The sequence below is a fragment of the Salvelinus namaycush genome, chromosome 37 (assembly GCF_016432855.1).
Source record: "Salvelinus namaycush isolate Seneca chromosome 37, SaNama_1.0, whole genome shotgun sequence".
Classification (NCBI taxonomy): Eukaryota; Metazoa; Chordata; class Actinopteri; order Salmoniformes; family Salmonidae; genus Salvelinus; species Salvelinus namaycush.
The window spans coordinates 25,017,235-25,123,655 of NC_052343.1; the positions used below are offsets into that span (position 1 = coordinate 25,017,235).

Below are 106,421 nucleotides of genomic sequence, written 5' to 3' on the forward strand. Positions count from 1 at the left end.
GTACGTTTGCTAATAGGACTGGTGGTCAAGGCAGATTACCCAGTCGCCATTGGGTCCCTACAAGGTCCCCCCTTCTACTTCCCCAATTTCTCCGTCTCTTTCTCCTGCGAATGATGTCGATCAGGGCCTTTTTGGGTGTCTGGAGTAAATCCTTCGCGTCCGATTCGTTAAAGAAAAAATCTTCTTACAGTACGGGGTGAGTAATCGCTGTCCTGATATCTAGAAGCTCTTTTCGTTCATAAGAGACGGTGGCAGAAACATTATGTACAAAATAAGTTACAAATAATGTGAAAAAACACACAATAGTACAATTTAGTTAGGGGACCGTAAAACGGCAGCCACCTCCTCCGGCGCCATTCTTAATTCTTCTCTTGGAGACCTTCAATGCTGTCCCTCGATACAATCCCGTCTCGGCGCTCTACGGACATTTCCTTGAATCCCATGGCTTGGTTTTTGCTCTGACATGCACTGTCAACTCTGGGACCTTTTTATATTGACAGATGTGTGCCTTTCCAAATCATGTCCAGTTAATTGAACTTACCACAGGTGGACTGCAATCAAGTTGTAGAAACATCTCAAGGATATTCAATGGAAACAGGTTACACCTGAGCTCAATTTTGAGTCTCATAGCAAAGGGTCTGATTACTTATGTAAATAGGGTATTTCTTTATTTTTTATACATTTGCAAAATTGACTCAACATGTTTTTGCTTTGTCATTATGGGGTATTGTGTGTAGATTTTAAGGGGGGAAATGATTTAATCCATTTTAGAATAAGGCTGTAACGTAACAATGTGTGAACGGGGAGGAGGTCTGAATACTTTCCGAATGCACTGTAGCTTTGTGGTTGTTTCTGGACATTGCCTTCTTCCTACTGCTCTTAGTCCTTACTGGAGGGATCTATCAGCTATGACAGTGTAGTCTAATACCCCTTTCTCTACCGTGCCAACCAAGACTGTACTGCGCTGGGTTAGATATTTTATTTTCACATTGTCCTTTCCAGCACAGTTCCAACAACTATGGTGGATGCATAATGATGTAGGCAAAGTACAGCTTGAGTACAGGGCTCCACAAATTATTCTAAATTGACTATCCAACCTCCACCAAGGATAATGTCTGCAAACTGTGGGCAAATAAACATCAGGACAATCCTTTTGCAGCCACCACTTGTCCCACTATTCAAAGCAATGCCTGTACTGAGCAAGAGGAGTTTGAATTTGAAATCCTTTTGTATTTTGACTCATGCACCTCTGCAAGCTCTGTTCCAATGGCATTGGCCCATTCAGAAATGGTTAAATGTAGTGACGCCCTGACTTGGTGTTATTTTCTATCAACATAAAATATTTAGAAGATTAAATTTGATTACCTTTTTCTGTTTTATTTTCTAGCTTCATGGGTAAATGTAGCCTTACCCACATCAACCTGGACCCCATGCACACATGCTAAAGCAGGTGGTGAGTATTTGGTCTAATTGTTTTGCATGCAGAGACAAACGTGACTAGAAATGTAGCTTAACAAATGTAGACATTTGCCTTAATCTTGATATGGTGTACTCTCCTTGTACAGCTAACATTTGATCACCAATACCCACTTCTACCAAGGTATTTTAACGAACTGTATGTGGTATCATTGGATATTGGACACAATATCTGTCATGTATATTTATTATCTTTCAGGATTGGGTGTTGGAAAACAGTGGTCCCAGGTCCCCTGTGGAGGTTGAGCATGGCTCAAGGATTTAACACTTGTTTTCGTAACCTTCCGCCATTGTCGTCGGATTCAAGGACTTTGAATGTGCCTTCGGATTCTGAAGATAGTTTGGCGCACCACCTTGAAAACCTCATTGAGGTTTCCAACACCGTGGTTTCGCCAGAGAACATTTCCTCGGACTTGAACTTGAGTTCAAACTTTTTCTCAAATTCCAATACTAGTTCTGATTTTGTACAACAGAAATACTATGATGACGTCATTTGGCAAGATGAGGGTCAACCAGTACATCATGAAGGTCAGTTTAACCACACAAGCAACAGCTTCTTTACCCCAGCTAGAGCAGCCAGTTCAAGTAATTGCCTCTCAACTTCAGGTGCAGACCTAAACCCCCATGATCTTAAACAAGAATGTGACTTATTGAACCCTTCCATTCCGGAGGACTACTCAGATGTTAGTAGCTGCTCAGAGTCCGATGTTGATAGGACAGGGCCTTCTTGTGAAATGTTAAAACATGGTTCAAATGATACTCCACTAGTTGCAGATTACAAGAAGGAAAATGAATGTGCATGGAAGAGCCCAGAGACCAACACAGGTTTTCCAGAAAGCATGTCTACTTCAGAGAGTGAGGTAGAGGAGGATCAAGATGAACCCCCAGAGAAGGAAAAGGAGACATTCATGATGCGAGAGAATAAATACTCAGAGACCACTGGTGCTCCAGAAAGCCTGTCTGTTTCAGAGGACGAGGGAGAAATGGATCATCTGGATGGAGAAGCACATGGGAAAGATGAGGAAACTTGCATGGAGCAAGATGGTCAACACACAGATTCTTCCTTGGGTACCGAAGAAAGTCTGACTGCCTCAGTGAATGAGAGAAAAGAGGAACTGGATGATGAAGCACAGAATGCGAAAGAGGGATGCATGGAGGAAGAGGATCGGTACTCAAATGTCAGCAGCCTAGAGGGCCAAAATGAAGGAATCATCGTAAGAGAGAGCTTTAAAAAGAAAGAGGAGCATTCATTATCCCAAGGAAATATGGACTTGCAGGGTATCGATGCATCCAACGCTCAAGATTCTGCTAACAAGCTGAATGATAATACCTGTGCCTTTGAATATCAGGATTCCGTTAAGGATAATGACTCTTTAAAGGTTGCTGGTCAAAACATTTGCAAAAGTTCCTCTGTCATTTGTGGATTAGGCCTAGGGGGTAGCAATCAAACGTTTGAGTCTTGTTTGGAATTCCCTGAAAATCAATCATTGAAAACTAGATTTCAGGAGATCGTTGGCAGTGGCGCTCAAAGTACAAACTCAACCTATGAGGAAAGTGCGAGTGATTCCATTCGTGCAAGTGGAGGGAAAGAGGATCACAGTAGCTTTGATTTTTTGGAGCGTTGTTTAGGTCTGAACAACTTTGGAATTGAACAAAAGTCCTGTATTGAAAATGAGTGGCTAAGACCTATGGATGAGTCAAATGTATCGTCTTGTTTGGAAGAGGACCAGGCATCCCAACAGAACCTAATGCGCCATATCGAGCCACCAGACCTTGTGAGAGCTGGTCTTGAAAACACAAGAGAGACATTTCATAAAGTATTCACGGCAGATGATGAGCAAGAACCCCCAGTGCTAAGTGAATGCTACTGTGAACCATTGTCAAGAGAAGATTGTATGCGTGACACCGAGGGCAATCTGGAAGGGGCGGAGACCGGGTCTATTGATTCAACTGAGTTGAACCAGGAGGGAGGAGATTCAACTATTGATAACATTGACTACGAGAGGGATTTTGAGGACCAAGCAGCTCAGTTGAAATCCTCACTGCATATGAGGAAAAGCATGCACCCTATTGTACTGCTCTGGAACTTCGAACTAAAAAATGGCACAGATGAGGCTTATCAGTGTGCAGCATGCCAACAGGCCACACAAAGTATAGACCATCTAATTGAGCACCACCATTGTAACCACTCTGAGAACAAATTCAATTTCTGTCAGATCTGTGGTACTTACTTGACATGTGATTCACTAGCCAAGAAACATCAGTGTCGTATTATTGATGAAAATGCACAACTCTCCTCTAATATGAAACCCCAGAAGAGAAAATCAACTAGGCATGCTTTTCACAAATGTCGATACTGCTCGCAGACATTTTACAGACTGTGTGACTACAACAAGCATGTGCAGAGCCACTCGGGTAGAACTGAACACACGTGTCATAGGTGTGGCTCTAACTTTTCACAATGCCGTAGCCTGAACAGACATTTACTTGAAAAGAAATGCCGGCGTCGAAGTATACAAGTTCCTGTTAAACAGATTCAAACAACCCCACGTATCAGCATTTACAAAAAGGGAACTTTACATCCATATGTCCTCCCACCAGACAGCCCCTATGCCAATCTTCCAGATTGTTTTGTGAAGCTAGTGGACATTTGCAAGGAGCATGTTTGTCATCTTTGTGGGAAAAGCTTTGCAAGCAATGCAAAACTCTACAAGCACGGATACAATGTACACCATACAAAAACTAGGTCATATAACGTTCGGCCTAAGTGTCAGAACACATACAGGTCATATAAGTGTCAGAAATGCCTGAAGACATTCAATTATTCAAGCAATTTTAGCAGGCACAAGAAAAGATGCAAAGGAGCTGAGACGAATGAGAAATTCAAGTGCCCTCTTTGCCCACGCCTTTTCAAATATTCCTACAACCGGTCCCGCCATTTGCGCGAGCAGTGCATTAAAGACTTTACACAGGGAAGCTCGGGGAAAGTTGAAATGAAATTTCGATGCCCCTTCTGCACCACCACCTTTAGTAATGCGTCTAACCGACATAGACACATAAGACTGGTGTGCCTGAAGGAATATATGCACAATGAGACTTCAAGGACCAAAGCTGAATGCCAGGAAAACATGGCCCAGAAAGAAACACAAAAGCCGCCACTGAAAACGGCACTGAATCAAAATGAGCCGGGTCTCAAATGCAACTACTGTCCGGCCGTTTTTGCTCATTCTTCTGGAAAGTACAGACACATGAGGAAACATAAGTTGTTTGAAAACACTGGAAAAAAGATCAAGTTCAGGTATTCAAGCCTTGTTCCCATTTCTAACAAGTCCAAGGCTAGTATTGAGGAGCCCAAAGACGGTCCACTCTCCAGTGAAGTCAGCAGCCAGCCCTTTTCCTGTCTCTTCTGTGGAAAATGGTTTAACACTTCATATTCCCTGAAGAAACACATCTGTAGTATGCACATGGGTGACAAACCATATCGCTGCCTGGAATGTGGAAAACGCTTTGGGAAAGAAATCCATCTTGTCGCTCACAAAAAAGTGCACCAGCGAAGGATACAGTGTACTGTTTGCAAGAAGATACTTCCTACCATTGGGGACTTGATTCAACACAGGCAATCTCATATCAAAAAGGGCATGCTTCAGTGCCCAGACTGCCCATCGCAGTTCCAGTACCCAGTGTATCTTCTTCGACATATGGCATCACATCACAAACTTCAGCAAGAGCAGCCACTCAAAGAGAAAAAACAGAGGCACCCCTCAAAACTTGAGCCGCTTGAGTCCTTGCCACCACTCAAAGAGCAGGAAGAGAAAGAAAAGTTGGCGTGCCCCCTATGCCCAGAAGTCTTTCACAGTGGCACAGAACTGAGTAGTCACTGCCTAAACCATGTATCGGAGTCCTCTTCAAGTCAGTGTCCGTTTTGTAAACGCCTCTTCTCTTCCCGCACATCTTTGGTACGCCATATACGCATTCATACAGGGGAGAAACCATTTTCTTGTCAGAGTTGTGGAGAACCTTTTCGTCGAAAAGAGTATCTCCAGTTGCACCAAGAAAAGTGTCCAGGTCCACAAAGCAAGCAAGAACTGCCCACTATTAAAGAAAGTGAAGATGTCGCATCAAAATCTTTGGTGACAAGAATAAGGAAAGTATACAAATGTTCATACTGTCCTCGGGAATTTGAAAAATTGCCCCGTTTATTACTGCACCACAATGGCCACATGCAAAATACAGTAACCCCCTGTCCAAAATGTGGTAAATGTTACAGACAAAGGCGCAAGTTACATGAAAGACTTTGCAATGGCTCAAACATAAAATCTATAGAGCCGGTGAGCACTGTCTGGCATCCTTGTAGGAATTGTGGGAGGAAGTTTTCAAGGGATTATAATCGAGATGTCCATGAGAGGATTTGCCACTCTGTAAAGCCCTTGCAAAAAAACACCAGCAATTCTGGCAACTCAAACATGCATCCTTGCAGGAATTGTGGAAAGTACTTTACAAGGAGTGATAATCGGAATTTCCATGAGAAGACTTGCAACTCTGCCAAGCCCTTGCAAAAAAACACCATAGAAATTGGGACCAGTAGCAGGGACAAGTTGCAGCACAAATGCCCCCACTGTCCAAGCAAATTCAAGTACAGAAGTTTTCTCTTGAGACATATTGGGTCACACACTGGAGAAAGATCATATCCATGCATGCACTGTGGTCACAGCTATGGAATCCAGTCACGATGCTTACAGCATGAAGCTTTCTGTGATGGTGTTAATAGACAAAAGCCACCAAGCGCCAGCCTTGGTGAATATAAGTGCAATATCTGCACAAAAATCTTCATGAAATCCCGAAACTTAAGGCGGCACATCCTAACGCACACAGAGGTAAAGCCATATCGCTGTAAGGCCTGTGACAGCTGTTTCTCCAGACATGATCATCTAAAACTGCACCAGAGTCGCTGCAAAGGGAAAAGACAACGTTTAGAGGTTCGCATTGCCAAAATTAGTCTTGCAGATGTTGGAATGGGCTGGCAAAATAACCTGAACATTACCGATTCAGGAAAGCAACAAGGGTTTGACTGCAGCATATGTTCAAAGAGCTTCCCCACTCACAGCATTATGGCCCGACATATTGCCATGTCACATGCTATAAGAACCGTCAGTTCATTTACTCATGAAAAATCACTTAAGAGACATATAAACATGGGTGCACGTCAAAGAATTTATGCAAAAACAAAGCATTCAGAAAAGCTAAATGTTACAAGCCCAATATCAAGAGAGACAAACCGACTTCTACAGAGGCTCCAGCTGCAATATAAAGACAAACGCAAATTCAAATGTACCTTTTGCCCTCGCCTTTTCAAAAGTGGTGAGCAATTGAGGGTGCACACCCGCTTGCATACAGGGGAGAAACCTTTTGGATGTTCTAATTGTGGTGAGAGATTTATCCGTAGGGACTACCTGCAGCGCCATTTGAACAGGTGTAAAGGGGAACCTCTTGACAGAGTGCTTTGTGACAGATGTGGCGACGTATTTTCGCAAGACGAACTCAAGAACCATCAACTGACATGTGTTGTCAAGTGTAAATCACCTGCCCGTAGTCGAACTGAGTCCACTGCTCGCAGTCCCCCAAAAGGGTTCTCCTGTACTAATTGCAGTGCCCGCTTCTTGCTGTTCTCACAGCTCCAGCAACACTTTCTCAACACGCATAGAGACGCTCCAACAAATCAGCCTTCACCTCTACAGGAGCAGTTGTCTACTATGGTGAACATAAAAGAGGAGTCTATGGATGAAGGATATGGTGACACTCGGCAGAATAGTGGTAACAATCTCATGCTTGATCAAGACAGTGATCCAAATAATGATATGAACAAACCCATTAAGTGTCCACAGTGCAACTTGCACTTTGGAAATAAGGGTGGATTTGCCAGACACATGCGTTCACATTTAGGACAGTACCCATTCAACTGCAAGAAATGCAATAAAGGCTTTTGGAACAGAAACTTATGTCGGACACATGTAAGGAAATGTAGACTTGTAAAGGTCACGAAGGAAGAAGTTAACACTGACTCTGTAATTACTTCAGAGATGGATCCTACTCTTAAAGAGACTGTCCTAGTCTTCAACCAAGGTTCCAAAACAACAGGCACTGGGGTTTTGCAGACTAATTTCTCCTGCAAAGATGACTTGAAGGGTTTAACACTACAGAATGCCTCTGGAAATCAAGGCAAAGGAAGATCTTCCAATGATAGAAGAAATAGTGGTCAACAAGTCCCAGGCAACAAGTACCAGTGCTCAGAATGTGATAGAAGTTTCACAGATGGGCTTCTGCTCATCAGCCATTTAGAGGACCATGGGCGCGAGGAGCTAGAAAGAAAAAAGAAATTCTGCCAGCCTTGTGGTAAGACATTTGCTAATCCTTCAGACCTAGCAAGGCATATGAGAGGCCACTGGAATGAGAAGACCTTTTCTTGCCCACAATGTCCACAGAATTTTCCCTGCCCTTCTGACCTTGACATCCATAGAACTTGTCATGACTCAAATAGACCATTTGTCTGCAAAGAGTGTCAACAACGGTTTTGGACCAGTCAATCTTTAGAAAACCATCAAAGCCAAGCTCATTCAAAAGAACTAATTTATACATGCCATGTCTGTAACAAGAACTATTCAATCAGAAGTTCACTTGTTAAACATATTAGGATGAAGCATCAAACCCAGAAGAACATGGATGTTGTTATCCACGTGAAGGAAAAGGAGACAGCAGTGCAAAAGGAATTTGACATGGAAGTTGATGTGGATGGAGGAAGTAATGCAAGTAATGATGAAGATGAAAATGATGCTAATGAGGACAATGACTCTGACTCTGCAGACTACTTCCCCTGCCATGTCTGTGGGAAAACGTTCACCACATCAGAAAGCCTTGAGGATCACCAACGCTGTCACCTCGGTGAAAAACCTCATGAGTGTGCAGAATGTGGCAAATGTTTTTTCCAGGCAGGACAACTGCAACAGCACCTTCGGAGCCACAAGTCTGAGTATCAGTGTCAAATATGTGGCAGAGGTTTTGTCTCACTCTTTGCTTTACGCAAACACAAGCATACTCATGGAAAGAGCCGTCAACACCGTTGCTCCAAGTGCCCGCTCAGCTTCACAGGGCCCTCGCAGCTGGCAGAGCACATGGGCACCCACCGCGATGACAATTTCCCTTGTGATATATGTGATTGCACATTCTCCTGCAAGATGAGTCGGGCAGAGCACCGGAAAATCCACATTGAGACCGAGGATGTTCCACCACCTTTACGTCCACCAGAGAAGACTGCATCCTCCTCTCCTACTGCCTCTTCCTCTACAATGAAGCACCTACAATATCGTTGTGGGGTTTGCAATGAGCGTTTCAAAGAACCAGAACAACTGTCTGAGCATGGGTGCATGGCTGCCAGAGAGCGACCTTATTCATGCCAAGAATGTAATAAGCATTTCTTGCATGCATCTCACTTAAACAAGCACGAGCTCAGTCACTACCAAATACCACAATCATACGTGTATCGGTGCAATCAGTGCCACATGAGTTTCAACTACCGTCACAATTTTGTCAGTCATTTAAATAAACACGGTGACGATGAGGCTGCAGCAGAAGTTCTGAAAGGAGGCTCGGTGACAAATGCTTGGGAAACTGTTTCAGAGAAGAGAACAATTTACAAATGCCCAATTTGCTCTCACAGGTTTGCTCATGCCATAGAATTGGCAAGTCACCTTTCAATACACTCTGAGAACACGTTTGCTTGCAGTGTTTGCAAGTTGACATTTCCCACCAAAAGCAAGCTTGCTGAACATGAGCAGAGCCATCTGACTGCTGCAACACAATACGAGTGCACTGAGTGTGGTCAGAGCTTCTTGGGCAGTGATTTCCCCCAGCATCACTGTGCACGTCGGCAATGTGCTGTGACAGCCCATGAACGCCCACATCTGTCTAATAGAAAGTCAATGGAGGAAGAGCTGGATGTTGGGGAGGACTTCTTTAATTGTACTGTCTGCTTAATGCGATTCTCTTCTCGCGGTAGTCTCCAGCAGCATCTAAACAAAGAGCATCACAATGAACGGCCATTCAAGTGCCAGTCTTGTGGAAAGACCTTTGCTCTGAAGAGATATCTCAGAGACCATGAGCGAAGACAACATAAGTTTGGCACTGAACGAGCCCACCCGACATACAAAGCCACGGACAGTGTAAGCCAGTACAAGTGCTCAGTTTGCCCCAAAACATTAACCTCGGCACACGACCTGTCATTGCATATGAAAGTGCACACCGAACAGGAATCTGGAGGAGACCACCGTTGTGACATGTGCTACAAATCATTCAGTCGACTGTCTCTTCTCAGGCAGCATCAAGAAAGTCATGTTGGACAAGTTGTATATGAATGCACAGAGTGTGACAAAGCGTTTGCTTTCCCACATCTTCTAGAGGAACATCAAAAGTCTCATGCTGCTGGACCATAAGTCTTTTTCCCACCCTCAAAATCCTCCCACTTACTAAATGTAAAAAGACAAGTTGGACAATGGACATAGAAAAGACCTGCCTCACTGATTGTGTTCAATTATCCAATGAACTCAGTAATGTCATATAATTTTTTTTTTTCTGGTGCTGTTTGCAGTCATTAAGCAATTTTGTGTTCACACTTCCATCTTAATCGTTTAATGTTTTTGATTGGCTCACAAGATGCTTAACTGTGTTTTTACCCCATGTCTTCTCAAATGTTTGGCCTACAACCTGGTTCGTGAAAAGGTTTATAGTTACAGATTTACTCCTATTTTAACATTTTATATCTGGTCAGAACTGCAGTTCATTGATACTATTACTGATGAGCTCCTTTCCATAGAGCACTAATTTGTAATAGCCTCCATATTCAATTGTATATAGTTGTTTAATTGTCTTATGTGCCCTGAATGCAATTACATAAGTTTCAGTTCACGTTACACAAAGTGAAATGTAAGCTTTTGACCATGGAATGAATTCCTGACTCTGATAAAGTGGAATGGGCTGTCACTGACCCGGTAGTTTTTTTCTTCTGCTTGCTAATCCATTACTCTGCCTAACCTTCTAAACATATTATCACTTAGACTTTAATAATGACGTGGGATACTTTTAGCCATGTATGATCCATGTAGCCCTTCTAAATTTTCCAAATTCAAAACCACAGCATTGTGTATATTATGTAAATATGACATGATCGTAACCATTTAAGTATTTGACATGAAATTGACCGTTGTTGTAAGCTATTAATTTTCCCTGTGTTCAGAAACATTCTATCATTTATTGAAATGCCTTAAATATGTGTTTTGGATGTTTTAGTTCAAGGGCAACATTTGATGACATTTTTTCCTTATTGGGTGTTACTTTTGTATGAATGGTATTTCAATCAAAATACATTAATAAACAAAATAAACCAGTCAACTGGTCATCTGATTCTTATTGATAACTTTATTTTAACTGAGTGTATGATTGTCTTTTTGATTATAAAGTAAGAGGATCTTGAAACTGTAGTTGTCACAAGCAAAGTAATGTTTGCTCATACATTGGTTATATATATACTTTTTTGTTGACTTAATTTGATTTTCCAAATTTGATAGTTGGCTTATGCTTTTACACTACATTCATCTTTTGGAAATTTGAACAGGTAAAATCAATTGTGCCATGCCCATGCTACATAAACTGAGTGTACAAAACACCTTCCTAATATTATGTTTGCCATCAGAACAGCCTCAATTTGTCAGGGCATGGACTACAAGGTGTCAAAAGTGTTCCACAGGGATGCTGGCCTATGCCAATGCTTCCCATAGTTGTCAAGTTAGCTGGATGTCCTTTTGGGTGGTGGACAATTTTTAAAAATGTTTTAAAATTTAACTAGGCAAGTCAGTTAAGAACAAATTCTTATTTACAATGACGGGCTACTCTGGCCAAACCCGGACGACGCTGGGCCAATTGTGCGCCGCCCTATGGGACTCCCAATCACAGCCAGATGTGATACAGCCTGGATTCAAACCAGGTACTATAGTGACGCCTCTTGCACTGAGATGCAGTGCCTTAGACCGCTGCGCCACTCGGGAGCCCGAGTGATACACATGGGAAACTGTTGAGTGGAAAAACCCAGTCGAGTTGCAGTTCCTGACACACTCAAACGTACTGTACCCCGTTCAAAGGCACTTAAATATTTTCTTGCCCATTCACCCTCTGAATGGCACACATACACAATCCATGTCTCAATTGTATCAGGGCTTAAAAGTCCTTTAACCTGTCTCCTCTCTTTCATCTACACTGATTGGAAGTGTATTTAACAAGTGACCTCAATAAGGGATCATAGCTTTCACCTGGTCAGTCTGTCATGGAAAGAGCAGGTGTTCCTAATGTTTTGTACACTGTAGATTTTGTGTCCATCCATGTCTAATCAGTGATTGTGACATTCAAACAGTTAAAGGGGCAATCGACAGTTGCTACATCCATTTTTGGACTTACAAATTAATGATAAAGTGCCTTCAAAAAGTATTCATACTCCTTGACTTATTCCACATTTTGTTGTTACAGCCTGAATTCAAAATGGGTTAAATTTATAAATTCTCACCCATAATGACAGTGAACATGTTTTTTGAAATGTTTGCCAATTTATTGAAAATTAAGTACAGATCTCATTTACATAAGTATTCACAGCCCTAAGTCAATAGTTAGCAGTAATCACTGCCAAAGGTGCTTCTACAGAGTTTTTCTGGGTACGTCTAAGAGATTTCCACACCGGGATTGTGCAACGTTTGCCCACTATTCTTTAAGCTCTGTCAAATTGGTTGTTTATCATTGCTCAACAACCATTTTCAGGTCTTGCCATAGATTTTCAAGTAGATTTAAGTCAATCCTGTAACAAGGCCACTCTGGGACATTTACTGTCTTCGTGGTAAACCACTCCAGTGTAGATTTGGCCATGTGTTTTAGGTTATTGTCTGACTGAAAGGGGAATTCATCTCCCAGTGTCTGGTAGAAAGCAGATTAAACTAGGTTTTTCTCCAGGATTTTGCATGTGCTTAGCTTTATTCTATTTATTTTTTATCCTGAAAACTCCCCAGTCCTTAACAATTACAAGCATACCCATAACATGATGCAGCCACCACTATGCTTGAAAATATGGAGATTGGTACTCGTGTTACATTGGATTTATCCCAAACATAACACTTTGTATTCAGGACAAAAAGTGAATTCGCTGTGCCACATTTTTTTCAGTATTACTTTAGTGCCGTGTTGCAAGCAGGATGCATGTTTTCAAATATTTTTATTCTTTTCCCTCAATAAGGTTAGTGTAGTGGAGTACCGACAATGTTGTTGATCCATCCTTTATTTTCATGTTAAACACTATTGCACACAGTGAGTCCATGCAACTTACACTGAATAAAAAATATAAAAGCAACATGTAAAATGTTGGTCCCGTGTTTCATGAGCTGAAATAAAAGATCCCAGAAATGTTATTTTCGTTTTGTGCACAAATTAGTTTACATCCCTGTTAGTGAGCATTTTTCCTTTGCCAAGATAATCCATCCGTTGGACAGATGTGGCATATCAAGAAGCTGATTAAACAGCATAATCATTACACAGGTGCCCCTTGTGCTCTGGACAATAAAAGGCCACTCTAAAATGTGCAGTTTTGTCACACAACACAATGACAAAGATGTCTCAAGTTTTGAGGGAGTGTGCAATTGGCCTACTGACTACAGTACTGTCCACCAGAGCTGTTTCCAGATAATTGAATGTTAATTTCTCTACAATAAGCTGCCTCCAACATCATCATAGAAAATATGAACCTCCACCTCCACCCAGAACCTCCACATCCGGCTTCTTCACCTGTGGGATTGTCGGAGACCAGCCACTCGGACAGCTGATGAAACTGGAGTATTTATGTCTGTAATAAAGCCCTTTAGTGGGGAAAAACTCATTCTGATTGGCTAGGCCTGGCTCCCCAGTGGGTGAGCCTTTGCCCACACATGCCTGTGCCCCTGCCCAGTCATGTGAAATCTATAGTTTAGGGCCTAATTGATTTATTTCAATTGACTGATTTCTTTATATGAACTGTAACTCTGTAAAATTGTTGCATGTTGCGTTTATATATATTTTTCAGAATTTATGTATATACAGTACCAGTCAAGTTGGGACAACTACTCATTCCAGCATTTTTCTTTATTTTTACTATTTTCTACATTTTAAAATAATAGTTAAGACATCAAAACTATGGAATCATGTAGGAACCCAAAAAGTGTTCAACAAATCCATACAGCCTGGAGGTGTGTTTGGGGTCATTGTCCTGTTGGAAAAACAAATGATAGTCCCACTAAACGCAAACCAGATGGGATGGTGTACCACTGCAGAATGCTGTGGTAGCCATGCTGGTTAAGTGTGCCTTGAATTCTAAATAAATCACTGACAGTCACCAGGAAAGCACCATCACACTTCCTCCATGCTTCATGGTGGGAACCACACATGAGGAGATCATGCGTTCACCTACTCTGCGTCTCACAAAGACACAGTGGTTGGAACCAGAAATCTCAAAAAAGGACTCATCAGAACGAAGGACACATTTACACCGGTCTAATGTCCATTGCTCATGTTTCTTGGCTCAAGCAAGTCTCTTCTTATTGGTGTCCTTTAGTAGTGGTATCTTTGCAGCAATTCGACCATGAAGGCCTGATTCACGCAGTCTCCTCTTAACAGTTGATGTTGAGATGTGTCTGTTACTTGAACTCTGTGAAGCATTTATTTGGGCTGCAATCTGAAGTGCAGTTAACTGTAATGAACTTATCCTCTGCAGCAAAGGTAACTCTGGGTCTTCCTTTCCTATGGTGGTCCTCATGAGAGCCAGTTTCATCATAGCGCTTGATGGTTTTTGCGACTGCACTTGAAGAAACTTTCAAAGTACTTGACATTTTCTGGATTGACTGACCTTCATGTCTTAAAGTAATGATGGACTGTCGTTTCTCTTTGCTTATTTGAGCTGTTCTTGCCATAACATGGACTTGGTATTTTACCAAATAGGGCTATCTTCTGTATACCAATCCTACCTTGTCACAACACAACTGTTTGGCTCAAATGCATTAAGAATGAAAGAAATTCCACAAATTAACTTTTAACAAGGCACACCTGATAATTGAAATGCATTTGCTTAACAGGTGGGATATAGCTTCCATTGCATTGGCAATCTTTAGCCATAACCATTCAGGCCTACATTGGGCAGAGAACAATATCCTTCATATCTTGTCTATTTTAAATGGCAGTTAAAACACACCTCAATAATAAATATAAAGCGCACCAGTTTCAACGGTATAATGTGCCGGGATTACATTTCTCGGTGCATTATTGATTTGAGTCGCCATCAAATTGAAGTACAAAAAGTAGGCTATAGAACAAAGTTATAATATAGAAACGTACATTAAACAACGTTTTTGGTCTGAATAATTATTTACAGTTATCATCAGTATCCCATTATGAGTTTGGGTGTATCCCTCTGACTCCGAGTCTATAGTTGGCAGAATGTTCTAAGATTACAGCAGTCTGCTGCCCAGTTCGTTGGGAGGATTTAGGGAAAAAACTCCCCCAGAGCGACTGGTTACGTTCCAGTCCGTTGTTAACTTAGCCACGCTGCGCAGATCAGATTTGACAAGTCCATGATCCACAAAGACGACAACTAACATGTGCGCGCGACTGGTAATGGAGACCACCTGGAACGCACCCCCCTTTGCTACAGCTGTGCAGCAGCACACATCAACCGAATGCACGATCCGAACAGCATCGTGGCTACAAATAATACGTCTAAAATATTCAAATGAATCGGTATTGAACGAAAGTAGCCCTGGATGACACAAAATACTGTAATAAACAAAATTACTGATGGTAAGTTTACCAAATATATTATCGTTGTCATTGAACGACGAGGACATTTCAGAATGACATACCTAAATTGTGCTTTCTAACGTTACTATTTTCCCAATATGTTCATTTGACATGTTATGCATAAGCTAAACTTTCACAATTATCTGGAATAATTCTATTGAAAGATCTCGGGGTAACATTAACTAATCACATTATAGTGTGTTGTTAGCAAGGCTAGCTATTTGGCAAGCTAGCTGGCTTTTGTTCACTAACGCTTTCTTGGACATCATCAATGCATATTTATTTTTTTGCTACGTAATTTTGTTGTCAACTACACACGGCACATAGACGTTTTTGTTAGCTAGCTGTAGTTTAAAAGCAGTAGTTTGACGCTCATTTTTGGAACTAGTTAGCTAATGCAATGGTTGATTGTGTGGCTAACATTAGCTGGCTAACGTTACGTCTGCCATCGTCGAATTGAGCGACTAAAAGCTTAGTTTGATTGTTAGGTACTACATGTGCTTATCTAATTAGCAAACTTTCATTAGACATGTCATGGAATATTATAAAGCTATAGATACCCCACCAATATGGCGTGAAGTGCTGTTTTGCTACAACAACAAATGGCATTGCAATCATGCATGCTTTTTATTTTAGCGCGCTCTTGTCAGGTGCAAAGTTAATAATTTTAGGGAAGTCGATACATTTTACAAGATTGTGTTATGCAAGGAACACGTGTTGATGTGCAGTAAATCAGATGCATGTGGTTTATTTCTTTATCGGGGCCCAGCGTTTTTCTTGACTTGTGTATAAATATCCTAAAATAATGCTTTAGCCCTACACCATCGCTCCATGTAGCATGTACTGCCTAACATGCTGACCAGACCGGACACGTCGCGTGCGCTAGCGTCACAAAATAAATTTAGAAATCCATGTTATTCAATTATTGCACCCACACTGCTCGCGCACCAACGAGCGTCTGGATGCCAAGGCCTAAAATAGAACTCATTAATATTTCTGAAGCAGATTGCGCTGAAAGTCCTGCCTCTCCCATCTCCTAATTGGTTTATAGAAGCAGGTACCCACGTGCCTTCTCCTCATTGGTTATACCCACGTGGGTGATTGAAAGACTAACTGTTTTGCCGGTTGTGGTAATACTATGAAAGTTTGGATGCGATCACCATATAAGTTCAAAGATGAAATAGCCTGGAAGGAGGAGAGATGACGAGAAACAATTCGGTTGGCTGTTTTATGTGTGGATTAATTGTCGGAGTAGAGGACCTTGTGCTTATCAGGTAAAATAACAACTCAATGTTTATATCCCAGGACAAATTAGCTAGCAAGCTAACTAGCTAAATTGCCATACATGTTTAATGATTTTTGACCTGTCCCCAAATTAATGTCATTGGTTCAGAGTTTGTTTTGATTTTTTAAACATCGTGATCGTGTAGGGGGACAAATAAATGTATGCACGATAGCGCATGTGCGCAGCCGGTTCGGGTTCCGTGTAGCCCCTTAACACCTGATATCCACCTAGCACGTTGGGGGCGATAAAACAAAATTTGCAGATGCGCGAGGCAATTTCATGAATATTCACGAGTATCGACAGTGCGTGACATCACTCTGAGCCCTTACCAAAACCGAAAACATGGCAGACAATTTCTTGCCTTGGATCTGAAACCAATAGTAACCACCAATTTCAATGAATGTTAACATAAAATGTAAATACAAATCCACGCCCCAACAATGAGGAGGGCTAGCTATGGTGTTTATTCATATAATCTGTTTTCTTCTAAAACAGCGCAGTTAGCTAGCGAAGTGCTAATTTGCAATGCCAGTTAGCAAGACTCGGGAGCAAATGGGGACGGGTTTCAGGAGCCAGCGGGTTAGATTCGTTTCCACCAGTGTTGGCTGGTGGGAGGAGCTATAGCAGAACAGGCCCATTGTATTGGCTGGAATGGAATCAATGGAACGGGGTCAAACATGGTTTCCATCCCTGAGTCGCCTCTTCACTGTTGACGTTGAGACTGGTGTTTTGTGGGTACTATTTAATGAAGCTGCCCGTTGAGGACTTTTGAGGTGTCTGTTTCTCAAACTAGACACTAATGTACTTGTCCTCTTGCTCAGTTGTGCACCGGGGCCTCCCACGCTTTCTAATCTGGTTAGAGCCAGTTTGTGCTTTTCTGTGAAGGGAGTTGTACAGTGTTGTACAAGATCTTCAGTTTCTTGGCAATTTCTCGCATGGAATAGCCATAATTTCTCAGAACAAGAGTAGACTGACGAGTTTCAGAGGAAAGTTCTTTGTTTCTGGCCATTTTGAGCCTGTAATCGAACCCACAAATGCTGATGCTCCAGATAATCAACTAGTCTAAAGAAGGCGAGTTTTATTGCTGCTTTAATCAGCACCACAGTTTTCAGCTGTGCTAACATAATTGCAAAAGGGTTTTCTAATGATCAATTAGCCTTTTACAATGATAAACTTGGATTAGCTAACACAACGTGCCATTGGAACACAGGAGTGATGGTTGCTGATAATGGGCCTATGTAGATATTCCATAAAAAATCTGCTGTTTCCAGCTACAATAGTCATTTACAACATTAATAATGCTTTTTATTAATTGATGTAAATACCAGTCGATGTGCTCAAACTTCAAGGGCAAATATACTTTATAGGCTAATATATCCTCAAGCTGCTTGGCAAATGGTGTCGGGTTTGTGTTTCTATTACTCACGCAAAAAACGTGAGGTCCCCATAAGCAATGTTACCTCAAATGTTTTTTGTCACTGAGCAAATTTCAGCTCTGCAGAGCGCAAACTTGAATGTTGTGAAAATAATGTGCAACGTCCGGAGCGTGTTTACTGTGAACACTGAGGCTGTACCCCCTTTAAATTAAAGTTAAGTTTTCAGGTAGGCTACTGTGGCTATTTGATAATGTAGCCTACCATCAAAAATAATGGAGAAAATGCATCCCATAACATTTTAGATGGAAATAGCTGTTCTATCATTCAGCCAAAAGTAGCAGCCAATGTGTGGTGTTCAATGTAGGCCTACATTCCATGAGACCTTTGTGGGGAAAAACATGCAGGGCGTGACATTAACCTGTTTATCCACTTGTCCATCAGACAGAGGTGACTGAAAATGTTGTTTGACGTAAGAAACCACTTTACAAAATAAAATGCATCATTATTCCCATAACATTTTTTATGCGAATCAGACATGCTACCCTCTGCCTATTGGATACTTAGCTTATTCAAGCCTGTCTGAAAATACAACACTGCCCCTTTTTAAAACAAAAAAAAAGCTCTTTACCAAACTCACTTTTCTAAGATGGCTAGACATGCACACGTGTTGTGCTCTTGTAGGAAGCAGTCAATCCTCTTTTGCTGACTGCAAATTATCTATAACTGGGCTAATAACTCACTAACTAGCAAAGGATATGAACAAAGACTACCTCAAGATCGCGCCTTCTTGAAGACAAAGTAATGAGGCTGATGAGCATCGCAAGCTGCTCCAAAGAGTTGGACAGTTTTGACTTCGCAACAGCAGCTGTTGACTTTAAGCAGGCCAAGGTTCGCCGCTAATGCAAATAAATTAGAGGCAAATTGTGTTCGTCAAGCCTAGTTCTAGCAGTTCTGCTGCCACCCTAGGCAAGGTCAACATATGCCGCCCTTTGGGTCATGTATAGTATAAAGATTTGGAATGGATTGATAGATTACAGTAGAGTAATGATGTGTATCACGCGCAATTAGTGCATTTCACTTAAGATTTTTCAGTAACACTTGGAAACTTAACATCATTGCCAATTATTCACATTGGAGAGTTGCAATCACTAGGCAGCCAATAGTATATAGGAAACCGTTATCAATAAGCCACCTATATCACATGACACGAGTCACGATAGTAAAAAAAAAAAAACTACATTTATTTACGTCATCCAGTGGAACTGTAAGAAGAGTTAGGTGTACACTGAACAAAAATATAAATGCAACATGCAACAATTAAAAATATTTTACTGAGTCGCGGTTCATATCAGGATCAGTCAATGTAAATAAATTCATTAGGCCCTACCGCCCAAATCTATGGATTTCACATGACTGGGTATATAGATATGCATCGGTTAGTCACAGATACCTTTCTAAAAAAAAAAGTCAGTGTCTGGTGTGACCATTTGCCTTATGCAGCGAGACACATCTCCTTGGCATGGAGTTGATCAGGCTGTTGATTGTGGAATGCTGTCCCTCTCCTCTTCAATGGCTGTGAGAAATGCTGGATTTTGGTGGCAACTGGAACATGCTGTCGGTCCAGAGCATCCCAAACATGCTCAATGGGTGACATGTCTGGTCAGTATGTAGGGTTGCACATTTTGGGGTATATTCAGAGGTGGAAACTTTCTGTTGGAATTAACCGGAATATATGGGAATAAACGGAAGTATGCAAATTAATATGAATGCTATTTAAATGTAGATGTTTTTTGCATTGGATATATTTACCATAGCATATGGAGACAGAAATGTTAACCTTTTACCTTATCATAGGTAGACATAATTGCAAATGATTAAATCCTTCAAATAGAAATTTTAAAAAACAATTTAGTGACGAATTGAACTTTAATAAAATTAGTTGACTAATCACATGGGATGATTTCACTGAACAACAAAAGAAAGGGAATATTGAATGATCCCCACTGATCCATCGCATCTCCCAAAAATGTTTTCAACATATATCTGTAAAATGATAGTCTAGAAACTAAAGCTTTGGTTGTCTTCCTCTCAGGCTTCCATGTCTTCTCCCTGGATCTCCTCAATGTCCACCTCTTGAACATCAGACTCAGGCCTCATCTTCACTGTCACTTTCCAACCTTGTAGAGGATGGCTCGTTGTCAGGCCCAAAAAGCCTCAAATTTGCCCGGATGACCACCAATTTTTCAACCCTTGTATTGGTCAGACTGTTGCCTGCTTTTGTGTCTGTTTCCAAACAAGACCAGTTGCGCTCTGAGGCGGCTGATGTTGGTGGGATTTGGAGCATGATCAAGGGAACAGGGGAAAGTGCCTCAGATCCACAAAGTCCCTTCCACCAGGTGGCTGATGAGATATGTTGGCATGACTGCCATATTGGATCTCCATCCCAAAGCCCTTGCTTAGAAGTGTCCTGTGCCAGACTGCCAAGAACCTTGCCCTATTCCAGGCCAAGGTGGCGAGACACAGTAATGATGACACCATAGGCCTTGTTGATCTCTGCACCAGACAGGATGCTCTTGCCAGCATACTTGGGGTCCAACAAGTATACTACAGCGTGTATGGGCTTCAGGCAGAAGTTTTCACGCTTTTTGATGTATTTCAGAACTGCAGTTCCTCTGCTTGGAGCAACAGTGAAGTGGGCAGGGTAGTACGATATCTTCTCTTACATCTGCAAGCAGAGTCTGAACATCAGACAGGATGGCATTGTTTCCCTCAATCCGTGCAATGGCTACTGCTATAGGTTTCAGGCTGCTTACCACTCTCCCAAATGCATAATCCAAGAGGATCCTTTTGATGGGGCTGTCCATATCGGCAGACTGATATGGTCATTTCTTGGAGAGACTCCCTCCCCTCCAGGAGACTGTCAAACATGATGACAACACCACCCCAACATGTGTTGCTGTGCAGCTTCAATGTGGTGCTCTTATTTTTCTCACTTTGCTTCGTGAGGTAGATTGATGCAATAACTTGACCCTTCACATACCTAACCATTTCATTGTCTCTCTTGTAGAGTGCATCCATTGTTTTCAGTGCCGTGATGCCCTTGAGGAGCAGATTCAATGCAGGAGCAGCACAGCCAATGGGTGTGATGTGAGGGTAGGACTCCTCCACTTTAGTCCAAGCAGCCTTCATGTTTGCAGCATTGTCTGTCACCAGTGCAAATACCTTCTGTGGTCCAAGGTAATTGATGACTGCCTTCAACTCATCTGCAATGTAGAGACTGGTGTGTCTGTTGTCCCTTGTGTCTGTGCTGTTGTAGAATACTGGTTGAGGGGTGGAGATGTAGTTAATTATTCCTTGCCCATAAACATTTGACCACCCATCAGAGATGATTGCAATACTGTCTGCTTTGTCTGTGATCTTCACTTGAACTTGGCATCCAGCAAATGAGTAGATAAAGCATGTCTGGTTGGAGGGGTGTATTCTGGGCGAAAAACATTCAGAAATCTCTTCCAATACACATTACCTGTGAGCATCAGAGGTGAACCAGTTGCATACGCAGCTCGAGCAAGACATTCATCAGCATTTCTTTGACTGCGTTCCTCCATTGAGTCAAAAAAAACTTCTGATTCCAGGAGGACCATAAGCTGTTGCTATCAATAAGGTGTCTCATCATTTTCACCCCGAATAGAAGTAGAGGGACTTTTGTCAGAGCTCTGAGGGAACTTTATGCACTTGGCCAGATGATTCTGCGTCTTTGTTGCATTCTTCACATATGATTCGGCACAATTTTTGCAAATGTACACAGCTTTTCCTTCTACATTAGCTGCAGTGAAATGTCTCCACACAGATTGTGCCCAAGACATTTTCCTATAAATAAAATTTAAAAAAATAAATAAAAAAATAATCATGTATAGATAAATAGTTTAGCTGTTAGATTAAACAACTCCTTTGTAAGATACATGTTTTAAAATGAAACATGTATGGAAACAGGTGAATTAACACTCAGTTAGCAGGCTCAAGCAAGCTAAACCCCACATGGTAGCAAAAACTAACTAGCAGAAATTGTTAACAAGTTAGAAATGATTTAAACACACTTTGCTGTAGGCTACTATTTATTAGTTTACATGATTTTTTAAATGTCATATAAAATATTTTCACCCCACCTGGTATTGTAATCAAAACTTACCAGAAAGCATGTAGTCCTTAGCTCAGAAAGTATAGTAGTGTGGGCTCAATAGCATCTCATTAGCTGCAAGATCTTGAGAATCAGCTGTACATGTGATGGAAGAATGCACTGTGCATGCAGAGGGTTGCAATTCCATTGAATTGGGGATAGTTTAACCAAAATATGCCACAAGACCTAGAATTGCCTTATGTGTATCCCACAAAAAGGTTCACTGTTATTAACAATTTTTTTTGATGAATTTAAGCAAAATTCCCAGGCTTAACTTCCCATGGAAAATTTCCGGAATTATTCTGCAAGTCTACCGTGAAGTTTCCTACCCTTTGCAACCCAATCAGTATGTAGGCCATGGAAGAACTGGGACCTTTTCAGCTTTCCAGAATTGTGTATTGATCTTTGCATCATGGGGCCGTGCTTTATCATGCAGAAACGTGAAGTGATGGCGTTAGATGAATGGCACGACAATGGGCCTTAGGATTTCGTAACCAGTGGTGGGAAAAGTACCCAATTGTCATACTTGTGTGAAAGTAAAGATACTTCAATAGCAAATGACTCAAGTTAGTCACCCAATAAAATCCTACTTTAGTAAAAGTTTAAGTATTTGGTTTTAAATATACTTGAGTATCAAAAGTAAATTGAATTGCTAAAATTTACTAAAGTATCAAAAGTAATAGTATAAATAATTTCAAATTCCTCATTAAGCAAACCAGATGGCACAATTGTCTTGTTTTTTTTTACGGATAGCCAGGGGCACACTCCAACACTCGGATATCATTTATAAACAAAGCATTTGTGTTATTAAGTGAGCGCCAGATCCAAGGCAGTAGGGATGACCAGGGATGTTATCTTGATAGATGTGTAGATTGGACCCTTTTCTGTCCTGCTAAGCATAAAAAATGTAACGAGTACCTTTAGGTGTCACGGAAAATGTATGGAGTGAAAAGTAAAAAAAAAAAAAAAAAATGTTTAGGAATGTAGTGATGTAAAAGTTATCAAACATAAGTGAAGTACAGATACCCCCAAAAACTACTTATGGAGTACTTTAAAGTATTTTTACTTAAGTACTTTACACCACTGCTCATAATGGTATCTCTGTGCATTCAAAATACTATCAATAAAATGCAATTGTGTTCGTTGGCCGTAGCCTATTCCTGCCCATATCATAACCCCACTGCTACCATGAGGCACTGTTCACAACGCTGACATCAGCAAACCGCTCACCCACACTACACCGGCCCACTACCGTCATCCAAGAAGAGCACAATCCTACACTTTTTCCATGGGGCAGAGAATTTGTTTTAGCTTCTCATGCTTTTCTACACATTTTGCCTTGAGGCAGAGAATTTTGTAGTTTTTAAAGCTAGTTTACTGTAATTCTAAACATTTTTGCAGGGGAGCCTCGCAGGGGTGCGTCCTATGCCACTGATCCAGTATTTATATACGAATCACATCTATTAATAACTTGAAATTAAAGTTGTACTACAGTCTCATTTTCACCTCATGTATTACCTGATTTACTGAACAGAAGGTATCCTGGGAACCTCACGACATCAGTGTAGCTGAAGTGTTATGGTGTGAACCTACAGTATATTATATCATTGCTGAGATTGTGGAGGTGCCTGAGCATATGGAATTACAAATTAGAATGTAGGCTAGGTCATTTGGTAAATAGTTTCAGAAATGAAGTATATATACTGTATCTGTAAACTTTATTTTGTTTGGAGATTCACAAATGTTACATTGTTTGAGGGGATACTTATCATACACTGCTCAAAAAAATAAAGGGAACACTTAAACAACACAATGTAACTCCAAGTCAATCACACTTCTGTGAAATCAAACTGTCCACTTAGGAAGCAACACTGATTGACAATAAATTTCACATGCTGTTGTGCAAATGGAATAGACAAAAGGTGGAAATTATAGGCAATTAGCAAGACACCCCCAATAAAGGAGTGATTCTGCAGGTGGTGACCACAGACCACTTCTCAGTTCCTATGCTTCCTGGCTGATGTTTTGGTCACTTTTGAATGCTGGCGGTGCTCTCACTCTAGTGGTAGCATGAGACTGAGTCTACAACCCACACAAGTGGCTCAGGTAGTGCAGCTTATCCAGGATGGCACATCAATGCGAGCTGTGGCAAGAAGGTTTGCTGTGTCTGTCAGCGTAGTGTCCAGAGCATGGAGGCGCTACCAGGAGACAGGCCAGTACATCAGGAGACGTGGAGGAGGCCGTAGGAGGGCAACAACCCAGCAGCAGGACCGCTACCTCCGCCTTTGTGCAAGGAGGAGCACTGCCAGAGCCCTGCAAAATGACCTCCAGCAGGCCACAAATGTGCATGTGTCAGCATATGGTCTCACAAGGGCTCTGAGGATCTCATCTCGGTACCTAATGGCAGTCAGGCTACCTCTGGCGAGCACATGGAGGGCTGTGCGGCCCCACAAAGAAATGCCACCCCACACCATGACTGACCCACCGCCAAACCGGTCATGCTGGAGGATGTTGCAGGCAGCAGAACGTTCTCCACGGCGTCTCCAGACTCTGTCACGTCTGTCACATGTGCTCAGTGTGAACCTGCTTTCATCTGTGAAGAGCACAGGGCGCCAGTGGCGAATTTGCCAATCTTGGTGTTCTCTGGCAAATGCCAAACGTCCTGCACGGTGTTGGGCTGTAAGCACAAACCCCACCTGTGGATGTCGGGCCCTCATACCACCCTCATGGAGTCTGTTTCTGACCGTTTGAGCAGACACATGCACATTTGTGGCCTGCTGGAGGTCATTTTGCAGGGCTCTGGCAGTGCTCCTCCTGCTCAAAGGCGGAGGTAGCGGTCCTGCTGCTGGGTTGTTGCCCTCCTACGGCCTCCTCCACGTCTCCTGATGTACTGGCCTGTCTCCTGGTAGCGCCTCCATGCTCTGGACACTACGCTGACAGACACAGCAAACCTTCTTGCCACAGCTCGCATTGATGTGCCATCCTGGATAAGCTGCACTACCTGAGCCACTTGTGTGGGTTGTAGACTCAGTCTCATGCTACCACTAGAGTGAGAGCACCGCCAGCATTCAAAAGTGACCAAAACATCAGCCAGGAAGCATAGGAACTGAGAAGTGGTCTGTGGTCACCACCTGCAGAATCACTCCTTTATTGGGGGTGTCTTGCTAATTGCCTATAATTTCCACCTTTTGTCTATTCCATTTGCACAACAGCATGTGAAATTTATTGTCAATCAGTGTTGCTTCCTAAGTGGAAAGTTTGATTTCACAGAAGTGTGATTGACTTGGAGTTACATTGTGTTGTTTAAGTGTTCCCTTTATTTGTTTGAGCAGTGTATATTCCTGACAACTGTGTTTTCTTTTTTCAGGAAACTGACAACCCAAGATCAGCCAGTTGAGGACACCTGAGCCCCCCTTTGTACTGTGACTGTCTTGTACCACAATGCTTGGCCTTCAGGGAAGTACCTCATCCCCTAAAATGTATCGCTGTGTGGCTTGTTCAGCCACCTTTACTGGATTGGCATCCTTGTTGGTGCACCAAGCTTCTCATGCAGTTCAGTATGACAAGCAACCACCACAATCTGAGAAGCAGAGCCTCTGCACTCACTGTGGTGAAGTGTTTTCAAACAAGGAGCTCCAAGACCAGCACTGCTGCAAAGCACTACCTGAGACCCCAGCTCCCTCTCTTTTTATCTGTGATTGTGGGGATGAGTTTCAGAACTTTAATGAAATGCTGGAGCATAAAAGATCTCATGTCTCAACCCCCCAGCAGCAGACCCAGATGACTGATGCTAAATATTTGAGCCAAGACGAATGCAGTCTGGTTGAACCTGTCCAACCAGTCTCCCCTCAGCCAACCCTTAGCCAAACCATTTTGGGCCTCAGTCCCCCCTCTCATCCCTCACCCCTATATCCTGTCATTCCTAGTTCAATTCTCCCACAGCTTAATAGCACATCCACCGTTCCTGAAGTCTATACAAATAAGGGGTTTATTGCCCTAACCAGACCTCAAGAGCTGAACAACCTCCCTCCAGGCGCAAGTGAGCAGGAATTACAGCCTGATGGGCTTATCCAACCTGAGAACATCTCTACTGCACAGGAACCCTCGCCACAATCCGTCCAGGATGAGACTCCTGAGGATGCAGACTGTCCTGTTACAAGCGGCGCATCTTCAGAAGATGCCGGCGCACCTAAGAATGAGACAATAATGAAGATGATAGCAAATGCATACATGAAACGTTATCAACCTGCTCAACACTACCCATTAAGACACAAGAGACTTGTGATACCCAAAAGAGAGCTTATACCAGTGGAGGTGATGTCACAATCCAAACAAACAGCAGCATCCACACCAGGGCCCTCTATTGGCCAGTTAAGACACCTGCTTACAAAGTCTGGTGCAAAGACAATAGCCCATCCATCTGGCATCATATCTTTGACTCAGACCTTCTGCCCTGTAGTAGTTCTTGAGACCCGCCAAAAGCTTATTGATTCTAGAAACAGGGCCACACAGGGGAGATATCAATGTGGCCGCTGCCGAAGTGTTTTTCAGGACTTGGACAGCTTGACAGTGCATCATGCCTTACACAGGAAGGAGATAGTGAAGTGTTGTCGTCACTGTAAACAACTGATGATTGGAAAACCACCCCTTCCAGACAACCACATCTGTCCCCTGGCTCCACACCACCTTACCTCAGTGGGGAGTAAATGCCACTCTATCAAAAAGACTGCATCATTCCAGAAGCAAAAGAAGCAACAACCACAAAGAATCTTCCAAAGTGTTAAAGCTAGGAGGCCTTACTTATGTCAAGTGTGCAAGCACAGCTATGCCCGTAGGTATAATCTCAATGTGCACAAGTGTCAGGGGCCACCCCATCCTCCTCAGCATGCCTCCAACTCTGCCCTGTACAAAAATACTGCATTTGGGGAAAACATTCAAGCAAGGGAGCCTGTCACAGACATCAACCAGAGGCCTCTAATCTCCAAAAACATCAGTGTGGGCACTGACAGCACTCGTCAGATAAAGCAGGAGGTGATTTCTGCAGAATCAAGGCCACATCCACAGTTTCCTGATTTGCTCTCGTCTGGTTCACCTAAAAGCTTCTCATCCTTCTATCCCAAAGTTTCCAAGCATGTAACACCAGAAGAAATTGATTCAGGATCTGCAACACTACAGCAAGGAGATGGTGAAGGAGACAACGCAGCAATAAGTTTTAAACAAGAAGGGAGAGATGGAGAATGGACAATGCCTTTAGATGATTCTGAGATTGATGTGCTGATTGAGGCAGTAGATGCAGAAGATGACGATGATTTAATGCTACAAGAACCTATTTCTCAGGGTCATGTCAAGTCCACAAAGGATGGCGTGCCTTATTTCATAAAAGATGGTGCTAGACGTTTTCCCTGCTATAGATGTCAGAAAACGTACAGTCGAGGGTGCACATTAAAAAAGCATCAAAGACTGTGTGGAAATAGGTCATTTTTGCCACAATCTACCTTCCGGGCGGTAGCACAGAAAGTCAACAAGGGTCAATTCCAATTCGATTGCTATGTCTGCGGGAGGAGCTTTAACCGCAAAGATAACATGCTGATTCATAGGAAGAAGTGCCAGTTAAGTAGAACCGTGTCCAAGAATGATAATGGACTTTTACAACAGGGCTTATCAGCAGCCCAGGCACCACAACGTCCCGTGGCACAAAGTAGTAAAAATCTGGAGGATAATGGGGCAAATTGGGGTATTATGTCATTGCCCAATGTTCTCCCCAGGAGAGTGACGTGTGAGTGTGGGGCAGGCTTCACTTCCCCACGGCTCCTCCTAGAGCATTTGCAAAAGCATGCACAGGAGTCCTATACCTGCCCCACATGCGGTGAGACACTGAGTTCCTGGGCAGACTATGAAGTCCACCTACAAGTGCACATGCAGCCTCAGCACCAGATCTATGGGGGAATGCAACAGCAGCGCTCTCCACCTCTACTGCTGAGGTTTCCACAGCAGCCTCGTCAACGTCGGCAGCCTCTGCCAAAGCAGCAACATACGCCTCCGCAACACACTCTGCCAGCACAGCGCCCTCAGCCAAATCAACAACCTCAGCGGAAGCCTAGGAAGCCACAGCCGCGCTGTGTGTGCATACGATGCAGCAACACCTTTTGCAGTCGCGGCGCGCTGCTAAAGCACCTCTCCTGGAATCGGTGTAAAGGTGACAGAGGAGCTGTTTCAGCGAAGGCAAACCACTGTTCCCGCTGCAGCATGGACTTCCCGAATGGCCTCAGCCTCAAGTTTCACCAGCTAAATGGAATGTGCAAGCCTGCCTTCAAGCCCATGCGTTGCCCTGTGTGCGTGCGCTGGTTTGGCACTGTGGAGGGACTCCAGAAACACCTGCAAACACACGACCAGACCAACTCGTTTCGCTGCCTCATCTGCCAGCGCCTCTATCCCAGCCTACGGTCACTGAAAGACCACCGCAGAAAGGTCCATTGCATTTTGTCTGGAGACACAGCGCAGGTTACACAATGAGAATGAATACTCTGAACATCATAATCCAACAGAACATATGAACAATGATTTTAGCAAAATGTTTTTGCAAAATCGGTTATTGATTTGAGGGATTAATTTTGTCTTGTGTAACCATATATAATCATTATTGTACTATTCTACTTTGATTCTATTTTCACTGTCTATCAGTAGACTTTTCTTGCTCACTTGAACCTATTTTCATGGTCATAGTTGTAAACTGTTGTATTGTGCTGTAAAATGCAATGATGTTCTTAGCTTGTTCTTAAAGGGATACTTTGGGATTTTGGCAATGAAGTCCTTTATCTACTTCCCCGCTATGAAGGAAGTTCGAGGTAGTTACCGTAGACTTTGTCATTGTGCTAATGCTAGTTAGCAACTTCCTTCAAACAGCACGCAGAGACATAAAAATGGTATCGACAAGTTCATCTGACTCTGGGAAGTAGATTTTAAGGGCTTTATTGCCAAAATCCTGAAGTATCCCTTTAACTCTTCAGCCATTATTAAAATGTACCACTTATTGTTCAACTGCTATTTTAGGTTGTGCAAAAATGTTGATGGTTATATCTTAGTGTGGTAGCTATCAGTGCATTGTGGATAAAACAATTAAGTGAATATACACTACAAAGTATGTGCACACCTGCTCGTCGAACTCCTCATTCCCAAATCATGGGCATTAATATGGAGTTGTTCCCCCCCTTTGCTGCTATAACAGAATCCACCCTTCTGGGAAGGCTTTCGTGTAGATGTTGGAACATTGCTGAGGGGACTTGCTTCCATTCAGCCACAAGAGCAGTAGTGAGGTCGGGCACTGATGTTGGGCGATTAGGCCTGGCTCGCAGTCGGCGTTCCCATTTATCCCAAAGGTGTACAATGGGGTTGAGGTCAGGGCTCTGTGCAGTCCAGTCAAGTTCTTCCACACCGATGTCGACAAACCATTTCTGTATGGACCTCGCTTTGTGCACGGGAGCATTGTCATACTGAAACGGGCAAGGGCCTTCCCAAACTGTTGCCACAAAGTTGGAAGCACAGAATCGTCTAGAATGTCATTGTGTGCTGTAGCGTTGATTTCCCTTCTTTGGAACTAAGGGGCATAGCCCGAAACATGAAAAACAGCCTCAGACCATTATTCTTCCTCCACCAAACTTTACAGTTGGCACTATGCATTGGGGCAGGTAGCTTTCTCCTGGCATCCACCAAACCAAGATTCGTCTGTCGGACTGCTAGATGGTGAAGCGTGATTCATCACACCAGAGAATGCGTTTCCACTGCTCCAATGGCGGCGAGCTTTACACCACTCCAGCCGATGCTCGGCATTGCGCATGGAGATCTTAGGCTTGTGTCCGGCTGCTCGGCCATGGAAGCCCATTTCATGAAGCTCCCGACTAACAGTTATTGTGTTGATGTTCCAAACTGCCTCTGGAAGCTCGGTAGTGAGTGTTGCAACTAAGGACAGGCTTTTTTTTTTTTTTCCCTCCGCGCTTCAGCACTCCGGTTCCGTTCTGTGAGTTAGATGTTTCCACTTCACAATAAAAGCACTTACAGTCGACCAGGGCAGCTCTAACGGCAGACATTTTACGAACTGACTTGTTGGAAATGTGGCATCCTATGACGGTGCTACGTTGAAAGTCACTGAGCTCTTCTGTAAGGCCATTCTACTGCCAATGTTTGTCTACTCTATGGAGATTGCGTGGCTGTATGCTCAATTGTATACTCCTGTCAGCAACGGTATGGCTGAAATAGCCGAATCCACTAATTTGAAGGGATGTCCACATACTTTTGTGTGTATGTATATATATTTGAGCACTTCCATCAAAACAGAAATGTATAGGAAATAGCATGTAGTGTGTGTTGCTCCTTGTTTTAATAAAGCCCCATTCATAGATGAAAGATGAGTTGATTGTTGTTACTACTAACCAGGTTTCCAACCATTTTATGTGTATGAATTACCTGATGCAGTAATTTACTCAAGACAGGCCTGATGGAAACAGCTAATGTCTTGGTAAAATGTCCAAATGTCGACAAAAGAAAATATGCCACACAAGTTAAGAATGCAATGGAAACCTATTGAATGTTAAATGTATTTCGTACATGAAAACTTAAGCAAAAAATGCTTTTCATGTGGGGTCCTATTAGTTTGTTGCCCAAACGGTTAGAACGCTACCAAACAAACTGCACGTCGACCTTAACAACTTCAGACGAGTCTCGACACTTGTGGTGTTTGTGAGAGTATCCCCTTTCCAAAGAGTGATCATAATAGTTTTTTAGGTCAAACCGTTCAGACTACAGAAGTTTTTGTGAGAAGACCGGTTTATGGGTTGTCTCAGATGCGGAAATATGACACTGGGGGATGCGGTGGATTGAGATGCATCCAATGCAACAACAAAAAAACGTGTTTAAAATGACTTGATGGGGATTTTTTTAATGTAATTTAGATTATGCAACGGTGCGTCAATCGACGCTAGGGGGCTAATGTCCGTTTTTTGTGTCTATCCCACCAATTAAGTAGGAGGTAAAGGCTACAGAATCTTATTTAAAAGGCTTGTACTATTTGGTGAAATGTGAATGTCTCACAGGGGGGACTGACTGGTTAGCCATTAAGGCATAAAAAGTAGTTTTTAGGAATGCATGTGTGATAATAAATGTTGATAATTGAGTATTTTTCCCATATTTGCCGCCTTCCTAGCGTCGTACAAACCATCCTGATCTCGCGAATTTACATTCTTTGTTGCGAAACAGAATGTAAACTAGGTTTGTACTAGGCTAGCTCCCCTCTTCCCTTCATTCATTACCAGACTCAACCAGAGATACTGGATATAATGACACGATGCTTGTCTCCGCCCTGACAATGAGATTCTTTGTCCACAGTGGAACAGCGGCCTGTCAAGCTCCCGCGTATTCTTTGGATTGGTGGATAGAACTCGCCATTTTAATATAATTTTGAATATTCAATTAGGTGTGTTGCTGTCAACCGCCTGTATTCAATGAAGATGCTACGCTTGCTTCATAAATATACATAGACAGTCTCAAATTACACTAGGGATAACTCCGTCGTTGCTGGGATGTCCTGTGCGTCACGCTTATATCAGTACGCTTTTTACAACCTAAGCATTACGAAACTTCTATAAGATCAAATAAACCTCACGTATCAAAACAGCTATTCATTTTTATCTTGACTAAATTCGACACGCATTGACCCCATACAAAAACTCATCTCTTGTTTAATAATGAAGGTTCTGTGGAAAGATTTTGGGCGGAGTAAACCCTCTCGCTTCGCCTCTTTGTCTTTGACTCAACTAATCAACGTGCATACTCCAAACCGACAGGCGGCAGCGTTACATTGCATTTGGAAGTTTACCCGCCAACGAAACGAAGTAAGTTGTATTTTCCACCTCGCTGCCGCGGATGCGTTCCAAAATTCAGCCTATAAGGTTATGAAATTTGAATAAAGCTACATAGCAATATTATAGCTAAGTTACAAATGTCAGAATTGTAGATGATCGATGGCAGTAATATGAACGTGGACAGCAGTGACTCGCCGGTGTAAGGTAATGCTGCTAACGTTAGCTAGGCTAGCTATGTTTTGGGAATGGATAGCTAATGTTAGCTAGCTAGCTATACTAACAAACATTTCCTAGGCTGGCTAGCTAGCTATCAATATAGTTAGGTATATATGTCAAATATAATTACTTGTGTCGATGTACTATTAAGCTTTAGTTTGCAAATTGGGTTTAAGCTTTTGAACACCCCACTGGTCCAAGAAACAAAGACCCCCAAATTTGGGCCAGCGCCGGGCTTGGGGTGACGACGTTAAATAGTGATTTACGACCAAGGTGTTAGCTAGCTACATAGTGAAATTATCGATATCACACAACTACTTAACAAGTTAGCTATTTAAGTCTAAAGGCTAGCACGCCCTACATATACCTAATGTTGTGTTGCTGAATTATGTGCCCTGCTTTTTATGCAATACTTCCCTGTGGATATATCATTTCTAATCAGTACTGTTGAACAGGCTTTCTAAAATAATATCCTTTCTGTTACCTCAGACACTCCAGAGAGACCCTATTCTACATGAATCATCACATCGAGGACAGGTCAAGATGCAAAAGCGGAACTATATGAAAGGGGAAAGGGAGCTTGGTGATGGTGGACCCCCTTTTTGCTTTAGTTGTGAAAGGATCTTTCCAGACCAAACGTCATTTCATGATCACTTTTGTCCTGCGGCTGGTTTCATCTGCTCCTGTGGAACAGAGTTCTCCATGTATGTTGATATGATGGACCACAGTGGGTTACATGAACCAGGCCACACTGTAATTAATTATAGCACCATAAAAAAGGAACAAAATCAGAGGGAGAGAGAGTACAAGGAGCAGCTTTCGAGGCTGGTATTGACGGCGGGGCAGGGAAGCTGGGCTGTGCCTGGACCGACTCCGATGCTATCGGCCCCTATTCCACGAGCCACAAAGCCTCCACCTGGTCCAAGTGCCCCAACAACGGACCTCTGGCACCAATTCCAGCCAGTGGTGTTGGTGGAGACCCTGCGCAAGTTTGGAAGGACAAAGCCCTACAGGTGTGCCTACTGTGAACTGGGCTTTGCAACAAAAGACTTACTCGTAAGGCATCACAACACTCACGCAAGAAATAAAGTCCATGGCTGCCTGCGGTGCGGGGTTCTCCTGCTCAGTAACAACAAGTCACCACAGCCTGGCCACCACCAGTGTGGATCATATCGGGCAACTCCTGAAACCAGATTCACCACTGCCACAGTACTGAGTAACAGGAAACAGCCCGCGGGGTATGCTAAGAAGGTTGTCCAGCGTCAGCAATGTCCTGACCCGTTCAGTGGGGAGCTGCAGCTAGGGATGCATATGGTCTCACAGCATCCCATTCCAGGGAATTCTGGAACAAAATACTTGAAGTGTAGAGTGTGTCAGGAGCCCTTCCAAACTGTCAAGCTGCTCGAGAGGCACCGTTGCACAATGGCGGCATCTTTTTTTGCACAGGAACTGTGTCTGACGTCTGGCAAACAGCTCAATGGTCACAGAAAAGGGAAGGACGTGACCAGCCCATACTCCTTGCCTCAAAGCAATGGTGACAAGGAGCTGGCGTTCAACATTCAAACTTCAACGAATGTAACTGTATACGACCACAAAGCAGTAGGCCCGGATAGGGGCACCGGGTTGTCTGCCGTTTCTGTAAAAACGGAGGTTTCGGATGATGATTGTTTTGTGATTGAGGATGCGTTTTCGTGCTAGTCGGAACTGGGAAACTCTGAAATTTCCGACTTGCTAACTGGTTGAACACAACATGTGTATAAAAACCAGTTAGTAAGTCGAAAATTTCCGTGTTTCCTGCTTCCGACTAGCACGTGAATGTGGCATAAAAGCTCCTTCACCAAACCAAGTCAGCTGTTATACCAACAATTAACCTCTTCCCTCCCAGTACTACAGACATGAACAGTGCAAAAAGCATTCCCAATGTGAACCCTCGAACATAAACATCTTCTCTGGGTTATGGGTATGGTCCCTTTTTGTAAGGTACCGGCTTAACTCTTATCTAACTACTCAATATCCAACTAATCTGTCAGTAGCCTAGATTTTATTTTTTACTCTTTTTTTTCACTTGTGTGTTTGTCAAATGACATTGAAAATGTTACATATGCAGTATCAAATCAGTCTGTATGGTTCAGATAACCACAAACATTGTATGATAGTTTGTCTTTTGAAAATGTGTTTGTTTTTTTACAGTAGCTTTACTGAAAATGTGGTTAAAGCAGCATTGGCCATATCACAAGAACATGTTGGTTCTTTCTAGCCATTTCTGTGGTCTTGGAATAAAATATTGTTTTGTTTCTGCTCTCTCCCTTTCTTTTGTAGCAACTAAGGTGTAATAATCTGTGTGTTTTCCGTATTTCAGGGACCAAAGCAATAGCAGCAGCCATAAGTGATAGCTGGAAACGGCTATACGGACACTCCTGACCAGCAAAACATTTCTTTTTCTCCAGAATTACTTAAATTGGGTTACAGTTAGAGGTAGGTTTAAGGTAAGAGACCGTTTTAGATTTTGGTTAGTTGTTTTACAAGTCAGGGTCTGTTAAAGCATCTGCCAAGAGAGCATGATGGATATGCAGATAATGAATTCACTGATTGCTTGGGATAGCTCTCTGACATAGTTTGTCACTTGTGAATGCACATAGCATACAAAAATATAGGTTAGTCGTCGTAGAATATTTTTCCATCATGAGAATTTTATTATCACTGCGCAAAGTTTTTGGGTTAACTTTATTTTTATTTTTTTCGGTTGTCCATCTTTGATGAGGTAGGCAGCCATCGCGACACCATTTCCGGCCTACCGGATGTTGAGTGAGGAGGAAAAAAACAATTGAATCACGAATACAATAAGCTAACATTTAAAATTATGGCACACACCACTGTATCTGAACGTTGGCGAAAACATACATGTTATGTGCAATGCATTATTTATAAATATTGATATTTGTCGGGTTTGGACTACAAAACGGTATGTTGACATTAGCTAGCTAGCTTTCATCATGTCGACAGCTATCTAACTGGTGGTTCGAGGACAAGTTTGCGCTAACATTTTTGGGTGAGTAACTGCGAGTTTTACATGAAACAGATCTAGCTATGGCGTGCATGTTTCTTTAGCTAGCTAACTGGATTAAGAGCATGTTTTCCAACATGTCGGCCTACCTGCAGAATTTCGCTATAGCTAACGTTAGTTGACACAGCTACATACAGTGCCTTCAGAAAGTATTCACACCCCTGACTTTCCACATTTTGTTGTGTTATAGCCTACATTTAAAATGTATAAAATTGAGATTTTGTCACATACCTACACAATACCCCATAATGTCAAAGTGGAATTATGTTCTTAGAAATTTTTACAAATGATTTAAAAATGAAAACCTGAAATGTCTTGCGTCAGGTAGTCAACCCCGTTATGGAAAGCCTAAATAAGTTGCATGGACTCACTCTGTAAAATAATGTTTAATATTTTTTTGAATGACTAACTCATCTATTGGTAGATGGGTAAAAATTGTGCCGTTATTAATTACACTGGATGGTGTATCAATACACCCAGTCACTACAAAGAGACAGGAGTCCTTCATTACTCAGTTGCCGGAGAGGAAGGAAACTGCTCAGAGATTTCAACATGAGGCCAATGGTGACATTAAAACAGTTAGAGTATAATGGCTGTGATTGGAACAACATTGTAAGTTACTCCACAATATTAACATAAATGACAGTGAACAGAATATATTCCAAACCTGCATCCTGTTTGCAATAAGGCACTAAAGTTTAACTGCAAAAAATATGGCAAAGAAATTTACTTTATGTCCCGACTACAAAGTGTTATGTTTGGGGCAAATCCAATACATCACTGAGTACCACTCTTCATATTTTCAAACCTGGCGGTAACTGCATCATGTTATGTGTGTCACCGGCAAGGACTAGAGTTTTTTTTTTTTTGTTAATAAAAATAAACAGAATAGAGTTAAGCACAGGCAAAATCCTAGAGGAAATCGTGGTTCAGTCTGCTTTCCAACAGACACTGGGAGACATTAATCTTTCAGAAGGACAATAACCTAAAACACAAGGCCAAATCTACACTGGAGTTGCTTATCAAGATAACATTGAATGTTCCTGAGTGGCCTAGTTACAGTTTTGACTTAAATCGGCTTCAAAATCTATGGCAAGACTTTAAATTGACTGTCTAACAATGATCAACAATCATCATGTCAGAGTTTGAATATTTTTTTTAAGAACGTGTAAATATTGTACAATCCAGCTGTGCGAAGTTCTTCGAGCAGGTGAGTCAAGCTCATTCCCATGGAGGTCCTAGTGCCTGCTTTTTTTTAAACTTTCAATGAAGACCTAGACAACCAGGTGAGGGGAGCTCCTTATTAATCTGTGAACTTAATTCAACAAGGAAGAGTGAAAACCTGCAGACTCTTGGCCCTCCATGGAATGAGTTTGTCACATGTCTCAGAGACTTACCCAGAAAGACTCAGTTGTAATCGCTTCCAAAGGTGATTCTAATATGTATTGGCTCAGGCGTGTGAATAATTATGTAAATTAGATATTTCAGTATTTAATTTTCAATAAATGTGAAAACATTTTCAATAAACATGTTTTCGCTTTGTCATTGTGGGGTATTGTGTGTAGAAGGGTGAGAATTTTTCTATTTTGAATTCTGGCTCTAATAGAACAAAATGTGAAAGTCAAGGGGTATAAATACTTTCTGATGGCACTGTAGCTAGCTCCCTACAGTGACAAGAGGAATAGATTTGATTTGGGAATTCCCGTAGCTAGTTCTTTTCACTTCGATTAGATCACTGGATGTCAGACAGCCTCTATAGGTTGTGGTGCCTACAACCTATCAATTTGATTCAAGACATGGAAGACACAAGTTGGAACATTCAAACCCAACAGAACAACACTACATCAGTGTGTGAGTATGTGAGATGCATGTAAGCTGTTGTTTGGTGAGAAAATTTGAATGACAGCATGGGGATAAAATGTTGCACAGGCTGCTAAATCTGGTGCGAAAATACAGATGCAAAATGTAGTGGTACCAGTGGTATGGTTGTTAAATTATTATTCAAAAATATATAAAAAATGATTTCAAGTCAGTGGCACAGCCCCATCCCTGTCTTGTCCCAATCTATAGAAGGGGTGTTCTTGGCCATTCTTGCCAGAAGCCCCACGGTGTGGGGGGATTGTGTTGTTAGGGGCCCTAGAAAGACTAACATTTCTATGTGCAAAGGGGAAGTAAACTCAAAATACAACATAACATGACCGTTAGTTTGTTAGACCAGGACAGTTTTCAATGGTATGACGTAGAATCACATGGCTCAAACCTCTGTTTCTTCTGTTTAGGTACCTGGGCACAGTAGTGGGGGTTACCTGGCTAGTTTGTGGTGGAAGAGGAGACGTGTGGTTTGAACAAAAGCTGGATGATCGTTCTTGCCTGGGCTGTTATTGGAGGATCTACGTTGAACATTTATATTTTCCTCATCAGTCCCGCCAGAGAGCCTGCCTAAAAATAAAGACAGTAAGTATTAAAATAGCATAAGAAAGTCACTAATGTATGTTGGAAATAGTAGCATCTTGTTACTTGTATCCCAGAGGCTAGAAAAACTCCATCCTGAATCTAGATTTAATGAGAATTCACCTCTTCCCTATGTTTGGTTTGAAAACACAGAGCAAGAGACTGACTGACATGGGAAGTCAAATTTCCTTCAGTAGAGGAGTCAATGATGAGGAAACAGTCAGCCTTATCTGCTTCCCATAGCAACCCTCCTAAACCCTTGCCTGCCCTGACTAACGAGAAACCGGTAACTGCTGATACTGGTAATGGAGACGCTACTGTTCTAATGTGTCCCCCTTCAGGGTATTTTCATGTCCTGAACTGTGTATCTGATACAATATACCCATATATTTGTGCGATATGTGCTGCGTTTGACTGTTTCTATATTTGATTATGAAAACTAAGACCGGTGCAAAAGAAAAGTATTGACGTGTTATACCCTTTTTAAAAATATATATTTTTTACAGCCATCTGAAGAGAAGATCAGCAAGGAGGTAGACAACTGCCATAACATGCCACCTATGAAGGAGCCCTTACAAAGACCCCAACTACAGAGAGAAAGTAGAAGCCAACAGAACAAAGTGGTAGCTGAACCCTCTGACACACGGTCACTACCAGGTACCCCTGTTTCGGTTGTCCATCCTAATCCCGGAAAGGTAAGCTCTGGTGACATTAATCACAGAAGAAAGCTCACAAAGACCCAGGCAAAGATGGAGAAAATGCATATTAATTCACCTGCTACTGGTCATGCTAGAACTCAATGTGAAAGTGCCAATCCTGAAGTGCATTTATCACTTACTGGGAGTGAGCAAACATTGAACTGTATCACAAAAGAGCTGGTGGGTGTAACAAGGCCAGCAGCGATAGACGTTGTTAGGAAACGTGGTCGCCCTCACAAGATGGCAAAGATGCTGCATACTGTGCAACAAACAGAGGAGAGTTCTTCTCATCTGATCACTGCAGAATCAAAGGATTGGAGTGAAACAATGTCTGACAGAGCGAATGCTATTTCTTTTACTACAAACTATGTAGAAAACAGGGATGACACGTCTCTCAGAGCTATTGAAACAAAAGCATTACCTCTAAACTGTGAACCAAGCAATACAGCGGTGTCTGTTCTTGACTCGTCCCCCCAAGACCATCAACCCGCTGAATCCAGCCCTGTGGCTATCTCACCCTTGGAACCAAAAAGGAAAAGGGGACGACCAAAGGGGTCGACCAAGAAACGACCAGAAAGAACCATGAACACTATTTCAGTGCAACAATCCCATTTAACAGAAGAAAAAATTATAATTAAAAAGGAACCTGATGAGATGCTATTTGAAGAGGAAAAGAGAGGAAACATTGGTCCTCAGCCTGAGGAAGCTCCTGTTGAGCCTAAACACAGAGTAGGACGACCACCAAAGAAAACAACACTCGTGAGGCAGTTTGCATTAGCACAGAGAAAATCACAGAGAAAATCATGTTCTATTACAGCATCTTTGAATTCTCAGGATATTCCACCACAACATCAGAAGATTGAGACTGAGCATTCACTAGATTATATAGCAAGGCATGTGTCTGTGTCGCTTAGTCGCGTTGATTCTCAGAGAGGTGGGAGGTCAAGTGGGACTGCTGACATGATCTCTAATGTGAAGTGTGAGGATATTGAAATAGAGCTGGGGGATTTTAATTCCCTGGCACAGTCAAATTGTCTCATGTCTTTTCAATGCCACACTGACACCAGTGTGAAGGTTGAGCCCTGTAATACTAGTTGTGATGGCACTGAGTTCAAAAAGCCACTCAAAGTCGACAAACGCAGAGAAACTGCTGGCACTGCTCCCAGAAAGCGATCCCGGTTCGTTTTTGGAAAAACTAAATACAAAAAAGGAAAGAGGAAAAGGTGCATTGATGCTAGAGGTAGACTCCAAAGTGTGACCTCACGGGGAGATCCAGACACCATGTCAAAGCAGGCCGATGAAGGCAATGGTGATGTTGGAAAGGAGATGGACTGTGGCGAGTTAGCTTGGGAGTATGAGGGCAACACAAATGACAGCTTTTCAAATGGAAGTAAGTCAACAGATGAAGGATTTAAAGATTTGCCTGAGAGTCACCAAAATCCTATCATCACTGATGTAAACATATTAGAAACTATGTCGCATGAGTCCTTTTCGAAATCAGATGTCATACAAGGTGAAGAATTCACAAGTAAGAAAATCAAGAAAGAGAGAGATGGTGTAGGCGATGAAACTGAATATAACCCAACAAGCAGTTGTTCGAAGGCTAGGGGTCGACCAAAAGGGAGACCAAAAGGCACAGGGAAAACGTGTGAGTACTGCGGACGCCATTTTGATTTTGTTTCTGTATATACCGTCCATCTACGCACTCATACAGGCGAAAGGCCCTATAAGTGCATTGATTGTGACCAAGACTTTGCCCAGCTATCTAACTTAAAAAGTCATATCAAGAAACATAACAAGCGCTGTCAGCCTCTGAAGTGTCCTTATTGCAAAATGAAGTTCAGTAATTCAGAGGAATTGCTTGCTCATTGCAAGTGGCACTCGCAGAACCCGAACCAGGACTCTGAGTCTGGGAGTAAAACGAAGGATAACAGAAATGAGGCCACTCATACACCCCTTGTTTCTCTGAAAGAAAGGAGAAAAAGGGGAAAGGGGGGAATACTCAAATGCCACATTTGTGGGAAAGTATTTCCCTTTTGGTCTGGTCTGCAGGTTCATATACGTATGCACACTGGGGAAAAACCATATATCTGTAAAGTATGTGGGAAAGCCTTTAGTAATCGCTCATCAATTCGTATTCATGAGGTGACACACTGGTCCATTAAGCCTTACAACTGCACATGGTGTGGAAAGAGTTTCACTCAGTTGTCGTCTGCAAAAAAACATCCCTGCAAGGGTCTGAGGGAGAGTAATGACAGAGGGAGCCGGAAGAAGCCTTTCATATCTTTTACATGCCACATCTGCGAAGAGAGATTTGTTCAGAGGCGTCAGTACAAAACCCACCTGAAAACCCATGCTGGTGTGAAGCTCTTTCGCTGTTTATTCTGTGACCAGCTGTTTAGTGTGATGTCAGAATTTGAAGAGCACCACCAATATTGCACCAAAGTTCGGGGGGAGAAGATGACATCCAAATCTGAATTTAGGATTTGGAAACCTAGAGCCCCTAATCAGCAAAGATCGCAGCAACCAAGAGTCAAGAGTCATTCACCAGTCACCCAATTAGTATTTCCTGCAGCTGCTGATAGTCAACAATTTCAGAACCTTGGACAGAGTTCAGCTTCCTCTGTCTCGTTGCTGAACTGTGAACCTACCTCACAGCAAAAACAAAGTGGTCGTCTGTCTTCACAAACACATCCCAATAAAGCCATTGCTACAACTCTGCGCCCCTTCCAAACATGCATTATACCCACAAACAATCTCACCCCACTTGTATCAAAGTTGAACAGTCTAGATCGTAACTCTGACCCGAGGAAGTACTTATGCCCACGTTGTGGAAGACTTTTCAGACACACAGGGAGACTCCGAGCCCACATGCTAACTCATGCCCACAGTCAGAGCTACACCTGTGACTGCTGTGGAAAGACCCTTGAAAGCTGGAAAAAGCTTTGGCTTCACCAGCGAATCCACAGACAGAAACTAGGACGGTTCTCATGTCCAAAGTGTCGCCAAGGTTTCCGCTTCGTTGGGCCCTACAAGCAGCACATGCTGCGAGAACACCCGGAGTACCAGTGGATCGATGAGAGACCAAACAAAACCCTCCAAGGACTTGACCAGCAGCAGTGCCTGCCTTATCAATGTGAGGAGTGTAACACCAGCTTCAGGACACTAGATTTGCTTTTCAATCATCAGCTTTGCCATTCCTCACCAGGTGACCACAGTATGTGGATACAGGACGACTGCTATGATTACTCTCCCTCGACACATGAACATGATGTACCTTACAACATGAATGGATTTGACCCTCACATGAACAGTGGCGTAACACACTCCCATCAGGAACTCCACCATACCTACTACCCTTCTCCGCCTCTTCAAGCAAACCACCCACGAGGTTCACATCTCCTTCATTACTTTTCCAACCATTCAGACCTACTACATTCACTGTCACCCCTTATACCTTTGCCTCCCCCAATGCAACACCCAGGTTTCCAACCAGGCCTCCAGTCATATGACTCCACCCAGCTGCTCACAAGCCCTCTATCGCCACTGTACTCACAGGTAGAGACCATTCCAAACCCTGACAGAAATGATGGGAATGTAAACAGGAAGCGGAGTAGAATTTATGGGAATGCGACTAAACGTGCTGCTAGATCCAAGGAGGACAAGGCGACAATGGGGGGTTTGGATTGTGCGGAGTGTGGTGTTCAGTTTCCTGCTGTCTCACAACTCTATGAGCATTATTTGCAGCATGCCAGGGGAGAGGTGTAAGAAGTGAAAATGAGGGACCTTTTTCTATCACAAAGGCACGTTATCCCCCCCATCTCTTTCTCAGAGGTTTATCAGTTTAGAAATGACTTATAGGTCAACTAACAAAAGCAGCATTTTTAACACATAAGGGGTTGTTTTATTGATGTGATTGAGTGAATATTCTGTTGAATGGAGATTGTTACTCTGGTTGCTTGATGGTCATTACGGAAGCTGATTACTTTTGGTTGTTATTTGAATTACTTACACTATGATCAATTTTAAGTTGACAGTATTTTATTTTTCTTTGGCGGGTGTCACTTAATCTGAAAAGATGGTCAGTGCTTTTATACATTTGTAGCTGTAGCAGGTTTTGAGACGAGGACAGATCATGGCCTGCAATCTATTTTTCAATGGAAGTTTGAGTGTAAATTCCAATGCTTGATCATTGAACATTGTCATACCTCTTTTTGTCATTGTTAACCTCTTACTGTTAGACTCTGATTCTCAACTGATAAAAAATAATGTTGTAATTTAGCCTACCAATACAAGTGATTAACATTTTTATTCTGTCCATTTATTTAAAAGAAAATTTGAAACCTCATGTTTTGCAAGCTAGTCATTTATTCTATGGTTAAGTGTTGATTTGTAACTTATGCAAGAAAAATATTTTCACTGCCAATACTCTAGTCGTTTTACCTAATAGGCCTACATTCCCTCATGTTTACAGAAAGTTATTTTGTTTAGAAAAGCAGTTCCTGTTCTGTTGCTGATGAACTGACAGCTGTTTACATACTGTATATTTTACTTTCTAGTTTCACTCAGTTATTGTGTCAGATAAGAATAAAAGCCACCTTTCTAATGTTGTGCTTATTTAATTACAGACATATAGCCTCGCACAAGTACATATGTAGGCCAACAGGACACATGTCATGTGGGATTCACTTACTGGTTCAAATTATTTTGTTGTAGAATGCCCTTTTGAAGAAACTGCTCTCATGGAAGTATTGAATGGTATTGTCGTTTGCTCACTGTGGAGAACAAACTAACTTTCCCCAGATGATGGGTAGTCAATGTAAGATTCAACATTTTTGAAGACTTTAACTTTGAAATCAGATTGATGTGTTATCGACTACATTTTAATTTTAAGACATATGTGAGACTAATTTAAATTGTTATTAAATGTAATTACTTTTCAGTGATTGTATTTTTTTGCGCCCTTATGTATAGTGTGAAATTGTGATAAAGCTTTATTATAATTGTGAGGCGCCGCTAATAGTTTGTTACGGTTGCAGACGACAGAATGGGGCGTGATCCAAATGGGCGGCAGTAAGTCACGCCACGGTGAAAGCATTGGGCAAAAAAAAAAATAATCTTCACAATCTCATCATCGGATGCGCACCGGTTGACATCAAACATGGAGAACATGCATATAATTTAGTTATAATGCGCAAATATGTTTATTCTACTGCAAACAAGAGATGTAGTTCACCGGTATCTTTGAAGTATTTTACACCCGTGCACTAAAACGCAAGGGACAGAGGATCCATTGAATCTTGAGGAGCAGCCAAGGTAGGCGACGGAATTTGAGGTCATTGACGGTCACAGCCATGTTCTGTCCATGATATCTTGTACAAATTACTCGGTAACTAAACAGGAGGTGTTCTGTTTTGACCTAAATATGTTATCTTTACTGCGTAGGCTATAAACTGAAGAAATTACACAAATGTTTTATTTAACCATATTTGGGAAAGTAGTCTGATCGGTGACCAGAGTATGGTTCTACAGCTGACAGACTGTTTATAATAAGCCTTAGCAATAAGGACCAAATGTTCAAGCCATTTCTTTTTGATCATACCCTATTGATGTGCCTACTAATCTCAAAGAATACAATAGGATGGAGACATTATGTGGTAAAGGAGGGACATTGGATGGTGACATGCTGATGGTCATCGTTAAACAAGAGGAAGACCATATGGAGCAGATGTCCAATGGTCCACTGTCATCTGACACGCTCATCAAACAGGAGCAAGAAGAGGGCCTAGAACAAGGCACTACAGGTGGGTCCAAATAAGTTTTTAGGAGCCTGCAAGCCAACACTTGCACAGAAACAGAATTGGTAGTGTTGATAATTTTACAGCACGATACAATATATTAGTCTCTTATTTTCAACCTTGATTCTCAACACATTTACTTTCTTCGCTCCTGCTATCCCACTAAATCACGGTCGCGTTTCAACTCCAGCTCCAGGCGACCAACTCCCTGAGGAAACAGACACCCTGGAAGAAGCAGAGGAGGAGAAAAATAGGAAGGGAAAGACCGAAGAGAGGTGCTGGTCTGCTGTTGAGACTGAGGATGTTTCTGGGTCAGACTCCAGTTGGTGCTGCAGACTGTGTCAGCGCTGCTTCAGTTCCTCCTGGCAGCTAACGGGACACTGTTGTACTGGCATCGCGGGGGAGGACGGGGTCGCCCACGGCCACAAGGTCAAACTGGAGTTCCGGTGCCCAGTGTGTGGCGACCGCTTCCTCCGCCCCACAGCCTTCATCATGCACAAGCGCAGCCACATGGGCCAGTCCCAGTACGTCTGTGGGGTCTGTGGACGGACACTCAAGAGCCTGCGCAAGCTGGCCTCCCACAAGCGCTCACACTCCCGCCGCCGCGGGACTGTGGCTGAACGACAGCAGTGCCATGACTGCAGCCAGAGCTTCCGAAACCTGACGGCACTCAGAAGCCACCGGGAGAGACAGCACGGAGAGGAGAGGAATTGGAAAGATGAGGAGGACAGGGCAGTGAGAGAGGAAGAGGAGGGAAGCACTGCAGTAATCTCTAATGATTCAACCAGAGTTTCAGGTAAGGCTGGGTCTTTATTAGTATTTCCTCTTGTTTAGGCTATGGATTCACCTCTCATTTGCAAGGTACTTGGAATTCTGTGAACTGGTGTCTTAAAACCGATTATTCTGATCTAGATATGGTATGTATCTTGTTATTTTCTCTTTTCAATGACTCAGTATTTACCTGTATTTGACAATCTTTCCTCTTTGCAGCAAATCACCACATCACTTGTGTATCCACTGGTTCTCCTAACCGTGTCTAATTAGCTTTCTCTTCCCCTAGCCCAGCCTCCCCAGTCTCCTCAGTGCCACCAGTGTTTCATGACCTTTCAGGATGCAGAGACAGAAGAGAGGCATTTACGCTTCAAGCACCCAGTAGAGTATGAGAGACATCTCAGAGGTCGCACAGTGTTTGCCTGCTGTGTCTGCGACCGTACGTTCCCCTCCTCCCGCCTGCTATCAGCTCACCAACGCACCCACAGCAAGTGGAGTCTGCCCCCCACTGGACCAGAAGACTCTGTCCAAGAAAGCACAGACGGAGGAGAGGCTGAGGGTATATAGAATTTTTGAATGTTTTTAATACAGTCTATGTACTTATTATTTCTTTCAGTTTTCACGTTTTATAATTATACCTTTTTTTGTGATTTATTTTTAAAATTACAATGTTTCTATTGTCACACACCGAATAGGTGCAGTGAAATGTTTTTTTATATGGTCGGCCATAGTAGTACAGCGCCCCTGGAGCAAATAAGGGTTAACTGTCTTGCTCAAGGACACATCAACAGATCTTTCATCGTGTCGGCTTGGTATTTCAGGTATGGACAATGAAAAAAACAGAGCTGGTCCAACGAGCTGTGAGCACTGTCATATCATCTTCAATGACCCTCGAACCTGGGAACGTCACATGACGGCCAAGCACCCCCCATCCCTGTCGACACCTACTTCACCAGGGAATGCCTACCAGACTTCCAGACCTGCCAGGGGTCAACTACGACCCTATCGCTGCTCCTCCTGTGGAGAGAGATTCATACAGGAAAGCACCCTGACCAAACACTGCACCGAGGCACACGCCAGCTGAGAGAGGATGGTTCTGGGAGCATAGATACCAAGATGAAGAGGACAAGAGGCAAGTTGGAGTGATATATATATATATAGGATTGTTTTCCAGGAGTGCCTTGACTAACTATTTATAAAGTTGTTTAACGAAGAAATTACGTGTCACTTATGAGATTTATACTATAATTTCATTGTAGGTCTTAGTGTCAACCCTTATGTCAACTTTCTCCAACACCAACAGAATCCTCACAAAATATATTTTGAATTAATATCTCTTCTAGGGCTGTGACGATACCAGTATCGCAATATTTTTTCCATGCCAAAAATGAAAACGCGAAGCAGACCAGACTCTGGTCCTTTTATTTTCCAAGCTATAGCTTTGAAAATAAATATGTGATTCTGGATGAAAACATAATGATGTTTGTTTCCAACTTCAAGGCTGTTTCCCCAAAGAAGTTAAATCCACTTTGTGTTTTGTTTCCTTGCCACGATACTGGTATCGTCCCGGCCCTAACAACTTGAAAAGCACGAGTGTCAAAATGGAGTAGTTTTCAAAATAAAAGCATGACCATATTTATTAGAGATTCACATAAAAAAAAGAATAGTAATTCATCTGTGCCATGAATAAAGATAGGATGAAAACAGACCAAACCAGCTTTTGATCATTTTGATAGCAATAATGTTTGTACTACGACATGTAAACTACATGAACAAAAGTATGTGTACAACTGCTCATCAAACATCTCATTCCAAAATCATGGGCATTAATATGGAATTGGTCCCCTCTTTGCTGCTATAACAGCCTCCACTCTTCTGGGAAGGCTTTCCATTAGATGTTGGAACATTCCTGTGTGTATTTGCTTCCATTCAGCCACGTGCATTAGTGAGGTCGGGCACTGATGTTGGGCGATTAGGCCTGGCTCGCAGTCGGCGTTCCAATTCATCCCAAAAGTGTTCGATGGGGTTGAGTTCAAGGCTTTATGCAGACCAGTCAAGTTCTTCCACACCGATCTCAATATACCATTTCTGTATGGACCTCGCTTTGTACACGGTGGCATTGTCATGCTGAAACAGGAAAGGGCCTTCTCCAAACTGTTGCCACAAAGTTGGAAGCACCGAATCGTCTAGAATGTCATTGTATGCTGTAGCGTTAAGATTTCCCTTCACTTTAACTAAGGGGCCTAGCCCAAACCATGGAAAAACATTATTCCTCCTCCACTAAACTTTACAGTTGGCACTATGCATTGGGGCAGGTAGCATTCTCCTGGCATCCGCTAAACCCAGATTCATAGATCGGACTGCCAGATGGTGAAGCGGGATTTATCACTCCAGAGAATGTGTTTCCACTCCTCCAAAATCCAATGGTGGCGAGCTTTACACCTCTCCAGCCGACGCTTGACATTGCGCATGGTGATCTTAGGCTTGTGTACGGCTGCTCGGCCATGGAAATCCATTTCATGAGGCTCTCAACCAACAGTTATTGTGCTGACGTTGCTTCCAGAAGCAGTTTGGAACTCGGTAGAGAGGGTTGCAATTATTTCTGATACGGTGACAGTATTACCGGCACACATGTCATGAGGGCAGTCAAATTCCACGTGACCATTTAGTCACGGAAATTAGGCTTCTCCAAGCTCTGATGCTGCTGATGGTCATTAGTAGCATACCAAACTTGCTAACTGCCTGGCACTCTATTGTCTCTCTATCACTCTGACATCAATGCAAATGTGATCAAAAATCTAACACTCAAACACTTAATGAGAGCCCATGAGCTCGTGTTGTGCAACATTTCTATAGGCTATGCAATTGAGAAAACAGAGTGATAGCCTCTATTAAAAAGAGGCGGATCCCATCAGCTTTCTATAGGCTAGGCATACTATATTTATCAACTTTCCTAATATTAAGCACATTGCTTCTCTTTGAAACAGGAGTATAGCCTATCTGGCTGGAATGAAAATGAACCATGAGAAAAGCGTCCTCCATTCACTATTTAAGTGCATAGATGACATGTTTTTTTTCCGCTGCCCCTGTTTCGAGACAGCTGCATGATAATGGTCCATTATATATCAAAACAAATTTCACACATATGTTATTTAGTGTACAGTACCTTCGAGAAAGTATTCAGACCCCTTGACTTTTTCCACATGGTGTAACGTTACAGCCTTATTCTAAAATGGATTTTTTTTAAATGATCCTCAGCAATCTACACACGATACCCCATAAAGCGAAAACAAGTTTTTAGAATTTTTGCAAATGTAATAAAAACAGAAATACCTTATTTACATAAGTATTCAGACCCTTTTCTATGAGATTCGAAATTGAGCTCCGGTGCATCCTGTTTCCATTGATCGTCCTTGAGATGTTTCTACAACTTGTTTGGAGTCCACCTTTGGTAAATTCAATTGATTGGACATGACTTTGAAAGGCACACACCTGTCTATATAATGTCCCACAGTTGACAGTGCATGACAGAGCAAAAACCAAGCCATGAGGTCGAAAGAATTGTCTGTAGAGCTCTGAGACTGGATTGTGTCGAGGCACAGACAGGAGGAAGGGTACCAAAAAATGTCTGCAGCATTGAAGGTCCCCAAGAACACAGTGGCCTCCATCATTCTTAAATGGAAGATGTTTAGAACCACCAAGACTTCCTAAAGCTGGCCACCCGGCCAAACAGCAATCGAGGGAGAAGGGCCTTGGTCAGGGAGGTGACCAAGAACCCGATGGTCACTCTGACAGAACTCCAGAGTTCCTCTGTGGAGATGGGAGAATCTTCCAGAAGGACAGCCATCTCTGCAGCACTCCACCAATCAGGCCTTTATGGTAGAGGGGCCAGACGGAAGCCATTCCTCAGTAAAAGGCACATGACAGCCCACTTTGAGTTAGCCAAAAGGCACCTAAAGACTCAGACCATGAGAAACACGATTCTCTGGTCTGATGAAACCAAGATTGAACTATTTGGTCTGAATGCCAAGTGTCACGTCTGGAGGAAACCTGGCACATCCCTACGGTGAAGCATGGTGGTGGCAGCATCATGCTGTCGGGATGTTTTTCAGTGGCAGGGGTTGGGAGACTAATCAGGATCGAGGCAAAGATGAACAGAGCAATGTACAGATCCTTGATGAAAACCTGCCCCAGAGCGCTCAGAACCTCAGACTGGGGCGAAGGTTCACCTTCCAACAGGACAACGACCCTAAGCACACAGGCAAGACAACGCAGGAGTAGCTTCGGATCAAGTCTCAATGTCCTTGAGTGGCCCAGGCTTGAACCCGATCGAACATCTTTGGAGAGACCTGAAAATAGCTGTGCAGCAACCCTACCCATCCACCCTGACAGAGCTTAAGAGGATCTGCAGAGAAGAGTGGGAGAAACTCCCTAAATACAGGTGTGCCAAGCTTGTAGCGTCATAACCAAGAATGCTGTAATCGCTGCCAAAGGTGCTTCAACAAAGTACTGAGTAAAGGGTCTGAATACTTATGTAAATGTCATATTTCAGTGTTTATTTTTTATAAATTAGCAAACATTTCTAAAAACTTGTTTTTGCTTTGTCATTATGGAGTATTGTGTGGATGAGGAAAAAAGCCATTTAATCATTTTTAGAATAAGGCTGTAACGTAACAAAATGTTGAAAAAGTCAAGGGGTCTGAATACTTTCCAAAGGCACTGTATGTAAAGACAAGATTAAATCAAGAATAGTGTGATTGGTGACAATATCAGCCTATCACTTGTGAGTGATATATTATCGCTTGTGAATTATGCCCAGTTTAAGGCAAACAGCGCTTGCTTTTTTCTTTTTTTTGGCAACTTTTTCAATTCATAGTTGCACACCTCATGTAGCCTGGCCTATTTGCTATGTTTAGGTTTGTATCACAACTAAAGTGGCCAAATAACTGCTTAAAATTAAGCACATTAATCCACTTTACAACGGGTGTAGAGCCTAACTGGCATATGCAGAGCATGAGTTTCAAGTTTGTGGCAGGTAATTTTCACAATAAAAATGCACCTTCATAATAAAAATTCTCATCTGTTCCGTCAGGCTCATTGCTTAAAACAGTTTTTTTGATGCTAGTGGTTATATTCATTTGGGATCTGTCGCATCCCACAACTGTCCCAGACTATGTTTGGAATATTTATTTCTCGCACAGAATAGAAGAGGTCAACTTTTGTACTACGGCGGATAGTCGTTTGTTAGGGCTACTCATCTTGTTGGCTGACGAAAAGTAAATGTAGACAGTTCTTCCAATATCTTCAATATGCGCCTCGGAATTGGATAAGGATGTGTGCAGTTGTATGTCTTCACTTGTAGCCTGTGAGAAAGACCCAATCACGTGACTGCGAGCCATGTGAGTGAGAGGTGCTTCGGCACGCAGCCGGGAGAAGGGAATTGTAATTATTGTATTCAGCCCAAGGACACAACGGTCACTGGCCGCAAAAAGCATGGATTTGTTTAGGGGGCATTACGGCCATAGAAAGGGGATGCAGCCGGTGAATTCAAGGCTCTTCAAATTGTGAATCAGACTGGTGAAGTGTGTACAACCTAAGCAAAAAAACAAAGCAGAGCTCATGGCTTTCATGTGACTTTTTTTCAAATCATCAGTAGTTGCATCATTCAGCCAAGAATGTATTAAAAATCAAAACACAACCCAAGTGAAGTTACATAACTCTAAATGAAGCATATAGGAGTACCTGTTTCTTTGTTTACCGCTCAACACAAAAATGTGCGCACTCCCTCAAATTGTTTGGAGAAAATATATTTTATTCAGCTATGTCCAATTGTATTCTTCATACTATAAAATAATGCTACGGAATTCTAAGCAAATCTTGTCTGCTAAATGAACTAGTGTAGACCACAGCCATATGTTAAAGCCAGATCAGGGCCTAACATAAGAAGAAAAATGCTATTCTGTTGTTCTGAAATAGACTACATTTTCTTCATATCATGTTTCTTTAGAACTGTCTAAAATAAATAATGGATTTATTATGATGGTGTAGGCTATATTACATGGATTTATTATACCTTTTAAAATGTAGATGTTCCAAAAGTCTGCATCAGTGGCTTGTAGGCCATGTGTGGAAGCCAGGAGATGCTAAATGTATTTATGTTCATTAACAGTCAATTACTGTGAGACCAGCAGATATTTGCTTGAGAATCACCGTCTGACAAAATTTCATGACCGCCACAGCCCTAGTTGCAACCAAGGAGACACAATTTTTACACGCTATGCACTTCAGCACTCGGCTGTCCAGAGCTTGTGTGGCCTACCACTTCGCGGCTGAGCGGTTGTTGCTCCTAGAAGTTTCCACAATAACAGTTGACCGGGGAAGCAGGGAAGAAATTTGACAAACTGACTTGTTGGAAAGGTGGCATCCTATGACAGTGGTACCTTAAAGGTCACTGAGCTCTTCAAGGCAATTCTACTGCCAATGTTTGTCTATGGAGATTGCATGGCTGTGTGCTCTCAGCATTGGGGGTGGCTGAAATAGCCGAATCCACTAATTTGAATGGGTGTCCACATACTTTTGTATATATTCCTCTAGAACAGTTAGTGAAAAAATAACAGAAGACAGTGTTTAAAAGTAAAATAGAATTTATTTTCTCATGACAGTTGTTATCATGGATTTCTGTCTTAGAGAAGATGTCTACTCCAGTCTAGATCAATTAGTTGGAGGACATGGTGCTGCTAATCCAGGATTTGTAGTTGCAGACCTTGGTGTAGACACCAGGCTTGTTCCTCTGGGCACAGCCGTAACCCCAGGACACAACACCCTGCAGCTGACCATTGCACACCACGGGGCCACCGGAGTCTCCCTAATAGAGCGATGGGGAGACAGAAATTAAAGGTGAGCAGATTTGTTTCAGGGTATCAGTCAATCTAGGTTGAAGGATGGTTTTGGAAATTCTGAATCGTATTTTCATTAACTCTGTTAATGGATCAGTGGAAGTGCTTCAACTCAGCTTACCTGGCAAGAGTCCTTGCCTCCCTCCATGAAGCCAGCACAGAACATGTTGGAGGTGATCTGTCCAGGATAGGCACTGTTGCAGCTGCTGCTACTCAGGATGGGGAGATCCAAGCACCTCAGAGTGTCGGGGTAGTTGCCTAGAGACGGGCAGAAGAGGATTAGTCTCTCGATCATTCTCTCTTTGGTTCTGAGTGGTCAGTGATATCATTTATCATCCGTTTGAGAAACAATGAATACCAAAAGTCTTTGTGGGCATATTGTTAATGCTACTCACTGCTGCTGCCGGATAGGTTGCCCCAGCCAGAGACCAGACAGCGAGTGCCAGAGCTGGCACAGCTGGAGGGCAGAGCCACAGTGCTCACATAGCTGTTCAGGGAGGCGGGCTTGCTCAGCTTGATCAGCATGATGTCATTGTCCAGGTTGCGGCTGTTGTAACTGGGGTGCATGATGACCTTCACTGAGTCGATGAACTGCTCAGTGCCCTCGTTGACGGCAATGTTGTGCTCACCCAGACGCACCTGGATGCGGCTGGGGAGAGAGTGAGGGGAGGGTTAATCAGATGTACTCAGACAAATACAGTTTCATGTCGAACATACTGTAGATGGCTTTGGTAAATATTTTTGAAGAAAGTTTCATCAGTCACTTACGACTTGTAGCAGTGAGCAGCAGACACCACCCATGTGCTGGAGATCAGGGAGCCACCACAGAAGTGGTAGCCAGACTGCAGTGATGCCTGGTAGGATGCAGAGTTCTTTCTGCACTCATAACCTCCGACAATCTTGTCATCCTCATCCTCAATGGGGGCAGCGACTGAGTGGGGATGTAAAGGAGAAATCTTTGTAAAGAAAAAGGTCAAATGTACCAAACTTTTCAAATAGTGTATAGTTATAGCTTCATCCAGAGTTTTTTATTTTCATGCCGTCGGCAAGATTTTGGCCCACATATTATTTCCTGTTGAATAAACCGGTACTCACATGCCACAGTGAACAGAGCGAGAAGAATAATGACCTTCATGGTTGTCTGTTTTTGCCTCGGTACTGAGCCACTGTCAGAGCCCTCTTATGAACCCACTCTGTCCTCTGCCATTGGTCAGTCTCAAGGGCATACATGTATACATTTCCATTGGTACCTGTCAAACAGTAACTTGCGTGTGAACGGACATATGGCTAACGAGGCTCCTCAACTGAGGATGTGCTTAACGGCATTACCTTACATCCCTATGTAAATTCCTATAATGTTAAACTGAATAGACATTTGCCCTTTTTTTGACTCTTCATTGAAGCAATATAGAAATGTGTATTCATACACAGTGCTTGGTTTTGTGTCACATACTTTCTCCAAAATAGATTCACTATGAGGCCACAAGGTGGAGTTTCATGACCTTGCATTTGAAGTAAGCCTGGCATTTTGCAACTGGTTTGAGTATTGGTCAGAAAGGAGAGTGTCTCTAAGGGTTCCTCGGCTTAATTTATCAATATAGGCTGTTTGTTACTGAGCCTGTTTCTTTGATATTAAAAAAGAGCTATTAAACAAACAGTATAACAACATGGATTGTATAACAACATTAATCATATGATCATGATATCTAATTGTTGTAATCTAATTATATGTTTTTGTTCCTTTATTGGTTTATTGACCTCAGAAATACCTATAGATGTTGTACAGTATCATAGATGGTGTTACAAATACAGCAGAATGTCACTCATCATTTGTACATTTTCAGAATGTATTTGATTGGATATACATTCATGAAAGGCTTTTTCAATATTCAGGGACAGGAAATTATTTTTAGATTGTGACTATAATCTATATAAATGAAATATAATAATGTAATGCTCTATTATGCATTAGGAATTTTTCTTGGCATCATTACAGGAAAAACATGGCAGACATGACAAAAATAAACATAACAAAGTTAATGTTTGGTACAATGTAAACACAATAAATATAATAGATGTTTAGTCTGGACATAAACAGTTGGTACTGTTTGCTCAGTGAGATTAGGATGTCATGGGGAATTGTTTCAGTCTTGCAGATGGTGTGTGACCTGTAGGTGTGTTTGCACGCGTTTATCTGAGGCATGTACCAGGTTGAGCTACTGATCAGGTAATTTCTCGCAAATCCAGTGCCGCTGTTCATGACACCTGAGATCATTCCAGTTTTTCTTTTGGTCATTGAAGGTGTTAACCTCAGCACAGTCCTCAGTAGAGTCGATAGAGGCACCATTTGGCTCACCAGGAGACCAGAACCCTGTGGTCATTAAGTGTCCCGTCCACCCATGTCCAAGTCCCCTTTGTCTCTCTGTCAGTCAGACCAATCCAGAAAAACCCTTGTCTCTCTGTCAGTCAGACCAATCCAGAAAAACGTTTTAAATGTACAGATTAATTCCTGTTCCGCTCTGTTGTTTATGATCACCAGGTCTGCTCCTCTCTTTAGACAGTTCTGTCTGCTCTGTTGTTTATGATCACCAGGTCTGCTCCTCTCTTTAGACAGTTCTGTCTGCTCTGTTGTTTATGATCACCAGGTCTGCTCCTCTCTTTAGACAGTTCTGTCTGCTCTGTTGTTTATGATCACCAGGTCTGCTCCTCTCTTTAGACAGTTCTGTCTGCTCTGTTGTTTATGATCACCAGGTCTGCTCCTCTCTTTAGACAGTTCTGTCTGCTCTGTTGTTTATGATCACCAGGTCTGCTCCTCTCTTTAGACAGTTCTGTCTGCTCTGTTGTTTATGATCACCAGGTCTGCTCCTCTCTTTAGACAGTTCTGTCTGCTCTGTTGTTTATGATCACCAGGTCTGCTCCTCTCTTTAGACAGTTCTGCTCTGTTGTTTATGATCACCAGGTCTGCTCCTCTCTTTAGACAGTTCTGTCTGCTCTGTTGTTTATGATCACCAGGTCTGCTCCTCTCTTTAGACAGTTCTGTCTGCTCTGTTGTTTATGATCACCAGGTCTGCTCCTCTCTTTAGACAGTTCTGTCTGCTCTGTTGTTTATGATCACCAGGTCTGCTCCTCTCTTTAGACAGTTCTGTCTGCTCTGTTGTTTATGATCACCAGGTCTGCTCCTCTCTTTAGACAGTTCTGTCTGCTCTGTTGTTTATGATCACCAGGTCTGCTCCTCTCTTTAGACAGTTCTGTCTGCTCTGTTGTTTATGATCACCAGGTCTGCTCCTCTCTTTAGACAGTTCTGTCTGCTCTGTTGTTTATGATCACCAGGTCTGCTCTGTTGTTTATGATCACCAGGTCTGCTCCTCTCTTTAGACAGTTCTGTCTGCTCTCATCCCAGGATTCAGTCATGTCAGAGATGTAGTACAAACTGGAACCAAACTTCTTCCATTCTTCAAGGCAGGTTTGATTCAGCATATTGTACCTTCTCTTTAGATCGGCCTTTTCTTTATCCAGGTTTTTGTTTTGGACCTGTAGCTCGTCTCTCTGTTCAGTCAGGTTGTTGTTGCTGGTTCTATAAACTAACAACCTCTCCTCCAAACTGACAGTGACTCCATTATAGTAGACAAACAGCACCATGATCCCAGCCAGTAGGAGAAGGCACAGCAGGCCCAGACACGCTGCAGCAACTCTGGAGCGTCTCCCCATCGAGCCCTCAGAGCCGTAGTTACTTTCTCCAGGTCTACTCTTTGGTGTGGTGTCTTCTGTCTTGGTACCGGAATCATGTCCTTTCAGGGTCTCTGCACTGACATATGACAGTAGTCCACTCATCAGAATCACCACAGTCTTGTTCCTCCCTTTTAATGCATTTTGTGCTGTCAATGATACACTCAGACATCGTCATGTTATTTTCCGCCGTCATTCCAATTCAACTATTACATACACTGTATTCTAATATTGCTCTGTGACTGCACTGTGCTGGGGTTAAGACCCTAGGGAACAGGAAGACATTTTTTTTTACACCTGTGAGAAAGGAAATGACAACGGAACCACCCACCATGCAATTGTTAAAAGTGTTACAAAATATACAACTAAGCTGCCACCTAAGTTGTGTGTATGAAAATAATAAGAAAAATGCATTTGTGTCACTTCAGGTGGACATAATTATTTCCCAGGTAGGTTAATGTCTGAGCGTCAGATATAGGCCTACTGTTCACAGAAGTGCAAATCCTTGAAGATCAGATAATGTGGCCGGTGGAGTGGGTATATAACAGTTTGTCTTCGTGATTGAGTCCTGTGTAGCAACCAAAAAACACAATCATAAAATACGTTATTCTCCTGGCTGTTTGCCGTTGCATGTCAATCCTTGCTTTACTCGTTGAGAGAAATTGTTTAAGTTCACATTGATGTCCATCCTGTGATAATACTCAGTGAATAGTGAATATTTACTGAACACAGGCACTTATGTTTTCAAGTGTTGTATTTCCATGCAATTTCACACAGATTGTCTGTATTTCAGTCGCTGTCCTCATTGAGGATGATAAGATTGTCGGAGGGTATGAGTGCAGAAAGAACTCGACTCCGTGAACTCGACTCCGTGAAAGAGTTCGACTCCGTGAAGGTCATCATGCACCCCAGTTACAACAGCCGCAACCTGGACAACGACATCAAGCTGAGCAAGCCCGCCTCCCTGAACAGCTACATGTGCACTGTGGTCATGCCCTGTAGCTGTGCCAGCTCTGGCACCCGCTGGCTGGGGCAACCTACCCAGCAGAGGCTGTGAGTAGCATCAACAATATGCTCACAAATACTTTTAGTATTCGTTGTTTATCAAACTGATTCCAAATGATATCACTGACCACTTAGAACCAAAGGGAGAATGTTTGATATATTAATCCTGTTTTGCTTCTCTCTAGCCTTCTACCCCAACCAACTGTTCTGCCTGGATCTCCCCATCCTGAGCAGCGGCAACAGCGCCTACCCTGCGCTGGCTTCATGGAGGGAGGCAAGGAGGCTTGCCAGGTAACCTGAGTTGAATTCATAGCGCACCTTTCTACTGTTGTCCTTTTCATTTGATTTGTTAAAAGCTCTCTGTTCTCTCTCTCATCTGTTGTGATTAACCAGCTTCAAACCAATATTGAAAGATGCACCTCTAACCACCTTTCACTTGCCCCTCTTCCTTCTTTCAGGGAGACCGTGGTGGGCAATGGGCAGCTGCAGGGTGCTGTGTCCTGTGGTTACAGTTGTGCCCAGACTAAGATCTACAACTCCTGGATAAGCAGCACCATGTCCTCCAACTAATTGATTTAGACTGGAAGAGACATATTCTCTAAGACAGAAACCCATGATAACTGGTATGAGAAAATAAAAACACCATATTTTGACATTCATTCTTTAAAGTGCATTACTATGAGTGCAATATGTGCTTTTAGGAAGGTATGAAACGGGTATCTGGCTAGTGCTTATTATGTCTAACTTGTAAAGCAAGAGTTGCAGACAACAGCTCAATCTGTTCAATGCCGATTGTGCACTGTTAGCTGGTGAGCCGTTTCCTGGAAACTTAATGACATGAGAATGAACAACTGTCAGTGGAAATATGATGACACATGAACTAGCAACTGCAATAGACATGAGTAGAACATGCTTTGGTTAATTCATGAAAATTACACAAATGTAGTCTTTCAGCTGTACAGAAAACATTTTAAAATGTAGAATGTTGACAATATGCAAACAATTAACCTAAATGTGTAGCTATGCAGCTAAGACAGATAATGAATAAAGGTTTGTGTTCGTTTGTCTGCTGACTTAAAATGGTGAACTTAAAATGGCAAATGCCTCTTCGATGAGGTTTAACGGTGGCTGGCATCCAATAAATGTTGCATTACCACCAACCTACTAGACTGGAGTACAACTTCCTTATACTTCGCTTGAAAAAAATAAGTAAATACCCTACCATCTAACACTACACTTATAACACCACCATACTCCACTATTTAGTCTGACCTCAGGCCAACCACCTGAAAGGATGGGACACCACCACTTAACACACCCTGTAACTCTGATGTCAAGTCTCACACACCCAAATACCTCTCTGCAGCTGTCACCTCAACTTTCTGCGACTTATGTGCCATCCCTGCAGGACAGTTGATAACCGTTGCTAAAAAGCCAATCTTACTGAAACATATATCACTTGTTGGCCTCTCTCTGTACTGGTACAGATCTACTACTCACACCACTCCTCTCAGGATCCCTCCCCCTTGACCCATTTTCCTCTACTTCACTGCCTCAGCATATGACAACTAATGCACTCCTCTAACCCTGTAAACCTCAACCTGCCTCTCTCACACTGGACATTTCTGATCCCCAGCCCCATGGGAACCCCTACAATTAACACATACCACTACTTTCCCCAATGCTACACATTCCTTTGTCTCATGCCCTTCTGCACACCTACAAACCTTCCTCCTACACACTGCTGACACATGGCCATAAGCTTGACACCTGTAAGAAAGTAATGTATTCGGCACAAAAGGTCATACAGGATAATATAATATCCTATCACTTTGTCAGGCAAAGACATCCAAACTCAAAAGAACAGACAATGACTTCTGTTTCACCACTCCTGCCACCCTGTCTGCATCACACCAAACGACAACCATCACACACACTGGGAAACTTCCCCTTCAGTTGATCAACTTTTACAGTTACTGTTACCCCAGTAATCACACCTTTCAATGGCGCCCATTTCTTGAGAGCAAAACAATTCACATTTCTTGCCTCCATTCGTTTAACGCAGACAGCCTTCTCCCTCCGACCAGCAGAAACACAAACAATTATCACAAGACCACTTCTGGATACGCTTACTGATTCCACAGCACAAAACTGTTTTCACCCACCCTGATAGATCACCCAAAAGGCAAGAGTCCACTCTTAACAATAACGTCACTCCTAGACAGACTCATCTTTATTCTGACCCTCAGTGCAAGCCTCGGCCCCGAGAACTTCACCACACCTACCACCTCCGATGCTTCGACCTCATTAACTTCCCTTTCTCCTCCTGTCTTCAGCTCACTCTGCTTTCACTTTCTAACATTCTTATTTAACAAACCATCTCCCTTTTTTCCGCCATTTTTAACCGACTCAAGTTCACCCTCTTCCTCCCTCTCTGCCCTCCATTCCTCCTCCGTATTCAAAGTATACGTCTCCTTATGCTAATACTGCACTTCTCTTGACATACATCTTGTTCTTGCATTATAAGCAAATGCTTTACACATTCATATTCCTTTATCTAGCACTGGGAACATGTGACAGTGGAATGGTGACGTAAATATTCAGCGACGCTCTACGGTTTGTGTACAATTTCAAGCTTGACGGGAGGGTTACGTTTAGGACAACTGCATCAAATGTGTCTTTGTTTTGTTTTTTAATCGTGAGGTGAGTAAAATAAGATTTTATCCCACAAAGTGTATTGACATTTTCGAGATTAAAGCTAGCTAACTTGAAGCGAAGTGCCCTGCATTGCTATATCAGCACCACCAGTAATATATGCGGAATGCGCAACCATTGCGGATGTGGTGCAGAAAGAATGCGCATCGCTGCGACAAACGCAATTATAAAGGTGTTAGACATCGTCATCATCAAGTTGAAACCTATATTGTAAATTATTTGTAATTTGTGTAACTATTTGGTAACATGTATTATATTTCTCTCTTTTGTAGAATTCCCTCGATCCTCTATTTACTCAAGTCTATCTGCACATCTCTGTTGATGGGTACTGTCATATAGTTGTTTTTGCACTAACATAAAGGAATTTCAATTCTAGTTTTCAGAGAGAGTACATGTATCTCTTGGCCAGCTTTTACAGTTGAATAACGTCTGCTCCAAGACTTTAGCTGTAGGCTACCTGGTATTAATTACTAATATATTATGCAAATGAATGCACATTACAGTGAATGTTGATCTCAGTATGTCCCTGCACAAGATGCTCTGCTAGCGCCCCTATTTTTTTATGTGCCACTTAGTTGTATCCTGTGAACATATGCCTTATGCTGCCCCCACTGAAAGATTAGTTAGTTGTCAGGTAGATATTGCTCGTCCCCAACAATGGTGTGGTACGGCCAGCCGTCTGTCGCTGTGTGAATGGAACTGTCAGTTGGTCCGTCTGTAAACCAGGCCTGACTCATGACTGAGTACTACGAGGAGGGGGGGCTGCTGTACGAGCACTCGCCTCCCATGCACATCAAAGTGGAGTCTCCGGAGGGACCCTTCGGAGGGGGCGTCTCAGAGGACGGCTTTCCAAGGGAGGATGAGGACTCGGAAGGCAGCTGCGACCAAAGCAGTGGGCTGCCTGGTGGACTCCCCTTCAACGTGGTGGTGGTGCATCCGAACATCATGACTCCTGGCATGTCCTCAGATGACCTCCTATCCATGGAGCAGCGTAAGCTTTAACCAACTTTTAGCTATAAACCGCATGTCTATTGTTCAATATTGATGCTTGCAGTGGTGCTCTGTACTGTTATGATATGTTTTGACTATTACATTTTTGTGTTTCACCTCATATGACACATAGCAAACACCTATAGATCAACTCTGTCTTTCTGTAGACAGAGGTATGTCCTCTGTGTTGGCAGCAGGGGGTGCAGGCAAGAGGAAGAGTCGTTTTAGCGGTGCAGAGCTGGAGGTGCTGGTTTCTGAGGTGACGCGGTGTGAGGGAGAGCTTTTTGGTCCTGCTGGGAGACTCCGGCGCAGGGAGAGAGAGAGGATCTGGGCAGGAATCCTGGAGCGGGTCAACGCTGTGTCCAGAGTCCCTCGCACCCTCCGCGAGGTCAAGAAGCGCTGGGACGACCTGAAGAGACGCAATGGAGGCAGGCTGGCAGACGCTAGGCACCGAACTTGTTACCTGCCATCTAATAGAGGGGCTTCCATGCTGGAAAGGTCAGCTCAGGCAAGCCCCAGGCTTCACCAGGCCAGACAGAAGCAAAGCACCAGAGGGAAGGCCAGTTTCACATGCTTCACTGATACAGAACCAGGTAAATCTGAACACTAACAATGAGGTAAAGCCTTAGATTCAAGCCTTGTAGAAACATTCAGATAATGCATATAAAAACAGATTTTTTAAAACCACTGCTTTCTACTATATCCTCTTGTTTATTGCAGTGGGTGGAGGTGAAGGGTCGGAGAGGGATGGCTTTGAGAAGGATGAGGATAGTGGTGAGCGGGAAGGGGAGGCGGGAGAGGCGGAATGCGAGGGGGCAGAGAGCAGTATGGAGGAAAAGCTGGGTTTAGGACTGGGAATAGGGCCTCCCCCTAACTCGGAACGCTGGCTGCCTCCCTCTCCCCTCTACAGCGCCCCTTTCCTCAATGGGACCCCTCAGCCTAGTCCCCAGCCCTCACTAGGGGCCCAGCAGGTACCCCTGGAGGCCCCTCCTCGCGGCTCATGGCTGGAGGACGAGCTCCGCGGCATGGGGGAGGCAGCTCTGCAGCTGGGGGATCGGGTGGAGCAGAGTCTTCGGGAGTTTGGGGAGGGATTCAGACGTGATATGAGAACATTAGTGGTCTCTCAAGAAGCACTGGCAACCAGCCTACAGCAAAACAATGTTCTCCTGCAAAGGCTGCTGGGAGTCCTAGAGGCACAGCAGCAGCAACAACAACCACCACAGCAGCAGCCACATCATTCCCAAAAACAACAGCCACAACAGTCAATAACGCAGCAACCACAACAGTTACAGCAACAGCAACCACAGCCTCAACAACTGATTCAGCAGCAGCCGCAGCAACAACAACAGATACGACCACAACAGCAACAACTGCTGGTGCAGCAGCAGCAACAACAACAGATACAACCGCTACCACAGCAACCGCAACACCCCCAGAGTCCAAGTAATTTAGCAGTTGCCCCTGTACCACCACCCCCAGATATTCTTGATGGTACCACCCGTCCAAATCCACCTGCAGTCATTAATGGAATCGTCCAACGGCCAAGGCGGGGGAGAATTGTTGATCATAGACGAAGAAGAAGGCGTTAGATAAAGAGATGTAAATAAGCATTGATGTACTTTATTTATTTTCTCTTATACAATCTGATTTGAAATTATTGTGTCCCTCTAATTTCAACCAACGTTGAAAAAGTTATGTTTCATGAGTACATTTGTTGTGTAAAGTATTCAGACCCCTTGACTTTTTCCACATTTTGTTACATTACAGCCTTATTCTAAAATTGATTAAATTAATGTTTTTCCTCATCAATCTACACACAATACACAATAATGACAAAGCGAAAACAGGTTTTAAGAAATGTTTACATAAGTACTTAGACCCTTTGCTATGAGACTTGAAATTGAGATCAGGTGCATCCTTTTTCCATTGATCATCCTTGAGATGTTTCTACAACTTGGAGTCCACTGTGGTAAATTAAGGTCCCAGAGTTGACAGTGTATGTCAGAGCAAAAACCAAGCCATGAGGTCGAAGGAATTGTCTGTAGAGCTTTGAGACAGGATTGTGTCAAGGCACAGATCTGTGGAAGGGTACTACAAAATGTCTACAGCATTGAAGGTCCCCAAGAACACAGTGGCCTCAATCATTTTTAAATGGAAGAAGTTTGGAACATCCAAAATCTTCCTAAAGTTTGCCTCCCGGCCAAACTGAGCAATTAGAGAAGGGCCTTGGTCAGAGAGGTGACCAAGAACCCAATGGTCACTCTGACAGAGCTCCAGAGTTCCTCGGTGGAGATGGGAGAACCTTCCAGAAGGACAACCATCTCTGCAGCACTCAACCAATCAGGCCTTTATGGTAGAGTGGCCAGATGGAAGCCACTCCTCAGTAAAAGGCACGTGACAGCCTGTTTGGAGTTTGCCAAAAGGCACCTAAAGACTCTCAGACCATGAGAAACAAGATTCTCTGATCTGATGAAACCAAGGTTGAACTCATTGGCCTGAATGCCAAGCGTCACGTCTTGAGGAAACCTGGCACCATCCCTACTGTGACGCATGGTGGTGGCAGCATCATGCTGTGGGGATGTTTTTCAGCGGCAGGGACTGGGAGCCTAGTCAGGATTGAGGGAAAGATGAACAGAGCAAAGTACAGAGAGAACCTTGATGAAAACCTGCTCCAGAGCACTCAGGACCTCAGATTGGGGCGAAGGTTCACCTTCCAACAGGACAACGACCCTAAGCACTCAGCCAAAACAACGCAGGAGTGGCTTCGGGACAAGTCTCAATGTCCTTGAGTGGCCCAGACTTGAACCCGATCGAACATCTTTGGAGAGACCTGAAAATAGCTGTGCAGCAACCCTACCCATCCACCCTGACAGAGCTTAAGAGGATCTGCAGAGAAGAGTGGGAGAAACTCCCTAAATACAGGTGTGCCAAGCTTGTAGCGTCATAACCAGGAATGCTGTAATCGCTGCCAAAGGTGCTTCAACAAAGTACTGAGTAAAGGGTCTGAATACTTATGTAAATGTCATATTTCAGTGTTTATTTTTTATAAATTAGCAAACATTTCTAAAAACTTGTTTTTGCTTTGTCATTATGGAGTATTGTGTGGATGAGGAAAAAAGCCATTTAATCATTTTTAGAATAAGGCTTTAACTTAACAAAATGTGCAAAAAGTCAAGGGGTCTGAATACTTTCCGAATGCACTGTATATATTATTTAAACTAAACACAGTAGGCTAATTGAAGGTTCAGCCCTGATCCACATATATTAGCATAATGTATTGGTTGGAAGTTGCTGCAATAGAACCAAGAAATGTCAGAGATTTCTGTTTTGTCCAAATCTTGTAGATAGACAATCAGCATTACATGAACAAAAAGCACATTGGAGTCTGCAGCAATCTATCATTAGAGCATATTAGTAAATGACCATTGAAATGTAATATACCAATGCATATGTACATGTTCTGATTGCTCTTCCAGTTTTATGATACATATTAAACATGCATTGTGTGACAGGCTGGACATACACATGCAAATCTTAGAAAAAAAGTATTATACAATGTGTATTTAACATGTGATGATAAATCATTTTATAATTGGGCTATAATGTTTAAGATATGGAAATGTTTCCCTACATAGCTCTTAAATGAAAATCTGCATCAGTATGTATTTTGCTTCAGATTTTCTTTCTGTTTTTTGTGATGTTATCAATTTATTAAGCATTATCTGCAAGTATGATGTATGTGTTATCTTGCATGCAGTGTCTGATGTGTAGACAAAATGCAAGGGATCTGTAAAAAAAAAAATGGAGCATTTGTGTACCATTTTGCACAATTTATATACCTAAATATAGTTGAAGGGTCTGACTCTGTTCTGAGACATGTATTGACTAAAGATTAATAAAGGCAACCCTGAACTATATCACATCACAGGTCTTCAATAGCTCTTTATTCAGACAAGTGCTGCTGGTCCAACCTGTTGACTGATGTGAGTGAATGCCCATGGATAAATGTAAAATGCATTGCTTTCGTTTCAATACTCATGACAATCTAAAGTGGATAAACATATCACCTGCAGAATGCAGGGCAGGCGAAGACCTTTCACTTCACACCATCACACTCTAGCGGCCAGTAACATAATATACAATTCGTTTCGCCTTCACGTTGAGGAAGAGGGGGCATAGAGAACCATCTTTGGAGGAGTGCTGCATGGGTAAAACATGGCTGCTGTGAATTCGTCAGAGAGACGCCAGGGCGACCCCAACGATGAGTTGGGGGACCCGGGGGGTTTAGCACAGAAATGCGAATCATTTGAGTATAAATCGACAGACCCCGATAACACTTTTGCTGTTGAGGAAGACAGGATTCATGAGGACTCCAATGAAAATAGAGAATCTAGTATTGTTACCGATGGGCTTGCTAGCCAGATTGAAGGTAGCATTGCGCTTCGAGCTAATGATAGATCAGAGATAGGTAATGAGTTGGTAGATTTAACATCTTCTGAAGAAAAAAACCACAACACCGATGTTTCCTACAACAAGCAGCGGCATTTCGATTGGTCTGAGACGGAGGACGAGGAAGACGGCACGGATGCAAAAGAGAATGGAAACGACGGTAAGTTTATGTTTGCTAGCTAGCGTTGACTATCTTTCTTCGAATAGCCTGCCTTATCAATATGAGCTATCTAAGTTTCGTCTATCTATTTAGGAAAACAGTCGTGTGCAAAAACAGACTGAAATGTACGGGGTATCCCTGGAAACATGCAGGATGCAGCATTGACTGTAAATGTGCTCATGCTCACTTTAATTTCCAAGATGCTAGCTAGTTGTCTCATGCACGAAATGAGCTAGCTTTGTTATTGGCCAACCGTTTATCCAATAGAATATTGATCATGCAGGTGACTCAAAATAGTACACTAATCGTACCCTTTGATGGCATAAATGCCTTTTCATAATATTTTTGTGGAGATTGATTTGTGTAGTAGGACTGTTTTCATATTTAGTCTCAAAACGTTTGTATTCATGCTTACTCATGAACGCTTCACAATGACAATGTTTTATTTCTTTTGAATTTATAGTTCATAATGGTGATATGGGGATGACTCCTGAGGTGCAGCAGGATAAGATTACTGAAGATATCTCAGATGCAGAGGATGTGGAAAAGGAAAAATCACATTCTGATGAGGAGATGGATGTATCAAAAGACACAGGTGAAGAACAAGATTGTAATGGAGGAAAGGGGGCAGAGGAGGAAGAAGAAGAAGAGGAAGGAGGAGGAGGAGAAGAGGAGCAAACAGTGAAACGGAGGAAATGTAGTCTGGAGTGCAAAGACTGTGGGAAGAGGTTCACCCGTCGGGAGACATTCAACCTCCATCGTCACTTCCACGCTCACCAGGATGAATTGGCCTCACTCACCTGTAAGGAGTGCGGCCTTACCTTCCATCACCGCAGCAGCCTCATCAAGCACCGCAGTGAGCACCAACAGAAGGTTGACCAGCCTGTGGAGCGGAAGAGAAGGAGCCCACAGGGAGTCCACAAGGAGGAGAGGTCAGGCTTCCAGTGTGACCACTGTGAAGAGACTTTCCCATCACTGAGCAAACTGAGGCTCCACACCTGCAACTGTGCCCCGGATAAGGCGTACCGCTGCCCCCTGTGCCGCAAAGAGTTCCGCATGAAGATCTCCATCACCAGCCACATGCAGAACCACTCCCTGAGCTCCCACCCCTTCCGCTGCCAGGAGTGCCACAAGAGCTTCTCTGACATATTTTCCCTGCGTGACCACCAGGGCTCCCATGCCTCCCTCAAGCCCTACGCATGCCCAGAGTGTGGCATGGTGTTCAGGCACCGCTCTGTCATGGAGGACCACCGTCGTAAGCACACAGAGGACACACCAGGCCCCCACCGGTGCAACATCTGTGGGAAGCACTTCAAGTATTCCAGCCTCCTGCAACAGCACCAATACCTTCACACAGGCCAGAAACCATTCTGCTGCCCAGAATGTGGCAAAACGTTTGCCTTAGCCCAGAACATGAAGGCGCACTGCCGCCAGCATAGACGGCACCCTCACGCCTGCTCTATCTGCCCCCTCACTTTCCCCGACCAGGGCAGTCTGCAGGCTCACGTGTCATGCCACGAGACAGTCGGGGGACTAGACAAGGAGAACACAAACCACGGGGTGGAGCCAAAACGTATATTCAACTGTCCCCTCTGTCCTCAGAACTTTCCTTCACCAGCTGACCTGAGGGCTCACATGCTGATCCATGAAGCGGAGCATGAGAGGATGGAGAACGGGGCGTGTAAAGACTGGGAAACAAACCGTTACACCTGTCCCCACTGCCCTGCCACCTACTCTGACCAGTCTAATATGATGGCCCACCTGACAACTCACGCGTCTGCCCGGGTCAGTGTAGAGAGGCAGGGTAATGGACTTGAAGTAGGGAGATCTGCTCCACTTAACACTGCCAATGTTCCAGGGAGGTGGCATAGGGAGGAGATGAGTAGTAAGCCTTTAAAGTGTCCAGACTGTGGCAAGTCGTTCCGTCACCGCTCTGTGTTAACGCTGCACATGCGTATTCATTCCAAGGACAAGCCTTACCAGTGCAGGGTGTGCAACAAGTCCTTCAGATTCAACAGCTATCTGCAGCAGCACATGATCATTCACACCGGGGAGAAACCATACAAGTGCCCAGACTGCAGCAAGGACTTTGCTTTCCTGCAGAACATGAGAACCCATCAGAGGCTGCACACACAGAAACCGTTCCGCTGCACAAAGTGCCGTAAGGGATACAGCGACGAGAATCAGCTTCAGCGCCATTTGCTGTCACACAACGGTGAAAAGCCCCACAAGTGCCACCTCTGTGAAAAGAGCTTTGGGCTGGCCTACCTGCTGCGGGACCATCTGAACACCCACACAGGCGAAAGGCCCCATCGCTGTCAGGAGTGCCACAAGACATTCCCCTGGCTCGGCAGCCTGCTGGTGCATCAGAAAATCCACGCTCGAAAGCGCCAGGGGTCGAGTCAGCCTTATTATTTTCCAATGGCCATGAGGATAAGAGACAGGGGTAGCAGGGGCCGGAGCGGAGGCAGGCTGGCATCAGGCTGGCCCAGGTGGGGTGGAATGGGGCGATCAGGTATGGACACGCCCCAACAAACACCTCCATATCAAGTCCCAATGTCTAGGAGTCCTGAGTGGCAGAGGAGGCCGGCCCAGCCACAGCCTCCCATGTTTTCATCCCAGATGGATATGCAGCAGCCAGGGGAGACGTCTGCGAGAAGGCCTCCACCAGTCCACCAACAGTGGCGGGTGGAAGGTGGAGAACTGAGGCCTGTCCCACTGCCTAACCAGTCTCAACCGTCTCAGGATCCTGAAAGACAACCAGCGCCTGTCCAACAGCAGCCATCTCCACAAACACAGCCACAGCAGGTACCACAGTCTCCACTGATACAACAACAAGTACAGTTACAGTTACAGCTACAGCCACATCTACATCCGCAGCTGCGCCAACAGCAGGTTCAGCATCATCTACAGTCTCCACTGATCCAACAGCAATTACAGTGGCAGCAACCAGGTGGACAGCTCCAGCCCCAGCCAGTACCACAGCAGCAGTGGCAGCCTGACAGACACTTGCTCCAGCTCCAGCAAAAGCTGCCCTGGTTACCAGATGCTCAGCCCCGGCCCACCCCACCACAGCAACCCCAGCAGTGGCACTCAGATGGCCTGCCTCGGCCACCCCAACAGCAAAGGAGTTCAGGCAGGGCAGAGGCACCTACAACGTCACAGCCTGGCCTTAGTGCATCTCAGAGCCTAGAACCCTCTACTCCAGGAGAAAGTGGAGGGACCATGCCCTTGGGTAACAAAACACCCCCAGTGGCCGGGCCACAGAACCCCAGCCCATTAGCTGTGAGTGAGCAGGAGCAACACAGGCAACAGCCGAAGCCCATGAGCTGGGGTAACACACCCACTACACCACCAGTCCCCACACTGAGCTCTGTTCAGCTTGACTTCCCTGGGTCCCCCATTTACATGGATGGGGCTGCTTTGTGGGGTGGGCTGAGGACCTCTCCAGCAGTGCCACCATCCCAAAGCACATCAAACAAACTGGGCCAAGAGCTTAAGCTGCCAAGATGGTCGAGCGTCTCAGTGCCAATGCACAAAGCTGTTAATGAATCATCCACACCTCCTAGAAAAGAGGACACTAGAGTTTGGGACTTTAATGCACCTCTGGTAATGTCCCCAACTGTTAGTTCATCAGAGAAAGCTGGGAGTGGGCGTGAGCAGCAGAAACAGTGGTCTCCAGCTCTACTCAGTACATCCTCCTCAGCTCAGATGGGCCACAGCTCTGTCATGTCAATTTCAAGCCCTCCATCTCATGGGATTGGAGGTAGTCCCTGGGATTTCAAAGGATCCCCCTCAAACAAATCAGGCCTTAGCCAGGAGTTAGAGCAGCAGCAGCAAAAACATCTATCCTCCAGCTGGACCAATGTACCCACATCCACCCAGAATGTTCCCATCTCCATTCAATATGACCCACAACGTTTCACTCACGGGGTGGGACCAACTGTGTGGGGTTTCCAAACCACTCCAGCTAGCCCGCAGCAGCAGCCAATGGTAACAGGCACTCAAATCATCATAAATCAGACCTCTCCTTTCTTCTCTCCTCTCCCTCCGCTCCCTCCTCTTAGTTTGCCTGGCTCACACCCTCTTCACTCTGTAGCAGTCGGCTCTCTAGCAAGGCCTCCACACCCAAACATTTTCTTCACGCCACAGGCGGTCATGAGTGAGAGGCCACACATGACACAGACCCTGTCGCTACCTCAGCTAGCCCCACGGCCTGTTCCTCACAAACTGGGCCGTTTGCCTTATGCCCCAGACCGCCTTCTCCAGTGCATGATCTGTGGCTGCTCTCTACCCCGGGAGTTAGACTTGCAAATGCACTACATGCAGCATGCACAGGGAGAGATTTGACACTGGCAAAGAGTGCATCTACCACTCTGTTTTTCCAAAAGTTTTTAATGTACATTTATTGTATAACTATAGCAATTTAGCTGTGTTTTGTGTCCGTTTTGGACATTGTCCATGTTGTTGATCTCTCACTCTATAAGAAAGGGTCAGAGCTCAAAAAGTGTATAGTTTGTTAACTTGATCAAGCACGGTTGTCAGTTTTCTGTGTTCACAGCTTTGCCTTGAACTGCAAAGAGCTTAGAAATATGACTGTGTAATGGATTTCTTGGCCAGTACCATATTTACTGTGTTGTAAACATACCAAGGATTTACACTCAGTGGCCGGTTTATTAGGTACACCACCCTGTTCACAAAAATATTTTGCTCCTATAGACAGTGAGTCACGTGGCCTTGGCTTGCTATGTAAAGCGAGGCACTGGCATTCAGTTACTATTGGATTGAACGTTGGAATGGGCGAAACAAGTGACCTAAGCAACGTTGAGCGTATTATAATCGTTGGTGCCAGGCGCGCCGGTTACAGTATCTCATAAATGGCATACATTTTTCACACACGACAGTGTCTTGGGTTTATTGAGAATGGTGCGAAAAACAAAAAACAGTCAGCGGTACTAGATGGGTGTACCTTAAACTGGCCACTGAGTGTGTATGTCAACTTATGGATCTTTGTTAGTTTTTCTTTCTGTGTACACTCCTGTCTTTGTTATACCATTTTCAAGTTTATTCCTCAAACAAGTGGATTTCACCTGTTGCACTGTATATTTGTGCCTTTATTGTTTCAAAACACTCTGCATGTTCTTTCTGCTCTCTCTTAATGTTGTAGTGGGTGTTATTCAAATTGTCAGGTCTCTGAATAATGAGTCATTTGTATGAGTCATTTCTTATTCTGTCTTCATTTGGGTTAACGTTTATCTTGTTTTGGTGCTAGAGTTATGAAATTAAGGTTATTGGGAGGAGCACACATTTTATCCAAACAGTGTGGCATGGATTAGTATACAATTAATTTATTGCATTAAAATGAATAACTAATAACTAACTTTACCTGTTGGGTTTGTGATATTGTATCAACAACATGACAATGTTGCCAGAAGATACGCTTGTTTACACTGAGCTGCACTGGGGTCGGAAAGCAATCATTAAGACACTGTGGAGCAGATGCGAGATATGGGTAGGAAAACGTACCTCAATCCAAGGATGGGATATGCCACTGTATGCAAAATGTTACCTTTATCCAGATTGTACATATCTTGCACCGGCTCCAGTGTCTTAATGTAACCATGTTTGCGTTCAGAAACCAGTACAGCTCAGTGTAAATCAACGTAATGGTAGGGTCGTTATCTTCTGGCAAAACATAATGTAACATATTTGACGTTTTACTACATCTGTGCATTAGCAGTAGTTTTTAAATATGTAAATACCTGGTAATAAAAATCATTGGGAAAGAATGCCATATTGTCGTCTGTATTCAATAAAACACAATGGCATAATAGTCCTGCAATAATGAAAACAGTCTACCAAATCGATGTTTTCAAAATGCGTTGCATAATATCCGTTACATTGCATGTTGGGAACTAATGGTTGGGTCTAATGGTGCTTGGAATTAAAGACGAATGGGAACTTGGAAAAAACGAGGTCAATTCATGACGTCGGTCACGTAAAGACGGAGCTCTAGAAAGAGGCCAGAGTTCCCGATTTGTAATTTCGAGTTGGATGACGGTTCAAAACGATTTTCCCCATTCGGGGCTCGTTTTTTCAGAGTTCCCATTTGTGTTATTGAACGCACTGAAGTCGGAAATCAGAAATGTCCCACTTCCGAGTTTTTTAAAAGTTATTTATTTTTATTAACAACAAATCAATACAGAAAGTACATCAGGGAACACAAGTATATATAGATTATATACAATGGACAATCGAGCTAGGGGGTAGAATATCACATTACAATTACACAAGGACCTTAAGGGACCTACATACACTTACAATTCTAACAGCTTTTTTGTTAGTAGAGTATTTAACTGTCTTAAAATACAGTTCAATTTCTTTTTGTAGAGTAAGAAAATGTGTTTTTTTGTTTGTAAATTTACATTTGTGTATATGAAATTTGGCCAAAAGAATAATGAAATTAAATTACTCAAAAAGTTTCTGCTTATTTCTATCGTATGTAAAGAATCCAAGCAGTACGTCTCTCCGCAATAGTGTAAAATCTTCATAAATGTGTTCAATTATAAATCTACTGATGTCTTGCCACAGTTTTCTTACATGAATACAATGCCAAAAAAGATGCAACACTGTTTCTGGGTGGTCATTACAAAAGGAGCAATTTGAGTTGATGTTTTCCTTAAACCTCTTCATATAGTGGTTGGCAGGATAATATTTATGAATAATTTTAAAGGAAACTTCCTTAATTTTGTTAACAAGTAGGTATATGTGTGGCAACATCCAAACTTTTTCCCAACAGATATCAATAAATCCATTCCAATAAGGCATGACATAAGGTTCGTATCGCTCTGTTGTTGAATGGACCAAAAGAGAAACAAATCTGTCCTACTGATGAGTCAACAGGGTCAATAGATGGTAGGCTCTGAGGGTCAGGTCTTGACACGTTCCTGAATAACAGAGCAACACCTGAGGGAATGGCATCTAAAACAATTGCAAAATCTTTAGGTGTTACAGGGATCTTGTAAAGTGATAAGAATTCCTTATAACTGAGTAAAAGACCCTCTGCATTTACCAGTTGGCTCGCCAATAGGATATTATTTCGGAACCAATATTCTAAAAACAAATAAGTATTTTTATACAATATATCCCGATTATTCCATATATAATACCTGTGTGGAGAAAAATTGTGTTTATAAATTAAGGACCATGACAAGAAAACCTGCCGATGAAAAGCAGAAAGTTTCACTGGAATTTTGTCAATATTATGATTGCAAAACAACATGAAGTTAAGGCCACCAAAAGTAGAGAAGACATGATGAGGAATAACATTCCAGATAGAAGTGGGTCTTCTTAGGAATTGTTTTATCCAATTGATCTTAAAAGTATTATTTAAGGTAGTAAAGTCCAGAAAATTCAGTCCCACATTCTCATATTTCTCCACAGAAAGTTGAAAAGCGTCTGGTCTATCTCCTTGCTTATTTTACTGTCAAGATATAAAGATAGAGCGCCATATGTTAGTCTAGAGATACCTTCAGCCTTGGTTATTAGGACTCTACCTTTTAAAGATAAGTCCCTCTGTATCCATTGATTTAGCTTCTTCTGGGTATTTTTAATAAGAGGGTTAAAATGTAGTAAGCCTCTAGACTTCTGATCCTTTGTAATGGTTATGCCTAAATATGTAAGTTCTTCTTTTACTGGAATACCATAATATGAAGGTGTCACACAATCTTTGACAGCTATGAGTTCATTTTTATTAATGTTAAGATATAGACCAGACGCTTTGGAAAAGGATTGTATCACATTGATCAATATGGGAATTTGGTTAGCGTCTTTCAGAAAAAGTGTAGTAATCATCAGCCAGCTGGCTTATAATAATTTCTTTACCAGCTATGGAAATACATTGTACAGGACTATTATTTAAATAATTTGCAAGAAGTTGGGTGATTAATAAAAACAGGTAATTGGGGAGATAGGACAACCTTGCCTAATTCCTCTCTTTAACTCAAATCTAGGTGAGGTGCCATGTTTCAATTTGATAGAGCTGTCCCCAAAGCCAAGTCTCTCAAGGGACTGGAAGAGAAACTGATGCTCTACTGTGTCAAATGCTTTATAAAAATCTCAAAATAATATGAAGCTATCCTCAGTTATTAGGTTTGAGTAGTCAAGTATGTCTAATACTAGTCTGACATTGTTAGAAATATGTCTGTTCCTCATGAAGCCAGACTGTGTTTCATCAATGATTGCATCCAGGACTTCTTTAATTATTTTTGCAAGTAGTAAGGCTAATATCTTATAGTCATTATTAAGAAGACAAATTGGACGCCAGTTATCAATGAGCAGCACTTCTTTTTTAGGCTTAGGTATCAGTGTTATTAACCCCTGACTCATTGTAGGAGGGAGAACATTGTTTTTAATACTCTCTAAAAAGACTATAAATAGGAAGGGAACTACTTGTTCAAAAAATAATTTGTACTTCCGAGTTCCCAGTTGTTTTGAACGCTGCATGATACGCTGATCTCGCGACAGATCTGTGGCAAGGAAGTTGTCATTTGTCGTAATTTCCTAGGACGGAACCACTGCAACAACAGTGCAGAGGAGAAGAGTAAGAGGCGCTCCAAACAACATTCTAGGCGTCCTATGTCATTGTTTACTCCGTGAAAGGAGTTTTATTTTTGCAAGCATTAGATGAGGCCCCCCTCTGAGAAAACTCAGTGGGATTTAAGTAATAGAAGCGGTAAACACTAAGAACGAAGATCCACGTTGCAGTGGCCTAGTAACAGCAAATCAAGCACCACGCTGAGTGTTAGCTATGGAGGATGTCTCCGCTGTAACGATCAAATACGAGGGAGGAGATGAACAGGAGTCGGAAGACGTCAGTGAAAATGTAACCAAGAAGACCGAAAACAGCGCCAACAAGTCTGCCAAAGATGACAGTACCGATAGTAAGGGACCCCATCCTTTCACAATCATCTCAACACAGCTAACGTTAACTAATGCTACAACATGCTCAAATCCATGTTTGCTAGTTCGCTAATTAGCGTTAGCTAACTATTCTAACATGATCATATCCTAGCTAAGGTTATTGTTCGGTAGCCATTGACCAGAAAATCAATTTGTCCCATTTTATCTTGTTCACATTTTAGCTAGCAAAGTAATGTAGCTAACTTAACTAATGGTGACTAGGAAGCTGTGCGTGTAACGTTAGTCAGTAACGTTGCTTAGGTTGCTAGCTAGCAAGGGTAAATAGTCGATCATCGGAATGACATTAGTACCGTTATAGTTAAACGTCTACTCTTTGATCTTACGGTTTCTTCAATGTTACGCGAAATCAAATAGGCTGTCATATTGTGATAAATAAAACTGGGGCATATTTATTACGCCTATTATGTTGCAAAATGTTCCTTAAGTGGAAGCGAACGAAACGGGGACCTAACTCAATTTGTCCAGTTGGAACTCGTTTTAGTAGCAAAATGAAACGTTTGGCTAATGATTACGCCCCTGGACTAGCGTGATCACCTCCCCAATGTTTTTGGAACTTCCCCGTAGGCCAGAGCCATCTAATTGTCCCCCACGATTAAATATTGGGTAGCTGCTGCTAAAATGGCGACCGGAGTGTGGGTGTATGGAAAGTGAATCAGCTAATTGGGAAGATACTGTATGTTGCAACTCAAGACCGTTTTGCGTTGCTGATTGGGCTACAGGACGAGTCGATAAGCCGGCGACCAGTGCACCTGTGTTGTATGGACATCGCTGCCGACCTGATACCTGACCGTGATACTCAGGAAGCGTCCTACTGGATATCATGGTCCTGTCGCCATGGGTAGCTAACGTGCACCCCACAATAATTAACTAATATTGATAACCATCTAGATGTCACCATGATGCATGCACATACAGTATACTCAATGGGGAGGACATGAATGGCAGCAACACAGGGACACAGTGCCCGTCGCTCCCGTTTGATAAGCACTGTCTTGCAAGGGCATGGTAAGTAGCTTCCTAGTATCAGGGTGACGGTCACAGTAAGCACACGCATACAACGCATGAAGAAACAGTACACCCGTCATCGCTACTTTTAATAAAAAATAGACAATTGTCAGTTTTAGAACTGAAACTGTACAATTTGTGTAAAACAGCGAAATGAGACTCATACTAATCCTCTGTCTTCAAAACAGAAGTACTCACGGTATGGTACCTCAATCAATGCATGGTAGTTGCGTGGTAAGAAACGGAAGGGAATAAACACCGCTCAATCAAAATGTCTAACCTATACTGCCCTACCAAGCAAAAAGGCAGTAACTTCTCATTTGGTTGAAAAATGAGGTAATGTCATTTTTGCTACGTTAAGAACATGCTTAATCATGTGGACAAGTATCCTGCCTCTATTGTGTTTTGGAGAAAATGGGGGTCATGTTAGCAGTAACTGTATAAAGTTACTGTGAAACCAAGGTAAAGAAAAGCCATTTCTCTCAGTTCCACGCTATGAGCAGTTACTGCCTTTTTGTTTGGTAGGGCAGTATAGCAGTGCTTTCGACACACCCACTCCTTTCCACACGCCCACTACTTTCCTTTCGGCACAACCACTCGCCCATACTCGCTATATTGAGCTATGTCTACCCACCTCTCAATTGGAGGGGGGGACTATGGATATGTCTCTGTTTGTACGTATGTTAGTCACACGATATTGTGGTACCTTGGGTGAATGATGCATCTTGCCATAGACCTGACATTTACACAATTACAATGATTGGCCCAAGGGGGGCACTATAGTAATCAGCTGAAATTCCAAACATTGAACAAGCATATGTCCTGTCAAGTTTGAGCAATTGTCACCAATTGGCCCAAGTGCTGCATCATTCGTGGGGGACGACATGTTTACTGTTTTAGAGTAATACCTCTTAAAGGGCTCTGTCATAGACTATTTATCATATAAGCAAAACAGAAGGTCTGAGTTTATTTTCCCAGGAGCTGAATAGGTGAATCTTTGATCATTTTATTCAATATCTTTGGGTGAGATTCTTATATTTGAGACATGATGAAATGTTTGATATAGGTAACTTTATGGGGTCTCTATAGAGTAGACCTACATTTGGCTCCATTCACCTCAAGGGAAATCATAGGATCCCAATTCTTTCTCTGTCCACAGGTCAGTAGTGAATAGGATAACTTGACTGATCTGAAAAGCGTGATTAACATTTAGGTTAAATCAAACTTTCCCAATACAGAAGTTAGTTTGAAATCATTTTTAAATTAGGCTGCTTCAAACATTGAACAATTACATTTCAAAAGTATATTATCCACAATGAGTTGACTCTCCATTGTTAGCGTGATATGCACTTTAGCAAAGATGTTCATAATTAAGTAAAATGTATTTGTCAAAATATACACTGCTCAAAAAAATAAAGGGAACACTTAAACAACACAATGTAACTCCAAGTCAATCACACTTCTGTGAAATCAAACTGTCCACTTAGGAAGCAACACTGATTGACAATAAATTTCACATGCTGTTGTGCAAATGGAATAGACAAAAGGTGGAAATTATAGGCAATTAGCAAGACACCCCCAATAAAGGAGTGATTCTGCAGGTGGTGACCACAGACCACTTCTCAGTTCCTATGCTTCCTGGCTGATGTTTTGGTCACTTTTGAATGCTGGCGGTGCTCTCACTCTAGTGGTAGCATGAGACTGAGTCTACAACCCACACAAGTGGCTCAGGTAGTGCAGCTTATCCAGGATGGCACATCAATGCGAGCTGTGGCAAGAAGGTTTGCTGTGTCTGTCAGCGTAGTGTCCAGAGCATGGAGGCGCTACCAGGAGACAGGCCAGTACATCAGGAGACGTGGAGGAGGCCGTAGGAGGGCAACAACCCAGCAGCAGGACCGCTACCTCCGCCTTTGTGCAAGGAGGAGCACTGCCAGAGCCCTGCAAAATGACCTCCAGCAGGCCACAAATGTGCATGTGTCAGCATATGGTCTCACAAGGGCTCTGAGGATCTCATCTCGGTACCTATTGGCAGTCAGGCTACCTCTGGCGAGCACATGGAGGGCTGTGCGGCCCCACAAAGAAATGCCACCCCACACCATGACTGACCCATCGCCAAACCGGTCATGCTGGAGGATGTTGCAGGCAGCAGAACGTTCTCCACGGCGTCTCCAGACTCTGTCACGTCTGTCACATGTGCTCAGTGTGAACCTGCTTTCATCTGTGAAGAGCACAGGGCGCCAGTGGCGAATTTGCCAATCTTGGTGTTCTCTGGCAAATGCCAAACGTCCTGCACGGTGTTGGGCTGTAAGCACAACCCCCACCTGTGGACGTCGGGCCCTCATACCACCCTCATGGAGTCTGTTTCTGACCGTTTGAGCAGACACATGCACATTTGTGGCCTGCTGGAGGTCATTTTGCAGGGCGCTGGCAGTGCACCTCCTTGCACAAAGGCGGAGGTAGCGGTCCTGCTGCTGGGTTGTTGCCCTCCTACGGCCTCCTCCACGTCTCCTGATGTACTGGCCTGTCTCCTGGTAGCGCCTCCATGCTCTGGACACTACGCTGACAGACACAGCAAACCTTTTTGCCACAGCTCGCATTGATGTGCCATCCTGGATGAACTGCACTACCTGAGCCACTTGTGTGGGTTGTAGACTCCGTCTCATGCTACCACTAGAGTGAGAGCACCGCCAGCATTCAAAAGTGACCAAAACATCAGCCAGGAAGCATAGGAACTGAGAAGTGGTCTGTGGTCACCACCTGCAGAATCACTCCTTTTTTGGGGGTGTCTTGCTAATTGCCTATAATTTCCACCTTTTGTCTATTCCATTTGCACAACAGCATGTGAAATTTATTGTCAATCAGTGTTGCTTCCTAAGTGGACAGTTTGATTTCACAGAAGTGTGATTGACTTGGAGTTACATTGTGTTGTTTAAGTGTTCCCTTTATTTTTTTGAGCAGTGTACATCCATCCAAACAAGTTGTATCCATTGCAAAAATGTTATTTTGATATGTATCATTGTAATAAAATATGCTAAAGTCTTGTTTCTTTTTGACAGTAATGGAATTTTGGATGATGGTCACCTTTATAATCGTTTAAACTTTTTTAAGACAAACATTTTCTCCTCCACTCCTGAGCTGTGCTGCTGCAGGAAGGGGGTGTTGCCTAGGCAACCCAAGACTTGATTGCTTCAACATCTTGCTTATTCTGCAAGGAGCAACAAAGTTTCATTACGTTGTAACTAGTCCATGTTACCGCTGAAATGGACTCCACAGCATAAATGCCCAGCTGTACTGTCTTCAGTCAGCTGTTCTTTCCACACCCAAAAAATTAAACGGCTATGACGATTATTTAAATTTTCATGACTGTCTTTATCCATATTCATTGCTTACACGATTATACGCTAATTGTGCAAGCCCTAAATGTACATGGAGGCACTTAGTCATTATCTGACATAAATATTCATTTGTGTTATTGTTTGGTTTTCTTTTCTCTTTTCTTTGGCAACAGGAGTCGCCCTGACCTCCCATTTTCCCCTTTCTATTTTTAGGGGATGGGCTTTTCCGCTGTCTGGATTGTGGAGAAGCCTTTGGGGAGGAGGCGGCCTACCAGGAGCATCAACATGAGCACACCCATGATGGCCCAATAGTCTGCCTGGACTCTGACTCCCAGTTGGATGGCTTGCTTGTTTCAGAGAGTGGGGGCCAACGTACACTATGTTGCGCTCTTTGTGGGCGCAAATTTGCAGACTCAAGGGGTTTTTACTCACACCAGGTCAAACACCGTAATGAAGCCCTTAAGCAGTCAACTCCTGTTTTGCAATCAACTCCTGTGGCCCAGTCAACAGCTGGGCCCCAGTCAACTCCTGATCAGAGCTTGGGGGTGGCTAAGCAGTATGTCTATGAATGTGAAGACTGTGGTAAATCCTATACTTCGATGGGCTCTTTCATCAGTCATACACGCTCACACAAGCAAGCTTCCAAATCAGTTTTCCATGAGCTGGCACACCTGAAAAAGAAGTCCTTTGAGTGTCAAACTTGTGGTCGCTGTTACTCCCGTTCATCAGCTCTTGATGCTCACCGCCGTTGTCATGAGGTCAAACTAATCCCAAAGTCCCGCAAAAGGGATGCAGAGAAGCAACCACCCGCAGAGGAGCCTGCCAGTGCAACAGAGGACAGTAACAAAGCTTCTGAACAGGTAGATGGGGCACAGGAAAATCTGTTTGGGTGTTCATGTGGCAAAACATTTCGTGCCCAGTCTGGCCTGAAAACACACCAACGATTTAGCCATAATGACAAATGTTCTCCTGAAAAGCTTAAGAGAAAACCCAAAAAATTTGACTGCAGTGAGTGTGAGAAGACCTTCAGTTCTTACGCCGGCATGCTCTGCCATCAACGCTATCATATGAAACGAGGTGGTAGTAGTGACAAAAGGTTTCCATGTGAGGAGTGTGGCAAAGTCTTCACAACGCTCACATTCTACTACAAGCACCAGCGTTTGGCTCATACTGAAGAGACTCCAGCAAAGTCTTTCCTTCATCAGGTTTGCCAGCTCCAGAAGAAAGCGTTTGAGTGTCAGGAGTGTGGGCTCCGGTTTTCCAGGGCCTCGGCTCTCCAGTCCCATCGGCTTTGCCACAATGATGTTTTTGGACGGACTGAGAAAGAATCCCAGACACAAACATCCCCACTACCTCAACATAAGCTATTACTGGATAACAAGACAGAAACTGAAACATTTGCTTTAGGGGCCATTGTCTACCCACAGGACACCTCTCAGACCCTTGTGACCGAGAGAGACCCCTGTTTCTGTGAAACTGATGGGGATGCAGAGGCTGATGGAACTGATGATGTCAATGTAGAGGTGATCAGTATAAGTGCCTCAGATGGCTCTGTAAGGGATGAAGAAGAGTCACTACAAGAACTCAACCCTGATCTTGAATTACTGTGCGAATCAGACCAGGATGGAAAAGAGGAGATGGATGCTGTGTTGTGTCCAACGGAGTACATCTCTAGTACACTTAAGTCTAAACCAGAGATTGATCTGAAAATTGTACAAATTGACTTTCCGCCATTTGTAGGCGAAGGAGCTCAAACGGAGAAGGTTCAGGGACAAGACCCACCTAAAAGATTTAACTGTCCTGAGTGTTACCGCTGGTTTACCAGTGCTGCATCTTTGCGCTCTCACAAACTGTGGCACAGAGTAGATGGCAAAAAACTATGGAATCCTGAAAAGGATATTTTCAAGTGCGATGTTTGTGGGTTTGCCACTACACATCGGAAAACGTACCACAATCACATGCGAAAACACGATGGCCGAAAACCCCACAAGAGTGTATTGTACCAGCTTGCCGGACTACAGAAGAATAGCTTCAAATGTGAGGTGTGTGGAAAGTGTTTCTCACGCATGTCTGCTCTACACTCTCATCAGCAACAGCATCCAAAAAGCAAAGCTCATCCCTGTCCAGATTGTGAGAAGACTTACTCTAATGCCAGTGGTTTGTACAACCACCGCAAAAGCTGCCACGCTCAAACCCCCACCCAAGATGAAGTATCAGACACTAAAAGTGAAGTGTTTAATCCAAAGAAGACTTTATTAGGCCCAAAGGTTTATTATTGCGAGCGATGTGGGAAGGGCTTCTGGTCATTGGGTGCTTACACTCACCACAAGCAGAATCAAGCTCAGTGTGCACATTTGAAGGAGAAGAATGAGCCAACAGTGTCTTCACATTCTGTCAATGACCCTCCACGTGTTCGTGGTAAAGTTGCCTGCCCTGTATGCAGAAAGAAATTTCGTCACCAAGGCATTATGAAATCTCATATGAGGAAGCACGAGAATGGGAATCATAGATGTGAACTTTGTAGCAAGTCTTTTCGCATGTTCTCAAGCCTCCTCAGGCACCAGGTTGTACATAATGCTCAAATCCTCCCACCACCTATCAAGTCTTTTCAACATCAGGTAGAACAAGTGAAGAAGAACGCATACAGCTGCCCTGATTGTGGAAAACTGTTTTCACGAGCTAAGGCACTTAAATTCCACATGAAGAGCCATGGTTATGAGACCGACTACTCTGCCTCATCGCCTAAATCTGCTCTTGAACTAGAGGGACTGAAGTGTTCAACATGCCTTTCCCATTTCAGCAACAAATCCTCATTGCACACCCACCGAAAACAGTGTGGCAAGATAAAGACGGTCAGTAAAAGCCACAAGGAGGATATTGTCCAACATGACACAGTTCCTAAAGCGAAGAAGCTCAAATGTCCCTCCTGCCCTTCTCTTTTCAACAATTTACTGTCATTGCAGTATCATCGAAAAGAATGTGGCAAGCCGAGGGCAGTTGCAGGCTTGGATGTCAAAGTGAAAGGAGGTTTAGAGAAGGTGACAACGTGCATTGTCAAAGACCTTGTGAAAACAACTCTGTCAAACAACTCGGGCACTGAGAAAATTACTAAATCTGTTACTGAGAAGGAACGTGGTGAACAAACTGACACCAATGAGTCCCTAACCTTGAAGAAAGCTGCCACAATCGACACAACTGATCTGAAATATAAATGTAAAGAGTGTGAGAGAAGCTTTGCTGTTGTAGGAGCACTGAATTTCCATAAAAGGATTCATGTTCTGGGTCACAAGTCTAAAGTAAAACCGAAGCTGAAATTTCAAGTGGCCGCAATCCCTGAAAAACCCAAGCAACCCAAAAAGGCAGAGCAAACAATTAAAGGCCAATTCTGTTGTCCAGAATGCGGAAGACGTTTTATCTCCAATGCAGCCCTTGGCACTCACAGACGATGGCACACAGATAAGAAGTTTGCTGGTTCACTGATAAAAGATAACAATATAAATTCTGTTGGGCACAAGTCAGTGGATGAGGGACCTTTTCAGTGCAACAAGTGTGGAAAGGGCTTCTTTTACCTGTGTGTTCTCCGTCGACACCAGTTGTATTACCCGCCATGTCAGACCAAAGCCGAACCAGAGCCCGCAGCTGACACCAGCATGGAAGGCAACCGCAAACCCTCACACGCTGAATTTGCATGTCCAGAATGTAACAAAACTTTTGTCAAGGGCTCACTTTTAGCAGCTCACTATGAAAGTGAGCATAACAAACCCATTGAGTCTGCAGATCTTCAGGGGGACCAGTCCTTGACCATGTCCATTGAAGAGGTCCCGGAGCAGTCTGCCACATCACACAACAAGTCTGAAGCCATACCATTAAAGAAGCAAAAGCTTAAAGTAAATCTTCACCAGTGTCCTCATTGTGATATGAGCTTCTTGAAGGTTCGAGGCTTGCGTGCCCACAAATGGCAGGCCCACTCCCAGGGCAAGAAGGTTAAGAGCAAGGCCACTTTGGCTGAGAGCAGGGACTCTGTTGCGATAAACAACTTGGCTACCAAGGGAAATGAACTGGCTAATGAGAGTAAGGACTTAGTTACAGAAAACAAAGGCACAGTTGTCAAAACCGAACACTATGTTACAAAGAGTAAGAATGCTGTTGGCAGAAGGAGGAAGAAAGGTCGACCAGGTTTCAAATCCATCCCTTGCATTGACTGTGGGAAGAGATACAGTTCTTCTGGGGCACTCTATAATCACAAGAAAATCTGTGGAGTGCTCAAGCAGGAAGTTAATCCAGGAATGGCAGAAGTAGTGGAAGAGGAACCCTCACCACCAACCCCCCTCTATGAGCAGACAATCAAATGCCTCTTCAAGTGTGACAAGTGTGGCAAAGCTTTCCCAACTGAAGAGCAACTAGGAACCCACAAGGACTTGGCAAAGAGCCGACCTCACTCTTGCGCCCTGTGCTGCCGTGGATATTGGACTGAGACTCAGTTGCAACAGCACCTGGCCTGGCACGACGAGGTCCGCCGGCGACTACCAACAGAGCTTCGTTACAGACTCAGTGCTTCTGTAAGCACAGGGCCCGCTAAACTCAATGTCCCTCTGCCTGATTTGAAAGCGAAGTCATCCCGCAAGCCACCACCTACACCCCCCTCCCGGCCACAGAATAGCCACAAGTGTCAGCACTGTGGAAAAGCATTTCTATCTCCAGGTGCTCTCCATAAACACGAGGCTCAACACGACAGCGATGGCTCCTACCGTTGCTCCCTTTGTCCCCGGACCTTCAGTGAGATTCGGGACCTCATTGATCATCACCAGGAATGTATGGGTGATGACAAAGGGCAGAGAGATCCCTACACTGCTGTCTCCTCAAGAGACACTGATGGCCTTACTTGCATTGAATGTGGAATGCGTTTCAGTCGAGAGTTGGAGTTGCACCAGCACTACATTGAACATGCTCGTGGAGCATATTAGATTAACAATGGAACTAATACAAGTCAGGAGATATTAGAAGTGGAATTTGACTTTTTCATGCACTTATGCACCTCCTTATACTTCAGTTCAATTACCAAGGTGGACATTTTTTTCTCCAGGGTATTTTTCAAGGACTAAGTGTCTAAGAGACTTGCTACATTTTACTATTCTAATTATATCTATAGAATGCTGTTAACATTATTTCAAATATATCCACTAAGTGCTTCTTTTAGCTCTTGACACCGTAATTTTATCTTTCTCAGGCTTTATTTCACACTGGATCTGTACATAAATGTAAAAATGTCTAAAGAAAAACTCTTATCAGTTCCACTGATTTGAAATGTGTCCTCTTGGTGTAGTTATAGAGAAAGATAACGTTCACTAACTGCGGTTTAATTTAGAAAATGGTGCTGTCTCTCTATGCCGAGAAATGATTACATCCTGTAAAGTACAGCGATTTGTCTGTCAAGGTAGGCACTAATTTAAGTTTGTTTTGCTTGACTTAGTATGCAAGGGGAGAACGTGAGTCACCCACTTTCAGTAACATGCACTTGACTTTCTTTTGAGAAATTAATCAAGTTCTGGCTTTAACCTGTCTATATAAGATGGATGTTTATAGTATTATTAGTACCTATTTCTGGCTGTTTTCTTTTACAAAATATTACCAAACTAACATTGTATCATTTAATAATTAGAAAATTTAATGTTTTCCTGGATTTCACTACCAAAGTTCCCAAATACTAACAGTTCATTGTGTTACTTTCTTGTGTTGTGAAAACGTTTATCTATCGTAATGAGTTTGATTTAACAAACTGGTTTAGCATTTGTTCAAGGAGTTGTTATTTTCCTTGTTCGATTAAATGAAACGTTCAAGTTTTTAGGCTATTGCTAATCTTTTGAAGTCATTACCTTTGATCACTAATTTCAATGTAACCTTTTCCTTGTACCTTTAAACTACTACTGGTGTCTTAATTCAGACATGAAGAGTTTTAGTAAATGGTTAAAACTGTAGTTAAGTTTCCTGTGTTTTTCATTGTGTGGACTGAGTTACTGGTTTTAACGGACCTTTAAACTTGACTCAATAGATTCTAGTGGGCTTCCAGTCATGACGCGTCATGTTTACCGTTGGTCGGAAATGGTTGAGAAACATTACTACAATATAGATTATAAAACGCTTTCAAACTTAAAGCTGCAATATGTACAGTGCATTCGGAAAGTATTCAGACCCCTTTACTTTTTCCACATTTTGTTACGTTAGGCTTATTCTAAAATGGATTAAATCGTTTTTCCCCTCATTAATCTACACTACCCCACAATGACAACGCGAAAACAGGTTTTTAGAAAGTTTAGCAAATGTAGAAAAAAATATTTAAAAACTATCACATTTACATAAGTATTCAGACCCTTTACTCAGTACTTTGTTGAACACCTTTGACAGCGATTACAGCCTCAAGGTTTCTTGGGTATGACGCTACAAGCTTGGCACACCTGTATTTGGGGAGTTTCTATCATTTTTTTCTCTGCAGATCCTATCAAGCACTGTCAGGTTAAATGGGGAGTGTTGCTTCACAGCTATTTTCAGGTTTCTCCAGAGATGTTTGATCGGGCTCTGGCTGGGCCACTCAAGGACATTCAAAGACTTGTCCCAAACCCACTCTTGCGTTGTTTTGGCTGTGTACTTAGGGTCGCTGTCCTGTTGGAAGGTGAACCTTCGACCCAGTCTGAGGTCCTGAGCGTTCTGGTGCGGGTTTTCATCAAGGCTCTCTCTGTACTTTGCTTCGTTCATCTTTCCCTCGATCCTGACTTGTCTCACAGTCCCAGCCGCTGAAAAACATCCCCACAGCCTGATGCTGCCACCACCATGCTTCACCGTAGGGATGGTGCCAGGTTTCCTCCAGACATGTAGCTTTGCATTCAGGCCAAGGAGTTCAATCTTGGTTTCATCAGACCAGAGAATCTTGTTTCTCATGGTCTGAGAGCCTTTAAGTGCCTTTTGGCAAACTCCAAGCAGGCTGTCGTGTACCTTTTTACTGAGGCGTGGCTTCCATCTAGCCACTCTACCATAAAGGCCTGATTGGTGGAGGGCTGCAGAGATGGTTGACCTTCTGGAAGGTTCTCCCATCTCCACAGAGCAACTCTGGAGCTCTGTCAGAGTGACCATCGGGTTCTTGGTCACCTCCCTGACCAAGGCCCTTCTCCCCTGATTGCTCAGTTTGGCCAGGCGGTCAGCTCTAGGAAGAGTCTTGGTGGTTCATAACTTCTTCCATTTAAGAAATGTGTTATTGGGGACCTTCAAACTGCTGATTTTTTTTGTACCCTTCCCCAGATCTGTGCCTCAACACAAGCCTGTCTCCGAGCTCTACAGAAAATTCCTTTGACCTCTTCCTGTTTTTTGTTCTGACATGCACTGTCAACTGTGGGACCTTACATAGACAGGTGTGTGTGCCTTTCCAAATGATGTCCAATCAATTGAATTTACCACAGGTGGACTCAAGGATTATCATTGGAAACAGAATGCACCTGAGCTCAATTTCAAGTCTCATAGCAAAGACACTGAATACTTATGTAAAGGTATTTCTTTCTTTTTTTTAAAAATCAATTTGCATACACTTCTAAAAACCTGTCTTTGCTTTGCCATTATTGGGTTGTGTGTATAGACTGATTAAATACATTTTAGAATAAGGCTGTAATGTAACAAAATGTGGAAAAGGGGAAGGGGTCTGTATACTTTCGGAATGCACTAACTTTTTGGGCGACCTGACCAAATTCCCATAAGTGTGTGTTATAGAATTGTCATTGAAAGCCCATCTAAAAAGTGGTAGATACGTTTTGTGTGTGCTATTTCTATGCTTCCCGTTAAATTTAGTTTTTGTCTTTTACTTTCGGTTTTGTACACCAACTGAAAATACAGTATTTTTGGTTATGGCAAAGATATTTCACAGCAGTTTAGATGTGACAGTGATAATCTACACTAAACGAATGATATTTGTGCTTCCAACTTTCTCATTCATCTTTATTCACATTTCATTCAGGATTATCTGTAATCATGGTAGAATCCACATTAATGTAGAAGTGTTTAGAAACATTCTTATTTACAGAAAGTGAGTCCAAAATGACATGATACATTATTTACCATTTCATTTCTATTGGGCACAGAATTATCTGAAACACAACCAAAACAAACAGCAAATGCATCCAACAAATGTGTAGTCACAAGCTTGATGTAGTCATTGCATGAAAGTGTTTCACTTTTTAATACACCTACAGTACTAGTCAAAAGTTTGGACACCTACTCATTCAAGGGTTTTTCTTAAATTTTTTCTATTTTCTACATTGTAGAATAATAGTGAAGACATCAAAACTATGAAATAACACATGGAATCATGTACTAAGTAAAAACGTGTTAAACAAATCCAAATATTTTATATTTGAGATTCTTCAAAGTAGCTACCCTTTGTCTTGACAGCTTTGCATTCTCTTTGCAGTCTTGACGGAGTTCCCACATTATGAGCACTTGTTGGCTGCTTTTACTTCACTCTGTGGTCCAACTCATCCCAAATCATCTCAATTGGGTTGAGGTCAGGTGATCGTGGAGGCCCGGTCATCTGATGCAGCACTCCATCACTCTCCTTCTTGGTAAAATAGCCCTTTCACAGCCTGGAGGTGTGTTGGGTCATTGTCCTGTTGAAAAACAAATGACAGTCCCACTAAGCGCAAACCAGATGGGATGGTGTATCGCTGCAGAATTCTGTGGTAGCCATGCTGGTTAAGTGTGCCTTGAATTCTAAATAAATCACTAACAGTCTCACCAGCAAAGCACCATCTCACCACCACCTCCATGCTTCATGGTGGGAACCACACATGCAGAGATCATTCGTTCACCTACTCCGCGTCTCATAAATATACAGCGGTTGGAACCAAAAATCTAATTTTTGGACTCATTAGACCAAAGGACAGGTTTCCACCGGTCTTATGTCTATTGCTTGTGTTTCTTGGCCCAAGCAAGTGTCTTCTTATTATTGGTGTCCTTTAGTAGTGGTTTCTTTGCAACAATTCGACCATGAAGGCCTGATTTCACGCAGTCTCCTCTGAACAGTTGATGTTGAGATGTGTCTTTTACTTGAACTCTGAAGCATTTATTTGTGCTGCAATTTCTGAGGCTGGTAACTAATGAATTTATCCTCTGCAGCAGAGGTAAGTCTGGGTCTTCCTTTCCTGTGGCGTTCCTCATGAGAGCCAGTATCATCATAGCGCTTGGTGGTTTTTGCAACTGCACTTTAAGAAACTTTCACATTTCTTAATGTTCTGCCTTGACTGATAAAGCAATTATGGCCTGTCATTCCTCTTTGCTTATTTGAGCTGGTCTTGCCATAATATGGACTTGGTCTTTTACTAAATAGGGCTATCTTCTGTATACCGCCACTACCTTGTCACAACACAACTGATTGGCTCAAACCCATTAAGAAGGAAAGAAATTCCACAAATTAGCTTTTAACAAGGCACACCTGTTAATTGAAACGCATTCCAGGTGACTACCTTATGAAGCTGGTTGAGAGAATGCCAAGTGTGCAAAGCTGTCATCAAGGCAAAGGGTGGCGACTTTGAAGAATCTAAAATGGAAAACATTTTTATTTGTTTAACACTTTTTTGGGGGTTACTACATGATTCCATGTGTGTTATTTCATAGTTTTGATGTCTTCAATATTAGTCTACAAAATAGTAATTATAAAGAAAAACCCTTGAATGAGTAGGTGTGTCCAAACCTTTGACTTGTACTGTATGTGTCCCTATACTTTTGGTCCCTCCATTTTAGGGTACCATGTACAAAGTGCTGTAATTTCTAAACGGTTCACCTGATATGGATGAAAATACCCTCAAATTAAAGCAGTCTGCACTTTAACCTCAGGCATTGCACACTACATCAAATCCAATTTTATTGGTCACATACACATAGATTTAGCAGATGTTATTGCCGGTGTAGTGAAATGCTTGTGGACACCTGCTAGTCGAACATCTCATTCCAAAACCATGGGTATCAATATGGGGTTGGTCCCCCCCCCCCCCTCTTTGCTGCCATAACAGCCTCCACTCTTCTGGGAAGGCTTCACACTAGATGTTGGAACATTGCAGCGGGGACTTGCTTCCATTCAGCCACGAGCATTAGTGAGGTCGGGCACTGATGTTGGGCGATTAGGCCTGGCTCGCAGTCAGCGTTCTAATTCATCCCAAAGGTATAAGATGGGGTTAAGGTCAAGGCTCTGTGCAGGCCAGTCAAGTTCTTCCACACTGATCTTGACAAACATTTCTGTATGGACCTTGCTTTGTGCACAGGGGAATTGTCATGCTGAAACAGGAAAGGGCCTTTCCCAAACTGTTGCCACAAAGTTGGAAACACAGAATTCTGTAGAATGTCAATGTGTGCTGTAGCGTTAAGAGTTATCTTCATTGGAACTAAGGGGCCAAGCCTGAACCATGGAAAAACAGCCTCAGACCATTATTCCTCCTCCACCAAACTTTACAGTTGGCACTATGCATTGGGGCACGTAGCAATCTCCTGGTATTCACCAAGCCCAGATTCGTCTGTCGGACTGCCAGATGGTGAAGCGTGATTCATCACTCTAGAGAACTCGTTTCCACTGCTCCAGAGTCCGAGGCGAGCTTTACACCACTCCAGCTGACGCTTGGCATTCCATATGGTGGTCGTAGGCTTGTGTGCGGCTGCTCGGCCATGGAAACCTATTTCATGAAGCTCCCAGCGAACAGTTGTGCTGACGTTGCTTTTAGAGGCAGTTTGGAACTCGGTAGTGAGTTTTTCAACCGAAGACAGATGATTTTTATGTGCTTCAGCACCCGGCGGTCCCGTTCTGTGATTTTGTGTGGCCTAGCACCTCGCGGCTGAGCCGTTGTTGCTCCTAGATGTTTCCACTTCACAATAACAGCACTTAGTTGACCAGGGCAGAAATTTGACGAACTGACTTGTTGGAAAGGTGGCATCCTATGACGGTGCCACGTTGAAAGTCACTGAGCTCCTGTAAGGCTATTCTTCTGCCAATGTTTGTCTTCTCTATGGAGATTGCATGGCTGTGTGCTCAATTGTATACACCTGTCCGCAACGGGTGTGGCTGAAATAGCCAAATCCACTAATTTTGAAAAGGTGTCGACATGCACTACTTTCTTTATATGTATCATTTAAAATCCGAAGTGCTGGAGTGGAGAACCAAAACAACGTGTAACACTCCCAATACTTTTGTAGCTCACTCTATATGTTGGGGGTGTAAGTGGTGTGTGTTTGTATTATGTGATCAGCCTTGTAGTGTATTCTAATTATGTATGTATCCAATCATGTCAGTTATTAATGAGCCTAAATATAGAACATTTTGAGGTGACGAGTCTGATTGAGCGTATTGATCCTAGCAGTGGAGAGAACTACATAACTAAGTTTGAGTTTTCTGGTGCACTTAAAGTTGCAATATGTAACTTATTGGGAGACCTGACCAAAATCACATAGAAATCTGAGTTAAAGATCTGTAATTCTCATTGAAAGTCTGAGGCGGTAGATCTGTTCTGTGTGCTATTTCTATGCTTCCCGTTCTTAGCTTTGTTTTTCCGTCTTTTACTTTAGGTTTTGTGTACCAGCTTCAAACAGCTGAAAGTACAATATTTTTGGTTATTGAAAAGGTATTTCACAGTGGTTTATGTTACAATGATTCTCTACACTATACATTGCTTATTTTGCCACAAACTGAAATTAGGCAAACTATTAGAATTTTAGCAAACAGGAAATTTGCACCTTTTTAAAACACTATATGGTTGTGCTGTGTCTGCTAAAATGTGTCAATAGTTGTAAACATCTTGGTTGTGAAAAATATGCCCCTTCATCCCAAATTCCAAGGTGATGCTATTGATAGTTTGGCAATTCAATCTGAGATAGTATATCTTCACAAAATGATTGAAACAAGTTCAAGTAAATTGTTGAAAGCTTAACAAAATTACAGGCATGTCATGGTACTATATTGTCTGAATTTATGCTCCCTGTCTCTCCTCCACAGTGAAACTAGCCAGTATGAGGTGTCAGGACTGTGGACAGCAGTTCACTCGCTGGGAGGCCTTCAAGACTCACCTGCGCAAGCATGTCCTGGAGGAGGCGATGGCAGAGGAGGAGGAACGAAGACAGGGCATTAAGAGATCTCTGGAGATGAACGGGAGCAATGGCAATGTGGAGTCGGCAGCACCTGAGAAAAAGAAGAAAAATAATGACGACGGTGATTACGACGAGAACAGTGATGTAGACGTGGAAGGTGATGAAGAAGACGATGAAGAGTTCTTCGACAGTTCCTGGCAGGTCAGACCATCAGAGATCGTCACAGTTCGTCCGCGCGTCGCCATGCTGTCTGAGGAGGAGAAGCCAGTCTTCAGCGGCTCCCACAAGGTCTACGCATGCTCCATCTGTGGGAAGGTCTACTCCTACCTCGAGTCGTTTAGAAATCACCAGAAGATGCATGAAAAAGAAGAAAAAAAACAACCCACAGAGAACAAGTGCCCGGACTGTGGGAAGGTCTTTGCTCGCCCATCCCTTCTGGTGACTCACTTGAAAGTGCACAGGCCTCCCGTGCCGATGGAACCCTCCACTCTGAAGTGCGATCAGTGTGTAAAAAACTTCAATTCCCTGCAGACGTATTTGATCCACATGGACCTGCACAAGCAGAAGCCCTTCTGGTGCCTGGCCTGTGCTAAGGGCTTTAGGGATGAGCTCTCTCTGGACAAACACCTGCAGGGCCACAACCTGAGGCGCCACAAGTGTGACCTCTGTGAAAAGTCTTTCCGCGTGCCCGCTGAGCTCCGCTACCACTACAATACTCACACCGGCGCCAAGCCCTACAAATGCACGCTCTGCAAGAAGAACTTCTCCCAGCTGGGCAACCTCATCACGCATCGGAAGAAGCACGTAGGGGTCTACGTTGGGGCCAGCAAGACCCCACTGGGACCCAGGAACCACCTGTTTGCTGGGAGGAGAAGGGTGACAGAGATGAAGAGGCTGGTGTTCACAGGGATGGGTAGCACAGAGGAGGCGGAGGTGATAGATATGCTTCAAGAACATCAAGAGGAGCAGGAGGAGGAAGAAGATGAAGATATTGAGGTGGGTGAGGAGGAATCTGGATCAGAAGAGTCGGGGTCTGAGTCTAGTTCTGAAGATTCTGGCGCTGAGGAATCGTCTAAATCAGATTCATCAGGCTCTTCTGGATCTGATTCCTCTGACGACTCTGATTCCTCTGGATCGGGAGTGGAGGAGGAGGAGCAAGAGGGGAAAGAAGAGACTGCATTGGAAGCACATGTGGCAGAGCAACAGAAAAGACATAAGGAATGGGAGTGTTTTGAATGTGGTGAAGGGTTTGATCAAGAGTCAGCGTTGCACCTGCACTATATGAAACACGCCAGTGGGGAGCTGCCAGTACAATGACGGCCCAGTACATGGTGAGATTAGCTGTGAAATCATTGGTTAGTTGGGCACTGTTCAATGTATTTCTACTACTTCAGAGTTGAGTCACTGCTGAGCCCTTGAATTGGAGAACACTGAAGAAAATTCCAAATGATCCTGAAAATTGTTGGTCCCCAGTGTGACTTATTTTTGTCCTTTTTTCTGCCATGTTTTTTTTTTCTGGCCCCAAGTTTAAATGTTTTGAAGTGTGGGTTGAATGGGTGAATTTAGTTGTATGAGTTGAAGGACGTGAGGAAGTTAGCTTTTTTTTTGCTACTTTGTCTTTACATTTAGATAGTTTCTCACTAATCCAAATGTTTTTGTGCCTTTTTGGTAAGAAAGAGGTGTATTGCCAATTTTTGTAGAGTCAGATTTCCAGAATTTCATTTCTTCAACTGTGCTTATCTATACATAATATTGATCGAAGACGAGGCAGATTGGCGTTAGTTTTTCACACCCATTTTCAGTCCGAGAGGTCTTAATTTTTGTATTTACATCGACCATATAGAAAATTGTAATGTGATTAAACTGTGATTAGATTTAGTGTTGCCGGGTTCCCTAAAATGTAATATAAAAACAACTTGCTTTCTTTCTTTCCCTCTTCAATTTGATTCAATCATGTCTATTTCTATCATGTTTTTCATTATGAAATCTAGCTTTCTTTTGAAGTAAACTTGGGTTTTTCATTTGTCAGTAATGGGAAGACATTGTCTGAACATGACTCATTTGCAGAGATGAGAAATGATTTCATATGTGTGTGTGTAATAAATAAATATATATACAGTGGGGAGAACAAGTATTTGATACACTGCCGATTTTGCAGGTTTTCCTACTTACAAAGCATATAGAGCTCTGTAATTTTTTATGATAGGTACACTTCAACTGTGAGAGACGGAATCTAAAACAAAAATCCAGAAAATCACATTGTATGATTTTTAAGTAATTCATTTTCATTTTATTACATGACATAAGTTTTGATACATCAGAAAAGCAGAACTTAATATTTGGTACAGAAACCTTTGTTTGCAATTACAGAGATCATACGTTTCCTGTAGTTCTTGACCAGGTTTGCACACACTGCAGCAGGGATTTTGGCCCACTCCTCCATACAGACCTTCTCTAGATCCTTCAGGTTTCGGGGCTGTCGCTGGGCAATACGGGCTTTCAGCGCCCTCCAAAGATTTTCTATTGGGTTCAGGTCTGGAGACTGGCTAGGCCACTCCAGGACCTTGAGATGCTTCTTACGGAGCCACTCCTTAGTTGCCCTGGCTGTCTGTTTCAGGTCGTTGTCATGCTGGAAGACCCAGCCACGACTCATCTTCAATGCTCTTACTGAGGGAAGGAGGTTGTTGGCCAAGATCTCGCGATACATGGCCCCATCCATCATCCCCTCAATACGGTGCAGTCGTCCTATCCTTTTTGCAGAAAAGCATCCCCAAAGAATGATGTTTCCACCTCCATGCTTCACGGTTGGGATGGTGTTCTTGGGGTTGTACTCATCCTTCTTCCTCCAAACACGGCGAGTGGAGTTTAGACCAAAAAGCTCTATTTTTGTCTCATCAGACCACATGACCTTCTCCCATTCCTCCTCTGGATCATCCAGATGGTCATTGGCAAACTTCAGATGAGCCTGGACATGCGCTGGCTTGAGCAGGGGGACCTTGCGTGCGCTGCAGGATTTTAATCCATGACGGCGTAGTGTGTTACTAATGGTTTTCTTTGAGACTGTGGTCCCAGCTCTCTTCAGATCATTGACCAGGTCCTGCCGTGTAGTTCTGGGCTGATCCCTCACCTTCCTCATGATCATTGATGCCCCACGAGGTGAGATCTTGCATGGAGCCCCAGACCGAGGGTGATTGACCGTCATCTTGAACTTCTTCCATTTTCTAATAATTGCGCCAACAGTTGTTGCCTTCTCACCAAGCTGCTTGCCTATTGTCCTGTAGCCCATCCCAGCATTGTGCAGGTCTACAATTTTATCCCTGATGTCCTTACACAGCTCTCTGGTCTTGGCCATTGTGGAGAGGTTGGAGTCTGCTTGATTGAGTGTGTGGACAGGTATATATATATAGTACCACTCAAAAGTTTTGACATCTAGAATAATAGTGACAACATCAAAACTATGAAATGACACATATGGAATCATGTAGTAACCAGAAAAGTGTTAAACCAATCAAAATATTTGAGATTGTTCAAAATAGCCACCCTTTGCCTTGACAGATTTGCACACTCTTGTTATTCTTTCAACCAGCTTCACTTGGAATGCTTTTCCAGCAGTCTTGCAGGAGTTCCCACATATGCTGAACACTTGTTGGCTGCTTTTCCTTCACTCTGTGGTCTAACTCATCCCAAATCATCTCAATTGAGTTGAGGTCAGGTGATTGTGGAGGCCTGGTCATCTGATATAGTACTCCATCACTTTCCTTCTTGGTCAAATTGCCCTTTCACAGCCTGGTGGTGTGTTGGGTCATTGTCCTGTTGATAAACAAATTATAGTCCCACTAAGCACAAATTAAATGGGATGGCGTATCGCTGCAGAATGCTGTGGTAGCCATACTGGTTAAGTGTGCCTTGAATTCTAAATAAATCACTGACAGTGTCAACAGCAAAGCACCATCACACCACCACCTCCATGCTTCACGGTGGGGACCACACATGCGGAGATGATCTGTTCACCTACTCTGCGTCTCACAAAGACATGGCGGTTGGAACCAAAAATCTAAAATTGGGACACATCAGACCAAAGGACAGATTTCCACCGGTCTAATTCCATTGCTAGTGTTTCTTGGCCCAAGCAAGTCTCTTCTTCTTATTGGTGTCCTTTAGTAGTAGTTTCTTTGTAGCTATTTGACCATGAAGGCCTGATTCACACAGTCTCTGAACAGTTGATTTTGAGATGTGTCTTATACTTGAACTCTATGAAGCATTTATTTGGGCTGCAATTTCTGAGGCTGGTAACTAATGAATTTATCCTCTGCAGCAGAGGTAAGTCTGGGTCTTCCTTTCCTGTGGCGTTCCTCATGAGAGCCAGTATCATCATAGAGCTTGATGGTTTTTGCGACTGCACTTTTTCCGTATTGACTGACCTTCATGTCTAAAAGTAATGATGGGCTGTACTTTCTCTTTGCTTATTTGAGCTGTTCTTGCTATAATATGAACTTGGTCTTTTACCAAATAGGGCTATATTCTGTATACCACCCGTACCTTGTCACAACACAACTGATTCGCACATATGCGTTAAGAAGGAAAGAAATTCCACAAATGAACTTTTAACAAGGCACGCATTCCAGGTGACTACCTCATGAAGCTGGTTGAGAGAATGCCAAGAGCGTGCAAAGGGTGGCTACTTTGAAGAATCTCATACAAAATATATTTTTATTTTGTTTTACACTTTTTTACTACATGATTCCATATGTTATTTCATAGTTTTGATTTCTTCACTATTATTCTACATTGTAGAAAATAATAAAAATGAGTAGATGTGTAAATGTTTGACTGGTACTGTATATCTAGCCTACTGTATTAGTTGCTATGTTACCGTTACCATGTAATCTAGTATGTACCAGGAATTTTTCTTCGATACAACCATATCACTCGCTCTTCTGTCAGTCTGAATCTATTCAGCTTTATGTTTTTTGAAAAAGCTTTGTGTAGGATTTTTATTTTTTTGTTTCGATGAAATTTCTGTTTTTGTAATCATAGAATTGTATGTATAATAAATTGTGTGATAATAAATTAAATGCATTTTGAGTCCTCTCTTTGTATGTGTACATTCCAAAGATGAGATGTTCTTTTTTACATCACAATTATCTTCTCACTATAGTCTAGGTTCAGATAGTCATTACAATGTCAAGTATTTAAGCCATTTTAGGCTCCAACCCTGCATTTGTGTGAGCACAATAAGGCACGTTTTCTGCTCTGTGTGGCGCAAAGGGCGACATCTACTGGCCTATGTGCATTTCTCCAGTTACTGGATGACTCCAGTCTATTCTTGGTTTTGAGGAACCTGTCTGATAAGTAATGTTTGATTTCTGGTTGATGTATGGATGAACAGATACTACGTTTTCATTAATTAATTATTTTACAGTATGATTATTGCTAAAGCAATCAAACATGAATGTATGACAAAGTATGTTGTCATGCTTTATAAGCTCACTAAATCATAGCTGACTAAACTCAACTCCATGGTGAAGGAAGTGTCTGATGAACTCCAACGGAGTTGAGCAGAGACCAGGCTTTGTGGAATTCCGCTCCAACTACATCAGTGGTCACCAACCTTTTATGAGTCAATATCGAGTCCAAAAGCAAGCAGAGATCTACCACTCAGATTTTGTATTTTTAAACATGACTTAAAAAACAAGCTTATGCAACATTAACCTATTAAAAACAGTTCTGTGGCAATGAGGTTTGTGCAGTAGGCTATAGGCCCAATACATTGTCATTGCATATTGGCTGTGTTTGAATTGCCCTACCAATGTTCTTCTCAGACCATTTTGAAATTATTTTTCAAAGTTGTTGGTATATGATCACACTGGTAATAGATAATGTGTTGTATTACTTGAGGCACAGCTGAGTGAGCATAATAATTTGTTTTTTATTTTACTGGACTGATCAGATGCAGGAAATCTGAGAGGCGGGAGAGAGCAGTGGTGAGTGCCTCACCGTACTCCGATCTCCCTCAATCTGCTGAGAAAACAAGACACAGTCTTCCTGCTGATGGATAACTCAAGTCGCACTGCATTATTTCTGCCTCATGCACCAAATCATGTTGTTACTACTATGACCAGAGAAAGTGAAATATTCCTCGATATTAAAAGCCGCTAATAATAACAATGCAAGCTTATCGAAACACTGCTATACTCATTCATTGCAGGTGCAGTGCTGGTTGTAGCATGAGTGGAAGTAGGGAGAATGCACATTTTCTGGCTTATAAAAGTGTTGACAGTGCACAACTTAAACATTAACTTATAAAAACAGCAGCTCTTTGCTGTATTCATTGAGTCTCTAGTCATGGTTTTAAATGTTTTGAAATCTCACAGTATCTACTTTGCTGTGCGTTCAAGGCTTCTTTTTAGACATGGCGATCTGAGCTATCTGATTGGCCAGCGGTAGGTCTATAGGTGCACTTGATTTGCTCTCTGGACCTGCCAGTTGTGCAAAGTTCTAGGTGTACTTCCCGGTGCTTGGATGGGAACACAAGGCTTTATTGTTGTTTTTGTACAGAAATGTTTGGTGATCAACCAGTCGATGGCGATCGACCGGTTGGTGACCATTGCTCTACAGCAGTGGTTCCCAAACTTTTTATAGCCCCGTACCCCTTCAAACATTCAACCACCAGCTGCGTACCCGCTCTAGCACCAGGGTCAGCGCACTCTCAAATGTTGTTTTTTGCCATCATTGTAAGCCTGCCATACACACACTATACGATACATTTCTTAAACATAACAAGGATTGGGAGTTTGTCACAACCTGGCTCGTGGGAAGTGACAAAGAGCTCTTATAGGACCAGGGCACAAATAATAATATAATAATAATCAATAATTTTGCTCTTTATTTAACCATCTTACATGTAAAACGTTACTTGTGCATCGAAAATTGTGAATAACTCACAACAGGTTAATGAGAAGGGTGTGCTTGAAAGGATGCACATTACTCTGCAATGTTGGGTTGTATTGGAGAGAGTCTCAGTCTTAAATCATTTTCCACACAGGCTGTGCCTGTATTTAGTTTTCATGCTAGTGAGGGCCGAGAATCCACTTTCACATAAGTACGTAGTTGCAAAGGGCATCAGTGTCTTAACAGCGCAATTTGCCAAGGCAGGATACTCTGAGCGCAGCCCAATCCAGAAATCTGGCAGTGGCTTCTGATTAAATTACATTTTCACTGAACCGCTTCACGGAGCCCCAGGCATTCTTACAACATTTGGGAGGCGCAAGGTGATGAGGTACCCATGCAAGCGCAAGGCCTTATTTTTATTTGCTAAACAATTTTGAACAGATTTTAGCTTTTTTCAAGACTCTCACTCAATTTCTGCACATGCCAACTTTTGGAGGTCACAGTGGGGCAACGATATTTGGCTTTCCCATGGATCTGAACGCTCCGCTGGGGTCACTACAATGAAAAATACCTTTAGTGGTAATATTCTACACTCGGAATGTTTTATTTGTCTTGTGATCAGTTACAATGACATTACGCTCATTACTGTAAACTACTACGGGTACAACACCAAACATGAAAATTATGAGTTGCTTGAATCTATAGATAAACATATACTTCATTGGTTATCTAAATGTCCCAATTCATTATTATTGATAGTAGGGGACTTTAACATTACTATAGATAATTAATCTAATAGATGGCCCCCAGGTAGGCCAACCAGTCAGAATTTTGGTTTAATACTTTTTATGGAAAAGTTTGATCTCACTGATATATGGAGAGAGAGGTTTCCGGCCGACAGATCGTTCACTTGGAGTAACAAAACAGGTTCCAGACAGTCCAGAATAGATTTTTGGCTTATATCCAAATGTATTGATAGTGAGTGTGTTCCTACAAATATTTGTACTACTCCCCTCACAGACCATAGGGCCATTTACATTGATATCAAAATATTTACCCCTGATACTAACCTTGGTAGAGCATCCTACTGGAAGCTAAATAGCTCATTATTAAATAATGATATAGTTACATTTGAGGTTAAAGATCTGCTCTTACACTTTAGGGAAAGGGCTTGTGAAGAAAAATCTTATTGCAAGAACTGGGAGCTCTTTAAATTTGAGGTGTCCAATACCTTAGAAAATATGGTAGTAATCTTGCTAAGACCAGAAGAGCTGAGGAGGAAAAGGTGATCGTTAAGATAACTTCCCTTTCTCAGAGGTCCCCAGCCGGCCTCTCGGGGGAGAAGAAGATGGAACTAATTGAGTTACAAAATAAACTGGATAATATATATAGATTAAATAAAATAGATTATATATAGATTAAATCAACTGGATAATATATAGAGATTAAATAAAATAGATAATATATAGATTAAATCAACTGGATAATATATATAGATTAAATAAACTGGATAATATATATAGATTAAATCAACTGGATCATATATATAGATTGAAAGCAGAAGGAGCCTTTATTAGATCTAGGAAAAAATGGCTTGAGGAGGGAGAACAGAATTTCTTTAGACTTGAGAAATCTCACTCTACAAATAACACTATCCATAAACTAAACATTGATGGTGTTATTACAGATTACCAAAAATGAATCACTAAATACTGTAGCAATTTTTACAGGAAATTGTATAGCTCTACATACTGTCAGGAATCCACAGATATGTTTTTTGACTCACTGAATAATGTTCACTCTATCGGTGATATAGAATCTAAACAGTGTGATGAACCCATCAAAGTTGAAGAGATTATAGAGTCTATCATACATCTAAAGAACAACAAATCCCCAGGTGTTGATGGAAATACAGTTGAAGTAGGAAGTTCACATACACCTTAGCCAAATACATTTAACCTCCGTTTCACAATTCCTGACTTTTAATCCGAGTAAAAAAAGTCCCTGTCTTAGGTCAGTTAGGATCACCGCTTTATTTTAAGAATGTGAAATGTCAGAATAATAGTAGAAAGAATGATTTATTTCAGCTTTTATTTCTTTCACATTCCCAGTGGGTCAGAAGTTTGTATACACTCAAGTAGTATTTGGTAGCTTTGCCTTTAAATTGCTTAACTTGGGTCAAATGTTTTGGGTTGCCTTCCACAAGCTTCCCACAATAAGTTGGGTGAATTCTGGCCCATTCCTCCTGACAGAGCTGGTGTAACTGAGTCAGGTTTGTAGGCCTCCTTGCTCGCACAGACTTTTTCAGTTCTGCCCACAAATTTTCTATAGGATTGAGGTCAGGGCTTTGTGATGGCCACTCCAATACCTTGACTTTGTTGTCCTTAAGCCATTTTGCCACAACTTTGGAAGTATGCTTGGGGTCATTGTCCATTTGGAAGACCCACTTGCAACCAAGCTTTAACTTCCTGACTGATGTCTTGAGATGTTGCCTCAATATATCCACATAATTTTCCTCCCTCATGATGCCATCTATTTTGTGAAGTGCACCAGTTTCTCCTGCAGCAAAGCACCACCCACAACATGATGCTGCCACCCCCGTGCTTCACGGTTGGGATGGTGTTCTTCGGCTTGCATGCCTCCCCCTTTTTCCTCCAAACATAACAATGATCATTGGTGCCAAACAGTTCAGTTCAATCAGACCAGAGGCCATTTCTTCAAAAAGTACGATCTTTGTCCCCATGTGCAGTTGCAAACCGTAGTCTGGCTTTTTTATGGCGGTGTCACGGTCGTCTTGTGGTGAATGAGTGGACCAAGGCGCAGTGTGAGAGAAATACATCTTCCTTTTATTAGACGAAGACGTAACACGAAACGAAACACTCTTACAAAACAATAAACGACCGTGAAGCTAATAAACGAAAGTGCACACACAAGCTACTAACGTTCAACATAGACAATTACCCACGAAAGCCTACTGTCTATGGCTGCCTTAAATATGGCTCCCAATCAGAGACAATGAATGACAGCTGTCTCTGATTGAGAACCATTCAGGCAACCATAGACTTGCCTAGACAACTATACTAAACCCAACCCCATACACTCAACAAAACCCCCTATACAATACAAACACCCTAAACTAGACAAAACACACAAACATCCCATGTCACACCCTGACCTAACTAAACTAATAAAGAAAATCAATATAACAGAGGCCAGGGTGTGACAGTACCCCCCCCCAAAGGTGCGGACTCCGGCCGCAAAACCTGACACAGAAGGGGAGGGTCCGGGTGGGCCTTCCTATGGTGGCGGCTCGGGTGCGGGACGTGGACCCCCCTCCACCATAGTCACTAACCGCTTTGGTGGCGCCTCTGGAACGGCGAGTACCGGACTGAATACCATCTCAGAGGGCGCCACTGGAAGGAGGGGCAGCTCCGGACTGAGGGGCAGCTCCGGACTGAGGGGCAGCTCCGGACTGAGGGGCGGATCCTGGCCGGCTGACGGCTCTGGCGGATCCTGGCTGGCTGACGGCTCTGGCGGATCCTGGCTGGCTGACGGCTCTGGCGGATCCTGGCTGGCTGACGGCTCTGGCGGATCCTGGCTGGCTGACGGCTCTGGCGGATCCTGGCTGGCTGACGGCTCTGGCGGATCCTGGCTGGCTGACGGCTCTGGCGGATCCTGGCTGGCTGACGGCTCTGGCGGGTCCTGGCTGGCTGACGGCTCTGGCGGGTCATGGCTGGCTGACGGCTCTGGCGGGTCATGGCTGGCTGACGGCTCTGGCGGGTCATGGCTGGCTGACGGCTCTGGCGGGTCATGGCTGGCTGACGGCTCTGGCTGGTCATGGCTGGCTGACGGCTCTGGCTGGTCATGGCTGGCTGAAGGCTCTGGCTGGTCATGGCTGGCTGAAGGCTCTGGCTGGTCATGGCTGGCTGAAGGCTCTGGCTGCTCCTGTCTGGCGGAAGGCTCTGGCTGCTCCTGTCTGGCGGAAGGCTCTGGCTGCTCCTGTCTGGCGGAAGGCTCTGGCTGCTCCTGTCTGGCGGAAGGCTCTGGCTGCTCCTGTCTGGCGGACGGCTCTAGCGGCTCCTGTCTGGCGGACGGCTCTAGCGGCTCCTGTCTGGCGGACGGCTCTAGCGGCTCCTGTCTGGCGGACGGCTCTAGCGGCTCCTGTCTGGCGGACGGCTCTGAAGGCTCATGGCAGACGGGCGGCTTTGCAGGCTCAGTACAGACGGGCGGCTTTGAAAGCTCAGTACAGACGGGCGGCTTTGAAGGCTCAGTACAGACAGGCAGTTCATGCGGCGCTTGGCAGACGGACAGTTCAGACGGCTTTGGGCAGACGGGCAGTTCAGGCGCCGTTCGGCAGACGGGCAGTTCAGGCGCCGTTGGGCAGACGGGCAGTTCAGGCGCCGCTGGGCAGACGGGCAGTTCAGGTGCCGCTGGGCAGACGGGCAGTTCAGGCGCCGCTGGGCAGACGGGCAGTTCAGGCGCCGCTGGGCAGACGGGCAGTTCAGGCGCCGCTGGGCAGACGGCAGACTCTGGCCGGCTGAGGCGCACTGTAGGCCTGGTGCGTGGTGCCGGAACTGGTGGTACCGGACTGGAGACACGCACCTCAAGGCTAGTGCAGGGAGAATGAACAGGGCATACTGGACCCTGGAGACGCACATTAGACCTAGTGCGTGGTGCCGGAACTGGTGGTACCGGGCTGGGGACACGCATCTCAGGGCTAGTGCGGGGAGCAGGAACAGGGCACACTGGTCTCTCAAAGCGCACTATAGGCCTGGTGCGTGGTGCCCGAACTGGTGGTACCGGACTGAGGGCACGCACCTCAGGGCGAGTGCAGGGAGAAGGAACAGTGCGTACAGGGCTCTGGAGACGCACATTTGGCCTAGTGCGTGGTGCCGGAACTGGTGGTACCGGGCTGGGGACACGCATCTCAGGGCTAGTGCGGGGAGCAGTAACAGGATGCACAGGACTCTGGAGACGCACAGGAGACTTGGTGCGTGGTGTAGGCACTGGTGGTAATGGGCAGGAGACACGCACCATAGGGCTAGTGCGTGGAGGAGGAACAGGGCTCTGGAGACGCACAGGAGGCTTGGTGCGTGGTGTAGGCACTGTCTTAACCAGACGGCTAGCACGCACCTCAGGACGAGTATGGAGAGCCGTTCCCGGTGACATCAAATCCCGCACACGCTCCTTCAAGCGGATGCGGTGCTTTATGCTCCACAACAGCAAATCCCTCTTCTCTCTCTCCTCCAATTTCCCCATTAATTCATCCACAGTCTCAGCTTCATTCCCATTGCTCACCTCCAATATCAGCCCGACTGTCTCTGGTTCTTTCTTCGGCTCCTCACGAGAAGCACGGGGAGCTGGATCAAGTCTCCTACTTGACCCAGCTACACTCCCAGAGAGCCCCCCCCCCCCCCCCAAGAAATGTTTGGGGTTGCCAGCCGTTCTGCCGTGCTAGCTCCTCATACCGGCGCCTCTCTGCTTTCGCTGCCTCCAGCTCTGCCTTGGGGCGGCGATATTCCCCTGGTTGTGCCCAGGGTCCTCCGCTGTCTAATATTTCCTCCCAATTCCCATAGTCCTGCGATCGCTGCTGCTGCCTTGTATCACGCTGCTTGGTCCTGGTATGGTGGGTAATTCTGTCACGGTCGTCTTGTGGTGAATGAGTGGACCAAGGCGCAGCGTGAGAGAAATACATCTTCCTTTTATTAGACGAAGACGTAACACGAAACGAAACACTCTTACAAAACTAACAAAACAATAAACGACCGTGAAGCTAATAAACGAAAGTGCACACACAAGCTACTAACGTTCAACATAGACAATTACCCACGAAAGCCTACTGTCTATGGCTGCCTTAAATATGGCTCCCAATCAGAGACAATGAATGACAGCTGTCTCTGATTGAGAACCATTCAGGCAACCATAGACTTGCCTAGACAACTATACTAAACCCAACCCCATACACTCAACAAAACCCCCTATACAATACAAACACCCTAAACTAGACAAAACACACAAACATCCCATGTCACACCCTGACCTAACTAAACTAATAAAGAAAATCAATATAACAGAGGCCAGGGTGTGACAGGCGGTTTTGGTGCAGTGGCTTCTTCCTTGCTGAGCGGCCTTTCAGGTTATGTCGATGTAGGACTTGTTTTTACTGTGGATATAAATACTTTTGTACCTGTTTCCTCCCGCATCTTCACAAGGTCCTTTGCTGTTGTTCTGGGACTGATTTGTGTCTAGGAGACAGAACGCTTCTCCTTCCTGAGCGGTATGACAGCTGCGTGGGTCCATGGTGTTTATACTTGCGTACTATTGTTTGTACAGATGAATGTGGTACCTTCAGGCATTTGGAAATTGCTCCCAAGGATGAATCAGACTTGTGGAGGTCTACAATTTATTTTCTGAGGTCTTGGTTGATTTCTTTTGATTTTCCCATGATGTCAAGCAAAGAGGCACTGAGTTTGAAGGTAGGCCTTGAAATATATCCACAGGTACACCTCCAACTGACTCAAATTATGTCAATTAGCCTATCACAGCTACAACTAACTCAAATGATGGTAATTAGCCTATCAGAAGCTTCTAAAGCCATGACATCATTTTCTGGAATTTTCCAAGCTGTTTAAAGGCACAGTCAACTTAGTGTATGTAAACTTCTGACCCACTGGAATTGTGACACAGTGAATTATAAGTGAAATAATCTGTCTGTAAACAATTGTTGGAAAAATTACTTGTGTCATGCACAAAGTAGATGTTCTTGCCAAAACTATAGTTTGTTAACAAGAAATGTGTGGAGTGGTTGAAAAACAAGTTTTAATGACTCCAACCTAAGTTTATGTAAACTTCCGACATCAACTGTACATGAGAATTTTACAAATTATTTTCTGAACAACTTCCTACTTAATGTCTTTTAAGACAGTATTAAAAACAATGTTATTCTTCCTACAATGACTCAGGGGTTAATAACACTGATACCTAAGCCTAAAAAATAAGTGGTGCTCATTGATAACTGGCGTCCAATTTGTCTTCTTAATAATGACTATAAGATATTAGCCTTAATTAAAGAAGTCCTGGATGCAATCATTGATGAAACACAGTCTGGCTATATGAGGAACAGACATATTTCTAACAATATCAGACTAGTATTAGACATACTTGACTCCTCAGACCTAATAACCGAGGATAGCTTCATATTATTTTTAGATTTTTATAAAGCATTTGACACAGCAGAGCATCAGTTCCTCTTCCACTCCTTTGAGAAATTTGGCTTAGTTTTTTTTTCTGTAAGGCTATTAAGACTATACAAATGGTAACAGCTCTATCAAACTGAAACATGGCACCTCACCTAGATTTGAGTTAAAGAGAGGAATTAGGCAAGGTTGTCCTATCTCTCCGTATCTGTTTTTATTAATCACCCAACTTCTTACAAATTCTTTAAATAATAGTCCTGTACAAGGTATTCCCATAGCTTGTAAAGAAATTATTATAAGCCAGCTGGCTGACGATACCTCACTTTTTCTGAAAGACGCTAACCAAATTCCCATATTGATCAATGTGATACAATCCTTTTCCAAAGCATCTGGTCTATATCTTAACATTAATAAATGTGAACTCATGGCTGTCAAAGATTGTGTGACACCTTCATATAATGGTATTCCAGTGAAAGAAGAACTTACATATTTAGGCATAACCATTACCAAGGATCAGAAGTCTAGAGGCTTATTAAATGTTAACCCTCTTATTAAAAACACCCAGAATAAGCTAAATCAATGGCTACAGAGGGACTTATCTTTAAAAGGAAGAGTCCTAATAACCAAGGCTGAAGGTATCTCTAGGCTAACATATGGCGCTCTCAAATCTTGACAGTAAAATCAGCAAGGAGATAGACCAGATGCTTTTCAACTTTCTGTGGAGAAACCGTACCCATCACATTAGGAAAACAGGTGTAATGAACACTTATGAGTATGGCGGGCTGAATTTTCTGGACTTTACTACCTTAAATAATACTTTTAAGATCAATTGGATAAAACAATTCCTAAGAAGACCCACTTCTATGTGGAATTGTATTCCTCATCATGTCTTCTCTACTTTTGGTGGCCTTAAGTTCATGTTGGTTTGAAATTATAATATTGACAAAGTTCAAGTGAAACTTTTCATCAGCATGTTTTCTTGTCATGGTCCTTCATTTATAAGCATAATTTTTCTCCACACAGGTATTATATATGGAATAATCGGGATATATTGTATAAAAATACTTATTTGTTTTTAGAATATTGGTTCCGATAATATCCTATTGGTGAGCCTACTTGTAAATGCAGAGGGTTTTTTACTTAGTTATCAGGAATTCTTATCAATTTACAAGATCCCTGTAACGCCTAAAGATTTTGCAATTGTTTTAGATGCCATTCCCTCAGGGGTTGCTCTGTTATTCAGGAACGTGTCAAGACCTGACCCTCAGAGCCTACCTTCCATTAACCCTGTTGACTCATCAGTAGGAAATATCTGTTTCTCTTTTGGTCCATTCAACAACAGAGCGATACGAACCTTATGTCATGCCTTATTGGAACGGATTTATTGATAATATCTGTTGGGGAAAAGTTTGGATGTTGCCACACACATACCTACTTGTAAACAAAATTTACTTTAAAATTGTTCATAAATATTATCCTGCCAAACACTATATGAAGAAGTTTAAGGAAAACATCAACTCAAATTGCTCCTTTTGTAATGACCACCCAGAAACGGTGTTGCATCTTTTTTGGCATTGTATTCATGTAAGGAAACTGTGGCAAGACATCAGTAGATTTATAATTGAACACATTTATGAAGATTTTACACTATTGTGGAGAAATGTACTGCTTGGATTCTTTACCTACAATAGAAATAAGTAGAAACAATTTTATGTAATTAATTTCATTATTCTTTTGGCCAAATTTCATATTCACAAATGTAAATTTACAAACAAAACACCACATTTTATTACCTTACAAAAATAAATTGAACTATATTTTAAGACAATTAAATACTCTACTAACAAAAAAGCTGTTAGAATTATAAGTGTATGTATGTCCCTTAAGGTCCTTGTGTA

At 43.1% G+C, this 106,421-nt stretch overlaps 9 protein-coding genes and 1 pseudogene across 20 annotated transcripts; 8 read left to right on the plus strand and 2 right to left on the minus strand.

The window, feature by feature from the left end:
- Nucleotides 1–1,959: 1,959 nt before the first annotated feature.
- znf1035 (zinc finger protein 1035) lies at nucleotides 1,960–10,911 on the plus strand. The gene is made up of 2 exons (XM_038976429.1): nucleotides 1,960–2,004; nucleotides 4,428–10,911. The coding sequence occupies exons 1-2, from the start codon at nucleotides 1,960–1,962 to the stop codon at nucleotides 9,957–9,959; spliced, it is 5,577 nt and encodes a 1,858-aa protein (XP_038832357.1). The 3' UTR covers nucleotides 9,960–10,911.
- A 4,329-nt stretch (nucleotides 10,912–15,240) lies between these two features.
- im:7147486 lies at nucleotides 15,241–29,455 on the plus strand. Of its 2 annotated transcripts, none has more exons than XM_038977185.1 (2): nucleotides 15,241–15,381; nucleotides 25,584–29,455. In XM_038977185.1, exon 2 carries the CDS (start codon nucleotides 25,658–25,660, stop codon nucleotides 28,727–28,729), a length of 3,072 nt encoding a protein of 1,023 aa, XP_038833113.1. In that variant the 5' UTR covers nucleotides 15,241–15,381; nucleotides 25,584–25,657; the 3' UTR covers nucleotides 28,730–29,455. The 2 variants fall into 2 exon arrangements, with proteins under 2 accessions (XP_038833113.1, XP_038833112.1); XM_038977184.1 differs by lacking the exon at nucleotides 15,241–15,381 and adding an exon at nucleotides 21,237–21,279.
- Nucleotides 29,456–32,042: 2,587 nt separating this feature from the next.
- LOC120031118 (zinc finger and SCAN domain-containing protein 20-like) lies at nucleotides 32,043–34,587 on the plus strand. Of its 2 annotated transcripts, none has more exons than XM_038976701.1 (2): nucleotides 32,043–32,100; nucleotides 32,776–34,587. In XM_038976701.1, the coding sequence occupies exon 2, from the start codon at nucleotides 32,830–32,832 to the stop codon at nucleotides 33,982–33,984; it is 1,155 nt and encodes a 384-aa protein (XP_038832629.1). In that variant the 5' UTR covers nucleotides 32,043–32,100; nucleotides 32,776–32,829; the 3' UTR covers nucleotides 33,985–34,587. The 2 variants fall into 2 exon arrangements, with proteins under 2 accessions (XP_038832629.1, XP_038832628.1); XM_038976700.1 differs by having other exon boundaries at nucleotides 32,091–32,274.
- Nucleotides 34,588–34,691: 104 nt separating this feature from the next.
- Nucleotides 34,692–46,772, plus strand: LOC120031060 (zinc finger protein 90-like). Of its 6 annotated transcripts, none has more exons than XM_038976610.1 (7): nucleotides 35,088–35,335; nucleotides 37,630–37,804; nucleotides 38,308–43,815; nucleotides 44,130–44,303; nucleotides 44,488–45,093; nucleotides 45,358–45,627; nucleotides 45,890–46,772. In XM_038976610.1, the coding sequence occupies exons 4-7, from the start codon at nucleotides 44,141–44,143 to the stop codon at nucleotides 46,150–46,152; spliced, it is 1,302 nt and encodes a 433-aa protein (XP_038832538.1). In that variant the 5' UTR covers nucleotides 35,088–35,335; nucleotides 37,630–37,804; nucleotides 38,308–43,815; nucleotides 44,130–44,140; the 3' UTR covers nucleotides 46,153–46,772. The 6 variants fall into 6 exon arrangements, with proteins under 6 accessions (XP_038832535.1, XP_038832538.1, XP_038832539.1 ...); XM_038976611.1 differs by having other exon boundaries at nucleotides 38,308–38,496; XM_038976609.1 differs by having other exon boundaries at nucleotides 38,308–44,303.
- A 4,922-nt stretch (nucleotides 46,773–51,694) lies between these two features.
- On the minus strand, nucleotides 51,695–53,195 carry prss1 (serine protease 1). Its single transcript, XM_038976527.1, has 5 exons — nucleotides 53,060–53,195; nucleotides 52,733–52,895; nucleotides 52,360–52,613; nucleotides 52,086–52,222; nucleotides 51,695–51,933 (listed from the first exon to the last, which is right to left on the minus strand). The coding sequence occupies exons 1-5, from the start codon at nucleotides 53,097–53,099 to the stop codon at nucleotides 51,784–51,786; spliced, it is 744 nt and encodes a 247-aa protein (XP_038832455.1). The 5' UTR covers nucleotides 53,100–53,195; the 3' UTR covers nucleotides 51,695–51,783.
- A 2,050-nt stretch (nucleotides 53,196–55,245) lies between these two features.
- On the minus strand, nucleotides 55,246–58,315 carry LOC120031011 (annotated as a pseudogene).
- On the plus strand, nucleotides 55,252–57,896 carry LOC120031012 (trypsin-3-like). The gene is made up of 3 exons (XM_038976528.1): nucleotides 55,252–56,743; nucleotides 56,881–56,986; nucleotides 57,154–57,896. Exons 1-3 carry the CDS (start codon nucleotides 56,502–56,504, stop codon nucleotides 57,220–57,222), a joined length of 417 nt encoding a protein of 138 aa, XP_038832456.1. The 5' UTR covers nucleotides 55,252–56,501; the 3' UTR covers nucleotides 57,223–57,896.
- A 641-nt stretch (nucleotides 58,316–58,956) lies between the features above and the next one.
- Nucleotides 58,957–62,201, plus strand: si:ch211-261d7.3 (RNA polymerase II degradation factor 1). Of its 3 annotated transcripts, XM_038976523.1 has the most exons (5): nucleotides 58,959–59,398; nucleotides 59,683–59,735; nucleotides 60,137–60,401; nucleotides 60,568–60,993; nucleotides 61,121–62,201. In XM_038976523.1, exons 3-5 carry the CDS (start codon nucleotides 60,146–60,148, stop codon nucleotides 61,987–61,989), a joined length of 1,551 nt encoding a protein of 516 aa, XP_038832451.1. In that variant the 5' UTR covers nucleotides 58,959–59,398; nucleotides 59,683–59,735; nucleotides 60,137–60,145; the 3' UTR covers nucleotides 61,990–62,201. The 3 variants fall into 3 exon arrangements, with proteins under 3 accessions (XP_038832452.1, XP_038832454.1, XP_038832451.1); XM_038976524.1 differs by having other exon boundaries at nucleotides 58,957–59,398; nucleotides 59,683–60,401; nucleotides 60,595–60,993; XM_038976526.1 differs by having other exon boundaries at nucleotides 58,957–59,398; nucleotides 59,683–60,401; nucleotides 60,598–60,993.
- A 2,433-nt stretch (nucleotides 62,202–64,634) lies between these two features.
- Nucleotides 64,635–70,798, plus strand: LOC120031544 (zinc finger protein 628-like). The gene is made up of 2 exons (XM_038977344.1): nucleotides 64,635–65,009; nucleotides 65,473–70,798. Exon 2 carries the CDS (start codon nucleotides 65,487–65,489, stop codon nucleotides 69,357–69,359), a length of 3,873 nt encoding a protein of 1,290 aa, XP_038833272.1. The 5' UTR covers nucleotides 64,635–65,009; nucleotides 65,473–65,486; the 3' UTR covers nucleotides 69,360–70,798.
- A 2,788-nt stretch (nucleotides 70,799–73,586) lies between these two features.
- On the plus strand, nucleotides 73,587–92,790 carry si:ch211-261d7.6 (zinc finger protein 37 homolog). Of its 3 annotated transcripts, none has more exons than XM_038976352.1 (2): nucleotides 73,587–73,951; nucleotides 90,345–92,790. In XM_038976352.1, the coding sequence occupies exons 1-2, from the start codon at nucleotides 73,819–73,821 to the stop codon at nucleotides 91,751–91,753; spliced, it is 1,542 nt and encodes a 513-aa protein (XP_038832280.1). In that variant the 5' UTR covers nucleotides 73,587–73,818; the 3' UTR covers nucleotides 91,754–92,790. The 3 variants fall into 3 exon arrangements, with proteins under 3 accessions (XP_038832280.1, XP_038832277.1, XP_038832278.1); XM_038976349.1 differs by lacking the exon at nucleotides 90,345–92,790 and adding an exon at nucleotides 78,545–84,306; XM_038976350.1 differs by lacking the exon at nucleotides 90,345–92,790 and adding an exon at nucleotides 78,505–84,306 and having other exon boundaries at nucleotides 73,881–73,951.
- Nucleotides 92,791–106,421: the final 13,631 nt, after the last annotated feature.

Excerpts from the sequence above, each read along its gene's own strand:
- LOC120031060 (XM_038976607.1), top strand. The coding sequence starts at position 38,353 with ATGCCACCTATGAAGGAGCCCTTACAAAGACCCCAACTACAGAGAGAA.
- si:ch211-261d7.6 (XM_038976349.1), top strand. The coding sequence starts at position 73,819 with ATGGAGGATGTCTCCGCTGTAACGATCAAATACGAGGGAGGAGATGAA. Across the intron at positions 73,952-78,544 it reads CAAAGATGACAGTACCGATA|GGGATGGGCTTTTCCGCTGT; the intron begins GTAAGGGACCCC and ends TTCTATTTTTAG.
- im:7147486 (XM_038977185.1), top strand. The coding sequence starts at position 25,658 with ATGCTTGGCCTTCAGGGAAGTACCTCATCCCCTAAAATGTATCGCTGT.
- LOC120031544 (XM_038977344.1), top strand. The coding sequence starts at position 65,487 with ATGGGGATGACTCCTGAGGTGCAGCAGGATAAGATTACTGAAGATATC.
- prss1 (XM_038976527.1), bottom strand. The coding sequence starts at position 53,099 with ATGAAGGTCATTATTCTTCTCGCTCTGTTCACTGTGGCAT. Across the intron at positions 52,614-52,732 it reads GCTGCTCACTGCTACAAGTC|CCGCATCCAGGTGCGTCTGG; the intron begins GTAAGTGACTGA and ends CTCTCTCCCCAG. Across the intron at positions 52,223-52,359 it reads CAACCTATCCGGCAGCAGCA|GCAACTACCCCGACACTCTG; the intron begins GTGAGTAGCATT and ends GCCCGTCTCTAG.
- si:ch211-261d7.3 (XM_038976523.1), top strand. The coding sequence starts at position 60,146 with ATGACTGAGTACTACGAGGAGGGGGGGCTGCTGTACGAGCACTCGCCT. Across the intron at positions 60,402-60,567 it reads CCTCCTATCCATGGAGCAGC|ACAGAGGTATGTCCTCTGTG; the intron begins GTAAGCTTTAAC and ends GTCTTTCTGTAG. Across the intron at positions 60,994-61,120 it reads CTTCACTGATACAGAACCAG|TGGGTGGAGGTGAAGGGTCG; the intron begins GTAAATCTGAAC and ends TGTTTATTGCAG.
- LOC120031118 (XM_038976701.1), top strand. The coding sequence starts at position 32,830 with ATGCAAAAGCGGAACTATATGAAAGGGGAAAGGGAGCTTGGTGATGGT.
- znf1035 (XM_038976429.1), top strand. The coding sequence starts at position 1,960 with ATGACGTCATTTGGCAAGATGAGGGTCAACCAGTACATCATGAAG. Across the intron at positions 2,005-4,427 it reads TCAACCAGTACATCATGAAG|TGCATTAAAGACTTTACACA; the intron begins GTCAGTTTAACC and ends TTGCGCGAGCAG.
- LOC120031012 (XM_038976528.1), top strand. The coding sequence starts at position 56,502 with ATGATAAGATTGTCGGAGGGTATGAGTGCAGAAAGAACTCGACTCCGT. Across the intron at positions 56,744-56,880 it reads CAACCTACCCAGCAGAGGCT|CCTTCTACCCCAACCAACTG; the intron begins GTGAGTAGCATC and ends GCTTCTCTCTAG. Across the intron at positions 56,987-57,153 it reads GAGGCAAGGAGGCTTGCCAG|GGAGACCGTGGTGGGCAATG; the intron begins GTAACCTGAGTT and ends TCCTTCTTTCAG.